General features: G+C 38.1%; 3 protein-coding genes across 6 annotated transcripts; 2 read left to right on the forward strand and 1 right to left on the reverse strand.

Annotated features, from left to right (window-relative positions):
• Positions 1 to 20,486: 20,486 nt before the first annotated feature.
• Positions 20,487 to 44,195, reverse strand: brinp3b (bone morphogenetic protein/retinoic acid inducible neural-specific 3b). The gene is made up of 7 exons (XM_057334032.1): positions 43,963 to 44,195; positions 40,434 to 40,624; positions 37,044 to 37,237; positions 28,377 to 28,482; positions 27,875 to 28,111; positions 25,424 to 25,646; positions 20,487 to 22,874 (listed from the first exon to the last, which is right to left on the reverse strand). Exons 1-7 carry the CDS (start codon positions 44,193 to 44,195, stop codon positions 21,758 to 21,760), a joined length of 2,301 nt encoding a protein of 766 aa, XP_057190015.1. The 3' UTR covers positions 20,487 to 21,757.
• On the forward strand, positions 44,152 to 115,279 carry rgs18 (regulator of G protein signaling 18). 2 transcript variants are annotated; one of them, XM_057334033.1, is made up of 6 exons: positions 44,152 to 44,250; positions 110,317 to 110,411; positions 111,028 to 111,126; positions 111,236 to 111,297; positions 111,591 to 111,757; positions 113,727 to 115,279. In XM_057334033.1, the coding sequence occupies exons 1-6, from the start codon at positions 44,209 to 44,211 to the stop codon at positions 113,970 to 113,972; spliced, it is 711 nt and encodes a 236-aa protein (XP_057190016.1). In that variant the 5' UTR covers positions 44,152 to 44,208; the 3' UTR covers positions 113,973 to 115,279. The 2 variants fall into 2 exon arrangements, with proteins under 2 accessions (XP_057190016.1, XP_057190017.1); XM_057334034.1 differs by lacking the exon at positions 44,152 to 44,250 and adding an exon at positions 81,469 to 81,492 and having other exon boundaries at positions 113,727 to 115,277.
• A 3,560-nt stretch (positions 115,280 to 118,839) lies between these two features.
• Positions 118,840 to 121,628, forward strand: rgs1 (regulator of G protein signaling 1). 3 transcript variants are annotated; one of them, XM_057334517.1, is made up of 4 exons: positions 118,840 to 119,415; positions 119,675 to 119,754; positions 120,475 to 120,641; positions 120,832 to 121,628. In XM_057334517.1, exons 1-4 carry the CDS (start codon positions 119,381 to 119,383, stop codon positions 121,000 to 121,002), a joined length of 453 nt encoding a protein of 150 aa, XP_057190500.1. In that variant the 5' UTR covers positions 118,840 to 119,380; the 3' UTR covers positions 121,003 to 121,628. The 3 variants fall into 3 exon arrangements, with proteins under 3 accessions (XP_057190500.1, XP_057190503.1, XP_057190502.1); XM_057334520.1 differs by having other exon boundaries at positions 118,841 to 119,415; positions 119,694 to 119,754; XM_057334519.1 differs by having other exon boundaries at positions 119,365 to 119,415; positions 119,535 to 119,754; positions 120,832 to 121,627.
• Positions 121,629 to 125,820: the final 4,192 nt, after the last annotated feature.

Below are 125,820 nucleotides of genomic sequence, written 5' to 3' on the forward strand. Positions count from 1 at the left end.
AAACATTACTATTATTATTATTAAAAATGAAAATACCCAGTGGCTTCATTTTCCATTTGATGTCAGATACTTCCAGGTTTTAAGTCAAATTGACCTATGCTCATTGCATCCTTTTCATTACTAGAGAGGAGGAGAGAGACAGACAGACAGACAGACAGAGAGAGCACCTGAGAATGAGAGGAGGAGAGAGGTGTGTGTCTGTGTGTGTGTGTGTGTGTGTGTGTGTGTGTGTGTGTACAACCTACATGAAACATTATTATTAATATTATTAAAAAGAAAAAACCCAGTGGCTTCATTTTCCATTTGATGTCAGATACTTTCAGGTTTCAAGTCAAGCTGACCTATGCTGAGGAGGAGAGAGAGACAGACAGACAAATAGAGACAGCGGGGCCCAACAGTACATTGTGCCCAGGGGCCCCTGAATCCTTAATCCTGGCCTGGTATTTGGTTTGTTTCGTATCATAGATTGATTACAAGACAATTGTTAATTGCATGATTGGAAATTTTGTAACATTTGCTATGTATGCATGTTCACATGGTTCACCAGTGAACGAAGCTTTGGTCATGCTCTGCACTGATGTCATTGAAACAAACTTTATTTGGTCTTTATTTATGTCAATTTTTCAAACAATGTGATGAAAAGTGTGATGATGCAATGCTTTCTTTAATATGAGACCTCAGAGAGAATAAAATATAAATGGAAGTATATATATATTTTTAAACGTCTGAAAAGTGTTTGTCTAACATCTAATGCCTATTCTCAGAATGCCATTCTCTGCCTATAAAAATGCCAGCTGCATTCAGAATAATTAAATGGGATTCAGTGAAGAACGGCAGGGGTCTAGAACACTGGTCTGCATTGAGTACATCAATTTTCTCAGGATTCTGCAGAATCAAGCTCTCTCTGTGGTACCTGGAAAGATAACAGACCAACAAATGAAAATGACCTCGCCACGGGATGTTTTTATACAAAACGCTTAATTGAGAACATTGTAAAGGCTGTGCTGGTTGAACACTGATGTTTCTTTAAATGATACACAGCAAAACATTCAGCTAGTTGATTTCGTTATAAAAAGAAGAACCTTGTGTGACATATTTACACATGTATTTTATTAATGGGTTAACACATGACTCTGGTCAGTGAGGGCAAGCTTTATCAAAGGGTTTATGTGTGATGCATCTGTGCTAAAGCATATCACTGTCAGAGCACTATCACAATTAGACTGAAATATATGTAATATTTATATGTACTGATATAACTTATCATCTTGTTTAAAAATAAGGTTATATTGTATATTATACTATATACTGTATACAAAGAATTCTGCATATTTTAGAAAATAAATAGCAAATATCGTGGCCATCAATTTCATTTTTTCCCCTTAGTTGTGTTTTACATTGTTAAAATCTATCTCCTAATCAGTTTCTTGCCTGAAAAACCTATATAGCAAGTTTATTCCATATGCAGATTTGGTCATTTGTTTAAAGCACATTTTTCGTACTTTAGATTTGTAGTCAGTGCAAGATGGAAAGTTCCTTTTAATATTACATTTTCAGGGGTTAAAGCAAAAAAATCCTGAGCCTGAACTGTCTTTTTGCGGGGTTGCGAGAGTAGACACACACGCAGGGTTATTTGTCAAACAAAAAAGAACATTATTTAAACATTATTTCCCTTGAAACTAACTAGTAACATGCGGTTTATGAGCTTCTCAGAGAGACGTTTCTTAAACTTTGATGGTATGTGTATGGATCACAGAATGATTCGAAAGAAGTGGGGGCATAATTATAACCCACAAAACCATAGTTTTATGCAATTATGGTATATAAAACCATAGTTTAACATACCAAATTCAACCAAATTCATCATAATAAAATCCGACTTTTTAAAAAGAAAACAAATAAGACTCACATTTTTTGGCCTATTGAGGGTGGCATTTTGAGAGCAAAATAAAGTGACCAATCTATGATGAATTTTGTACTCTACTAAACTATTTTGTGCTCTAGTAGTAATTTAATCATTAGTTTCATAGGTATTTATGGTGATGATATGGCACAAGTCACATCCACAACACATAGTAATGAGATCACAGTTGGTCAAAGCAGGTTAGCATAAATGAGCCCTCAAAAAAGCAAAAGTGATCACCTTTTTTATAATGACTAGTGGAGGCAGATTTATTTTCCATTTTTAAACTCCAACTGGCAAATTTTGCACTACAAACTGTGAAACGAAAACAATATAAATTCTTATTAAAGCTACAAAAGTTACGGAGTCAGCAGTGAGTGCTTCTCTTTTCATTTGTTTGAGTCATATCAACCACATAGAATAGAAGGAATATTAGGCTGCTGTCACTAATGTATTGACATCCGATTTATTTTTCAACTTTTTACGCTCACTTCAGACAAAAATAACTATTTTTATGACTTGACTCTGTGAGATAGGTGCAATAAGCTGTGAAAAGGTTTGAAAACGATTTAGACACTTTAGAAATCGATCCTTGATATCTCAATCGCAGTTAGCGCGCGCGCATGAGCGCGTGTGTGACGCGCAAAAGTGAAAGCAGAGGTCTGATTAGATGATTTCCCGAAACAACACAAAGTTATCGATCTTTATGTCACAGTCTCCAATTTGTGCATGTCATATTTGTTATAATGGACTGAGCCCCGCTTAGGCTTTATAAACTTTACTCTCGGTCCAGCCGATTGTTCGCTTGCTAACGTACTCTCCAACATGACGTATCAACTCCGGCAACCAAGACCCGCCCCATTTTAATTCTGGTTGGCTAGTAATGTTTGTTTGTTTGAGAGTGATTCCGTGCCGTGTTCCTCTCATACCATTGGTAGGCGAACTTATGACCTCGAACTGATATCAATAAGCTTTTCAAATGTAATCATTTTTTTAAGTAAACCTTTTTTTCCGCAGTCAAACGGAAATCCGGCATGGTGCCGAAACTTTAAGCCCTGCATTTTGTTTTATGTTCTGATAACGTTTCAAAGCTTTCACACAACATTTCAAGAAATCGTAGTGCATGGCAAAAGGAACAGAAACCGTGTAAACCCCTAATGTGCTGGTGACAGCACTCGGCATGATGCTGTCTTGCCTACGCACTGCCTGGACACAATGAACTGTAGGAGGTTATACAATCTATAAATCCAGCCTAATGGCTCTGAGTAAGAAAGACCCACAAATGTCTGCCCACACAGCTCTCGGAGAACCCTCGCTTTTTGTCAGAAGGCACATTTTCAGAACTGCCTGGGTAAGAGAGGCCCTATTGCAGTGTTAGCTCTACCTTTTTAATGTGTATATAAATTAAATGTGGTCAATTGTTGATTTTTTCCTACATCAGACAATATTGCCCACACGTGATCCGGATGTGACCTATATCATTGAGTCAGTCTGGGATTACAGTAAAGAAAAACACAGAAAGAACTCAAACATCCCAAAACCATAACAGTTGCAAAACAACCTACTGTATCTATAAACTGCACAAAAAAATGTTAGAATCTGAAAAAATGCTCTACAGTGAGGATGTTTTCCAAAAATAATGCCACAAATAGATTTCACATATTATTTTATAAATTAACTTCTATTAACTAAATCAAAACTGCTTTTGTCATTGGTACACCTGCACACAGTTTTAATGTATCTATGTACTGTACACAACAACGGTTTGCAGGAAATTGCCAGAGTGACCCAGAATTTCTTTCAGTTTCGGCCTAACCATAAACTTTCTCTAGAAAATGTATTGAATTTATCATTCCACTTTGCTTACCTTATAAGAATCATTAGTGATTTAATAAGATTGTCAATAGAATTACAGTATCAAGTAGGCAGCATATAAAATCCCTAATCATTTTGTAAATGCAGAAGAGGTTGTATGATGTAATGGTTACAGTCACTGATATTTAAAAGGTCGCAAGTTTACCTCCCACAGAAGTGCCAATAACAAAACTATCACCATTTTTCTCTTGATAAGTGCAGTTCAGTTAATCCCCTGCCAGACTTGTCTAGAATTTCCACATGTCAAATAAGACTCTATTTTTTGTTTATATAGATGCTTGTCTATATATATATCTGTCTTTTAATTTGCCTCTGTATATCCCTCAAGATTACCTCATCCTCCTGTTTTCTCAATGCTGTTTTCTTCTTTATAAGGGTCTTTAATTCTTTAAGATAGAGACACTATTCTTTTAGATAAAGACACTGTTCCTGTACAAAATTCATCTTGTTGGTAAAAGCATTGTCTAAACATAACTAAAAATGTTTTAAAAACAACTAAAGTGGAAAAAAAATCAGTTTCAAATAATGTCACTGCTTCCATACTCATTTAACAACTAAGAAGGTCATTCTCACAAAATATAATTAAATTAAAATATTAATTCATCAATGTCTTATGTATGAAAAACTTGCTGATCGTGGTTTTGCTTTTTTCAGCAAAACATGGGATTAACAGTTTTAAAATGTTATGGTAATGTTTAAAATTGGGTTAAACTGTCTGTAAAAGTTTGGAAATTGATGCTTTTAAACATGTCACACCTTGTTTTTTTAGTTAAAAGGAAATATGTTTTTAAGAAAATCATAATTTTGACATCTTGAAACAAAGTTTTTAATGATACACATGTTTTTCTGTGGTTTAAAGGAATAATACGGCGTTTTTAGGAGGCTCTATTGACTGAAATGCAATATAATATACAAAACTATTTCTTCAGAGGTGTATAAAGACCTTACGTAATGAATCGTTATGTTTGTAATACCTTAGAATTAGCTATTTATATCTACATACAGAGCGGGCCTACATACATTGAATTCTCCGCCATGTTTTGTACAGCAGCCCTAAACGGACAAACAACTCTACAACGCTCGTTTCCTCTTCCTCTCCGCTGCGGTATCTTGGTGAAACAGATTGTGGGATGATCCGTGAGCCGTACGGATCGTGCTCTCCGGTGCGGAACGCATGTGACCCGCGGATTAACTGAAAGTTTATTCACCATTGAGTAAAAGAGTAAAACGCACTCTCGCTCGCTCTCCAGTTTCAGCGCCAACGTGCTCTCGCTCTCTCTCTGAAGTATCTGGACGAGTACAATATTAAAGCGGTTCCAGATAAACAATGACGCTCAAAGCTGCTCCGTCACACAGCTAATATTACAACAACAACATATCTTGGTATGTTAGTATGTTACTCACATACTGATCTGAATCAAAGCAACCTCCTCGGAGGTGATTTTTAGACGATCTTTCTCTCCAACGTCTCTCTCTGCTGGAAAGTATCTCCATAGATATCTGTGAGTATATCTGCTAAAAGCCTTAGTACCGCGGGGACTTTATAATATTAACGCAGATCCTAGCTCCTGCCTGACTTTTATCCTTTTTTCTAAACTTAAAATCCACAAACCCTTTATTTTATGTAATACATAAGTCATAGCTCTTTCTACAGTCTTTCTAATGCCCGTAAAATCTCTTCCCTGCGTCAACATGAGAACGACATCTTTTTGTACTGTGGTGGCCACCTTCGTGTTTGGAATTGAGCGATTCGTGGCAAATCTATAATACAACGCTAGTGGCCGCTGTAAATCAAGAACTGCGCCTTTAATCATCAATTGAGTTTTCCTACTTACTCTATTCTTAAATGATCTTTATTATGCATATAAATGAGTGGAAAGTTAGACAATACTTATACTTTATTTAGCCTATAACCAAACAGGATGTTTTGGCTCTTCTTTATGACACAAGCCTCTGCCCTCAATCCGTCCCCAAAGAGAAGACAGCTGCCACATCCCCCTGTGTAAATTTCCCTATTGTCACCACTATTACTGGATACTAGACGAGCCACACCACTAATGCTCTGTAACATCTTATTGGCAGTCCTCTGGGAACAAAGGGGATAATCCAGAGGTAAACAGGTTTAGTAATCCACTGGTATACAGGTAAGTAATCCACAGGTAAACACGGTAAGTGATCCACAGACACACTAGGTAAGTATTCCACAGGTGAACAGGTTAAGTAATCCACAGGTGAACAGGTTAAGTAATCCACAGGTGAACAGGTTAAGTAATCCACAGGTAAATACGGTAAACAGATAACAACTGGGTCAGCACTAAACAAAACCCATAAAACGAGTAGACCTGACAACAAACGTGAGCTGAAGGTGTGGGTGCAATCATTATGGTGTGGTGTGCAGGGGATTGTGGGAAGTGTAGTTAAAGGTATCAAAATTCTGGGGATCGTGAACGAGTGAATCCGGGGAAGGGCGCTGCATGGTGCAGGGGTCGTGGTCGGTGTAGGCACGGAGTCTTTTACACCTATTGCAATAGACAAGATACATTTGGCGCTTTGCATAGGGAACGGGGCAACATCTGAGATTAGTGCAACAGTTAGCTGGAACTATGGATGAAGCTGGAATGTTTTGATTCCGTCTGATGAGTAATGCATGAGAACGGGAGAGAGAGACGTTTACAGACAGCATGCAGCCCACATTCTGTGTTATGTGTAGCTCAGATCTCAAGGGATTTTCTGCACTCAGCTGTGTTTAACCAACAACAGTTGGCACAACCGGCATCAATGGGATGATTAATACAATTGACACGAAGCTAATGCCTCACTGATAAGAACCTTGACTGATGCCACCTTGCTAAACGAGTGGGACAGTACAAATATGAGTTTCGTTGTTCTCTGTGACATCACATCCTCATGTGGCTGCTAAAAATTCTGTCTAGTGGGAGGGACTACTTGAATCACAGGACGTTGAGATTGTTAAGAAGAAAAAATATGATCTGATATCAAAATGTCAACACAGGTCTTAAAAGACTATGGGGGCTTTTGTTACACAATGCAAACTTACCCAAATGACAAAATGTCTTTTTATATTACACATGTTAAAACGGGTGGTGGTAAAAGTGCCATATTCGTCACAGCAGTTGTGGTAGACCATAGTTTCACATGCCACAGAGAACATGAACAAGACCTACCTCAGTCACTATACTGTGTGAGGCTTTTAAATGCCAGGTTTGTTACACCAAATAATACCTAAAGAGAACATTGTAAAAGTGCATACTGCCTTGCGAATAAGTGCCCGTGTGTGCATGCATGGGAAAATAATAAATATTTTATATTACATTTATAAAGCATTATTACATATAACTATTTCTAAATATATTTAAAAATAGTACAAACTAGTTTTACAGACTTGAAGCATAATCGTATCGCATATTGTACTGTATTTGTCACGATTCTGACAGGAGAACCCAGATGCAGACAGCCAAGGTAGTAAAACGACTTTTAATTTAAAAAAACACGATGGGGGCAAAACAGCAAATAATAACACTCAAAACAAAACACTTCCCAAGTGGGGCAAAACCAATAAAGTCAAAACAGCAAGAATAAATAGTCCAATTCACTGAAGACAAGACAGGAACAGGGAAACTCGAGACTGGGGAATAACTCCACATGAACTGTAACGAACCGGCACAGGACAGAAAACAGGAGGGCCTCCGATGGGAAAAACTAAGGAGGGATAATGAAACTGGGCAGGTGAGGGGAATGAAACTCTAAGTGCGAGATTACGGAAACAAGGGGCGGAGCCAAGACACGCGACAGGAGAGCACGTGGCGCAAGGTAACAACAAAGGCCACTTGCTTCCACACAGACACACAACAGGCACAAAAGATATGATACTGTCACGACCCTGTCCACAGAACTAGGAAACTCCTGACAAGAGGGACAGGATCATGACAGTATTATTTGGAGTTTTTATCATATCGCATTACAATCGTGCAGCCCTAAAACCAGATATTGGTTCACCCAAAAATTAAAATTCCGTCATCATTTACTCATCCTATTGTCATTTCAAACCTGTACGATTTTCTTTCTTCTGCACAACACAAAAGAACACAAAACCAATGCAAGTGAATGGGGGCCAGTTAACAACATTCTTCAAAATATCTTCTTTTCATTCTGTGGAAGAAAGAAAGTCATACAGGTTTGTAATGAGAAGAGGGTGAGTAAATGATGACAGAATTTTCATTTTAAAAAAGTATATGGGCCTATTCAGGGTTGACTTTCAAAAGAAAACCTCTCATAACATATATATAGGCCTACATAGAGTCAAAAACGGTGACAATAGGCTCTCTCTAACAATGGTGTGAATTAGACAGTGAGGATGTAGTTTTGATGGCTGACAGACGGTCTTCAATGTGTTTCAAGCGTCCTTTATCGCATTTGTGTCGTCTTCCAGATTGACCAATTCACTCCCATGGATGCTTAAAATTACGACCAGAGTCTAATCACATTTCGCAAAATAAACCAAAACACACGTTCCCGTTCACACCACTAGAGGGCAGCAGAGTTTTACTATATTATCCCCACTCAATTAATTCAAAATGTACGTACGAAAGGACTATGATAAAATGAAGTTTGATTATATATAAACCTTGAATTAATAACATTTAAAACTAAAATGTCATTCTGTTTTATAATTGCCATGCTTTAGACACATTATAACACTGAAACTCATTCTTTTGATTGATCTGTGTCTAATAAGCATGGATATGTAAGACATCCTCAAGAAATCAGAGAAAGCCTTCCTAATATTGTAGTTTGATATTTGTGAGATATCTTGTTTGTAAATGTGATATCTAAAAAACACAATCTGAACCTGCTGGATTCGTTGCGTTATATTCATGAAATAACACTGCAATGGGCTAATGATATAACGTTATAAGAAATAAAGAGCTTATGTGTATTAAGCTTGTGTTTAGTAATGTCATTGCTTTTTTTCTATCCTTCATTCTTTTTATTCATCCTATCTTATGGTCTGAAATGACTGGTCCTGTACTAGTGTCCTTGATTGAAGGGTATTCCCTGGATAATGTGAATTGAATCCATTGCACCATTGGATTGCAATCTACACTAAACACACAACTTTCTTTTTCTGTTGTGGGGACTGCATCGAACACATTCAGATTCAGATAATTAAAACATTGGTTTATTTATTAAGGCTATTTTCCTTAACTTTTGGTATAGCAAAGCAAAAATGAAAATGATAAAAAAGATGAACATTTTCTAGAAAATGATAATTCTCCACTACAACCAGTGTGAGGACACAGTGTCTTTTGCAAAATGTTCTTACTAGTTGACAACAGTCAGTATGATCATGTGCCGTTTAAACATGGACCGTTTTCATTAGCTCTTTTATAATCAGGCAGACAGATGCCTTCAGATGTCCTGTTTTTCTCATCCTACTGATAGACAAGACCTATAAAACCAGTGAAAGACCCATAAACTCACACACACACATTCACACACACAAATGAATTTCTCCCCCAGTAGAAGTCAGCAGTGACTATTTGACTCCTTTATATAGAGCATCATTAAAGTAAGTGTTAATTTGGCTCTGCATACTAATAGCAACCTTAAAAATGACCAAATTTATTTTGACTTTCAAAAAAGTGTTAACTCCAGAAATAGTTTATTCTCCATTATATTGTACACATTATTGGCTATTATGTTGTATGGTGGGAGGTACATTGAACAATTTGCCCCGAAGCTGCAGATGCACTTGGTGTGTATCCCACAATTCAAACAAAGTGTGCGAAGCGCTGCTGTCTAAAGTGCAGAGTGTGCAGCCGACATCAATGCAGTGTGAAATACATGTTCCATTATGGAACAACAACACAGAGGGTAAATAAGAAACCGGATATGAGCTATTCAAGAAATAAACAAATGAAATGCTTATAAACATGTCATATCCTAAATTAGCACTTTAAAGGAAAGTAAGAGAGAACAAAAACATTGACTGTGTGAAGATTCTTTAGTTCTTACAATCTATAAATGACAAAAGCACTGACATTCCTTGCATTGGTCGCAGGGTCATTTTAATTCAAAGACAAAAGTTATAAAATCTACTTGACCATTAGCATGCAGTGCACCCAATGTGAATGACAGTGATATGACCCCTTTGCTTTAAAAGTTTAACGAGAAAAAACTCTTAATAGAAATGTAAATGAGGCAGAAATTGCTACTTCATTAAACTAGCTAACATTACTGTCAGTCAAAATGTCAAAAAATGTTCAGTAATTCTAACAGCCGAGAGCTCCAGTTTTACAAAAAATATATATACTTAACCCACAGAGAAATACGCTTAACAAATATGCTACTGGCTGCGTCAGAGAACGGTGTCATTGATGTAATTCAACCTAAATGTTATTATAACTCATGCATTTAAATGAATCTGTGACAAAAAGTAAGTGCAAGTTGTGCCTTTGACATTTTTTGGCCTTATTTTCATCAAACCTCCACACAAGTATTTAATTTAGGTTAATAAAGTAAAAAAAAACTTGAGCCACTGAATGATTTAATGAATGTACTGTAGCACACATACAGTTCAATGTACTCTAGTACAAATCAAGCTTGTTGTATTCTGTTGTAAAACATCATGCAGGTATACGCCTTTAGCCAAAATAAATGTATTAGCATTGGATTTCATTAATACAAACACTGTATAAATAATTCTACTATATTAATGACCCTTATATAGAGAGGAAGTAAATTGGGCTATGCTAAACCGCCAGGGACTGCAAGGCAGCACAATGATCACGCATCTGTATAATGTGTCATTCTAGGAGTGTGGCACAGTGGGCGGAGCTGTGGTTGTATTTCTCCCTGAGCTTTACGGCCACAGTGAAACGCAGGTTGTAAATGCAACACAAATGAGGCTCCAAAGGTTTTTCTTGGAGGACAAACATGGTGTGTGTTCATCTTGTCGCAGTTGCAGGTTGGGTTACGGGTTTTTAAATGACATCAGAACACACGCATGACAATATGAAACACTCTTGTAAGTATATACATTACAAAATCTGGGTAAAATATTTACAATTAATAGATTTTGAGTCATTTCCAAATAAAGCATGTTTTATTTTCTGTATAATTCAACATTCCTCTTGCTGTAACATTCTGCGATTGCGTTGTCTGAAATGGAATGTCGCCCAAGAATCCAGCCAAAATGAAGCATCATGAGGCGGGATAATTATACAGCCCACCGTTTGGAATAGCCTTCACGTCGGGAGTGAGCCTGTGATACCTTAAAATACTGCCTACGGTGGCAGCTCACTAGATTTTTGGAACGGAACAATGTTCCAGCGTTACAAAGAACAGTGCCTGAACCCCCAGTGAACATGCCTAGGGCGATAGAAGCAAGACAAAATGGCTAAGATGGTTGGGTAGTAATCATGCTATTAAATCAGATTACTGAAGTAAAACGCAAAACAGCTCTTATAAAATGTCTCATCTGGCTCATTTGAAAATGCTTCTATCCCTTCTAATTAGGAAAATAAATCGTAGGAGTAGCAAGTTGTGCTTGGAGACATTTTTTTCAAGAGGGAATATATTGCAAAACTACTAACTGCTGTCTCTCAAGGCAAATTTGTCTCAATGTCTCCATCAAAGCCTCAAAGCATCTTAACGGCCCTATTAGAAGACCTCTCTAAATCCCAATGACTGCACGCGTGTGCCAGAGCGCCAGCAGATGAAGAAGAAGAGGATAACCAGCGTAGGACACCTGAATTAGGAGTAATGAGAACCGTCCCAGGTTGAGATAACTCTTTAGTCTCAAATCTCCATCTGTGTGGGCTGACTCTATTACATATCGGTACCCATGGCTATGTTTACTTTTGTCAAAAAGGAAACGTTTATGTTTCATTTAAATGAGCTGTCACACTGATGACGTTTCGGTATTTAGTGAAACTTATCTTTTGGCTGAAACTATGGTTCATTCAACCAATTTTATAAGTGAATTCACAGTGATGCAACAGACATGATAGATTTTGTCATTAGCCATCAGGGGAGTTTTATTCAGAGCTTCTTCGTTCTGGCTTTGAGTTTGGAAAACCTCAGAGAGTACTTTTGCATAACCTTATAAGGCCTTATTTTATCAGGCAATGAAAGGCACAGTGTTTAAAGAGTCCATATTATGCATGTTTTCAAGTTCATAATTTTATTTTTTAGGGGTCTGCTAGAATACATTTACATGATTTAAAGTTTTTCCTCTCTGCCCTTAGCTACTCTATGGTGCTATCTCTTTCCAGAATGCCCAGTCTACTCTGATTGGTCAGCTGGCCTAATCTGTTGTCAATGGTCAACTGCTTAGAGCATGTTCCAATAAACAAGCTTCAGGATCTCAAGTACTAACAATGCTGCCTTATCAGTTCGAGCCCGAGTTAGATAATGAAAATAGATTAACAAAGATAGACCAGAACCATCAGAACAGGACTTTTCACAGTTTTATTTACTTATTCGAAAGATAAAATACAGTATATGATAAAGGAATGTATAGAGGTGATGTATAGAAAATATTTCATAGAACAGGTGTAGCCGAATCATTGTCGGCAGAGCTACAGTACAAGTGATAAAAATAGATTTACAAAAGTCAATAAAAAGTTAGTCTCAGCCTCAGACGTCACGCCCACAGACCATTGGCTGAACGTCTGATGCATAAGGCACACTTTCTTGGAAACACTTTAGCAAGTTTGAAGTCGTCATCTGATTGGTTGGATTCTACAGGATTTCCGGGAGACGTGCGCGTTGGAAAAACACGAAGCCGTCTGATCGCAGAAGTAAGCTGTTGTATTTACATCGGTTGCAATAAGAACTCATCACAATTGACTAGACGCTTAATTCTTAAAAGTATGCGAGGTTCACGGCATAAACTCATAAACGTTGTTGCTGTCAACTTTTGACATGTTCATGAATGTACACCGGTCTGTTACTGCGGGGACATTTCCACGCATGATTGGTTGCTCTACCTGTCAGTCATATGGCCGATTGGGCGGGCCTTGGCCAATGAAAGTGGCCAAAGTTCCCAGACCTTCAGTATGAAGTACGCAAGACTAATAAAAAGTAAGCCTTCAGCTAAAAAGTACATAAACAATCTTCTATTTAAAACTCTGGAATCTGAGGGTGCAAAAATCAAAATACTGAGAAAATCGCCTTTAAAGTTGTCCAAAGGAAGACCTTAGCATATAGAAAATTACTCACAAAAATAAAGTTTTGATATATTTATGGTAGGAAATAAAAAAATATCTTCATGGAATATGATCTTTACTTTATATCCTAATGGTTTAATAATAAAATATTGCAGCGTTTATAGTAAATATCAATGTGGGTCATTTTCTTCTTAAAATTAATGTACCCTCATCATCTTCAGTTAAAATCTGTGCCCTGAAATGACTATCCATCTCAAATGACGTAAATTAGACGGCTTGGCCGGAGCATCCGTTAACTCCTCCCCTTCAGCTGTCAGTCTGCTGCCAGTTTCATTTCAAAATCAATGCAAAAGCTGTTTTTACACATCCAATCAATGCGCAGTGAAAAACGTAAGCCACGGGCATTCATTTTCTCCTTTGAAATTCCTTTTCACTCGGAAATGTGTCAGAATACGGAAGTAAAAGCGATTGCAACTTCCGGTTCACTGGGACTTTAAGGTTTTGTGATCCAGGGTCACAAATGTGATTCGGAAACGCCAGACGGCTGTGGGAACATGCTCAGTTCTTATTTTGCATTATAGTAGGCCCTGCTTTCTTTTAGTGGGAATTACTTAAACTAGGGACATTAGCAGCCATCATTAACATCCCGTAGCCCAAGATCTGTTGTCCACTGAAGCTAAGCAGGGTTGAGCCTGCTCAGGACATGGATGGGAGACCTCCTGGTTGCTGCTGGAAGAAGTGTTACCAGTGATACTGGAAGGGGGTGCTCACCTTGTGGTCTGTGTGGGTGCTAAGTATCACAGGTCCCAAGTGCCCCAGTATAGTGACCAAATTTACTCATTTTATTTAACTTTTTATATTTAAAAATGGTAAAAATAAATAAATAAAAGATTAAAAATACATCTTTTTATTGGGAGTGTCAGAATGTTCATTTTCAGGCGAACTCTTTTTTTAAAGTGTTATTTAGATTATATATTTTTGAAGAAAATAAAAGGGTCTGTTGGCTGGGGAGAGTTTAACACCCTGAGGATTTGAGCTGAGGGTTGATTTGATAGAAAGCTCAGTGGTATTTTCTCATCTTCTAGAGCATGGCATCTGACCATGCAGCTCTTGACCTGTCTCTGACTTCTCGGGCCCTTCAATCAGACACGCAGCGTTCCTCAACCAGCATGAGAGCATGATGACCAGTTTCAGTCACCTGAATTCATGTTTAAGACACTTTTCATGTACACAGTGTCTAATCCCATGTTGCTGTGAGACTAATGACATATAAAACACTGCATCCCCTCCCCCTGCGTATTTTGGGTTATACAAAAAAAAAGAAAGAATTTTGACAATGTGATGAATATATACATGTATATAACTTATAACATGTCATGTCAAAACTCGATTTTTTTATACATCTGACCTTTGCGCAAACCCAACTAATCTACAGGAACACTTGTGAAGAAAAAACACATGTGTAATTGAACAGCTTGTACAGCACTGAGTTAGGCCACCTGGAACTGAAGATCAATATTTACTGAAGGTAAACCATTTGTCTAAAACACGACCACATTTTTTTAATAGCGTTTCAGGCCCTACTTTGTATCCCGTTTGTGAAAAGTGCCTTAATTTGATCAGTCCGCCATAGTTTTGCAGGTGGTAATGCTCCATTAAAAGCATCAGCTTCAGAGTTGTTGTTTCTTGTCGATCATATCAGGATGAAACACCCTGGAGTACCAGAGTAAACAGAAAAGAATAAAAAACATTAGAGATCTACATTGTTGCATTGCTTATTGTCACAGAGTGATAGGCCCGGTGCAGTGAATTGTGTGATTATTTAGCACCAGGTTTTGAAAGCTATGTCACTTGGAAAGCCGTGTCTCGGTGGACTGCACAGACTGCTGATGTGGACATTTCTTACATGTCCCTTAATTGCAAAGCTGTCCCCTCTTGTTTACTCTAGGTGCAGTTCTGTGGATGGCTGATTTATGGAGTGTTTCTGTGTTGTTATTTTTTAATGCGTTTTTCATAAACTAAGAATTCCCTCAGGCTGCAGCTGTTGAAGATTTACGTCTTTAAACCAACTAACAGACCACAAGCTAGTGTTGCTTAACAAAAAAGGCTTTCCTTTACATGATCTTTAATAAGACTGTTAAATATTCTCTTCTTGGTTTCCGCAATGCTCAAAAGCGATGCTAATTTCTGATTCCATCTTTTATTGTTATTTCCCAATGTTATTGTTGAATATAATAACTGTTCTAGTCACAGGAAGCGGGATCATTTCTCATGTAGAGGTTCTAATAGCGAGCTGTTTGATGGGAGGTTAGCAGCATTTGCATAATGCTCTGTTGGTGTGAGTAATGCGTAAATAGCATCTTTTTGCCTGGTTTTCGTCATTACATTCGCCATTGTATCATTATAAAGAAGAAAAATAGAAGCGAAGAATCGTTCTGATGTTCCCTGCTGGGCTAAATTCTTGCATGACAGCTCGGAAACTGACAGGCTTGGTGGAGCGGTGCTAGAAATTCGCAGTCTATTTTCAAGTTAGTGTGCATTGACTGAATTCAGCAACTTTTAGGATAAAGGGATCGTTCACACAAAAGATTTTTGGAGGAATATCTTGGCCGCACCTATGTTGCAACGTTCATAGGGACTGTGACTGACATAATTACAAAAAGCACCTTAAAATGATCTGGGGAAAAAACACACTCTTAAAAAAAAAGGTTTGCCATAGAATGATAGAAGAACCTTTTTTGTCTAAGGGGATCCATTAAGTAAGGGATAATGTACAGGCAGCCGGTTGTTATCGCAGAAATAAGCATTATTTCACGATAACAGCCGGCTGCTTGTACATTATCCTATTTATTACACGGCTACTTGCCACATGAGGAAAAAAACTGGACATAAAATGTGAATTTTGAAATATCTTATTAGCTTATTTTTACCGAATGCAGACCTTCCGCGAGGAAAAGCCGTTTAGTTTCGGTTTTAAAGTAAGAAACGACGTTCAAACGTCACGAACAGTTAAATTGGTTTAATCATTTCATAAATATAATGTCATATATGTTATTAAAAGACATATTTATAATTCATTTTTGTGTAATATTAAACTGCCCCTCTGAAAATGATTGGCAGCATCCGGGTTACAGGGTGTTATTAGTTTTGAGCGGTTGTTATTTGAAAATAACAACCCTTGGAATGTCGCGACTGGCCAACCAGAATCAAGCATTCAAATGAGCCGTGTAATAAGAACCTTTAACGTGTTTCTGTTTCAAAAAGATTCTTTGTGGTAAAAAAAGGTTCTTCAGATTATAAAAAGGTAAAAAAGAGATGGTTCTTTAAAGAATCTTAGACTGAATGGCTCTTTGGGAAACCAAAAATGGTTCTGCATCGCTGTGAAGAACATTTTAAGCCCTTTTATTTTTAATATCGAACATTTTCATTACTTTTCCATTCTTTTTTTCCCAAAATGTTTCATTATTATCATATCTTTCAATCCATTAAACTGTTAACCAGTGCACCCAGATGATTGATTTCAACTTTGTGGATGAAACCTTTAGATTCTTTCATTGAGAAGAGCTAGAGCGAATCTCAGGATTTTACAGGTACAGTACATGAGCTTTTAAAGTGAGCACAAAGCTATCGTATTACTCCAAAAGAATTTGAATACAGCAGAATACAGCAAAAGTGATGCTTTTATGTGGCTCTTTTGTCCAATTGGAGCTTGACAGCACCAATCCGTTTCACTTACTTCATATGGAAAAAAGTGTTCAGGATGTTCTTCTCAAAAATTCACCTCAGTTTTGATAAAATGTAGTCTGATCTGCAGTGTAGCGGTCCCAAATAAGTGCAAAAGGCCTCAAAAATGTGTTTTGGTTTTTCAAGGTTGATGTTTTATGTTCAAAAAACATTTTATTATATTTAATGAAGTGTATTTTCAAGCTTAAAGGTCCTTGCTAATGTTTCACCACAATCTTCTGTTTTTACTCTTCAACGATGTTGAACATTAGTTATGCCTCTGTTTATCAGCATGTAAAGTGGGTTCTAACTCAAGAGCCTCCTTCAATACCATAAGAATGTTCTTTCAGACATAACAACAATACAGCTGTTTTACTTCAAGGACACCAAGTCTATTGCAGTGTGCTTGGCCATGAGGTTTGAATTGCGTCCATTTAATGTGACGGGGCTCATTGAATATGTGGATCACAGCAACCGAAGCACTAAAGCACCACAGGCAGCTTTGGTCGTCTGCTGCATGCGTGCTTGTTTGCGCATGTTTATTATAACAGCTGCTCTCCCTGTTTGTGACTACATCAGTGACAAGTGCTGCTTCTCAGGTGTTATTAGCAGAATGACTCAGGACCCTGTAGTAAAAAGCCACACAAGGAATTGTTCCTGTTTCTACACAATGCTGTTTTATTGATCAATCAGGCTTTTAGCGCTTTACTGCTGAACTGTTGATTAACACAAGCCCAGATCTCCTGCCCCAGGACAACATCTAAATCACAGCCACACCGTCAATACAAGTATTGCTTTTGCCCCTTAGCTTCAAATCGAGCAGTGAAGCATCTCTGAATTTAAGAAAAGCAAAATAATGTATTAAAGTCTTTTCTCGAATACAGATATCCTTCGCCTCCATCTGCTCCCAACACACTGGTTTCTACGGTTTGTGTTAAGGGTTTAGATTCAGATGTCCAACTATCTTACAGATTCACATCTATAGAGTACTTAACAAAAGTTCAACTGAATGAAAGGATGTAAAGCCATGGATATAAAGAACATGCAATGCAGAAATGATGACATGTCACAGGATAAATGTGTTGGCGTTATACTCTTAAAAATAAAGGTGCTTAAAAGGTTCTTCACTGCGATGCCATAGAAGGTTCTTTAAAGAACCATCTCTTTCTTACTTTTTTATAATCCAAAGAACCTTTTTTCGCCACAAAGAACCTTTTGTGAAACAGAAAGGTTCTTCAGACGTTAAAGGTTTTTTATGGAACCAAAAGGTTCTTCTATGGCATCGAAGAACCTTTTGAAGCACCTTTATTTTTAAGAGTGTACATTGCATGATGGTTATTTTGACCAACATTAAAGGAGAAAATAAAATCTTGAGGCAAAAAAAGGAACTTCACAAAATCTTTTAAGAACTTGCATGATTCACGTTTACCCTAAAATTAAAAGAAATAAAACATATATATTAAGACAACATATTTCTTTTTAGGGCCATTACAATGTTGTTTTTCATTGTGACAGTTCAGTCAAAAATGAAAATTCTGTCATCATTTACTCATCCTCAAGTTGTTCCAAACCTGTATAAATTACTTTGTTCTGCTGAACACACAGGAAGATATTTGGAAGAATGTTAGCAATTTTCAGTTCTTGGACATCATTGACTACCATATTAAAATGGTAGTCAAAGGTGCCCCAGAACTGTTTGCTTTCCTAAATTCTTCAAACTATCTCATTTTGTGTTCAACAGAACAGTATACTGTATATATATATACAACAATTTTTTCTACTTTGATAGTGAATGATGTCCCAGAACTGAAAATTGCTAACAGTCTTCCAAATATTTTTCTTTGGAACTTTATCAATTTATACAGATTTGGAACAACTTGAGGGGAGAGTAAATGGTGACAGAATTTTCATTTTTGGGTGAACTGTCCCTTTAAGCATCTTGTAGTCTTTATGCATAAAATGTTAGTGATGTTTATCTTCTGACTCGTAAACAAAGCATCCAGTGCTGTTATTATGTTCAAGACAACATTTAATTGTCTGACTTTAATGAATCAACAATGAATCGTGCCATTTTCATGAACTCAAGCCGAGCAGGCCCTGAATGAGATTATTGTTTGTCTGTCCACAAATATTGTCTGAGATTTTCTTTCTGATCTCTGCATATATAATTACAACGTGATGCCCTTATTACCATAATTTCACTTCTGCTTTCAAGTCTTTCATCTTTAAAGCTAATTGGTACTGCTTGTTATTCTCTAACTGAATTTTTTTGTCATTATTTTTAGAGTCCCCAGTCTCCATCTTATTATGCTGTGTGTTTTATTGCTGTTATTCATCAGATCTTGGGTCACAATTTACTGTCAAAGCAGATTTCAGAACTGTCAGCTCACTGGGACAGTTAATATCTCAGTAACCTACTGTCTTTTCACTCTGTATCATCTTTTCACTGTCTGAAGTGCAGAAAAGTCTCCCATACAAAAGGCATATGATCATTTCTCCATCCCTCATTTGAGAAATACAGACATGTATTGTGCACTGAATGCAGCATTACTTCAGTAGAGGTTTCAATGCTTCGAAGCAGGCTTTAGGTTAGATACTGTATATAAGAATAATAGAAACAGAAAAAGAGAATGAGACGTAGTAAAGTCTTGTTATTTTGCTCGTTTCACTGTAAAAAAGTCCCTTGAAAAAATGGGCGCCAGAAATATTCCATAAAATAAAACAATTTCCCTGTAAAATTATACTCCCCCCCGTTTTTCTTGTAAATTTGGCGATTTTTGACTGTATTTCAAAAATATGTGAAATTACAGTTCTGTAAAATTACGTTTTTTACAGTGTTGTTACGGCCACTCAATGTAAAGTAATAAAATTATTGAAAATTCCCTCCATTAACTACTTTACATTAAAGTAATATTGTGGGTAAAAAAAGTAACTAATATAATTTCCATCTTTAAAACTTTGAAGTTTAATATTTTGTCTTGTTTATTAAAGGTGGCATGCACTGCATAACAGGAATGACGCGACTCTCCTTGTCCACTGAGCAATAGCTCATTGCCCTTCAGCTGTTTTAATGTCTTCTTCCAGCGCTGTAGCGTGACATCACTTCAGCGGAATTGCCCACAGTGAATGGCGCCACATGCCACATCCATACTGATGAAAATCTGCTCACCTTACTCGGCAGCACCTTGTGGGTCAAGCTCGTCTGACGGATAGAAACAAAGTGAAATTTACTTTACAATGCGGATGTCAATCACAGCCCGCTGCCCCGGAGAAACAGATGGTTTCGTAAAGCCTAAAAAAAATTCATCTGAACCCCAGTAACCGAGGTAAATAGCTTGCGTGCTTTGAGCGGCTCCTGCAGCTGTGGAGAAGGATGTGAGATAATGGGCTCTGTCCAAAGCTCCTGCCTTTCAGGCCCCGCATGTCTCCATCTCCTCAGTGCTCATCCATCACACCGGGAGCGATGTCGGAGTAGAGGACTGAGGGAGGTCACTCTCCTCATCGTTATTCGTCTGCCGATGAGTGCCAGTACTCGTCTTTGGAAAACAGCGTATTTAGGGCACTAAATCTGCCATAAAGGAAGTGGGAGGGGACCTTATGCTGTCCATCTTTTCAGGTTCAGCTATAATGATTGTTATGAGCTTTCTCACACGTTGAGACATGAAGGGACGTTGAGGGATGAGATTGAAGATGTTTCGTGAATCAAGCAGAAAATCATGTTTATTAATGGATTTGTGATTTAGGTTTCAGAATGCTGTTTTCACCTTTGCATTGACAGATCAATACATATTTATGCATTCACAAAATTTGAATATGTAATGTCAGTAATGGTTCATTCATGTAACGTCTTCATGGAGCAGTTTGACCTTTTCTGTCTTAGAATGAATGGCGCCACATAAAATACATATCTGCCTTAATATTTTTGGGAGGATACTTTTAGTGCAGGATAAAATATTCTGTATTAGAATGTAAAATACATTATCTGCCTTAATATTTTTGGGAGGATACTTTTAGTGCAGGATAAAATATTTTGTATCGATGTAACTGAATAATAAGTGAAGAAAAGGTAATGCATAAAATAGTCTAGGGGTAACCCTCACAAAAACATGTTCGGGCCACATTCACCCCAAAATCAAGAGATAATATATTGAATTTGGCCTGAAAAAATATCCCTAATTTTTATATCATTATTACTTGCATGACAATTGACCAAATATCCCAATAAATACTCATTACAATATTGCATCTCAATGTTTTATTGTCATTATTGTCAATGGTGATTCGCGATTTACTGTATTGGGTAGTTGACAAATATACAGTACCATGAATGTGTCCTGTGATGTGACACAACAAAAATTTAGAAAACACACTGTTCATAATATATTATTTTATTAATATTTATAATAGAGATATTTATCTTCATTGTTAATTTTTTTTGCTGTCACACCATAGGACACATTTATAATTTATTTTTCAACCATCCTAATACAAGATTTTAAATGGAAAAATAATTAATACTTGGACTATTTTTAGTGGTTAAATCAACCTGTTACATTAAGAAAGAAAAAAGCTATGTTTTCAAGTGCTTTCAGTCCAACAGCAACGATTTGTAACTTTCTTTTGACTTTGGTGTGAATTGACCTTGACATGCTCATGACATGTTCTGTAAAAAGTTAAGCTAATCTGATCACTATTATACTCAGTTTTATACTTCAGATAAACAAATGTTTAATGTAGTCTGTTGCAATTACAGAGCTGGAAGCCAGCCAACCCCAGCCAAAATGCACTACAAAAACACATAATAACAATTTTTGACTATTTTATTTCATTAAAACATGGCAGAGTTGATAAAATTGTGCAAAACTTTGTTTCATCTCAACTACCATTTGATGCAAAGACATCAAATATATAACATGTCTATGAAGAGGGATGAATTATTATCAAACACCGACAACAATGACCCCCCTCTAAAAGGAATTTTCTCTTTTCTCATATACAATTCAAAGTCGTTTTGCAGTCAGTAAAGCCAAACATCAATGGCAAAAATAAATTGATTTGCTTTTTAACTACAAAGTTTTGCAGCTTCGTAATCTTTGTAGAAGGGCTGTTTGGCACTAAAAGTCTGCAGTGTGGAAAGTATTCTCTGTACCTCAGGGCTGGAGAGTTTCAGTCTGTGTCGAAGCAGGCACGAGAACAAATCTAAAGGCAGTGGACCAGGAGGAGACAGTTTATTGACCCGATATCGGATCTCCATTAGTTGCAGAAGAGCAGAGTCTTGAGAACCCTGAGTGTACGGATAGTCCAACTGCAGGATCAGGTCCTGGATAGCTTCAGGGTCAAAGTGCATGCTGTAACCAAACAACTGCATACTGTTGATCTTCATGTATCCAAAGTTCTGAGAAGGATCTGCGACCTCTAGAGGCTCGATGAAGACTGTATCGTTTCCCTGAAAGGAGTCGCTTCGAACGCGACTCCTCAGGTAGAAGTGAACCGTCTCAAAAAAGCTCTTCCACCGGTTGCCTAATGTCAACGTCCAGTTGTAGCAATCCATAGGAACATCCAGTTTGGTTTTCTCCCAGTCCGGGTAGCCGTTTTGATTGATGGGCATGGTCCAGCTTTCCGAATGGCTGCCGCCGAACGGGTTGACGTAGACGGACAGCGTGGGCTCTAAAGTGAAGTTCCTGGTCATGCAAATCTGCAGCGAGATACCGAGGAGCATGTGTATGCGATTGGATTTGAACTTGTTGCTCTTGAGTGTAAGCAGCATCCTTTTCCTCCAGGAGGGGTCAAACCAAACGTTGAGGCGCACGTCGTTGCTAACAAAGAGGGCGTGCGCGGCGATGCGGCCGTCGTGGTGCTGCAGCAAGTAGCGCAGCTCCAGGTCCTGCAAGTCCGTCTCGAAACCAAGGTAGTGGTCTGTTGGGTTGGGTACGGCGTATTTGCAAACTCCATGACTGAGCACGTAACCCAGGTTGCAGGCAGAGCAACGCGTGCGGTTGTCCTCAGAGCAAGATGCGCAACGAGGGCCGTCGCCCACTTCGCAAGGAATGACGGCATGACACGAGGGATATTCGTACGGACAGGCACAGCTCCGAAGTTCCTCTACGTACAATCCAAGTTGGTTATTCTCACTGCAGTACAGGACGGAGAGTGTGAATTTGAGCCAGTAACTCAAGGGCCTAAAAACACAACAGCAAGAAAATACACAATTTGAGGGGACTAGACAAAACAGCAATTTTCTGGTTTGTAATGTATGCAAATAATTGCACAGATCATAAGGCAATGATTAGCAACAAACAAATGATATACTCGCTGCCAATAAACAGCTTTGTTTAACAACAGTGCTAATTGCTTTTCAACATTGAGCTCTGCTAATACTGCATTGGAAAGCATGGCTAGGATAGAAGTAATAGCCTCAGAGGCTGGAGTGGGTGGTTAAACAATAGATTAGCCATTAGTCTTCTACACTCATTTGGAGGTCAATCGTAGAGAGACGATTGGACTTTCTAATCAAATACCACAGGTATAATGGTTCCTTCAAGTATTTGTTGTGACTCCAGAGGAAAACAATACTGTTCAGGATTTACTCATTCAATGCTCAAAGGACTCAATGTAGATTATATTTATGTATCCATGTTTATCAATTAATTTGATTAATTTACTGATTTAGCTTGCATATTAATTCAGCTCATAATATGAACTATGAATTGTGTGTTGACTTTTTACAGCAAATTGCTTGAGATGTTTCCTTATTTATAGTGTCTGCTAAATGAAGAAAAGTGCAGTAAAAGTAATGCAAACTACAGTTTTACAGTGTTACATTCAAATAAATTGAAAACAGATTGATCCTTTAACTCAATGTAAAACTATGTTGTATTTTTCCATCCTCAGTGTAGTCATCCTTTGTCTAGAAAATTTCTTGACATTTCATCAAGTAGCTTCTTGAGGTCCCCATCTAGTACTATTATCTAAAGGCGGAAGTATGGTCCGTCCGTCTGCGCGCTGTCCGCATGACGCAATTTTCGTCATCAGAAGGGTTCGCAGTCGTCCGCACACCCCGTCCGCGTGCAGCTCATTTTTTGAGACCGCACGGACGTGCCGCGTACAACAGCGCATGCTAGGGGTCAATACACACACAGAAATACAAAACCAACACGCTGAAACCAAGAACAGTAAGCTTAGAAGTAGGGATGTAACGATTCACCGTGAGCCGGTTGAAAATCGGTTATAATGAGTGACGATTCAATTCGGTTGAGGCTTGAACTGAATCGCAATACATTTTTTGAACAGCAGGGGCCGCTATTTTCACTGCAAACCTAAACGTGGATGCTGATATTTCTTAAATGCAAAAAAATCCAAGAAAAGCACAGACAGTATTAGTTTGTTTATATTAAAGAGACTTTTTCTATTATTAATTTGTTATAAAATTGCAGTTTAGTTTTGTTATTTGAAATAAAACATTATTTTATTATTCAAAGAAACGTGAAGCATTTAAGAAATAATGCAAGGGATGTTGTTTATTTCTAATTTGTTTCAACTCATTTTTTAAAAATAAATCGTGAGTAAATCGTGAATAAATCGCATCGTGAGATCAGAATCGTGAATCGCATCGCATCTTGAGCTGAGTGAATCGTTACATCCCTACTTAGAAGCATATCCTTCTCCATACTGTTTGGTTTTTGTTCTTGTTGTCTTGCTGTTTGCTCAGAATGTTTGGCAAAAACACTTCCTCAATCATTAACTCGCAGTGGGTCTGTAAATGACGCGACTCAGCGCTGCCCTCTGACGGTCTGGTTGAGCACACATACTCATTTGTATTGTGCATGTGTTGAACTCGGACGTCCGAGCTTAATCCGTGATGAGTATGCGCAGGAAGTTGTGCGGACGCGTTTGTGCGTGAAACGGACACTGACGCGGAAAGTCAAGTATGCCCGTGGCTTAATACAGAGATATTACTGGCTGTTTTTACATGATCATTTATTTCGCACTGTAAAAATTGTATCTGCAGTAATAGGGCGCCATGTACCCTATTAATATAAAGAAATTTGTATTGAATTTTTATACATTTATTTTGCATTTTGAATTTTGCACTGCATTGTTTTGTGTTCTGGCAGTATCAGTAAATAAAATTCTTGTTTTTTAACAGTGCAAATCATCTATTTTGAAAAATTATGATATATACTGTACATTTGTGATGAAATTTAATCAAATTAATGGAATGGAATGAATATGCTGGAACAATTACTGTTAATAGATGCAAAAATTCCTCTATGATCAAAAGATCAAATCAAAGGATTTTTAAGCTTTGAATGGAACTGTACATATAATATAGAGCTGAACCTTTTTACAATACTGTAAGTAATCTGGCTCAGTTCTTGGAAGACATAGACCTTTGACAACAGATTTTATATGAGTTTGATACACTGTTGAGATGTTAAAAACGCAAATAAGACACAAAATCTGAGCATCACTATCTAGTAGAAACAAGTTAGATGGTAAATAGACCTTACTGTAGGCCTATTTGTGTTTTTTTCAATCCTTTGAAAGATTATGCAAAAACACAAATCAATCTGAAACTTTAATGCATTAAAAGATGCAGAAATACTCAGAATTCCTTATAGACTCAATCACTGCAACATTTCATGTAGCTTCATTTGCATGACTTGCATAATTATACAACCAAAAAGTTGGGTTTCACGAGTTTAATGTGTGTATAAATACCTCTTACCTCTCCCTCAGAGAGACTATTTTAGGCTGAGTGCGGCATCTTTTGCTGAGGCTGAAGAGTTTGTTAGCGGTTCGACGGGTCTTGGTGAGCAGGAGGTTAAGCTGGGATTCTAGCTGCCTGTAGTGCTGTTGTAGTGCGCTGTCTGTCCTCCACAGCTGCTGAATGTGTGATGAGTTTAGAGCGCTCTGCGTTGGCAATTTAGCAATGAAGCTCTGAAACTCATCTAATGAAAGAGTAGACTCGAATTAACACAGGTTTTCGTGAAGAGTTTCAAAGCTGTCACTCACAATAAATTAGCAACAGTGCTGTAGGAAGCCAATTATAACAGTACATCAACCAACTAACTCTGTGTTGAAATGAAGGCAAATCGTTTACCTCTTACACAGAAAAATGGAGTTGAGAAATGTACATTAAAGCGTAGCACAAGCTACACGACAGCAGCTTTTTGCCCTTTCATATGTGAATAATTTGCGGCAAAAAGCCTCAGATTCTAACCAACTCACAGTGTGTGTGTCAGTGTTCATTTTGTGTGATTTGTTGTGTAAAGGCTGAAGTATAGTTCCTTTTTTACACGTATGTGAGGGACAGTGTACAGTGCGCGTAATGCAAATTTCGTCATCAGAATAGTACGTGCGTACTGTACGTGCACCGCCGGAATTTTGTTACCTCGCGTACAAAGTATACGCACAAGTCGCATATGCGCATTCCATTTCTTTCAGTAATTAGTTTAACCACCAGGTGGTAACCGTGTCCTGGGAGCATCGATTCAAGGTAGTAGAAGAAAACCTGACCCCATTAGGCCCGGAGAGGTATTGCAATATGTCGCCAGTGTGTATGCTACGAGTTGAAAGCAGTATACTTTGCAACGCTGTGCATTCGGCTGTACGCGTACGCTTGTGTACATGTAAAAAAATAAGTATGCCACAGGCTTAAGGCATGTGTGCATCATAAGAGCAACAACACAGCAGAACAAACACAGTAATTCCAACCTGATCTCACGGGAATTTGTAACTATTTTACAAGGTGGCTAATTCATATGTATTCGTACGATGTGAATCAAACAAAAACGCACAATTATTAGAAAAACACAATACTAAAGCCCATCCCCCAACCCCCATCCTAAACCTGACGTCACTGGCACAAAGCAATTCATACTAGAACGTACAAATAAGAACGTAAAAACTCATACGAATTAGCCACCTCGTAAAATAGTTACAAATTCCAGTGAAATTGTGTTGGTAATGCACAATTATTTCACAGAGTTGCAAATTCTTATGAGTTTGTACAATGTGAATTGTACAAAAATGCACAATTACTGTACAATAGTAATATAATGAAGCCACACCCCTACCCCCACCCTTAAATCTGACATCACCAAATCATATGAATGAAATCGTACAAATTCATACTGTGACACTGTGATGATATACTTTCACACGGTGAAAAGTATAACATTTTTTATCGTATATTACTTCTTAAATGACTAATACAGAGAATTATGAGTCAGTGTTGAGTCATTTGAGCACCTCACGCTGCTTAGAGCCCCTTTAGAAAACACTAACTCGAATCAACATGCAAATCCATAATTCTTCAGATTGGTTTATGCTGGTCTAGATGATTGACCAGCACAGTCATGACATTCACCTTTAAATATATGGGTTAAGATGGTGTACCAGTATGGTCTTAAAGGGACAGTTCACCCAAAAATATCATAATTTACTCCACTACCACCATAGACTGATTTAACTCTGCTCCGATCCGAAAGCGAGGCAGAGGTGGGAAGAAAACCTGAAGGACAGATAGACTGCAATGGTTTGGACTACCATTGAGTGTATGTGACATGAATAAACAAATGATGCGTTTAAAAACAACGTTAGAGTAGCTGTGTGTGCGCGAATGAAACCTGCTTATGGCAGTTTAAACAGTCACTAATATGTGATGGTATGGCTAAAGTGGTCAAGTAAAACAGCTCATATGATATGCATCCTATGCTTATATTTTCACATTTTAGATCATAAATCGTTTTAATAACTCCAGGTTGGTTGTCCAAACCATTGCAGTCTATCTGTCTGTAGCGAGGAATTCGGGACGAGAGCCGTGGGGCAGGAAGGCGGGGCCAGTGGCGTGAGTGATAATGAGTATCAGCTGTATGCGCACCGGTCGCTCATGCCTCACGGGGGAGCTCGGGAGCATAAGAGGATGAGCGACAGGACTGCCGACGAGAGAGGACCGGGCCCGGAAATGCTAAGTTTTGTTTATGTTCGTGTGGCCGGCAGTCGTCCTTGAGACAATTTTCATTTTTGGGTGAACTGTTCCTTTAATGGTGAAGCTGGATGGACCAGGTTAGCTGGGTTGGTTAAGCTAGTTAGTTGGGACCACCTGCATCCCTGGCAGCCAAGGGGAGAGAAACCATTCAGAAGGCCAAACAAAGAAAAAAAGATGTCTTTGCACCTGAGTTTTGAAAATCCTGGATCTCCTGCCTCCAGGCCTCCCTCATGCGCTCCAGGTAGCTCTCATGGGAGCGGATATCAGCCTCGGGGCAGTTACAGTTGTGAAACGCTGCATTGCATTGGCACCAGCAGTCGTTGTCTTTGCACACAAATTGGCCTTCGGCATTGCAGCCTATGTATCCTAAGGCGGCCTGAACAAAGCCGTTCCTTAAATAACTAGGCAGAATCGCCTGCAGCCCTAGAGGAAGAAATACAGGAAGGAAATGTGTGAGTCCACAGGACCTCATTCTTGTCAGTTGATAAATCCTTTAATCTAATTAGCCAGCACAGTCAACTATCAACATTCAAGATTTGTGTATAATTAGCCGGCTAATTAGACAACGCCGGCATCGACGCTTTGATCGTGTAGCTCATCACAAAGCCGCAAAAGCACTCTGGAATTAGCATTGTGATGAGGGTGATTGTCACACGGTGAAGCCACTTTGGGTCGTGTATTTCTGTACCTTGTAACTGAACTTTTTTTTCCTGGCTGTGAACCAGAACGGAGCTGACAGAGTCCAGGTTGTCATAGTTACTGCAGCCCAGAGGGCCGGTCCGGGTCTCAGTTACCTGGAGAGAGAAAGCAATTTTTGGTTTTGTTTAATAAAATAATTGGCTAAGCAAATAGAAAAAACAATACACTTGACCAGCTGGGATTTTCAACTTAAAGGGATAGTAAGTTTACACAAAAATGAAAATTCTGTCATCATTTATACACCCTCTTGTCATTTCAAACCTGTATAACTTTCGTTTGCAGAACACAAAAGAAGATATGTTGAAGAATGTTGATAACCAAACAACGCGGTGCCCATTGACTGGCATTGTTTTTTTTTCCATACAATAGAAGTGAATGGGTACCGTTGCTGTTCGGTTATCAACATTCTTCAAAATATCTTCTTTTGTGTTCTGCAGTAGAAAGAAAGTCTCACAAGTTTGAAATGACAAGAGAGTTAGTCAATTATGACAGAATTTGTTTTTTTGGGTGAATTATCCCTTTAAAGATTTTAAAGTCACCATGAAATGGAAGTTGTGATTGACTTCTTTTCCATATCGTGACGTATATCCGAGTGAAATGGCTTCTGAAATTAGAAAAAAAATGTAGGGCGGGGGTTTATTGCTCTTCCCTTTTTGATTGGTTTGTTGTAAGTTGGGCCTGCAGGGGAGGGCTAAAAATGGCTGGCCATTGGACAGTCAGTAATAGTCCTACCTCTTTTTTGCTGCTGACGTCATGTGGTGAAGAGTTGTTGTTGAGAGGGGGAGAGGAGCTTAACGTTTTTGATAAAAGATTAAAGGTGCAAATGAATTAAAAAAAATTGTGTGTGCGGATATATCATTTATAATAATCACTGCAACACTGTGTAAAACACTTAGAATTTTCCTGTTTGACTTTAAGGATGTATACCAATGATTTTCCAGATTTCTCTATGATTCTTTTTCGCTTGTAATTATTAGGATTATTTTTTAATTATTTTCTAGACATTGCACTTACAAAAAGCAATTTCTTGCAAATAAAATATTTTAGAGGTGAGCACATTTATATTGCCGTTTTAAGTTATTATTAATTCCATGACATTTTCAGGCCAGGAAATTAAAAACAGATCAAATTATAAAATGCCCAGGTTTTTCATGAAGAAACTCTGCAGCTCATTTTTCAAACACTAACTAAATTATTACATTTTAAAAAAGTGATGTAATGTAAAAAAGTCTAACTTTTTTCATCTGCAGAAGCGGTGACAGCTGTATAGGCCCACCTCTGTTTGTCTAATGATGCAAGAGTAGGGCTGCATCTGCTGCTCATTTATCATGAAACTAATTAGGTTAACATCACTGTATTTAATTATAAAACATTTTTATTTTATTTTTGCAGCCCATGCAGAAACACTTATCTTTTGCTATAGCATAACAATATGGATTTTTTTACAAAAGGACATTGCAAATCCAGTAAAATAATGTAAAAGCTAAGATAATTTATCATTTGTGGAAAAAAAACATTAAAAATTACTCAAACGCATGAAGTCAAGGGCAAGAATCAGCAGTGTGTGTGTATGTGTGTGTGTGTGTGATATACAGAGAGAGATAGAGAGAGAGAGAAAATTGCAACTTCATTACACCCACAGCAGGCTTGTGTGCTTCTGTTAATACTGCTGGGGGAAATTCATTAAATCCTGAAAATTTCCTCTGAGGTCCCGGCCAACTCATTGTCCCCAGAAAGACCATAAAAACAATAAGCCTTTTGTTTCATATTGCATCTAATTGTACATCAAAGAAATAAATGAGACAAAACGCCAAAAAGGATTGCTGCAAATTCATAAAATGCTTTATATTTTATCATGACAGATGACAGATTTTGTGAAAAAATATTTCTTTGAAATGAAAAGATTGTCATTGCTTCAAACGTGTAAGCAGCTATTTTACAGTACAACACAACATTTAAAGAATCTTTGAGGATGTCTCTGTATCACGATGGTCCCCCCACAAAGCATCATAAAGCAGTCCAACTCATGCCACATATAAATCATAAAAACCCTGATTAAAATCTGATTAAACTGATTTACACTTATTCACAGTGGCTTTCAAATCTATTATGATGTTTTAACTCCTCTTTTTCACACAGGGCTGTTCTGTGACTTCAGACGTCATGCTGACTACTTTTATCATGTTTTAATGGTGCTTTGATAGCATATTTTTGTTGTCTTGACAGACATGGTCACTATGAACTATTATATGGAAAACAGAACATGATTATAACTTAAAAGTGACTTTATAATGTGGTATAGAATTTTATTAACGCAATAAGGCACCCCTGCTTCACGTTGTGTCTAACCACATCCTTTTTATTCACAATAAAAATTCTCAAAACAAATTCAGTAAAAAACACCAAAAGCAAGTATTGAATGTCTTTTTTTAAGTACCCTCTGGATTTACCACTTTAATTAAAACAAAAGCCAAAGTAAGCATTTCACCTCCACTTTTAATTCTTTCATCTATGTTGAAATGTAAAACTTACACAAACACCAATAAATGAACAACACATCTGATAAGACAATACTCCTAATGAATCAAAAAATACAGTATAACGTCTTGGTTATGGATGTAACCTCAGTTCCCTGATGGAGGGAACGAGACGTTGTGTCGAGCCTACAGATGGGGTTCTTCCCTGAGAACCAATCGCTTCCGAATTCTTAGAAAAGGCCAATGAAATTGGCGAATGAAATTTGCATGCCGGACTCCTCCCCCAGATATCCGGGTATAAAAGGGAGACGGCGTGCCTCATTCATTCACCTTTGTTCTGAGGAGCCTGAGACCTCTCACGACTGGTGCAGTGGGCAGCATGTGTTGTGGCAAGAAGGACACAATGTCTCGTTCCCTCCATCAGGGAACTGAGGTTACATCCGTAACCAAGACGTTCCCTTTCTGCCGACAGATGGGGTTCCTATGGAAAACGGCACAACATTGTGCCCTGTCACAATCTTTAGCGAAGCGACGGTGACTGGCCTGGGCGTGTCAGCCGTGAGCGCTACCGCAAAATTGTGACCTACCAGTGGGTAGGTAGGGGGTCCCAGAGCTTTCTTGAAAGGTGGGAAGGCCCTTGCCTTCGGCCTCACTGGCGGCGGCCTTGTTTCTCTAACAGCGAGAAGCCGCCTGGTACCGTAAGGCCACTGGGTAAGCGCTACTTCCTCAAGCGGGGGATGCGCTACAGAGACCACTTCCTACCGCAGGGAGGAGTTTAGTGGAGATACCAACATGGTCTCACCGTTAGGGGAGAACTCATAGTTGGAATGTGCGGACTGAAGGAGTTAACCGCGAGGTGGAGGTCCACCTAGGGAAGGTCATGGGTTACCAAGGTGGGAACCAATCATGAGGATACATCAGACGGAACCGCCCTATGGGGGGTTACAACATCCGGTAGCACTAGGTCCGGTTAGAGCTATGTTGTGGATAACTCAGTTGGTACCCGGCCTAAGGGGCAGGGCTGCTCTGCCCAGCCCGCCCTCAGGAGGTGCTTGCTTAGTGATGGATGGAGTGCCTGTTCTTCACCCAGTGGGGGAAGAAGGGAGGCTAGTTTAGTACGCTGACCCCCCTAGAAGAAAAGGGGGGAGGTACTGTCATAGGCGTACACCCTACCGGCCGCCGGTCTTGCCTGATGCCTGCAAGACTCGAGCTGATACCGGTTTACGCGGCGGCTGTAGGACCTCACGAAGGTGATGGGTGTAGCCCAACCTGCAGCTCTGCAGATGTCTGCCAGAGAGGCGCCTCGAGCCAGTGCCCACGAGGAGGCTATACTCCGTGTGGAGAGAGCTCTCACCCAGTGGGCGCGGGCGATCTTAGGACAGGTACGCCATAGTGACGGCGTCCATGATCCAGTGCGCCAATCTCTGTTTGAGACAGCTGTAGCGAGTAAGGCGGGGCGAGAGCCGTGGGGCGGGTAAGGCGGGGCCAGCGGCTTAAGTGGCAATGAGTGTCAGCTGTGCGACCGCCGGTCCCCGCATGCCTCACGGGGGAGCTCGGGAGGATAAGAGGACGAGCGACCGGACCATCGAGAGAGAGGACCGGGCCCGGAAATAGGTTAAGTTTGTTTATGTGTTCGTGTGGCCGGCAGTCGACCGTGAGGTGGCTGCCGGCCTGTTATTTGCTGTTTAATGTTTATTTATTTTTGAATTAAAGTTTGTGAATGATGCCGGTTCCCGCCTCCTTCCTTCCCTACATTGAACTTTGTTACAACAGCCCTCCCTGCTGATCTCCAAATAGACAAAGAGCTGCTCAGAGCTCCTGCGGCTCTGAGTGCGGTCCAAGCAGAATGCGCGTACTGGACACAACACGGATGGGGTTGGGTCTTCCTCCCCGGTGGGGAGCGCCTGTAAGTTCACCACCTGGTGTCTAGGGGGAGTGGTGGGAACTTTGGGCACGTAGCCGGGCCGGGGTCTCAGGATAGCGTGAGAATCACCGGGCTCGAGTTCTAGGCAATCTGTGGACACGGAGAATGCTTGAAGGTCCGCTATTCTCTTGAGCGCCATCCGGAGAGCCGTCTTCATCTTGAGGTGAGAAAGAGCGGCATCTCCGAGGGGCTCCAGGACCGCATCAAGGTCGCAAGAGGGTACGGAGTGCGGGTGAGGCGGTAGCCTTCCCGCGCCCCTTAGGAACCATATGATCAGGTTGTGCTGTCCTATAGACTTACCAGCAACTGGGTCGTGATGAGCGGCAATAGCGGCTACATACACGTTCAGTGTGGAAGGGGAGAGATTACTCTCGAGTCTCTGGAAGGACAGCACGTTCCCGATCAAGCAACTCCGTGGGTCTTCTCTTCGAGAAGAGCACCAGGATGAGAAGAGGCACCACTTACAGGCGTATAGCCGCCTAGTGGCCAGGGCCCTAGCCTGAGTAATGGTCAGGTAGGCCAATGGGGGTAGGCCACTCAGGATGTCCTCGTCCCATCCAGGGGCCAGACATGGAGGTTCCAGAGGTCTGGCCTGGGATGCCATAATGTGCCCTTCCCCTGGGAAAGCAGGTCCTTCGTCAGGGGAATCGTCAAGAGCATTAGCTCCGAGAACCAAATCCGGTTGGGCCAGTATGGCCCAGTATCGACCTGGACGGGAGTCTAGGTCGAGCCCCTGGGGGACATCGACGTATCCTCTAGCTGCCCCACCATCGAGTGAAGAAAGGGTGATGGAACTAGTTGACGTGCATGCACCGAAAGGGGGCGTTCCAGGTCATACTAAGTTCCTCATGCACTTCCGGGAAAACACGGCACTGGGGGCAAGTGTGGCTTGGAGCCGCTCTCAAACCCGAGGTACCATGTATCCAGCCGTGAGCATTGGGAGACCCAATGCCGGCGGCCCGGGAAAGCATGGCTGACATTTCGACGTCCGCTTCTTCCTGGGCTCGACCCCCTGAGGGAGGGAGCTCCGAGGAATCATCGGAGTCCGATGCCAGTAAGTCACCCTCCGATGCTGCAACGGACGTCTCATCATCACGCACTGTTTACAAATACGTGGTTGAGGAACAAGACGGTGGGACCGTCTCATGGGGAACAGTCAGACGAGCGAGACAAGGTGCGAACGGTCCGCGAGCCAGTGGCTGATGGATTAGCGCTGACAGTAATCCTCATATCACCCTCGCTGCTCGCCGTAGCAGGAAGCAGACGAGGTGGTGAGTCCCGTGGGAACACAGCCACCCATGATGCAACGTCTGAATCGTATCCACAAGGGCTGCCCCAGCGTACTGGAAGCAGACCTCGTGTCCGTCCCCCTCCTCGATGAGTGTGTTGCACCCACGAGAACAGCGGGACATGCCACGCTGGAGAAATTTGCTCTTTTAGAGAAAAAACTCGAACACTTTTGGAACCGCCGAGACGCCCAGGGGAAGTCGCCGCAGGAAGGGACCGTCCGCTGCACCACGTCGTAGAACCGGCAGTCTTGTAGTTGCTATTTGTAGTGAAGTCTGTTGATCATGAGCGAAGGCTCCGAAGAACAAAAGGTGAATGAATGAGGCACGCCGTCTCCCTTTTATACCCGGATATCCGGGGGCGGAGTCCGGCATGCAAATTTCATTCGCCAATTTCATTGGCCTTTTCTAAGAAGTCGGAAGCGATTGGTTCTCAGGGACGAACCCCATCTGTCCGCTCGACACAACGTCGAGAGACCGACAGAAAGGGAACCCAAACTGTTTAGCTTAGACAAACCATTGTTCTTCAATAGACGCTTTAGCGCAATGAATGAGTGTAGAGACAGATCATTATTCAACCCGCCAATGAGGTCGGTTGCTGATGCCATCTGCCTCTTTGCTGAAGACCCAGCGAAACTAATGAAGCCAATAAATACAGCACCAGTGCATCATAATCAAAGCATGTAATTTATGCCCCCCTCAAACACCCTCCTAATACTTTCCTCACCTGCTCATCCATAAGAGCAACCCTGAAGAATCGCCCAACTAGCTCCATTTAACATCTCTGCTAACCCTCTCATGTTTCTTTCATATATCTGTTTTCCTGCCTCAGCGCTAGATGCAACTAATGACTTGAATTAGTCAATGCAGAAAGGAATCCGAACTGAGAGCTGAGCTGAGCTGATTCATCATTGTGATGCATGCTGTGACTAACACCGACAGGCGCTTTGTCCTCATTAATAGCAATTTAGCCCAGGATCCTCTCTGCAACCAGGCACCAACCCCAAAACAGTTTGCATGACTGAGATTGTAAATGAGTCACTGTGACGGCATTGACTGAGGGTTCTAAATTGTTTTTGGATGTGACGCTGCTGTCTGGGATTAAGACGTTGCCTGGGAGTTTTTCAAAAGAAAACCTTCAGTCATTCATATGAAGTCGTATGCACTTCAATGGTTTAAGTTTGGATTAATATTTAAATACCAGGCAGTAGCAAACAAAACCTGAGCAAGAGAGATCGAGTGTATTAAAAAGCTGCAGGCGGAAGGTTATTCTGCTGATAACTGCATATTGAATAATAAAATCACCTTCAAGGTGCTAACAGCTGCATGCAGGAAGAAGTTTGGATGTATGTATCGCCTGCAGCTGTATGCATGAATATAATTTTGGATTAAATCTCAAATCCTTTTTCCTTGAGTCAGTACCACAGGGTTGAGAGCGCATTAGAGGCTTTCTTAAAAATATATCAGAATACGGCTTTTATACCAATAATATTTTGATGCATTAGTACTGTAGTGTAGCTTTTGTATGGTATGCAAGTGGATACTGGTTTACATTCTAAACTTATACAATGTGCTTTTTTGTTGTTGTAAATGAATAAACCAAGCGAAATTTAAACTAGACTAACAGCCAGTGATTCCTTTTGATGTACTGCACTGTTTGTCACAAATATGATGAACATCAAAATATTTGTATTGCCATGGGATAAAATATATATTAACAAAAAAATGCAAAGTACACTTTTTTATATTTTGACTAATAAATTCTCAACTCACATTCTTTAGGAGTGGTTCTCAACCTTTTTGACTTTTCCACATTTTCCACAACAATATTTGAAGGTTCCCACATTCATAATTTCTACACAATAAAATATTCTAGACTTTGTGATACTGTAACTAGAAAGATGTGTAGTCCAACTTTTAAGAATTGACCTCTTCACTCTTTATTGAAATATTTTTTTAAAGATGCATTAAAAATTTTGTATGCATGTTGCATTGGTGTGTTTGGAGTGCAAACTGAAACTCTGTCTTGAGAACAATCAAACCAAGGGAATTTGTAACTATTTTATGAGGTGGCTAATTCGAAAGGAAATCTATAGACAGTTCCAAAGCAATAACATAAGCGTAACTGCACATACACGCTTTTACGGCCCGAACTTGACTTCTGGTACACATACGCAAAGAATCGAGTCCCTTGCGAGGGGGAGTTATTTCTGATAACAAGCAAAAGAAATAACAAGTAAAGGACATTAGCTAGAAGTTAACAGTATGTCTAGCCAATATTCTTTTGGGTTACCAGCAGAAGAACCGTTAGTTGGCTAAACTCAATGCGACAAAGTTACATGACCCATTCAACAAATTGTTTATTTAATAAAATTAATATACAATAAAATTCAACAAATTGTTTGTTTAATACAATTATTATACAATAAAAATATACATTAATATTAATATAAATTAATTTAAATATAAATAGTTATATTATTAGACACTAGCCAAACCGATCAACAAACAAAAACGCATCTGGCTCGAAGTTGACTTCCGGTTTTTGTTTGTTGATCGGTCTGGCTAGTGTCTAATAATATTTCCAAAAACACTGTGATTTGACTTTTTGCCAAATATGGTACGTTTGTTCAATAAATGTCCAATAAATATCTTAAGTTAAGTGTTTTGTCCATTATGGATTGTTTAGTCTAACCTGAGGGGACATTAAAAGCAAATATCATATTAATTTCACTTTTGGACACTACTGTATATTCATTAAATGAAATGGCAAACGCTAAGAAATATCTTGATTTTGAGTTGTTTATTTCACTACTTGTTTTATAAATAATTTATAATATAATTTATCTTGAGGCAACCTTAGAAGTTTGTTGAGGCACCAGAGTGGTCTCCGGCTCCCTGGTTGAAAAACACTGTTCTATTGGCCAAAAAATAATGACTATATGGGATGCTTCTTGTGGCAGATGTACCTTAATGGCGGTAGAGGCGATCTGGAGGTGATGGAGCCTTCGAAGCGTGCTGTCTCTGTCTATGAAATAGGAGGCGGCCAGTTGGTGGAGGGCTTCAAGGGTCAACGAACCAGCCGTACTGTTGGAAGCACCTTCATTCTGCTGACCTCTGCTGAGCTTGCTTTTGTCCACGAAAATCGTCAAGGACTCCTCGCCTGATCAAAAGCCAGACAAAAAAAGATCATCTCAGCTGGAGAACCTAATCAACTCTAATCATCTCCAGCATGAGCTCCTTGCGTCCCGGCCCATCAGGGGCCCGCAAAGCCCCAGCAGTCTTTCCCATCTGACACGTCAGCTCTCATTACACGCACGCTACAGATGAGAGCATCCGTCATATCTGAGCGAGAGAGACCCAACGAAAATCAATTGACTCAGCTGGTGGGTTTGTTTGGAGAGAATAAATGCCAGGGATAAATGCTGGACTCAAAAGGTGTCCAGTGGAGCATTAGCAGGAGCTTTAAATGATCTCCACTTGCAGCCTTTATGTTATCAAAGAGGTATAATTATGGCGTAAGATATTGACTTGGAATAATATCTTTTGAAGAAATGTGTACTGTAAACAATCTCTCAGCAGGGTGGGTATAAAAGACTAGAGTATTGAAAGAGTTCTCAGTGAAGTGGATCTAAATATGAAATAGTTTTCAGAACCAGCTAGACAAACATGGAAAGTGATGTTTTCATCTGCACACTTTTGATCTTGACTCTGTAAACTCCAAGTATGTATGTTACAACTTGAAGTCAGCATAAAATGGCAGTTGCAACAAGTTTTACTTCTGTAAAGAGATACCTTTAAAAAATGCCCATATACGTTATTTGCCCAGACTGCGAATGATTTCGGATAAAAGAAGCGATGCAAAATAATAACATTTTGATGAAAGATTATGAAGACAATCTTTTTTCATCAGAATAACATGCACTGATCAAGACCTGATGTGAAAAGTACATGTGTTTATCTGTATGAGACCTGCAGAACTACAAGGAACACCCACTACTAACATTACACCCACAACAAATACTTCAAAACAAACGTTACGTCATCAACAAATACGTCACCCCACACGGCAGTCTTCTTTATATGTATTCCTTGCTGTTTAAGCATTTTAACTCTTATTTCTTTGCAGTAAAAATTAAATATCCATATAGAACAATACATCTAAAGAAAATTCTGTCATCATTTATTCACCCTCAAGTTGTTCCAAACCTGTATAAATGTCTTTGTTCTGCTGAGCACAAAGGAAGATATTTGGAAGAATGTCAGCAATTTGCAGTTCTGGGACAACATAGTAGGAAAAAATAAAATGGTAGTCAAAGGTGCCCCAGAACTAACTGTTTAATTATTAAAAGTATCTCATTTTGTGTACAATATTTTTTCTATTATGGTAGTGAATAATGTCCCAGAACTGCAAATTGCTAACATTCTTCCAAATATCTTTCTTTGTGTTCAACCGAACAACGGAATTTATACAGATTTGGAACAACTTGAGGGTGAATAAATGGAGACAGAACTGTTATTTTTGGGTGAACTAACCATTTAAGAAATTTTGGAACATTTATAAACACGTTTGTGTCAACATGCACACAAACGCACACAGCGATCAAAGATGACTACATATTGTTACATAGCAGTTTTACAAATATTACTTTACAAAACCTCCTGCCACTAGAATTCATGTAGCTTGTGTAAATGATTAGGTTAGTAGCCAGCCCCCACACACCCAGCAGTGTAAAGACATGTTTAATGAGCCACCAGTCACCGGGCTTGGGACAACATGCCTATTTGTGGCCCTGCACTCCAATAAACAAGCAATGTTATCACGATACCCTTTTTGCTACTTGTTTCTCAGCACGGCGGCAATCATGTGCTGATTTGTAGTTATAATGTTATTTTTGGCAGATACTGGATTATAGCAATTACTTAATAGGTAGTCAAGTAAATACACACCATAGCTCTGTTAAAAATGAACAGTTTCAAGTCATGAAAATACATTAAAGACAGCAACATATTAAGTTCTGAAAGAGAGAACTTTGTTATGAAAACAATTATGATATATATTGAAAACAATATCTAAATTGAAGATATATAATATGTATAATACTGTATATTATAGGAACAGTTCACCCAAAAATGAAATTTCTGACTTTAATTGCTCCATAGAAATTGCTTTAGAAATGTCTTTGTTCTGTTGAACACAAAAGAAGATATTTTGGAGAATTTAGGAAAGCAAACAGTTACTGGGGCACTTTTCACTATTATTGTAATTTTCCTACTATGGTAGTAGTCAATGGTGTTTGGTTACAAGCATTCTTCCAAATATCTTTCTCTGTGTTCATCAGAACAAAGAAATGACAGAATTTTTTTGTGGGTGAACTGTCCTTTTAACGACATTCATATGCATAAATAAGTGCACAGTCACAGAAAATTTTTGTATAACCCAGACAGATCTTTAGAGAAGGCATTTACAATGTAATGGTGACAGAGTCTTTTTAAGCAGTCTTTTCCCTCTTCACCCTCTAGCTATGTATACAGTGCACACTTCATCTGCTTCTGTTTTTATCAAAGGTGTTGTATTTTGACCATCATTCCAGCGTCGCCAGCTTCATTAACAATAAATGCAAGCAATAGTTTTGTCCCAGTCTCAGAATGATGACATTTGCAATTATCACTTTACAGCTTTTCCTACTTTTAACAGCTTTATGCAACAGTTAGAATATTCTACAAGCCGCTTGCTTTCATGCAGCTTACTGTGCATCATCAAAAGAGGAACGTGGAGCTTTCCTGTGGCTCAGTGGTTAGAACATGGCACTAGCAATGCCAAGGTCATGGGTTCAATCCCAGGGGATTGCATATAGTCAGAAACACAATGCAATGTAAGTCGCTTTGGATAAAAGCGTCTCGTAAATGTAATGCTGAATTTAAAATTACAGTATGAAAATAAGCATTTATTTATTATTACTAAATCAATTCTACCTACATGTTGTACTAAATGTTTGCAAGATTTTCCGAAAAAAAATGTGTGCTATCCCTAATTTTTGTCTCTGAGACTCATGAATCCAATCTTGTATTTTGGGTTCATGTTCACTTTAAACAACTCTTTGTATGCAGTTTGTTCTCTTTTACTGTATTTTAACAGGAAAATTTGCTGGCCCATTAAGTTAATCCATAAAGTCAAGTGATAAGCGACACATCCATTAGACGACACTGATTTTAGCGTTCAATAATGCATAATGTCACATTACAGTTACCTCCATAAACATGTCCTTGCAAACTCAGACACAAGACATGAATGTAAATCTACTGTGTAGCAATAACAACAGGTTTACACATACTGTACTCAAAAAATGTTCTCTTACCTCCCAGAGTGGCGGAGAGCAGGAAATGAGTCCCGTATTTCTTAATGATGTTGTCAGTTATTTTCTGCAAGCTTGGCCTTCTCCCCAGAAGCCTGATGTTATGGATGAAGTCGGGGTCAAAGGGCACGGCAGCCCCATTGCCTTCTTGCCTCTCCGCAGCAAGGCTGTTGACCTTCCATCGGCCGAACTCCCTGTGAGTTAGTAAAGCACAAGTAATCAGCGAGTCCCACCTGGCCGTCACATTATTCATTACAGTCACATTCATGCTGTCCTATCAAACATCAGCTTAATCTGGCTCATCTCCAGGCCTCCCTTTTTACGCCCTGTATTTCTATTCCAGAAATCTCTTTTGGACTCCAACAGTGGAGCCAGGACGATAGGTGGTATTTCATTGTGTAGGGCTTCGAGGGCCTCTGGGGAGCCAGGTGCACAATCTAAGCACATTTCTACAAAGCACTGAGCATGTAATCTGCTCAGATCCTCCTTTAAACTGTGTTTTGTGCTTCTGCATTTCAAACTGTGATTTGCAAACCGCACATAAGCAAAGCTGTAGTTTTAAACCACTGCTCGAACCGATCGCTGAGGGTGCACTGTCTGCTGTTTATTTCGGTGTTCATCACATTTCTTTTTAGAACCTCTGATCTGATTACATCCTCACACAGGAAACCAACAATCCCCCCAAAACATTTTAGTTACCCTATAAAGGAAGTAAACTAAAATGCATCCACTCACTATGAAATGGGTACTGTGAACCAAATCTTCTTTCTGTAAATACATTTGCATCCAACATTACCAAGCGAGAGAGTTGAGATTCAAAGTTTTGCCAGCTGATATTTTGTTATAATCAGGTCTGACAGAATTTCGTACAGTCCCTGAAGCTAATTCTCAAATGGTTTATCTTCAAACAAAGCATCCCACTCATGTGCTTCAAATAGACTGTAACAAAACTTGTGAGAGATTTGGGTGACACTTTTTCTCATCCATTATTATACACAGTATGCAACTTCTATTTAAAGCTTCACATCTACAATACTGTAAAAGATCTTTTAATACTATAGTGTGCTAAATAACCCCACATTCAATTTATATTGTGTATCTATGGTATGGAAATTCATTTATGTGTAAAACTTTAATGAAACTAAAAATGTTAATTATGAGAGTAGGAGCTTCAATCTTTTATTTCAATCATTCTCTTTTACATGGCCTTACTCAATATTAAAGATATCATGATTATATTTTACAGAATGTTCTTTATTTAGGATGATTTTATGAATAAATCTGTAAATCACAAAAAATGGCTTCAGATGGGTTTTCACAGACAGGGTCACAAGCACATAAATGCATAAAATAATTATTTGTATATATAAAACTTGGGCTGTCAACGTTAATGCATGTGATTCATTTTTCTAAATATTTAACGCAATTAACGCAGCATCCGTTTATTTAGTCATCCTTTGTCTAGCGTTACATTATATTAATCACGCTCTTATTCATGTAAAGGCCTTTAAACAATTTAAGCGAAACATAAAATTTTAATGAGGATTCTTCTGTATTTAATTTAGAATTTGGCATTAAAGACTGTAAAGTGTTTGAGAACATTCAATTTCTGTATATTTCCTACCTGTTAGACATGAAAGCTCACGATTATACTGTACCTCAATGTTGAACGGCTATAATTAATGTGAAAATATAGAAAAAATAATCAATTTAATGGAGACATCAGTTGCAGTACTAATATCAGAATGTTGGCTTTCATTCATAAAATGATGTTGTTAAAGAAATCTGTTGTTTCTACATTAATTTGGAGATTAGATGTGAAATTATTCAAATGTAAAAGTATATTTAAAAACAATCATGTTATGTGCGATTAATCGTGATTAATCACAGAAAAAAGTGTGATTAATCAGATTTTTTTAAAATCGATTGACAGCACTAATATTAACCCAGTTAAGATGCACTGTTTTAGGATCATGACATGAGAAACTGTAACTGTCACTCCATTACATTCCAACTTTAATATTAATACAGTACTTTAAAGAATCATTTAATACCAGTCTGTCAAATAACGGCAAATTAGATTTTAAGCAAGTATAACTTTTGCTTGATGGAAAAACAAAATCGTATCATATACAAATCAAGTTACTGTTTTCCAAGCAGAGAACAAATTGCATGCCAAGCAAAAACAAATTCCTCTTCTCAGGTTCCAAGTCTCCACCATTAGATCAATATTTATTATTTGTATCCCATTTCCCACCTTCCCCATCTCCATCACAAGGTTATTAGTCTCAACACTGTACAAAACACAGGTACTACTGCAAAGAAATCTCCCCTTGGAGATTAGCAATTAAAGCACAACTCTCACTGCTATTGGCAGAGTTTAAGACTCAAGGGAACCAATCCAATCACTCACATGAAGAGGCCAATCTAAAGAACAATCACAAAGGGAATGGAGAATGTTATTATCACCAATCAACTCAACGAGGGACGGTGTAAGTATTGGATGAGGTTTCTGATGAGCACCAGAAGTGAGCAACTAAGCCACTGATCACCACAGACGGACCAGAGAGGCCATGAGCGCTGCTTTGCTCAAGAGCTTTCTGAGAGCCTTCTGTGCAGACCTGAGGGCACCATGTAATCAAAAGCCACGAGCTATTTTTAATCAGAAGCAGAAACCTGAGGCTGAAATGAAGATCATATCAAGTGGACCCTGTAGCAAATAATAATCTGAAGATCTTTTGAAGGCTCCATGAAATCTGTGTAGGTGTATTTACGCATTAGTGTCTATAGCACTCGCTGTGCTAAGGAAAATAGAATTGTGTAATGACTTGTTTGCTTATGTCTAATTTCGGATAAGGTAGATACTTATGAAACCAATGACATCTACCACAGCATTGGTGTGATAGTGATACAGCGTTGTATATAAAGGTATTATTTTAAAATGAATGTTGTTTCAAAAGCAGAGAACATTATTAAATGTTGCTGAAATAGGAACTATTATTGAAAGGAAATATGCCTACTGCAAATATTAAAATGACAATCTTTGTTGCTAAAGAACAAACACTAACAAAGCCTAAAACATCACAGTCAAGATTTAAGTCACATATAAACTGCATTACGTATATAATGTGGATTCAGCCTTTTAAGTCATAATCTAAGACTTTTAAACCTATGTAAATGGAAAATAAAAGCATGCACTTGTGTTTTTCATTCAAAAACAAACTATATGAAGGCGCCATCGTCGACAGGATATGACGCAAGCTTTTGATTTAGACGTGTACTGCACCGTCAAATATTGTAAGTAGCATTTTCAGGTATCTGTGTTTTATTGATTTTCTCAAGTAAATTACACGTTTTAAACTGCATTTCCTAAAAGCATGACGTTTATAACATTGTTTTTGACAGGACATCACCCCGGTGACAGTCCAACAGAGGTAAACAACTTTCACGGAGTTGATCTCACCAACGAGTTACGTCCACAAGCGTGTGTGAATTCACCCTAGCGCAATATTATTTTAACGCTCTCTTGTACCTGTATATTTTGTATCTGGTTGTGAAACCGTGCTGGTATCGCTCGGTGAACTCAATGAATTCCTGAGATCGGTGGAATGGACCTTTATCGGACAGGAGCCAGTCGATCGGTTCAGCGGAGCCCACACACACGAGCACAGACAGCAGCACACAACACCAGCGGAGAAAGATCACCATCCCCTCCCATAAGAGCATCGGGTCAGGCGGTCTAAGACCAACACTCCGAACCAGCATCCTTCAGCCATACATGTTTCCTCCGTCCTCTCAGATCCCCGTTTTGTCCTGCAAGGTAAAACATCATGTTTTCCATCTCAAGTTAACAATACCAACATTGATTTCTGAAGAAGGTTCACTACCTGACAAGAGTCCCACAACTCGCGGGTATCCCGAGGACCTGTAAAATCCACTTGGCAAAGAAAAGCAAAACGTTTCCTAAGAGACGCAAGTTGTCTAAATGATCGCTTTGCTTTTGTTTGTTTCAGGTGTGGTTGACAGCAGGTGCACACGCGTTTCTAAATCCATGCTCGCGCTGCGCTCAGTGAAAGAAGTCGATGCACCTCTGACAGAGGTGGGAAAAAATAACAGAAATTGATTTAATGTACGCGGGAAATTTCGTTAGATTCCGCTGTTCTGTTTACTTGCAGGTAAAACGTCCCCTTTCTATCTCCACAGCTGATACGCATTTGATCAGTTGTGAAATGCGAGAATTAGTTACTGTTTCCCAACAGAGCATCTCCCTGACTTAACAGTTCCACAATGAGCAATACATATAAATGGAAAGTCTCTCTCTCTCTCTCTCTCTCTCTCTCTCTCTCTCTCTCTCTCTCTCTCTCTCTCTCTCTCTCTCTCTTATCTCTCGCTCTCTCTCAATCTCGTCTCTCTCTCTCTCTCTCTCTCTCTCTCTCTCTCTCTCTCTCTCTCTCTCTCTCTGCACGCGCCTTTTTTTACTTTAAAAAGGTTTATGCAAGGCAGTGTAGCCACATTAACATTGATTATTGATTATTATTTATTTTACTTAAGTATAATTTATGATGATTATTTTTTATGTTCTGATAAGTCACCTACAGTCTTTAAAAAGCTTGTGATACAATTAATGTTGTCTGCTTGTTCTGATTAAGTCAGAGAAACATTTAAAATGATCAATTTATAAATGCTAATTATTTTTCATTGCTGTGCTGTACACTGTGATTAATGACTGAATAGCCCTATTGATTACATATGGGGGAAATCCTGAAAATTAGATTTGTGAAAAACTGAGAAAATATAAGAGAAGTGCAGTTTGATATTCACAAAGAGACTAAATCAATTATGCATGGGATAAGTCTTGGTATATCATCATTCTATTTTTGTTCCACACTGTTGGATTTTCAATTGGAAATGTTCTGACTTTTCCCAAACGTGTGATACATTTTGGATAAAGTCTTGTCATGCTTTCTAGTATCTATTCATATTTTAATGTTTTTTATCTCATCATTGGGGTTTAATGTAATGGGGTTCAAAATCAGAGATTGCTAGTAAGAATGCCTCTTCAGTAGGTTATAATAAAAAAAATCAATTGTAAGCATATCTATTTCAGTGGACTATTTCACAAAATGTTTTTATTTTTGTAATAGCTTTGGTATGTCCTTCTTTTGTAAGATGAATGTTCAAATTTTACATTTTCGTTTATTGTGAAGTTTATACTTGAAAGGCAAAATCCAAGATTTTCAGATTTTTGTAGACTTTGAATCCAACTTTTTTGTACACTTTGAAAAAACCTGGCTGTAAATATGGCAAGTGTTGGATTCAAAGGCATTGGAATGTCCTGAAAGTAAAAAGCATAATCATAACTATAGTTTCATGTATAACCTACAACTGTTGTGGTGAAAATAACGATCTTGCAGTTCAAAAAATCTCTCAAAGAAGAAGAAGGTCCAGGTGTCAAAGAGTTAACTTTATTTCCTCGAGTCAAACAAAGTGAGATGGTCCAAGTCATCTGAAAACCAAGTGTTTTCCAGTCTACAGTTATAGTAAAACTTCTGAAAGGTGGTCCTTTCTAAAAACCAATCATGAAATTTCCTGTTATCTCTTATTTTTTTCCTGTCCTCTTTCATCCGTTTCTATTGGTGGTAAACCAATCTTCGTGTATTTTTTATATATAAATCCTCTCCCACCACAATTATGTCATGGTCATCATGACCTGTTTCCCCTTCTTCACCTCCTTCTCTTGTCTTTAACTGTGGCAAAACTGTGGCCTTGCTCAATGTAGATTGTAGTCATAGTAACGGGGCGGAACATGCCCAGATTTGGTCATACTGTAGGGTTGGGGCCGGAAAAAGTCCCCAGATTTCATAAACACTGCCAGATATCAAAAACACAGCAAAAACAAAGACATATCATGAAATTCCTCCATACAACTCCAACTGAATAAGCTACAGCCAATTACAGAACCAATTACAACATTAATGAGAGTGGACGCTTGGAAATGTTCTTCGCGAGCACTTAAAAAGTGATCTCCGCTCTTGGGAGGGTGGCTCACATTTAATCTTTACGGGCAATTCATTACCCCAAAGCTTTTGAAGATAATTTCAGATATAATGAAAGTCTGTCAGTTGAGTCAGAACATCAAATGTTTGCACAGTTAGTGTCTGACATTATTTCAGACTGAAGCAGAGTTGAGGGAGGAGAAATTACTTTCCCTCGAGGCGAAGGACTCTTATATAGTCTCCAGTGGTCTTTGTTGTCTGTTTACACGGTAATTGAAATGTTCCTAAACCTCTGCCCTACCGTATTCTTCCCCTTTCCACTGTTTCCCATTCCCCTGTCTGTTCATTTCTCTGTTCCTCATTTTACCCCCCCACTTCCAGTTCCTCTCCTGCTCTTTGTTGTTCCCCTACTTGCTTTATTTCCCTCACATTGCCTGCAGAGAAGAGGGATTCAGGCACTGGAACTTATTTGTGTGGTAATCATCTCCTGCACCTCACTAGCACACACTGCATAGATGAATCTGTGGCTCTGGTATGTCTTCCATTCTGCTGAGAAGCCTGACGTTTTCTTCCAACGCTGCTTTTTTACCAAACCAAAAAGATGTGCAGATACTGTACTGTATATCTGTCCTTCCATCTCTAGGAAATATATATGTTGTTCGGGTCACTGCAACGGCTGTATGTGTAGGACATTAAATTGAGTTCATAAAGAGTCACTTCATGCAGCAATTTTTCTTTTACGAAATACAGAATAACCATTTTCGGTGCCGAATGCATCTCTAGGTTGTGCTGAGCAGGATCGTGATTGAATACCAAGACTACCTTGACCCTTTCTAATTTACAAAAAAAATGTTCTAATGCGTTACCTTTATCACAAAGGGAAACACAATCTTAAAGACCCTGTGAAATTTATTGACAAGTTCAATTTTCTTGCCTGTCCTGACCTACAGTATTTCCTATTAAAAAGGGTGGTTTGGGCATGACACATGAAAAAGGCTCATTCAGTTTTTGTAATAGGCAATAAGCTTTAATTAAGTCGCAGATGTGAAACATTGTGGATGGCAAGATAAAGAAGTAATTTTCTTGCTTATGTAATTTTTATAGAGTTTTTTTTGTATTTGTCGAGTACATATCAGCCAACTCTAACTTTATTACGGTTTAGATCAGTCATCCTCAATTGGCGGACTGCGGTCCGGATCCGGATCTTTGCTTCATTCCATCCGGACCGCGAGACGTTTGACTATTTTGGTTGTTTAAATTGAGCCGTGCGAGAACAGAGAATCACATCACACGCGCTCTCAGGAACGTTTATGTAATTGATCATGTCCTCTAATATCTTTAACTAGCGCCAAACACGCTGCTTCTCTGCCGCCAAAGACATGAAGAGCAGCAAACACGTGCTTATTTTAACAACAGTAGTGCAGACACGCAGAGCAGGTAAATGGACACAACCGTAAACAAAATGCAGCAAAAATTAAAGCATTTGTATCTGTCTGTCTGTTTACTGTTTGCTATATGTCTCCAACCTTTCAACCAGATTTGTGATATTTTATTAACCATAACGTTTTTATCTACATTTAGCATTATTGATCAGCATGTAAACATTTGTGACCCTGTGAAAACCCAGGCTAAAGTCTCATAATCTAATTGATTATTAGATAACAACCATCAAAGATTAATTTCAAGCATTAATTTCACCACGATTTTGGAATTATTCAGTCAATATTGAAGAAATTGTTATATTTTCAAAGAATATTCTGTAGGATGATTTTATAAAGGACTTTTGCTGAGTTTTCACAAGCAGGGTCACATTTTGTAATGAACAACGTTCCAATTGGGAAATTATTTAAAGCCACTGAGCCTACAATACATACTGTGGATATCAAAATATAAAATAAATGGCCTGATCAAAGATCATATCTTTTATACAGTATATACATTATATCCAACTGGGCTAAATTGATTAAATATTTATTTATTTTCAAAAAACATATTGTCCGGACCTCCGTTTGGAAGAAAATATAAAGACCGGACCTCTTGGAACTTTAATTGAATACCTCTGGTTTAGATGTTAGACAATAAACTGGCTTGTTTTGATTCATTGTGACCTTTAAGTGTTTTGGCTATAAGATGTACAGATACTGTAAAAAAAATTAGGTCTGTTTGAAAAAAAAACGTAAGCGCTAAATGTTAATGAAACAGATGGTTGGTTTGACAGAATTTTAGATTGTGAACATGAAATACTTTCCTTCTGGTAGAGTCCTCGTAAAAACGTAAAATACTTTTCTCCACCTCTGTCTTGCAGTTGCTCATTATTTCAGAAAGGCAACAGCATCTTTACACTACACTGTTTTCCAGTTACTATTTTTACATTGTATGTCCACATGGCCTTTCGGTCTTGAGTCACATTTTAACAGTAAAGGACTGACCTAGAACATTTTATTATGGGTGCGGTGACAAACCACAAACGTGCTCGTATTATTTAATTTAAAGCATTTTTCTGTTTGTGTAAAAAATTACAAACGTCATTTGAGGCAATTTGCAACTTTGAAAATTGCATTTCGAAATATTTGCCTAAATAAACAGTATATCATTTTTAGTCGAGTCTGGAATTGCTGATCTTGTACTAGATCTGATGCAATATGTTCAGGTGTATTTGCAGCATGTAATATTTATCTGGTACAGTACTGTAGGGTGTTTTAAGTGTGAATGGATTTGGTTGTTTACACCTTGAATAGTCTTCTCTGGATTCTTTGATTACTTTCATCTGCAGAGCAAATTAAACGGCAGACAACATGCTGGGCTACAGTATCGATTTGCTTACTCAGCCCCCTTTCTCTTCAAAGCCTGGGGACAAATTATGTTTTAAAAAGTAATACCTTGAAATAGAATTATCCTAGGGCAATACAGGGGATTTCGATAAAATTGGGTGTCGGCCGGCTGCACATGACATATCTATGGTGAGGCACCCTTGAACTTACATTCAGCCTCATATCACCCTCTGTTGGAAGTTTTTGAAGTGAGGAGCTCAATTGTACCAAAAACTTTATCTGTGGCAAATGTAATATAGTAAAACAATCAAACCCAATCTAGCTCCTGGCTGGGTAGAAGGGAAGCTATTGTCATGGCATATTAGGTTTACAGTGGACAATGCATTAATTGTGAAATAATTATTACGTATTACTAAATCGTAAACAGCTCCAGGTCAGAGTTCATGGTGTTTGTTCAGTTTATGGCCGTATGAGTCAGTCATGCACACCAGTGCTAATGCACCAGAGCGTTTTATAGTGAATGTTGTGCCTGAATGGAAAAAAAGGAGGCTGGGGCTAGTTGTTACACAGTAAATGTTTCTCGGGATGGGCGTACTTTTGAAAGTCTGTGCACACAGTAGAGGTAATTATTGGACTGCTACAGGACTGAGCCTCGGCTATATGAAAGCAACTGAACCTTTCCTATTTTATAATTTTATGATAGTATGATAGTTATGATTTTGCACTAGCTGGGATGGCGATCCACTACATACAGTATTACAACGATTCAATCACCTGCAATGTGACTGCAAGGTCTTGCATTTCAATGCTGTTCAATAACATCGCTGTATAAAATGTATGAACACAATGAAGCATTTTTTGTTTTAGATGTTACAAACTACAGTGCTGATGATAAAAAGAAGATGGATAAATGAACAAATGCAACATACTGTACAAAGGGGTGTTTTTATATAAATTCTAATCTTTGAACATTTTTAGGATTGTTTCTCTTTATGGATGGAAAATAATTACAGACAAAATCTCTTTAAAAGATATTTGACTTGATAAATTATATTTGGGTTCATTCTCTGGCGACTTAAAAGACTTAAAGTCCCAGATCATTTTTACTTCCGTATTTTGACGCATTTCCGAGTGAAATGGAATTTTCAATGAGAAAATTTGTGAGCGTGGCTTTCGTCTTTCTGTGCGATTTGATGTATGAAAACAGCCGTTGCATATTGAAATTGAACTGGCAGCAGAAGTTAACGGATGCTCCGCTCAAGCTGTATGCCCAAAACATACGTCATCAAAGATGGATAGTCATTACAGGACGGAAGTGCATTTTCAGATTTTAACTAAAGATTATGAGGCCACATGTTTTTTAAAAAGAGATTGACCCACATTGATAAACTATTTACAATAAACGCTGCAATATTTCATGAAAAAATAGGCATTGTAATTTTTTATTTCACTGGGACTTTAAATCGAAAGTAGGCCTCTATGTAATTTCTATAACGTATGGGCACCAAACAGACTTAAACAAATAATTCCGACCACATTAACTTGCGTGTTTGTCAAGTAAAAAAAAATAACATAAGGGGCAATTCACATTTCGCGCAAATAGAGAGCAATGCGGTCGCGACTCGCATACGGTGCGGCGCTCACATTTTTCTAGGTGCCGCATCGAGATGAGATAGGTCACCTTTACAGAGAGCCTAGTCTCTAGTCATTTGACAGAGAAAGCGGCGCGGCTCGAGTTTTCCGTGTGGTTTTAGACATGAAATTTGAATCGCTCCTAAGGGTGTTTAATGTGTTGCTATATACATCAGGAGTAACTAATAGTAAATTAAAGTGCATTATCTGATGTAATTATATAAAAATATACACAAACACATTTATTGTCGAAAGCCTGAATTTTTTTGCCAAAGCTGACCTGACATCTCTGCATTAAAAATCATTATTGTAGACTTACTGTAGCTATTGAGACAATAACGCTATTTTAGTCCCTGGGTTTTTATGTACTCATATTTTATTCATTTCTAACAAAATCTTTAACTAGGAAGCTTGGGGACCAATGCAGATTTTATGTATTTCAGTGTGTTGTATTGTGTTACTTTGGTTACAACTACAGTATTATAAAAAATATGATGATATTACAATTTTAGTTAAGGAGGGCAGAAAAATACTTCCACTGCACTCAACAAAAGAAATCTATAGTTTAACTTTTGACTATAACAATGCTATTACCATACAACGCTTATCTACTAGTTCTAATATCCTAGTCATTATTATTGAGATTATTGTTTAGAGACAATTAGAATTCATCAAGAAACTACAGATAGAGTCCAGTTAGTACACTTATTTAATACTTTTAAAAAATATATAATGAATATAATGCTATTTTATCATATTGTATAATGATATTTTATAATAAGAATGTATTAGAAACTTTTTGATATCCAAAATATTGATTATTTCAATCCCATGTATCTTGGTCATGATGAAACTTTAGTTTTACAACTACAGTATGGTTTGAATTAATGCATGTCCCATATGCTGCAATATTAAGCATTCAACACAGACGATCATATTTTTCATCATATCTGCTCTGACCATGTTATAGAATGGCTGCTGACTTTCCCACTGGACAGCTCTATCTGTTATGTGAAAATAACAGTTTCATGTAAATGCAGTTATGTCAAAATATGTAACATGAGAATGATTTACAACTCGATGTCAGTGAAGAGAATCTTAAATTCTCATTCCTTGATGACTTACTGCCTTTGCTAAGCACTACTGTCGAATAGCGAAGAGATCGTTTCTCCTCTTTTTTTTTTTCCCCCTCTAGCTTTGCAGTGGGTTATATTTTTGTAGAACGACGAGAGTGTTTGACTACCATCATTATTTTGGTTTTGCTTCAGGGAGTTTAAAAAATAATTTGGTTTCTGCGTGCTGGATAATTATTGGTAATAGTGGTTTTCTCTTCAGGTTTATAATGTTTTGTGCTGACATACTGCCAAGTGCCGGTTCTTTAATTACAACCTGTGTAGTTGCATGAGTTGTGATTAACCTTTGCTGGGTCAAGCATGACTGCCTCTCTATCTCTATATGCTTTACTGCTCACAGCATGTACTGTTCTGTTGAAACCAATATTCCACTTGCCCATAGTACAGGCATTTAGTCAAACAGAATTTTGATTCTAGGCTTTTTCCACCTGCAGTATTTTGCTTTTGGTAAAAAAATAGGCAGTTGTGGCCTAGTGGTTAGAGAGTCGGACTCGTAACCAAAAGGTCACCGGTTCGATTCTCAGGGCCACTGACCATAGTAGCGACTGATGTGCCCTTGAGTACGGCACCTAACCCCCGTTTGCTCCCTGGGCAGCTGCAGTGATAGCTGCCCACTGCTCCGGGTGTGTGTGTTCACGACTTGCAGTGCGTGTGTTCACTACTCACTAGATGGGTTAAATGGAGAGGTCACATTTCAGTTATGGGTCACCATAACTGACAAATAGGTCACTTTCACTTTCATCCTGTGCTTTTCTTAAAACAAAAATAATTCTGACTCTTTATTTATAAATAGAGGTCATATCACATTTACTGTATATCAAATATTACCTTATATCATCATGGCAAAAAGATTATTTTAATATTGGATTTAACTTCACACTAAAACAAATCTAAACACTAAAAACACTTCAGCTTCGGTTGTTTTGAGCACTGAATATTCCTTTTACCTTTAGCCTACCACATCCCTTTTTTTTCAGTGGGTTTCCCATCAACCGCATTTAGAAAATTGACATGTGCAGCTTTGACTTCTCTCCATTTGTATGCAACGTCCTTATGAACAAGAGACGTTTGTCTGCTTTCGTTGATTTATCATTGTTGGGATGGTTTAAAATACATGGCAGAGGATCCATTGAGCCTCATTTGATGTTGGACTGAGTAGGATTTTGCACCACTAATGCGTTTTTAATGGAAGCAGGTTTAAGTATGGGTGGAGAGGTTAGCTAACGGGGCCTAGCATGAGCAGTTTCAAAACTATGGACGAGGCACAGTAATGGACACTCATCAATGCTAAATGATAGAATAGAGTTTAAATTAATATATGCAATCATTTGTGCAGTATTTCGAGTTCAATGCCCACCAGAATAATAATCATTGCATACTATCTGAAAGCTAGAAATGCAGATGGTGTTTCATATTGCAAATCATGGATGGATGAAAACTGGCTGTTTAGTTCACAGGCAGCAGACCAACACAACTTACTGGAATAAAAAAAATAAAACCACCCAGCAAAATAGCCGTATGTAGTTCTTGTTGGCATATTGTGTCGAACTGTCCAATGTAAAATCTGGGCAAGATTTGTGGAAACCACTGCTGTATTTTGCCATCCACGTACTGTAGCAGGCCGTTTACCATAAAAATTGGTATCGTGCTCTAAAACATTCCACTTCAAACATTTCTTAAGGCTTTTGGATTTTTGAATTGGATTGTCCCCATGTTGGTCAAATGTCCAAAGGTGTTCATGGCCAGCATATTCAGAGCCCTCACCAAACCAATTAATTCAATTTCAGTGAAACTGCAGCGAACACACAAAAGCTTGAAAAACCTCTCAGCAAGACTCAAAATCCAGCTAAGCTTATTCAGAAACTCATAGATCCATTCTCAGCAGGTGGGTTTCTTTGAATAGTAGATATGAGGGGACTGGTCTTAATACCACACTGTGCCGGAAACACTCTAGTCTCTGCTGGATTTAGATTACAGAACGTTCGACTAAGGTCTATGCCGGCAGGACTGACGCAGAGCTCAGAAAACACACCTGACAATAAGGTGGATTAATGCAAGAAGCATACCGATAGAGTCGTGGACAATTACAAGCCGAGGTAAACGTTTCTAATCACGTCACGTCATAACAGCTGTCGGTTCCATTAATAGCAGACATGTTCTCACTTGATAAAGTCTGCGGATTTGAAGGACAAGTCAAAGCAGGGTTTTATTAATGAGCCATTTGTTCCCTAAGGTATCACCATATCAGAGCGATTAACAAAAACTTTGCGCAACTTAAAACAGCATCAGCGAATCGCCGTTTTTATTATACCGGTCGTATTAATAGGCCGACGTATCTTCATTCATGTTGACACTAATGAAAGGCGATTATTTTGAATGATTTCAGTTTAATCACTTGAGATCATTAGAACCCACTGCTCAACTTCTCTGTTGTACTCATGAAAAAAAGATGAAGCAAATTATTTAAACCTCGCCAGAGCTAATTACCTTGTTGTCATAATGATGCAGAAGGACCCGCGCATTTGATGTATACTGAGAGACAGAGCGAGAGAATAGGAAAGGCTGGAAAACAAATCGCCTTTGGTTCTTTATCATGCAGCGCCTATCGCTCAGGTGAAGCGATAAAAACCTCACTCTCATTCTCTATAAAACTCCCTTCAATGGCCTGGCCCGGAGCCTAGCGTTAAATCAAGCAAACAGAGCGATGCTCTGACGCCGAAAACTTCTCAATAACAGTGTGCCGGGCTGTGAGAGAGTAAACATGATTATTTATGCCATTTGTGGCTACCAATGTTTTGAAAGTATCTTAAATGAAAACTTATAGAGTGACCTGTTGTTTAGTATTTAACGCTGAAGTGTGTAATTTCTGCGCCACTAGCTTCACCAAATGGGATCGTAAAAAAATAATAGCGGTGTGGAGCCTGTGCTTACAATTTCTGAGCAGAATTCAACAGAAAACGAACAAACGTGCAATCACAGGGTTTTGTCATAACGCACAATGATAAATGATTAGCCGTGGAAAAAAAAAAACTTTCGGTTATTATCTTTTGTTCAAGGCCCCATTCCTGTTGGTTAATCATTGCTTATTACAAAAGATAGAAGAAAAATATTGTCAGGCTCTCATAAAAAAAGATTTTGCCAAAAGGAGCACTGAATGTAATATAACCGTGATGTAAAACTTCTGTGTAACTCGGACTGAGAAAGGGAAACCAAAAAAAGAAACTTACAAATCAAGTCAAATTAATTAGAATATTTGACAACAAGAAGAAAGGTAAGATCATTCAGCTACCCCCTCAGGCCACACATATCAGTTCCTCATTGTGCACCCTGGTGCTCCACAACACAAGTGATCTATTGCAGGCAGTAGACTGAAGCGTTCATTTGAGCTGTGATGATGATGGAGGTAGAGGCAGCCAAACAAATAAATGTTGTGCTTATGAGCAGTTGAAGTTACGCATAATAGCATACGTTATGTTGCTTTCACTTATAACTGCAAATGCAGCCATTGTATTTTGAATCTATATGTGACCCTGCCTGTGAAAACCTATCTAAAGTCATTTTTTTGCGATTTACCACGTAAAATCATCTCACATAATGTAAAAAAATGTTATGGGAAAATATAACCTTGATATATTTAATATTGACTAAGTATAGACTAAGTGAGCAGGGTCATGTCAAAGACTGAATTCAATGTTATACAGAAAAGCCAATTTTCAGTATTTTTTGTGCAAACTGTTAAAATAGTTTCAATAAAATCATTCTTTTCAGTATTTAAAATGATTCATTTCAGTATTTTCTGTATCTTGAAATCTATTATAGTATGTCGTCATTTTCATCATTCGTCATTATGGCTATGACTACTTTGATGCTTTTAATCTCATACTGTAATTAGATTTTGAGACTTTCGCCTGGCTTTCACAGACTGGGTCACATATGCAATAGGGGTGTGGCGAGAAACTTATCTCATGAGAAGAGACACGAGACTGGGTTCACGAGAACGAGACAAGATTTTTAGACTTTAAGAAATCCTCAATGATGAACTATATAGGGGAAAATAGTATTTTATTCACCTTAACACAAAATGCAAAAATATGTAGGCATTATAAAAACAACTTGTACATTATGAAACACATTAAACTTCTTTTAATGAATTATATTATGCAGTAATAACCAATATGTAAACACTGCAAAATATTTGTCACAAACTCAAATGACAGGCAGTAATTGCACAAAATTTATGCTTTGTTTTCTTAACAGGTGCAGCTTTTAGTAAAGAGCTGTGGTTGTTTTCTCTATATGCTTTTGCAAGTGCTCGTGTTAGCAGAGGTGGCGATCACATCACACTGTCAATCCTCCTTCCTCCACTGACCGAACCCTCATAGCCTTCAGAGCAGTGTTAATTTTGACAGCAAATTTTGATTTAGTTTTAGTCATAGTCTTTTGACGAAAATGCAATTTAGTCTTAGTCACATTTTAGTCAACCCCATCATTTTAGTTTTAGTCTAGTTTTAGTCGACGAAATATGAAAAACATTTTAGTCGAATAAATATACATTATATTTAGTCTACTAAAATCTAAATGGTTTAAATCATTTACTTGGTGTAATTAAATGTTCCATACAAAGATTCAGCTGTTTTGACATAATTTACTTCACCTTAGAATGAAATTAAACCAGGTCATTACCTTTATTTTTCAGAAAAGTTCAGTAACTAGATTTGCATTGTTGGAACACAGAATATTAGACCATGAACGACATGTTCCAGTTCATTCAATCCCATTTGACTCAAATTACTCGTTAAGTAGGGCGTGCTCATTCAGTTCATTCAACCAATGAAACGCTCTGACAGGCCTCACGCTCAAAGGCTATTGGCTCATGGCATGTCTTTTTGAAGAAAGAGCTGCACTGTCTTTGTTTGAGACAGCAATGAATGAGAAATAGCTTTCAAAAAGACATATTATATAAATTGCATTACATTTCTTTAGTCATGCAAACATGTTACATATTTGGTTGGAATGTACAGTTTGACTCACTTCATCACTTCTATAATCAGTAGAGGACAGCGCTGGTTTTCTTTTGGCTGACTTTATGTTGCATTTCACGTTATGCAGCAGCTCGTGTTAATTTAACATTGGCATATAAAAACCTTTGAGCTTGCCTTCGTAATGTGTTTCGTGGTTACTCGCCTGCAGTCGCGCTTCAAGTTTGCGGCGTTTTACTGGCGATCGTGAAGGAAAATAAGACGCTTTGTAAACCGCGTGTAGACACAGAATACATGTGTGTGCTTCCTCTTCTCCCAGAGACTTCTCTCTTCCGTTTATATGAGATAAGCAGCACGTGCGCGCAAACTGATGTCCGCCAGGTGGGACAAGAATATTTTCGTCTTGTTTTTATTAGTTGACGAAAATGTCAGTATTTTTATTACAGTTTTCGTTATAATGCATTCATTTTTATTTAGTTATCGTCTCGTTTTCGTCAGTGAAAACATGTCGTTAACGAATACTTTTCGTCATAGTTTTCGTTAACGAAATTAACACTGCTTCAGAGAAACAGTTAAAACTACATAAACACATCATGTTTTATGCTAACATTGCACATATGTAAGAGACAGATGATCCGTTTTTGAAGAGGTTTGGCTGTGAATGTATTTAAAATAACGTAATGTGAACTTGCAATTGCTATACTCTACTTGTCGTACAGACAGCTCAGCTGCTGTTCAGCCGTGCGCTGCACGAACCGCTGTAAACACTAGTCCTTTATACGCGAAGTGCTGCAGATGCAAGAGACGCGCGTGAACGTTGAAACCCGCCCGTCTAGCGTGTGTTTACATATAAAAACGGTGGAAACAGTAATAAAAACAGGTCGCACCACAACAAAATGTGCACTCACACAAATGCTCCCAAATATATTTGGAAGTCACACAGGTTACATTTATGGAGCATATGCGACTAAAATGGTCGCAATTTTGAGCCCAGCACTCCATCATGCCTATTGCGTAAGGAAATTGACACATCGGATCTCGCGAGATCTCGTCACACCCCTAATATACAAACATGTTACACCAACCAGCATTGGCCTAACTAGCTGGTTTATTTAGGGTTTGTGAATTCCCAGCATGGTTTGCACATTAAATGTTTATATGGTAAATATCATTAAGGTTTTATTTCACTGTTTTATTTTATACTGTCATTGTTGTCATTACCATTGCTGCAAGTTTGTCGTGTGCTGATGTTCCAGTTCCTCTTTTAACTTTATTGATGCGTTTGTTAATGGTCTTCGATACTAAGGTGTAGGTGTATTTTGTCTTGAAACATCTTTTGTGTTGGAAGAACTGTTTGCTTTTGTGGAAAACAGTCATTTGAAACCGCGCAGGAATGCAGATAATGGCAAACCACACTTTGTTGCTAATTAAAAACTGAAAACGATCTGTAGTTGCTGTGATAATAGTTTATCGGTTGAATGAAACATTTAGCTTGTAGTGAACAAACAAATCCAAGTTGGCTACACAAAGTATTACAGAGAACAATTACTATTGCTTAGAGAACTCAAAGATCTTAATTCAGCAAGTTAAATTTTGTAATTTTGTTTTTTTGAGAATGTGTTTGTGCAATTATGCAAGTTCTTTATTGAAATATCTCCTTTAAGCAATATCTTTAACCAATAACAGTGGAATACAATATTATAGTTAGTAGCTGTATTGTGAAAGCTTACTAAAGAACTGCCTTTGGGGGCAAACACAACAGATTTAAACAGTAGGTCATATTGCATTTCATCCATCATTTTTTTGTGTTATTGACGATTTGGCGGAGTCTTATCACTGTGCCCAGACTATTGTTAGGAGCAAGAGACAATCACAGTAATCGGGCCTGATCATCTCCCATCCTGGATAAGCCATTTTTCTCAGTCTAAGCCTGAGAAACCCAAGATACTGTGTTCTGCTTCTGGACATCCTCCGGGGCATTTGATATATTCTCCTGTGCACACTTAGTGTCTGGGACTGTACAAAAATAAATCTGAGCAAGCTAGTTCACATCCCTATAAATGCAACTCAATTTTGGTGTAGGCAAAGATGTGCTGTGCTATACATTTGTTCAGTGTTCTTCTAATTATTCATTATTTACTGTTTTTCTTTAAATTTTCTTTAGACCCATGCGAAAACGAGGACATACATTAAATTTGTTTATAGAAAAAGTGATATCTCTTATTCAGCCAGTTTGTATAGATGTTTGACAAACTGTCTGTGCTTTAGGCCTAACTTTAGGACCAATAGTGGGATGTACGGTACACGCTGTGTTCTCTCTTACCAGCTTTGTCACTTGCTTGCTGTTATAATAATTTAACTTAATGAACCTCACTACATTTAAATAGGGCAATTTCGATGAATACTGGGAGCCCATTTGAATGGTTTATATTGTATTACCGAAATGCTTTAAATGCCTCTCTGCTCTTTTATTAGCCCCTTTTATCCATCTTAGGGACTCTGGCTAGGTTTAGAATTCATTTTCATGTGACGCTGCGAAAAATCCCCAGGAACAGAATGTTTTCAGTCTTTCATTTAAGGTGGATGTTGCCCATTACAGCAAAATGAAAAGTACAGCCACACCTACACGGTATCTACACTCTTGAAGAGGGAGCTTCAAAAGGTTCTTCGATGCCATAGAAGAACCTTTTGGTTCCATAAAGAACCTTTAAGAACCTTTCTGTTTCACAAAAGGTTCTTTGGGGTTATAAAATTATTAAGGTTATAAAAAAAGTAAGAAAGAGATGGTTCTTTAAAGAACCTTTGACTGAATAGTTCTTTGTGGAACCAAAAATGGTTCTTCTATGGCATCGCTGTGAAGAACCTTTTAAGCACCTTTATTTTGAGAGTGCATATATGCTTGTTTTTTCCGGTATGAAGATACTGAAAAAGTGATGGAAAATGTCTGCAAAAGGGCAAATTCTGTCAATGACCGGCACTTTTTGTTGCAAAGCACAGTGGGAAACATTTCATTATCAACCATTTATGAGAAAACAGCAGTTGATAGACAGAAATGTCAACTCTCGCTACAATCAGACAGTGTGAATGAGTTGTTTTCACACATATTCTTTTGTCCTATATGCATTTAAAGCCATCATAAAGAAACGTACCTCTTTATGGCACCTTAATGATGAGGACTGACCCATTGTGTTCAATAGATATGTAACTATTCCCAATAGACAACATTTGTCTAAATATAATGGTTTTATAAGATGTTTATATACATAAAAAGTAAGAAAAAAGTAAATTGTACTAAATTCATAAAACTGTCCTTGAATGTTACTGTCAATATAAAAACTGATGAAATTGGAGTACATGCCTTTTTATATTCATTTATATTTAAAAATGCCAATGTGGCCATTTTTGCTAATGTATGCATTGGAGTTGAGAGACGTTGCCATTTTGCATGTTTATGACATGCATGTTTTTCAATGAGAAAGTGAGTGCTGGATCAGCTGTGGGGCATGATTCTTACTTGTAGATGTCTACAGAGAAATCCTCAGGCTGACAGACGCATCACGATACCTCTGAGAAGCTTTTACAGGCTTGTAGAGCTGAAAAACATGACACATTCGCACTGCAAGGCACGAGGCCATATTCACCTTCACATGCACGGAAGTTTTACATACTGGTGCTGAACGTACCAAGCTTTTTTAAATTTGAATAATATTTTAAAAAATACAGTTTTTATTTAAAGATAATGCAGAAATGCGTAATCCGTTTTATGGCAGGTATGGTCACCATCTTAAAAATGATCATACAGCACATGTATGTTACATATACCTTGATGTCTTACATCTCGCAGTAGAGTTAAGAGAGCATACTGTATATGAAAAAAAACCTCTGGATATTTTGGCATATGTAAATTGCTGCGAAAGATCGACGAGGAGAAAGATTTTTGACGAAACAATTACAACGGGTGTCATATCTTTGAGAAGATGTGGCAGGGGCGGAGTTACTTCTGGCACAATGAGCTTGACACGAAATCAAATGAAAAGGTATTATTATCTAAAGGTGACAAACTGCGAAAACATTAGATCAAACAGACGTGCTTTTCTGCCCCAAAGCCTTTGACTAATAAAGCCTCATCAGTCATATGAATTTCACTGCCATCTGCTACTCCGTGTCACGGTGGCAGTAAAAGCAGACCACCTTCGGTCTCATAAATATGCTGCAGAGTTATCATCACACAGGGACTTAGCGTGAATGAAATGAGATTTGACTTGGAACGAAGCCTGAGTTTGCCTTCTGTGTCACAGGAAGAATGCTGATGCACCTACTGACATGAAATCAGCGGTGGCGGAGGGGGATCTCATTAAAGATCAGCCCCCATAAAGTCTTTCTCAACTCAAGACCAGCGCTGCTGTGAGCCGGTTTTGAAAAGAATGGATTGCGAAGCACATTGTGTGGGTAGCAAAGTTGTTGTTATTGACAAATTCTTTTGTTCCTTTGTTTTGTTTTTTTAGCAAGCCTTGATTTTGGAACTGAGTTGCATTTTAACATACTTTTCTTTGTTTCTAATGAATTTGTTGCTTTAGGCAAATGGAGGCTTCATAACTACATGACGTATAAAGAGACAGTTTACTGTAGACTCTTAAAAACTTCAAATCATCTTAAAATTAAAATTTTATATTACACAATATATATATATATATATATATATATATATATATATGCTTTTCTGTGGCTCAGTGGTTAGAACATGGGACTAGCAATGCCAAGGTCATGGGTTCGATCCCAGGGGATGCACATAGTCAGAAAAACAAATGTATAATACAATGCAATGTAAGTCGCTTTGGATAAAAGCGTCTGCCAAATGCATAAATGTAAATATATATACAGTATGCACTAATATGCTTTTCTCTGTCTAGTTAAGGACAACACATTTTGTGTCTTTTTCTCAGATTTATGTTGTCCTTTTTTATTTAACACAGAATCAACACAAAATAACACACATTGTGTTAAAATTTTGTAACACAAAAAAAATTGTTTTTGGAGTCTAGGGAGCTTGGGGCTAGTTGTCACCCTTGTTACACCCTCAAAAACACATTTTGTGTTGACTTTATGCAAAAGAAATGAAAGGGACTACACAAGTTAAAAGTAACACAAAATGTCTTGTCCCAGAAATAACACAGAGATGTGTAATGTGTGGTTTTAAGAGTGTACTGCAGTCAATATTTCTCAAAATTGTTTACTTAATTTTTTATTCGCTTTACATAGAAACATAGCTTTCTATGTATAAAAAAATTCTCAATAGTTTTGCCCAGATAAGAAAACTGTTAAATAAACAATTTTTTTAAAAATATTATTATACTGGACATAGTTAATTTATATTTACCAAACATATTACATCTATACAAAATTTACAGAAGTATTCTGACCTTTTCTAAACCTTTTGACTCAAACCTGCTTCCCTGTGTGACAATTAGCCCCGATCTTCTATCTTCCCATGTTCAAGAACAAAGTCAACAATGGTTGTAGGTGCTGTTTAAAGTAGCCTTGGGTTTTACGCGCACATAACCCAAAAAATGCCAGCCGCAATGCCAATCCTTGGCCTACTTTTCTTAAAGTTGCAGTGTCTTCTGAGTATTACCAGCCCAATGATTGATGCACCTATCAGTCACAGCAACATTCAAGTAGGCCATTGCACATGTTTGCCCTTCATCTGTCACAGCGCTGGTGTCATTAGGTCTCCTGAAGCAGGTGGGAGGAGCTTCCCTAGAGGATGGAGTCCCACAAGACATTGTACAGCAAGTGAACTACTGCAAACATGCTAAAATGCATTAGAAAGGAAAACAGACTGTTGTGAAGTTGATGCAGTTTATTGTGGAAAAAAAGTCACGTGAATAATGACTTCCATTTATAATACAAAAATATCATGTGGCTCCAGAAGTCTTGGTACAGTATGTAGCGCACCACCCTTATGGACTATTTGACTCGTAAAAGGGTTGGGTAAAGACTCCTTCTTTTTGTGTTTTACAGATAAAACGAAAGCTTACAGATTTGAAGTGGCATGAGGGTGAGTAAATAACAGAATTTTCATTTTTGGCTGAAAAAAAAAATGAAACGATCTCATTGTAATGATGTAGTGGGTGAAATTCTGAGCTGCAAGGTTGTAGCTCACATCTCGGCTAAAAAGGTTTAGGTGTGTACTCTCAACGGAACCCATAAGCTATTTACCCTTTAGCATGCAGGACATTTTACATTAAGTTGCTTTAGAAGGATTGGATAAAAGCATTTGCTACGTGATGCCGATCAATAGCTAAAGACATCCCAGCATGATATTCAAAACATGAATGAACGTAAGACAGTGACAGATCCTCTTAAGCCAATTCGATTAAATTGTCACGGTTTATTTTCATTTAAAAATAAAATTATTGAGAAAACGTCCTCTGAAAGGTTATGTGATATTGTTGGAATCTGTCAGATGATGTTGTCTACACCCAAAGCCCATGAGGTGACTATGATATGTGATGGTTTCTCCTCAATAAAATCCTGGATGTTACTGTGGTTGTACAAGCAGCATTTATGAGGCTATAAAAACTGCCATCTGTCATAGAGGTATGAAACGATTCTCTGTGGCGGGTTTGTCTTTCAGCAGAGACCTTTCAGAATCTCTGACACACTGACTCAGACATTAAAATGAGACTCGGCTTCAATGTGGTATTAGTTGTGCCTCCAAGATATCTATCTTTATTAGTATTTAAAAAAAGACTGAGAAATCTCTTGATAGGAGTTTAAATGAGAAAATTTTGACAATTATAGCACTTGATATTGACTTGACTTTTTTTATTTGTATTGAATGAACATTTTGACGACATGGTATTAAGAGCAGTTTTAGGGTCTTAGTGTACATGTACATGTGAGCCAGGCTTTGAATATATTAGAATGGGATATATTTTCACAATCTACAATCATTTTCTATTAAATCCTATTATCATCTAAAAATTTTGGATTTTCTGTAGCCCAATGTATATACACAAAAAATAAAGGTGCTTCACGATGCCATAGAAGAACCTTTTTTGTCTAAATGGTTCCATAATGAACCTTTAACATCCGAAGAACTTTTCTGTTTCACAAAAGGTTCTTTGTGGCAACAAAAGGTTCTTCAGATTATAGAAATGCAAGAAAGAGATGGTTCTTTAAAGAACCTTTGACAGAATGGTTCTTTGTGGAACCAAAAATGGTTCTTCTATGGCATCGCTGTGACGTGTAGACAGTCATGATATGATATACAGTAATTGGTTCACCAAATGTTAGGTTTGTTTAAGTGCTAGCAAGTGGTTAAAATGAGTGTTTCTGGGGAAGAATTTGAGGTCTAAATTGTGTCTCGAAAAGGATTTTTTGAAGACCTGCATTTGGTTTATTTCCCAATGTTTGCCAAAAGAGTTCATTTTTAGAGTTATATCTCTAAATATTTAGCAGTTCAGCACAGTTGGGTGGATGAAAAACAACCAATTGTAAGGATCGTAATTAAAACAAGATACACAAGCTAAATTGGGTTAATAGGAAAAAACACAAACATACTAACATACTAAAGACTACCTGATAAAAACATTCAGGGCTTTAATCCCCAAGAAAACCCATGGTGCCACCCTTGTATTGAATGGGGTGGTGGTGGTTCCAGGTTATTTTGAGAGGTGTTGGTCAGGGTGCTAGTCCTCCCACACCTGTCAATCAAAGTGGATGTAGAGCTCACCTCAAGCTGGCGTAAGGGGTGATCGACCTTCAGGCAGTGTCTATATTTGGGTTGTGTCTCATGCAGATTATGCCAAGGTCACGTCTGCTGCGTGACAAACACACAAGCCAGCAGATGTTGATACTACAAAAAAGAAAAATCATTCGCATTTAAACCTGAGTAAAGTGCTTTTCCGTTTGAGTACCAAAAAGTTGGTATATGTCAATGCAAAGTCAATTAAAAAAGAAACAATAGAAAAACAACATCTATACGGCAACACACACTATATACTGTATTCAGATTATTTTATCTTAAAGGAATCAATATTGACATACCAGCTTTATCCATATTTCTGTGGTAAAGATATAAAAATGATTGTCTTTTCGATGCAGTCATGTTTGTGGTATTTGAGAATAACTACCGCAAGCAGAGGCATGGAAGGATAAACAGCGTTTTCATTCCAGTATCTAATTCAAATACAGAAGCTGAGGAATCGAGTAACAATAAAACACAATGTTTGGGTGGAACAAACTCACCAAGGGAAAACAAAACGTTGATATGGAGTTATGTGCAGTCATCGTGCCGAAACTTAACCATTTGTTATCTTCTCTTTGTTAAATTTCTCCATTAAGGGTACATACACCAGTTTAAAAGATGGATGACAGTACAGCTGCTAGTAGCTTCTTCAGTAATAAAAACACACTTATATACTTTTGTGTTGGACCTTTTTGTGTCCAAAGTTTTATTTGTATCTGCGGCACCAATTTGGGGGCTACAGTGGTCTTGTCTCAAGAACTACAGAGTTTAGTAAACGCTTGAAACATACTTGGAGTACGATCTGTTCCCTAAAAAAAGTTTGCTCAATGGATGTTTGTCGTTGAGCCAAGAAATCTTGTGTTGTGGAAAACCAAATCCATCACTTAGTACATTTCAGTTTGTAATCGTTCACATGGGGAAAGTGCTAATGAAAAAGACATTTTTAAGTTGCAATTTGGCATCGGCCGTGTCGTGTTTCACCGTCATTTGAATCAGGACAATCGTATTGTCTGTCAAGGGAGCGAGCGAGGTCTGCGTGGACATGTGGTCACGTCCTGTGCCACCTGGAAAGATGTCATAAAAAGAGAAAACTGTCAAATCCGAATAAGAGAAAACGACACGTTGGCGGTCTGTTGGCCGGCCGTAGCATGCAGATCTGAGGGAACACAATGCTTTCACAGATGCTGTGACTGTTCGGGGACACAAGCCTTTAGCCTGAGCTGTCAGTCGTTCTGTCTCTTAGTCGCAGCTCAAATAAAAGCCTGCTCACCTTTGCTCTGGCCCCAGTCGTGAAAATGTTGCCAATCTCAGGGGGCTGTAACTGAGGACAGACTGTGCACTTGCAGTTCAAGAAAATGAGTATGCATTTGAGGTTGTTTCAGAAACAAAGCATCTGCACAGCTATTAAAATGTAAATGGAAATATGATGAGCTTTCAGAGAGGTCATATAATAAGAAACGAAAGTTTCCTTGACCTTTTGAAATTTTTTTGTTTTATGTACTACGAAAACATACTGTACTTCCCTGGTTCAAGATGAGCAGCTTGAAAGTGAGCAGCAGAAGTTTATTTTTAACAAGGTCCCTGAACATTTCAATTCGATCTTAATAGTGCAGATTGTTTTGGGAACCTGTCGCAGGCTTTGCAAAAAGGCTGCTACTGAAGAATAGAGCAGCTGTCTATGTGCGAATGTGTTTACTTTGAAATCTTAAAGGTACAGCGTTTCATTAAAAGGCTTACAGAATAAGTGGAAAAGGACAAAAAACTTAAAACCATTTTGGGGGCGGGGGGATTTTGATGTGGCACTCTAGCTTATATTTCAACTAGACAATTCCACAATATGCCCATTTATAAAATCAGAGCACCCCAGATCTTTCCGGAAGCGTTTCGACACTTTCAACTTTTATCGGATTAAAAGATGAACGGGGATCAAATAGCCTTCGATCTTTATGATGTTACATTGTCCTCTAGAGGTTCTGTGGGAGTTTATGTTGCAGGTACAACAGATGGAAGAAAAGCTCCGTGACTCAATCCCAGAATGCTGTAGAAGTGCAATAATGAGCAGAGAGAGACCACAGGTCCAGAACAACAGCGGCTCTGAGAGACAGAGAGAAGCACAAAACAGTAATGAGTCTTGAGGGAAGAGAAACACAGAGACTGAGACGCATTACGCCAGAGAACAATTGCATGTTAGAGAGATAAAAAAAGAAAAGAACAAGCAACGGAATGAACAATGGAGTAAAAATGAGGGCGCTGGAGAGAGCGAAGCATCTGGGAGTTGTAAGATGTGGTTATTGTCGGGAAAGCTGCTCCATCGGTAGAGTGTGAATGTACAGGAAAGGTCAGGTGGGAGATTGGGATCAGAAAGGTCAACTCTGTAGTTATTAGACAACACAGGTTAGCCGCACTGTAGGGTGGCTTCTTCCTCCATTGAATGAGAACCATCACCTGTCCGGCATTCATTGTCATGTGTGTACTGTAATGTGCGATGTGGTGTGAGAGTACTGAAAACCAGGAAGAAAAGTGTATTGAATTTTGTCTCAAGAAACATATTAGACGTTTCACTGGAATGTTCTGATTGGTCAGTTGCCCCATTCAGCGGTCTGATATTCCTCAATAACCACTTCACGACCAGGGATTAAAGGAACAGTTCACCCAAAAATTTTAATTCATTTACTCGCCCTCAAGTTGTTCCAAACCTTTATAAATGTTGTTTTTCTGAACACACAAAAAAATTGGAAGAATGTTGGTGACCAAACAGTTCTGGGGCACAATTGATTACCACAGTAGATAAAAACACTTTCTTTAAAATAAAATATTTAAAAAATATTCTTTAAAATATCTGCTTTTGAATTCATACAGGTTTGGAACAACCTGAGGGTGAGTAAATTTTTCATTGAACTGTGCCTTTAAGAAATATCAAAGTCAGTTTATGGGAGTTGTGCCACTCGGTGGCCATGTTTGCAATGCCTCTGGGCAGCTATTTACGTCAGAGCAAGACAACAGTCCTATCTCCTTGAATGGTGAAAGGCCGATATTTCTAATATCGCTGGCAAAAATCACAATTGAATAGCGTCTTTCAGATCATAGATTAAACCTGATATGGACTGTACCATAACTTTGGTTTGCTAACCTTAAATTGCACTAAAATGCATCTTTTTCGAAGTCGCTTCAGCTACTGCTCATGAGCCCTGCCCCAGAGAATTGTCAGTCTTCATTGATTGATGATTGGATCTTTTTACAGGAAGGCGGGACTTTGTAGAGCGGCCATATTGAGCATTGCATTCCTCCCCGTTCATTGTAATGGCAGTGGTGCATCTTGTTAATATATTATCTTTGGTAATGTTTATTATAATCTCTATTATATTATTTAAAGACTACATAATTAGGGATTTTTAAGGTCCTACTTTGGTTTATGGAGTGTCCAACGACAAGTTTATGTACATAGAAGCTGTAAAAACACTATTATTTCGTAATAAAAGGTAGTTATTCTTACCTTACTTCTTGACTCACTCTCAAATGATTCGTTCCGCGATTCATCTATCTAATCCCCTCCTTTCCGCTAGCCTAGTCTGATGTGATTAGTCTGATGGTCTAGTCTGCTGTGATTGGTCTACTGCGAATGAGGCTCACAAGCTACAGTGTTTGGTGGAGAAGAGTGAAGTTTTCGCGGGCAGTCCTAGCAAAACGTAGGCGGGGACTATATGTAGTGACGTTAATCTGCGGAGATCCGCGAATCGGACTAGGGACGACTCGTTTGCATGATTCAGAGTCGACTCCCTTTTTTCCAAGCCAATAACTTGTTATTCATTCACCATCCGATTTACAACTTGGCAGACTGCTTACTTTCAAACACGGCAACATTACATCTCTCGATCTCTAAATCCAGCGTTATATCCACCGTTTATATAACATTCATCACCGAAATGCAGTGAGCAAACAAACACAGCTGAACTTTGCGAATGAAGGAACACATTGATGGGCGTGCTCTTTCTCCCTCTCTCCATGGTTGACGCGTGGACGTGCTCTTTCATCTCACTCTCGCGGGTTGACTACTCGTGGGCGTGCTTTTCTGGGAGAACTGTCCAACAAGGGACTAAGAAAAACTTTCAAAGAAACTTTCAGAAACCTATACGAATGCTGGGGGAGTGAATCGAGCACAGAAATACTACGTCATACGTCCAACTCGTTTTTTGACAAGTTGACAATATCAAGCATGTTTAACATGGTAAAGAAATCAGAATGCATGAAACGCTGTGCCCCACCCCCTCCCTTTAATTCTATGTTCACACCAAAGCATCGCATTCCTCACTCTTTATTACTCGCAGAAATAGTTCGTTATTTTTCGCGAGTGACGCAAAAAACATTGTGTGATGGGGAGTGTCTTAGTAGGTGTCAATACACTCTTTGCGCAAATTTATTGCACGAGTTGAAATCCTTGCTTTGACTTTTACTCACGCAAATCGTGTCATTCGCATTTGGTTCACAGCATAAGAATTCGCTGTTTTCTGTACTGTGTGCTGTAGAGCAATGTTGTAAAAAAACATAAACCAAAAACCAAATATGGGTAGATATATGTACTGTATATGTTAATAGTCTGGTTTGTACAGTTTTCCATATGCCTCCTCCAAGTCCATCTAATGCATGCGGAAGTAATTATTTTTGACAGACATTTCTGTGGAGACAATATGAGCCGGTGTAACAAAATCTTTCAGAGGAAAACCTTCCAAACTTCCCCAAAGAAAGAATGTTTGAAGTTCTTCAAGAAGAATATGCTCTGAACATCTCAGGCAGCATTAGGATGAAAATATAACCCGTTTGAAGTAAATTTTTGTTGTTGTTTAATGTATGAGACACAAAAGGATTGTTTGCTTTGTGTTTATGATTTAAAAGGATTGTCAGAAACAAAGGTTTTCTTGAGAAAATGTTCAAACTGTCTCTGTGGGTAATGAAGACCTACGCCGATGCATAAGATGCTATTTCTGTGAGACTTTCAGAATTGTCAAAAATATTTTTTTAACTGTTCCTGTTTCAAGAATAGTAAACAGCAAAGTACATCTTCATTTTAAGATTTTGTAAATCTTCTTTGTAACCTGTGGGCCCATGGTGTTCTGTGCGAGCAGAAGGGCTTTCAGATTTCCCAGGGCAGGTTTAAAAACCAATTCAAGCCATGAGCCAATGTGAATGATTCATGAACAGCAATCATAAAGTACAGGGTAAAAAGAAAAAACTCTGTTCGGTATAACTCATTATGCGCCTGTCTCCTGTATTTGTCATTGAACAGTATTTTGAGGGGTTTTTCCTCACGAAGCATCTAAAGCGTGTTTTGGGCATTCACACGGTACGCGGTTAGCGGTGGAATTGCCGCGCGGAGCTGCCTTTAAGCTGATGTGGCTGCCGCTGCCGTTCACAAAAATATAAAATATTTTTATCTTCAGCTGCGCCTGCTGCAAAGAGCCGTGCCCATGGAAGTTGCAGGATTTTGGATGCACGAGCACCGCTTGTGCACCTCCAACGAAACGGGCCGCGTTTTGCCACTTACCGCATGTTTCCCTTTGAAAATGAACTAGACAATCGCGACTGCCGCATACCGTGTGAATCCACCATTAGTGTTCATTTCATGTTCCTCCATGATTGGCAGATCAGGCACGGCATGGTGATAAAAACCTGTATTCTTCAGATCTCATCCATTCACTAAGCTCAAGGGTATAATAAAAGCAACATCAAGGCATGTTATGTTGAATAAAATAATATCTCTGTATTACTATGGCTCTTGTAGTATTATATTGCTTTAGAGTGTAAATGAAGATATGAATACATAGTACAGCGCGGTCCAAAAGTACATAAAGTACATAAAACAGTATAATTTATTTTAATTGGATACATACATCCTCCTTTTGCTGTAATGATGGTATCCAAGATGGCGCCGCGGATGGCAGCTACTGTGCTTTGCTCTTCAGTGTTTGTACTGTTTTTGTTTGTTTTTCCTGTTTTTTGTTTCCCAAATACGATCAGTTTTATCAGGGATGACCTGCTGAACATTTGTCAGAACACACCACAAAATCTTTTACCGGTTTTTGAGTTTTCTGACGTTTTGCTGGACATTGTTGTCGGCGGAGCCGTAGCTCTGGTCAAACACTTCAGGAGGATGCGCAGATGGGGGAAGCGAGCCGGCGCGCTTGTGAAGCTCAGACAGCGCGGATTTCGAATGCCGTTGCCTAGCATCCATCTGGCGAATCTCCGCTCTCTACCCAACAAAACGGACGAACTCCTTCTGCTTTCCCGGTTTAACAAGGACTTTTCTAACTCTGCTGCTCTGTGTTTCAAGGAAACCTGGCTGAACGGCGCCATTGCAGACAGCGCGTTACAACTTCCTAACTTCCAGCTGATCAGAGCAGATCGCGACGCGGAATCAACGGGGAAATCGCGCGGTGGCGGGACGTGCTTTTACATCAATGAGAGGTGGTGTACAGATGTAACCGTGTTAAAGAAGATGTGCTGTTCAGATCTAGAAACACTCTTCATTAACTGCAAGCCGTTCTACTCGCCGCGGGAGTTCTGTTCGTTCATTCTCGTGAGTGTTTACATTCCTCCGCAAGCACATGTGAGCTCAGCTTTACAGAAACTCGCTGATCAGATCACAGACACAGAACAACAACACCCGGACTCTGTTTGCATTATTCTGAGGGACTTTAATAAAGCAAATCTCTCCCGCGAACTGCCAAAATACAGACAGCACATCACATGTCCCACCAGAGACAGTAATATATTGGATCACTGTTACACAGCAATAAAGGATGCATATCACTCTGTTCCACAAGCAGCTTTAGGACTCTCTGATCACTGTTTGGTTCATCTTATCCCGTCCTACAGGCAGAAACTTAAATCTGCAAAATCTGTATTAAGAACTGTTAAAAGATGGACTATTGAAACAGACCAGGATTTACAAGCCTGTTTCTATCTCACTGATTGGACTGTTTTTGAAGCTGTTGCCACCGATCTGGACGAGCTGACAGAAACTGTAACTTCATATATCAGTTTCTGTGAGGATATGTGCATCCCTACCAAGTCTTATCTAACTTACAACAACGACAAACCGTGGTTCACGGCAAAACTCAGACAGCTCCGTCAGGCCAAAGAAGATGCTTACAGGAAAGGGGACAAAGTCTTGTATAAACAGGCCAAATTCACACTGGAAAAGGAGATCAGAGGGGCAAAGAGGAATTATTCTGACAATTTAAGGAACAAATTCTCTTCCAGTGATCCTGCTTCAGTGTGGAAAGGCCTGAAAGATATCACCAGTTACAAGACACCATCCCCCAGCACTTTGGAGAACCAACAACTAGCTGACGACTTGAACAAGTTTTATTGCCGGTTTGAAAAAACACCCCACACCCGCCCTGAACACCTCTCCACACAACCATTCACACCTTCAGCAAGCCCCCTCTCTCCCACACCTACAATTCAGATCACTGAAGAAGATGTGCGCCAGGTCTTCAGAAAGAACAAAAGAAGGAAAGCACCAGGCCCAGACGGTGTGTCACCAGCCTGCCTAAAAATATGTGCTGACCAGCTGGCCCCCATCTTCACACAGATCTTCAACAGATCACTGGAGCTGTGCGAAGTCCCCTCATGCTTCAAACGCTCCACCATCATCCCAGTCCCAAAGAAACCCAAAATTACTGGACTTAATGACTACAGACCTGTGGCTCTAACGTCTGTGGCCATGAAATCATTTGAAAGACTGGTTTTGGCCTATCTGAAGGACATCACTGGTCCCTTACTGGACCCCCTGCAGTTTGCCTACAGAGCAAACAGGTCTGTGGATGATGCTGTCAACATGGGACTGCACTTCATCCTTCAGCATCTGGACAGACCAGGGACCTATGCGAAGATCCTGTTTGTGGACTTCAGCTCCGCTTTTAACACCATCATCACGGACACCCTTCAGAATAAACTGGCACAGCTCTCCGTCCCCACCTCTGTCTGTCAGTGGATCAACAGCTTCTTGACAGACAGGCAGCAGTTCGTAAAGCTTGGTAAATTAAAATCCAACACCTGCACCATCAGCACTGGAGCTCCTCAGGGCTGTGTTCTCTCCCCACTGCTCTTCTCCCTTTACACGAATGATTGCACATCTAAAGACCCCTCTGTCAAGCTCCTGAAGTTTGCAGACGACACCACACTGATCGGCCTCATTCAGGACGGTAACGAGTCTGCTTACAGACAGGTGGTCAAGGAGCTGGCTGTCTGGTGCAGTCTTAACAACCTAGAGCTTAACACGCTTAAAACTGTGGAGATGATCGTGGACTTCAGGAGAAAGCCCCCTGTTCTCCCCAAACTCACCATCATGAACAGCACTGTGACTGCAGTGGGGAGTCATTCAGATTCATGAGCACCACAATTTCTCAGGATCTGAAGTGGGACACTCACATTGACTCTATTGTTAAAAAGGCCCAGCAGAGGCTGTACTTCCTTCGCCAGCTGAGGAAGTTCAACCTGCCACAGGAGTTGCTGAAACAGTTCTACTTTGCCATCATCGAATCCATCCTCTGCACTTCTATAACTGTCTGGTTCAGCTCAGCTACCAAATCTGATCTCAGAAGACTACGGAGGGTAGTCCGGACTGCTGAGTGTATCATTGGTACAACCATCCCCACTCTCCAAGAACTGTACTCATCCAGAATTAGCAAAAGGGCTTGTAAAATCACTCTGGACCCCTCACACCCAGCACACTCCCTTTTTGAACTGTTACCGTCTGGTCGACGCTACAGAGCACTGAGCACCAGAACGACCAGACACAGGAACAGTTTCTTCCCTCAGGCAATCCATCTTATGAACACTTGACATTAAACGCGGAACACACAACTCCATATTACATTATTTGTTCACCAAATTTGCACATATCAGACCTGTACATACATAATTGTCTATATTGTATATTGTGTTTTTGCTGTTTTGTACATTGCCTATTTCTATATTATTGTATATTATTTTTTTCTTCATCTGTGTTCTGTCCTGTTGCTGTCTTTCTGTTGCACTGTGGAGCTTCTGTCACTATAACAAATTCCTCGTATGTGGAAACATACTTGGCCAATAAAGCTCATTCTATTCTATTCTATTCTATTCTATTCTAATGACATTGACCTTTTCCTGGCATTGACTCTTCAGGTTTGTGCAAAACCTGATGATCCATAACCATGTTATTATGACATGACATGAGCTGGTTCCAAAGAGCGTCCTTTGTGCTTCAACTGAAGCAAGGAAATCAGACCTTTTGTACAAAGGAAGTGTGGTTATTTGATTAGTGACCTAGAAATACGGCAGATTCTGAAAATATTCCTTTTTTCCTGACTTTTCTAACGTTTCATTTTAAAACTTTTAGGCCCGGTTTCATAGACAGGGCTTAGCCTAAACCAGGACTGTGCCTTAGTTAATTTAGGCTATTTAAGTCGCTTTTATTAAAATGCCTTATAAGAAACCATTACTGATGTGCATCTTGAGACAAAACAATGGCACTGACATATTTTAAGATATGTCTGGGCAAGTTATTTTCAGTTAAAATAGCTCAAAATTAATTTTAGTCTGGGACTAGTTTTAAGCCTTGTCTGTGAAACCGGGGCATAGATTATTTTCAGGTTTATGTTAATGAAAAAAACTGATTTTGGTTTAGACTTTTGGATACATTTGCATTTGGGTGGAAAGATTCTATGATCACTGTCAAGCCTGCATAGACACATGATGTATATTTTTTTAACATTCAATGTCGTTAGTACTGTAGCTTTACATAGTAACTTTGGGTAATTTGGGAATACTGTTCGCATGTCATGTCATTCTGTGTTTCTAGAATCTGACCATTTTATTCATTTATTTTAAGACATTGACATTTTAAGACATTTAAGATTGAATATCTAATTAATTACTTTATTTATTTATGTTTAAGCCAGTTACATCCATTTTATCTGTATGTGAATTGATTCTCACTGTAAGATGAAAAGACACAGTAGTGATAAGGTTTCACAAATTTAAATTTAAGATGGTAATTTTCAGGACTGTTATTAAAAATATAGATTATACAATTTGTACAATTAATACAGTCTAATATATATATTCATTTTTAATATATAATTTATTGAATTTTGTTCTGAGGACCTGTGGTTTTAAAAATGGTGAGTGAAATTGAAATGTCATAATTTTGACAAAATAAAATGAACATTCTTAGTTTAATTAGTTTTTCAAACTAATAGCACGTAAAACTGCTGGACATTTCATCTGGAGTCCACGTCCTAATAATCAGTTTTACATAACATATATTGGCGTTTCCTTAAACCCTTTGTCTGCTTAGATAACAGATAACTTTAATACAAGAATAATAGTCTTATGGAGATTAAGTGCAGACATTATTGAAATGAAACCAAACAATAGGGCATTTGATCAAATAGGTTTGTTTTGCTTTGATATCTTTTTCCAGTAAGAAACTCTGCTTAGGTATTAAGATGATGTTATGCGTTTTGGTGATTGATGCTGGTATATTGAACTAGCACATAGCTTGGAGCTAAAGCTGGATCTGTTGTTTTCTGATATGGTTCAAATCTCTATAATCCAACAGGGCTTTCAATCAAACTAGCTATACATTTTAAATGCAATTCAGAGCAGTCAATGCATCAGATCTGTGAGTGATATACAGGAACAATTTTATTGGAGGCATCATTTTAATGGTGTCATCAATCATAACAATTGCCACATTAGCAATTAGAAAAAGCTATAATGCTCGATGAATTCTTTCACTTTACGAGACATTAACAGCATTTTAAAAAGCATTTACATTTAATACCACTGCAGTATCCACTTTAAAAAGAACTGTTATATAATCATATTAAAAGTTTCAATAGAAACCTGAAAGTGTATTGGTTCACAAAAACACTGCTTTTTAACAGAGCTGCTTCTCATTTTCAAGACGACTGCCTACATCTCATTCAAAGAGAGAAACTGATTGAAACTGTTCAGTTTCATTTCTGTGGCATTCTGGGGGAAAAAAAGTGAGCCAGCAGTCATGATAAAAAGAAGATGAGAGCCAACAATGCACATAAAAGGTTAGGAAAAATAAAAAAGGGAAAAATGTAGACATCTGGCATTCTTAATCACTGAACTCCAGTAACACTGTCGCAAATTGAATCGTTAAATGCCCTTGCTTGTGCAGTTCTTTAAACTCGAGCTTTTCAAACAGATGTGTTATTCTTCAAAGTCAGAAAACCTGGTACTGTGAACTGATGTGACTGTATTCATGAGAACAAAAGAGTGCTTCCTAAAGCTTCTGTAGAGGCTGAATTTGAGTTGGAAAGGAAAAGTGTTGCCAACACTTTGAATGGAAAAGCTACTTTAATTTAATCGAAGAATCAGCTTTAGGGCACCAGAAAAGTTTGATTGGTGGATACAAATTTATGACAGAAATGTCCTTATTGGAAAAGGTACCAATCGATAAAGTAAGTCTTATTGATTAAAATCCTCACAGCAGTCCATCCTTCTGTAGATTTATAAAACTTTGATTTGTGTGTGTAAACATGAAATATACATTCACATATATACTGTATACTATATCTCATTACTGTATGTTTCAGAGTAAGAAAACAAGTAAAGGATTGCCAGTTCAGTTTAACACCATATTCCTTATTTTTTCAATATTATACATGTATTCTGGATAGTACTGGTCCAGTGCCAGTTTGGCTCATGAAACAGCATAGCATGCTTTTGAAGATGATCAAGCAGTATTATTTTTCTGGTTTTGTCTCACATCTTATCTCTTTGTACAACTGTTTTCCAAACCAGCATGTTGCACAGCTTGTTCTTACAGTAGATAATTGCATCATTTTGAGTATCCATCATTAATGTAGGCCTATTTATTTATTTTAGTGTAAAAAGATTTGCAAGGTACCATAAATCTTTGTGAAATTATTATTATAAAGAATTTACGCAATAGACTTACAAATGGACATTTTACACATATAATAATGTTTGCGAGACATGTACAGCAGAAATTTAGCACAACATGCAACTAACATTTCATGTTATGGCTGGAGGTCTCACTGGTTAAACAGTCCAGTTATCTTCAGTATCCTGGTGGGAACACAAGCACAACACCAAAACCTGTGTCGCATGCTGTAAACCAGCACCTACAACACAAAATATGCTGGACATTTCAGCAAAGAAAGTAACTCAATTTCCATGGTATGCAAATGAATAATGCATTATGAAAAGAGCTATTTTCCAAGACTGGTAATTTTCAAAAATGAGTATTTGCTTGCCATCATATATTTTCTCCATGTTCCATAGATTTAAATGAATATTTCATGAATCCGGTCGAATATGACAAACGTGTGTACATCATAATTCACAAAATCTCATAAGCATTTCGTTTCTCAACATTCGCTTTGAGAAGATCAATAGCTCATACGAGAAGCCTTAATAAGACAACAAAACAAACAAAGTCATTTCCATCTATCACTTATACATCATCAAACAATATAATTACAGAAGCAATAAACGCACCGAAAATCTCCGACGCGTTAATGTGAACAAATATTTTTAGATGTAATGAGAGCATTTGTGCCTAATAATCGCATCTTTCAACTTCATCCTTGCAAAGTCATTTCTAAAGCACCGAGTTCAAGCCCTGGTAAATACTTGCAATACATTTGATGGCTGACAGCTTATTAAGTACTCGGGAACAAAGAACACAATGCACCAAATTAAAGCAGTGAGTCATCTGAGAATAGAAATGAAGGAAACAGCAAATAAATGAAATAGCAGCTATCGAACACATGACCTTCAGATGCACACATTATCATCTTAAAGTCAAGGAATAAGTTATTCACACCACTCGAAACTACAGAGGCGCTCGGTGAGTCAACATTCAACCCTAGCATCCCCTTTTCAAATGCGTCCCATCTTTAATTAGTATTTCTTTCAGTTAAGGCCTCTAATGATGTCTTGCAGATATAAATGGGGCTCTCCCCTGGCTGGATATGAAAGGTACTGTATTGTCGAATGTTGCCATACGATGCGATCGAAGTAGGTTAATTAGGGTAAAACCAGAAAACCCATCACTTGCGGAGAGCGCTCGCGTCGATCCGTTTCCATCGGTTGGGCTTTTTGAAGTTGCGTGGGTTTTGGGGGCAGGCCTGAAGAACAAAGATCTGACACACAGATGAGATCCTGATGAGGCATGGCGACCGAGGCGCATCTCGTTTAATGAACACACCCTGCTCTAAAGGTCCACGGTAACAATGAAGAAAATACCTGACCGCTCGCCCGCTGGGATGTTGAGCTGCTGGCACAAGTGCTTTGTGGGGAACTAAAAGATGTTTTGAGCTGAATCTTCCTCCAAAGATTCAAACTTGGCTCGCAGTATATTGTGGACGTGAAGAGATATAGCTCAGTGGTTAGAGCATGGCGCTAACAATGCCAAGGTCATGGGTTCGATCCCAGGGGATTGCAAATACTTGGAAACAAATATATAGGAAAATGCAATGTAAGTCGCTTTGGATAAAAGGCAAGCGTCTGTCAAATGCGTAAATGTAACAGAGGGTTTAAGCAGAGATCAAAAAGTTCTTTCATGAATTAGTTTGGAAATAAAGTAAACAGAAATAATATCTGTTTCCTATTCATAGCGAATACCTCTATTTAGACTTAATGTCAGTGAAGGCAAAGCAACCGTACAAGCATATAGCATACAGTAGTTCAAAAGGGCTGAATCTAACTACTCATGAGGCAGTTTCCACAGATATCTATTTAAACTCATGCTCAAAAGACATTTTGAGCTATGAAACAGGACAATGGTATGAAAGAGTTGAACAGTGTCAAGGTCACAAGGGCCTTGATGATGTGAGGTAGAAGCAATCGCTTCGGTTTTCTCATAGAAATGATTGCCATTGGGACCATATACTGAGGTCCCCAAAGGTGGAACGCTCCATCAGTGCATATTTCTGCAGATGGGAATGCATATCTGTGGAACCCACGGATGGCATTTTGATTCGGTACAGAGAGCACTTACTGCAGAGGCGAGCGTTCATATTTTTGGGTTGCACTTTTAAAATAAAAGTCTTGACAATGTATGCATGCATATCCACCTTACAAGACTATGTGCTGTATACTTTCTTGGTTCCAACAGTTTTTCTGTATTGAATTTCAATCAAAATAGTTTTACGTGGAGGGATGCACAGGTTGCAAAACAGTTTCTTGCATGTACATTTTTTTGCTTAAAGGGATAGTTCACCCAAAAATGAGAATTCTGTCATCATTTACTCACGCTCTTGTCATTTCAAACCTGTGTGACTTGTTTTCTTCTGCAGAACACACAAGAAGATATTTTGAAGAATGTTGGTAACCGAACAACGGCGGTACCCATTTACTTCTATTGTATGGACACAAAACCAATGCAAGTCAATGGGTACCGCCGTTGGTCAGTTTAAAGTCCTCGTGAACCGGACGTTGCGATCGTTTTTAATTCCGTATTCTGACACATTTCTGAGTGAGGAGGAATTTCAAAGGAGAAAATGAGTGGGCGTGGCTTGCGTTTTTCACTGCAAATTGATTGGATGTGTAAGAACACCTGGTGCATTGATTTTGAAATTAAACTGGCAGCAGACTGACAGTTGAACAAAGCAATCTATACACAGGTGTGAAAACGCCCTAAGTGTAGTGGTTTGGAGATCATCATCAGTCTGCACCTCCATCACAAGTCTCCTCTCTTTTTTGATGATGTATGTAGTGTAGCACATGCAACATACAGGCCCTGTCAGGTTCATTCCTTAGACTTTTTATACACTGAAATCCTTCGTTCCTATCAGTTGCCCAAAGATAATTTCTTGGGAATTTAATCAATAAGGAAGCTGACTGATTAAATCTCTTAGATGGTGTGTGACCTAATGTGCACCTAGTATCACCAGCACTGAAGCAAAATGACCTGAATCTGCATCAGTCAACAATCTTCCGTCACATTTATGATGGGACTGTGTTTGCAGACACCATTCCCTGACCCAAAGAAACCAACTTGACTGCGTCATCATTGCTATCTAATCCTGTTTACATGAAATAAGCCTGAACCCGAGCATGTTTAAGTTAACGGACCTGTTGCTAAAACAACAAGTCCAGGATGAGCGTCGAAGAACCGAACAATCCAAGATCATGCGAAATCGTCAACAATCAAATCCAGCTAACTGAGTTCGCGAGGTACGAAGAACGGGCCCCAGGAACGTGTGTATTAAGTAAGTAAATAGAGTCCATTTTGCTTTGCATTGACCGTAAAGCCCATAATAAACATGAGGGTGGTGAATCAAATTTGACAATGAATCAAGCAAATGTTAAAATGTAAATAATCTCCTGATGAATTATCCACCACATGCATACAGTAATACTCCTAATAAACCAGAGCCACAGGATATATGATTCCTGTAGGCTTTTGACAGGTCACATGATCTAGCTCTTTGTGAAACTGCCATCACGCTGAGCTATATATCCAAGTTCTGTATTTTACACTCGTTGCAATTTGCAGATGAAGGATAGCCTTGTCATTAAAACATCAAGTTGTGATACTTGAAGTTTTAATAAGCGTGTATGTTAATTTCCTGATTTTATCACAGATTAGGGTTTAAATATTTAATATATTCCTTCTCATTTTCCACGCTAGCCATACAACACGCACACTAATAACAGAATAAAGTGTCAGTGCTTGCGTGTGATATATTATTCATGCATCAAACATATTTGTATATGATGTATAAAAGGGGAGGGGCCTTGGATGATTCAAATCCACTGTTTGAAGTGCTCATATAGAAATCAAACAGAGCTTCTGCAGTTGTGTTGTCTTTTTTTAATAGAATAGAGTGCTTTTCAATAGTTTATGATTCTTATCTTAAGCTGCTGGCTTAACTTTGAAATCTTTCAGACATCTATTTCATGAATTATTCTTCAAGCATAACTTGCATTGACGCAGAAAAAATGTCTTTAATGTCCCAACTAAACAACATACGTTAAATTATTTTTATCCTCACAAATCAGATATCATTTTATTATGTTCCCTGATGGCAATATTGTTAATTTAGCTATTAAACACAAAAGCATCTATTTGTACTTCATATATGGAGTGGTTCATGTATCAAGATTTTGTCACAATATTAATACGTTGATTCATTTATGTGTTAATTCATTTATGAATCATTTGTAAGAAAGCTCTTGTGAAAGTTTGCTTTATTTTACAATATGTCCAAAAGATTATAACTGGCACTAATGGCTGTTATTGACTATTATGTTGATTATTTGTTGAAGTGATTGTTATTATTAGAAAATAAATAAATGTGACACCTTTTTTGAAGCATTCTCATGTTGCTTGTCAAGTGTCAGAAGCATCTGCACCTTGCATTTTCTTATGCCATTAATTCAACATAAATCGTGGTGTTTTATGGGCAAATATATCAAAGCCTCATCCCCTCGGGGCTTGGATCTTAACAGTCTGTTTTGGAGAGGTCTCGCCGTCTGGAATATGGCCAGAACGTGTTGCTTCTCGCGTCAAAGTGAGAAATGTTTTGCTATGCATCTGTTGACCTTCCTGATTTACATTATGGTCCAATGAGACCGAGCGGCCTGGGGGCGGCGGGCGGCACAGAAAACACACCACTAATGATCTATTTGTTTTTTGTCTGGAGATGTGGACGCGCTCCCTCGCCCCTCTGTGAAGAGCCTCCTTTGATGAACCGATTCCCAGCGAGAAGCCCGTAATGAGCGCTGCGGTCACTCCATGAAGCAGGTGATTTAATTCTTTATTAATGAACTTTTTTACAAGTGATGAGAACAAAGTAAATTATAATGTATATGCAGCAGTATCTCCCACTCTCTCTCGATTGCGTGCATGACGAAAGGTGCGGAGGAGGAGGTTGCTGCCTCATAATTTTTCCATTCTGTAGTAGCGCATGTGAAAATGAGGGCATTGGATGTGTGTGTCTCTTATGAAGATTTAAAAACTTTACACAGAGTACTTCTGACTAACTTGTTCCCACTTTTACGATGTAATAAACGAAAATAATCAATAATTCAATACCTAATTTTTTTTTGGTGAATGGGCCAGAAGTGTAAAAATTGAATAATTTAAAACAAAAATATTTGATATTTAATACATACTGCAGTAACCCAGGGTAAATCTCATCTGTAAAGCATTTGACAGCACAAGGCTGTTCTTCAAATACTTTCCTCAAGAAGTACAACATTGGCCTAACATTTGCAGTATTCTATCGCCGTCTTTGTTTGAAACATAAAATTGGAGTCACCTTTTGCACTTATCTCTACGTGTTCAAGTCAATTTGTCAAACTGACATTTTCTGTAAAATCAGACAGCTCAAATTATAAATCATTATAAGAAAAAGTGACCAATCGGAATGAAGTTATTACAAGTTAATATAGTGTATCTTAGAGGGGTCATATAGCGTGAATACGTGGTTTTCTGTGTCTTTAATGTGTTATAAGTTGCCCATGCATGTATCAGAAAGTAAAATTGCAAAAATGTAAGTGTCGGAACAAAAGATGCATTCTATCTAAAAGCGAATGCTCACCCAGACCTGCCTGAAACGCCTCGTGTAACCACACCCCCACAAATCTGCGTCAGTTCATGGTATGATTTGACTAAGACCGGATGTTCCAAATATGGTAAAAGGCATTACATTTCCGGCACACGCTTGCAGTATTCGACCAATCACTACGCACTGGTGAACTGCCCAATCATAGCACACGTCACTTTTCAGAGCGATGAGCTTTGTTAAAAATCTGTGCGTTTCAGAGAGGCGGGGCAAAGAGGAGATACAAACATGCACGGTATGTGGAAAATACAGCGTTTTTGAACCTTAAATCGTGTATACACATTGCATTACATCTGAAACAAACCTTAATATTCGTTTCAGCCGTGTCAAATCACCCCTTTAAAGCAAAGATGTTAGTTCTGTTTTGATTTCGATGCAATAAAATTCACACATTTTCTAAAGTGGTTCAAGTGTCCAACTACTGTGTGCTTGCATTTGCTTGCATTTTTATTTTATTTTTGCAGATACAAAATCATGAGTTACTGTGAGGTTTGAGCATTAGAAGAGTAAATGTGAAAATGATAATGCACCACTATCTGAATCTCTCTGTAATGCTGACAGCTTCCCTACGGTGTCTATTGATCAGTTGATATAGGGTTTCTCAGGCATAGATAGGAGAGTTGGGATATTTGAATGAAACTCGACCGACAGATTATTTTGTTGTGACCTGGTTTTCAAGCATGTTAATTTTGTTTCTCAGCATGTGCAGGCTAGGCAAGGGAGTTTCAAAGACAACGGTCTCATTATGCTGAAGCGATGTGTTTAAAGAGCTACGCTAACAAAGCCATGCATTTAATGAGCTTTTCAACAGTGAAGGAATGTATTGATTCTCACTCGCTCTAATTTTTTCCTAAGGCTATATAGCATATGTATTTGTTCGTGTGACAGGATAATATTCACACAATTCCCTGAATCTTCAATGATTAATGTACAGTAAGGCAAAATAATGAATATACATTTTTATTGTGTTAGAAATACTGGATATAAAATAATGAATATTTAGAATTAATATTGCATTTTTACATTTTCTGACAAAAGCGTAGGGTATTGCAATGCAGTTGCTTAGTGTTCTGGATGGTTTCTATGTGGTTGCTTATTTGCTCAATTCAAAAGCATCAGAACTTGTTTTGTGTGCCTGTTTTATACAGACAAGATTTAAAGGAGTAGTTGACCTTCAAAATGAAAATTCTGTCAACATTTACTCACTCTCTTGTCATTTCAAACTTGTATGACCCTTCTTTCTTCAGCAGAACACAAAAGAAGATATTTTGAAGAATGTTGTTAACAGCCCCCCATCAAATTGGTTACAATAGAAATGAATGGGGGGGCTGTGATGTTCTGTTACCAACATTTTTTCAAAATATCTTCTTTTGTGTTCTACAGAAGAAAGTCATACAGGTTTGAAATGACAAGAGGGTGTGTAAATGATGAACGAATTTTCATTTTGAAGGTGAACAACTCCTTTAAAAATCACAACAAGTCCCCATTTCAGTTGTAGCACAGATGACACACAAATGGGAATTACACACCATCCAGAACACAATAATTTGCTATGTAAAAGTAATTGGTTCATATTTTTAAGGGTCTATAAAGACAAATCATACATGTTCAATGTCTCAAAGGCCCCAGAATTCAAGATGATGAAATCATGATTACTGTGTTTCATGACTCAGCTTTGAAACTTGCAGTGGTTTCGTGATGCTGACTGTATTTACTCAGATTCAGTAATGAAATCGTTTTACTGTATGTGACCAGATCATTGCTGGCAAGCTCAAAAGCCCTGAATACATTCAATTTGTTTTTGTTCATGTGAAGTTTTATCTGAAAAGATCTGTTTCCAGCAGAATTTTGAGTCTTTTGAACTGAAAGATAAAAGTGAATCACGATTCAAAAGCCAACCAACAAGGTAGCACGCCTGCAGCAATTTCCCAACCTACAAACGTGAATAAGAAGCTAGAGAACCTAAACTCCCAAAAGACAGGGTAGGAAAAACAATACTCTGTAAAACACGGGAACAATATGAATTGCTGTCTGTTTCGCAGCATGCAAACTATGCAGATCTAAATTTGCGTGCAATGAAAACGCGCCAACCAATTATAAGCGCGTCTCGCAGGTGTCCGTGGTGTTTGTGGCTCGGTGCATTGGGAACACCTGATGGAGGGTTTAGAAATTGTTACAATACATCATTACCGTTTCTCAGGAGAGCATGGGTGTGTATTAGCAATTTTCACGTTGTATATTTCCAATGTCTCAGATGGGAGCAATTATCCTCAAAGTTTCCCTGCTTTTCTTTACATCCTAAGTGCTTCTTTTGTATGCATTTGCAAGCCCTGTTATACAATTCTGTAATCAAACCTGAATTTAGGCCAAAATTACATTACATTAGCAAGATCACATGTCTTGTCTTACTAAGACAGACTGCCACTCAGGTGCCCATGAGCGCAAACAAACATCATTCAGATGAAACTGATCTCCCGTCATCTCCTAAAGTGGTGTCGTCCTGTCCATCGTGGCTTCTCGGTTTTCGCCATCCTGTCTGCAAGGCGCTGAAGTGAAGCGAATTGCTGTCACAGCTCGGACCAGCCATTTCATCATTCTCCAAAAAGGTGTGAAACATGGAGTGATTTCACTTTGCAGAATTGACCATGAGGATATCTCCTGGCAGGAAGACATTTCGGGTGTCAGGGTCTCATGGTGCAGCTTTGTGCAGGCAGCAGAGCGTCCAAAACAATGAGACAGCAATGTAGAGTGAGATTGTCCTTGAGAGAAATACATTTTCTTTTTGTCAGACAGCTTTATGTATACGTTGGGGCATAAAAGAATATATCTGTATCGGATCTGTATCATTTTTATGATGTCTAATGAGCATAGCCTTATGATATGGAGTTTGGAGTACATTTATTGACTAATACAGAAGCTGAGTTCTAAATGAAAGGGATAATTCACCCAAAAATAAAAATTCTGTCATCAATTACTCATCCTCAAGTTGTTCCAAATCTGTATAAATTTCTTTGTTTGGATGAACACCGAGAAAGATATTTGGAAGAATGCTTGTAACCAAACAGTTCTTGACCACCACTGACTACCATAGTTTGAAACATTTCTTTGTAAAAATGTGTTGTTCTGTTGAACACAAAAGAATACATTTTGAAGAATGTAGGAAAGCAAACAGTTCTGCGGCACATTTGACTGCCATTGTATTTATTACTATGGTAGTCAATGGTGGCCAAGAACTGTTTGGTTACAAGCATTCTTCCAAATAACTTTCTCTGTGTTCATCAGAACAAAGACATTTATACAGATTTGGAAAAACTTGAAGGTGAGTAATTATGACAGAATTTTCATTTTTGGGTGAACTGTTCTTTTAAGCTGTCTACATAAAAAAATTAAGTCATTATAAACTCACTCCTACATCTAATGCTAAACCTATGCTAAAATAAACCCACTTATGGCCAAATCCTCATGTAGTGTTGCATGCAATCTGAAGAAGCCAAAAAATGATTTTAAACCATCTAATATTTTATCAATATTTTGCTTTTCTGGCAAACTTCAGATGTGCTTTCACATATATATTTTCAAGTACAGTATTTGCTTGTTTTGTGGTGCTTTTTTTTACACCCCATGCAGTGCTTTGTCCATCTCTTTATATAGTGAATTGGTGCACTTTGATTTTCTGCTTCTAAACTCTGTATTGTGCCTGTAACGTGATATTTGGTGTCTCTGTGGATTCTCTCAGTTCTTATTTTTATTCACACACAGGTTTGAAGGACGACCTTTTCCAGGCTGTGTCTGGGTGGTTTGATGTAACGTTCACAGCCTGATAATTCCTGATAACCCCGCAGTGCCCCACTGGAACATTTGGACATTGTCTCGTACTCTTTTCATAATTAATTTGTTTGTTTACTTTATCTCTAACTCCTTTAGGATGTTGTGTAGACTTTGTTTGGAAAGCAAACTGTGTGATCTGCAGTAACACAGGGACTGGATATGTATGCAAACAGCATATGTCTGCTCTTTTGTATATTTTTGTAATGTCACATTAAAACTTGAATTTTTAATGTTTTGAAGAACATGAGTGGTGCTTGCTGGTGAAAACTGGTGCCCTGATGTTTGGATTTTCTGGGTGGTTGCTAGGACGTTGTTGGATGGTTGCTAGGGTGTTCTGGTTGGTTAAAGGGCATTGCTAGGTTGTGGCTGCCAGGTGGTTGCTTTTTGGTCCACCCCCAAGTCTCTATGATGTCCTGGTAAGTAGATATCCCTGCCGGAAAAAAAAATATAGAAACCCTTTTTCCATTAAAACCGTTATAAAATTCCTTTTTGTTGTGTGTTTTGGGCATTATTCCAATAGGAATAATCTGCCAGAACACCCCACCAATAGAATCCATGACATACAGACACCATTATAGTTTCTAACTAGAAAGTAAAGTTTGAGTACAAACTTTATGTTGGCTTGACAAAGCCTGTCCTGAAGAGTTTGAAATAGTTTGAAAGGTTTTATCGATTAAAGTTATCGTAAAACTTTGTTCTCATTGTTCTGATGCAGAGATATACTGTAGGTCTGGCTAAACGGTTGCTAAGGTCATGTGTTTGGTTGCTATGGGTGTGGCCTGGTAGCTGGCAATTGATAATACTTTTAGCCATAAGTGAAACGAACCAAACCTCATTTCTCTAAGATGTTCTGATGCAGAGATATAGGTATTGCAAAACGGTTGCTAGGCTAGCCTGTTTGGTTGCTATGGGCGTGGCTTAGAATCTGCCAGTTGATGATACTCTAAGCTATGAGTGAAACGAACCAACCCCCGTGTCTCTACGATGTTCTGATGCAGAGATATAGGTATTGCTAAACGGTTGCTAGGCTAACCTGTTTGGTTGCTATGGGCGTGGCTTAGCATCTGCCAGTTGATGATACTCTAAGCTATGAGTGAAACGAACCAACCCCCGTGTCTCTACGATGTTCTGATGCAGAGATATAGGTATTGCTAAACGGTTGCTAGGCTAACCTGTTTGGTTGCTATGGGCGTGGCTTAGCATCTGCCAGTTGATGATACTCTAAGCTATGAGTGAAACGAACCAACCCCCGTGTCTCTACGATGTTCTGATGCAGAGATATAGGTATTGCTAAACGGTTGCTAGGCTAACCTGTTTGGTTGCTATGGGCGTGGCTTAGCATCTGCCAGTTGATGATACTCTAAGCTATGAGTGAAACGAACCAACCCCCGTGTCTCTACGATGTTCTGATGCAGAGATATAGGTATTGCTAAACGGTTGCTAGGCTAACCTGTTTGGTTGCTATGGGCGTGGCTTAGCATCTGCCAGTTGATGATACTCTAAGCTATGAGTGAAACGAACCAACCCCCGTGTCTCTACGATGTTCTGATGCAGAGATATAGGTATTGCTAAACGGTTGCTAGGCTAACCTGTTTGGTTGCTATGGGCGTGGCTTGGCATCTGCACTTGATAATACTCTAAGCTATGAGTGAAACAAACCAACCCCCGTGTCTCTATGATGTTCTGATGCAGAGATATAGGTGTAGCTAAATGGTTGCTAGGCTAACCTGTTTGGTTGCTATGGGCGTGGCTTGGCATCTGCAATTGATAATACTCTAACCTATGAGTGAAACGAACCAACTCCCGTGTCTCTACGATGTTCTGATGCAGAGATATAGATTTGCTAAACGGTTGCTAGGCTAACCTGTTTGGTTGCTATGGGCGTGGCTTGGTATATGCCATTGATGATGCTCTAAGCTATGAGTGAAACGAACCAACTCCCGTGTCTCTAAGATGTTCTTATGCAGAGATATAGGTTTTGATAAACGGTTGCTAGGCTAACCTGTTTTGTTGCTATGGGCGTGGCTTCGTAGCTTAATGAAGTTTCAGGGATACTGATTGGTTGCCTGAGCCAAATGAGCCCACCCCCTTGTCTCTACGACACTGTGTTGCAAAGATATCCATCTGGACTTTTTATAATGGGAGTCTATGGGAGCGGTTGCTGTAAATGGTTGCTATGGGCGTGGCTTCGTAGCTTAAGGAAGTTCCTGGGACACTGATTGGTTGCCTGAGTAAAATGAGCCCACCCCCTTGTCTCTAAGTGGTTGTACTGCGAAGTTATTCAACATGGGACAGTTATGACGCCTTATATGGGCATGTTTCCTGTCCCATTATAAGTCAATGGGGAAATTTGGGGGGCTCTTACGCCCCAGGGGTACAACTTACACCCCAGTGTGAGGTAAGTTCTTACAGAGCCTGCCAGCCTCTTCAAACGTGGTAACTCGCAAGTTTCTACGACATCCTCACTTTGAGTTATGAGCCGTCAAAGTTTGTCGCAATGTTAAGTCTATGGGAAATTAGGTGGTTTTGAGAGTCCGGTTTTCGAAAACCAGAATCCGGATCAGTTAGAAAAGATAAAGAAACTCAAGTCAGACCAGACTGAAGGTTTGTGGAAAGTTTGGTGGATGTAGTTTGAAAGCTCTAGGAGGAGTAGCAGTCAGAAATTTTGGGGATCAGAAGAAGAAGAATCGGAAGAATAATAATAAGCTTAGATACAAGATCAGTATGTTGGCTCTGTCAAGCCAACATAATAAAACCAGTACAATTCCCATTATAACCAAATGTAATTCATTACATTTTCTATTGTGTTTTGGGCAGGCTTCTATTGTTTTTTCAGCAGGGGTGGTTTAGGTTTCCCCCTAATTGTAAGTCTGATCGCTTAGAAAAGTAATTTCAAACCTTTCTTTAATTAGGTGCATTATTTAAGATATGGGCAAGTTATGCACTTTAGTGGTGTGGTTTGGAGTTTATTATACACAGCTAACAGTACGTGTTAAACTTTGGTTTATATCCCTGTACATATGAGCAAAAGCGAAGTGTTTGCCTTTAGCGAGCACTTTTTAATTCATTTTAACTTTCAGTGTTTATAGAAAAAAATACCACAGAACAAAATTTTGACATCATTTGTAGTTGTATTAAATTAGAACATTGTTTAGAGGGCCTGAATTTTTTTATGGCGCTTTAAATAAGCTCATATAAAAACAACGTATGTGCCACAAGAAGCTGCAGTGCAGGTGAGATGGTCCATGACCAATTAAAGAAAAACAGCATCAGGTTTCTATTGAGATAAAGATGTTGCGTCTGTAATTGAATTCAGATTTTATAACGCAGTTCAGACGGCTCAAAGCATCTTAACAGCAAGAAGCGCACTTGTCCATGAACGGCATAAAAATCATCCCATTTTAATTGTGTATATATGCAGTAGTGTGCAGAGAAAATAAACCAATAAACCTATCTAGAGAGGCTGTTTGCTTTACTCCTTTAAAACACTTGTGCTGAGTGCATCATCAAATCTTGTCTATTTAAGCTCTGCCTGTGTACGCAAGCCAAGAAACTCTCTTAACGCTTAACAACTTCATTAGCAAGGAACTGCAACAACAGGATATTTAAGGTGCAACGGTGTGTCATGCATTCTGACTTCTTTACAATGTTAAACGTGCTCTCTTCTCATGCTTGACATGGTCAACTTGTCAAAAAACGAATTGGACGAAGTATTTCTGTGCTCGATAGACTCCTCCAATGTTCGTATAGGTTTTGGAAAGTTTTGAAAATCTGTTTCGTTACAACTTTTCTTAGTCCCTTATTGGGCAATTCTCCTGAGCATGCCCACGGCAAGGCGAAAGAAATAGCCTGCCCACGCGTCAACCGACGAACGATAGGAAGACCCGCTTACCATCAAGATTGGCTGCACTATGTCAAGATTGGCTGCGCTGTGGGCCCGCAGCTCGTTACCCTTGCTATAGTGAGAGAAATTGAGGTGTGTTTGTTTGTTCTTGGCATTTTCGCGGTGGATGTTATATAAATGGTGGACATAACGCTGGATTTGGAGATCGTTTGAAACTGATCCCAGCAGTCCCAGCGCTAAAAGATGCCGGACATGAACCGCACGCGGTAAGTGAAACTGAGTCATATGTCTGTGTTTTGTTGGCAATAAAAGTGATTTGATTTGAGATATTTGAAGGGTGCGATACTATTCTGTAAGTACTCAAGATTAACATGAGATAAGCAGAAACTGTCTGAGTTATGGCCACTTTAAGGCCTAATTAGAGATGAGTTGGAAATGTTGGTTTTAATAGAAGCTTCGGGCTCAGTCCTCTGCATGAGATTTTAACAACATGTTTTGACCCGCTTGCCCCAAAGAGGTGACCCAACCAGGAACTCAATTTGCGAAAAAGTGGCATTCAATTTCAGCAAGATGAGAGAAAATAAAGCAGGCTCTTTTGACTGGGAAAATGCGCATTGATCAAGGAGACCTGACATGTAAATTCTGATTTGTATGTGTGCTCTGTCTGGCCAGGTCCCCTTCGGGTGAAGGAATCCATCACTATTGGCATCTGTGTCTGATTACCAGAGGGACCGAGAAGCTTTCATAGACCTGTAATAGAGAAAACTGTCCCAACCTTTTTACAAGCGCATCAGTCTTAGGGTGTGAAGAATGGGATGCCGCTAAGTGACAGAGCGGCCGGTGCTCAGTTCTCTTTATGCAGACATCTGAGCACAGAGCATCTGATAATGTGCTGTGCCCTCACTACCCAGCATGCTCCACTTGTTGGAGATGGATGCATGTAGAGTTCACTTCAAATCTGAGTAGAAAAATGCACTTAAAGTCTGTGTGAGTTTGAAGAGCTTGGCAATATTTTTAAGATAAAAAAGTTTATTGAATTACCGTTTACGAGTGAGTGAGGTGAGTTGTTGCTGTACGCAGGTGATTCTTTCGCAAGGTGTAAAGTACAACATGAAAGGTTTGAAAGGGAACCAGAATGAAGGTGCATGCTCACTTTTTTCAAGCCAAATTATGATCATTTCAGTCGCACCGTGCACGGATCATTTGCATGCATTCTGAGAGTCTGTCTTCATTAAACTCTCCCTCGTGTTGCTCCAAAATCATGACTTTTTTCCCTGTGGAACACAAAAGAAGTTATTATCAAAGTCTGCATCAAAGCAGCTCTTTTCCATTCAGTATAAATACATGGTGATCACTGGCTGTCAAGCTGAGTTGCAATTTTGCTGGGTTTAAAAAAAAGAAAATTATATATTGGGTTGGCATTTGAACCCTGTTCCGCTTGTACATCAACTGAAATTTGTGACATTTGCATTTTGAAATCAGACAGACACCTCCAACTTTTTCAGAACTACAGTACATTGTTAAAAAGTTTATATTCACTGGACATCAAACAATTCAAAACTTAACTAGTTTATCTACAAGTATTATGCAGAGAAGTAGATCATATCCATTCATTTCTGTTAAGCAAATCTTAGTCCTCTTTGCCTGCACTAAAAAAGATAACTAGTAGGATTTACTTCATTTTATGTGTTAATTTGTTTAATTTTTCAAAGGTTTTTTAAGTGAATTTAAAAATAAATGTCCAACTAGTTGTTTTCTCCGTGTGGCACAATTAAGTAATACTGCTAATGAAAATTAAAGTCTGTATAATGACAGTCAAACACTTCCCCCATCTGCCATTGGTCAATCAAACTGGCAATCCCGCCCCTAAATTATGCCATTCCACTTTTACAGGAATAGAAGAACATATTTTAAAATTGATTTAAAGTATCTGTACCGATAAGAAACAAAACTCAAAGATGAGTTCAGTTATTTCAGTTATTTGTTCTAGACATCAATGAGATTAAATGGAGAGCAAATTTAAACTTTTTAAGTCTCAGATATTTCTCCTGAGGAAAATGTCTCCATGAGTAAACTCCACAGTTTATGAACTTTCATTGTAGCTCAAATGAATAAAATTTTCTGAAATCAAAAATCAATTATATGATCTATATTGTTAATTATTCATATTTTTCTAAAAGAGCTCATCAAGTTTACCAAAATCCAGATTATTTTACCAATAATATCTACATTCATTTTACAGTTCCATTAATACTTTCACAATGGTGCCTGTTTCTAAATGTGTTTTAAGGCAATCTCTGTAACATCTGAGACCACGTCGATACTTACAGTAAATGAAAGACAACTAAGAACTCCATGTTCAAATGTTCTGAGCAATAAAATAGCTCCTCTGGGTATTTATGTATGACACTTGTGTTGTAGATTTATCAGTAAACTCCACCAAATGTCTGATCAATTAATCATCTTGACAATCTGATTTTACCACAAAATAATGTATGTCGTTTCTACACTTATTTGCATGTTTATATATGTGCCTTACATCCATCTACGCAATTGCCTTGCCAAAAAAACAGCATTGTGCAAATTGTGATCAGACTGCACAAAAACAGCCTAAAGTGATAATTCACCCAAAAATTCAATTCACCCAAGTCATTCAATCATTTACTCACCCTCAGATTGTTCCAAACCTGTATACATTTCTTTTTTCTGCTAAACACAAAGGAAGAAATTTGGAAGAATGTCAGTAACCGTGTAGATTTCGTCCCCCGTTGACTCCCATAGTATTTATTTTCCATACTATGGCAGTAAATGGGGTACGAGGTCTGCTTGGTTACTGACATTCTTCCAAATGTCTTCCTTTGTGTTTAGCAGAAAAAAATAATTTATACATGTTTTTAAACAATCTGAGGCTGAGTAAATATTGACAGAACTATCCCTTTAATTTTGTGGGTCTGGTTGCATAATTCTTTTAGTGAATCAGATGCGGAATGGCCTCTGCACTGCGCATTTAAACGGACTTAGACATAAACAATGTTGTTTGGCGGCACAATCTGTTCTTCATGAATTCCCCCCCTGAGGGTACTGTGACTGCACAGCACTTGCGAGAGTGACGTTGACCCCAAACACAAATGTTTGAGAATGGACAGAATTGTCAGTTTGGCTTAATGTGACACAGTCGAGCACATTTAGCACAGTCGGTCAGCATTTCACAAACAAGCCATTTTTAGTATACATTGTCTCTCGCGTGTCCTGGCAGATGTTAATCACAGTCTGCCTGTTTGCCAAGCTGAAGTCTGTAGCAGAGGCGGCCAAAATTGAACTTCAATAAATTGAACTTCACCTCTTCCTACTGGGATAATGCCGCTTCTGCGGGTTCCTGTTATTTCAGCGAGACTGTTCCCAGCGGTACATTACAGTGGTACAGACTGTGCCGAGCGCAAGACTGGGTATAAAATGGCCAATCATCTCCATTAATCGCCCCCGAGTGGATGCACTGTTCGTGCTGCAGCAATTCAATGCCTGCTGAACAAGAGAATCTGTTCTGTGGAAGAGGGACACCGCTGCCACACGCAGAACTGTGCTGAAATGATGAGACGCTGAAACGCTTTCCGCTTTACTAGATGCGCCTAATGTGTTTTTCTCGTCTTAACTGCATATCTTTGATTGTTTGAGGATTGGTTGGCTGATCATAACACATTAGGGTTGTTGTATTTTGCTTAAGTTTCTTAAAGGGATAGAAAATTCTCTCATTATTTACTACCCTCACATCTTTGCAAACTTAGATGCTGCTGTTTATTATTTGGCAGTTTTGCACTGTGTTGACTTATGCAAAAGTTGTCAATAGCTTTGTATGCAGGCTAGACATGAGGTTTGGTGTGAAATTTAGCGGCATCTAGAGGTGAGGTCATGAATTGCAACCATCGGCTCACTCCACCGCTCACCCCTCCCTTTCAAAACAATACGGTGGCTGACACAAAACTAAAATGTCGTCACATTTTCGCCGAAGGAGATAACGTATTTACGAAATGTGCTCTGTAGAGCAGTCTGTCTGTTTAGGGCTACTGTAGAAACAACATGGCGAATTCCATTTAAATGAGCAATGAATTAAGATATCAATTTTAACCCGTGCTTTTGTTATATAAGAGGGAATCCTATTCAAGCAAACATCCCGTAAGTGTCAGAACTGAAAACGCCCTTGTTACTGAAATTACAACTGTTATTGACACCAGGCCCAGCGAGCGGCAGGTCCTGGAATGCACCTATAGATAGGTTGAACACCGCCTCCACAGAAGAATATCAACGACTACTTCTCTAGCCCCGCCCACTGGTTCCCGCATGACAGTACTGAAGTAACACAAGTTGCGCCGAACCAGATAGAGCGAGCAAGCAATAAACATGCTGTTAAAGATCGCAAAATATTGCGCAGTCAGTGGTTGTGGAAGAGCACAGTCGCTGCATAACCTTCCTTCAGATTCCGACATTAGTAATGCGTGGTTGAAGTATATTTTTTAAGACGTTCCAGCTCACGTGGGTATACATTGAGTGTTTGTTCTCATTTCATGGCGGATTCCTTTGTGAACAAGCACAGGTCGACGCTGGATTTGCGGAGAGACTAAAATTAAAAATCAGTGCTGTACCGTCAATATTGGATCCGATAGGAATGGTGCAGCAGTATTATGTGAATAAAACATATTTGTACTATGTGTCACTATTGCTTTGTTGGAGATCGCTTGATATGCCCTGATAGCCCTATTCGCACGGGATTAGTATTACCTGGGGACCTCATTTGTAATAATTGCAGAGGTTGTCTGTGATCTTAATCCTGTGCGAATCGACCATTTCTGTAATTTGTAAAGTAAAAATTCCTCCACAAATGACCTACCATATTTTGACGAACACAGAGGTCCTGTGATAATATTAGTCCTATGCGAATCGGCATCTCTGTGATTTGGTGGGCTCATATATAATTTTTCAAGGTTTTATCCGCCGTTTGCGAATAATGGAGGCTGTTTTGAAGTGTTTAGAGGCTGTTTTGAAGTGTTTTGATATTATTGTGGGTGCTGGGTCATATCCATAAGTCTGCCAACACTGCCGTTTTGGCCGGGAGTCTCCTCTTTGTTTATTTATCATGGAAACTCTCGTAACATTTGAGACCCGCGATCGCGGTGATCTTCTGTCCAGTTCGCGATCACGTGTCTCAAATGCTGACAGGTACGGTCATATATCATTAAACGCAATACAACTATAGGCTCATTAAATTCTTCTCGAAGCATGTACATACCTGTCCAAAAGAAAGAGCAACCATGGTATCGTCTTTCAGACCCTTTGCCTGTCTGAGCTTTCTCCATCGTGTAAAAACTAAACCGATGTTAATTCGAGTTTTTCCTCTTTCATGATCCAGAGGTTTTTTGGTCACTGCTTTTTCAAAAACTGACTTTCGTTTTGTAGATTTACTTGTTGTCGGTTCCACAGGAAAGTGCTGCGGCGCTGATGACGTATGATGTCTGCATGAACAGGGTGCGCAGTGGTATGCAAAATACGTTGGCTGAAAATGTACACATGACGAGTCACAGCATTCGGCCAGAACATTTTGATTGGGCTAACGTTTTTTGGTTCTACTCCTTTCACAGACAAAATATAATTCTAAAAATATTATTTGACCACTTTACTTCTTGATTGCTATCAGGATGTAAAGAGATTTCCAACCAACATGACAAAAAATGTTTCTGGACAGGATCACCCACCATGCCTTTAAGGGGACCTGCGGTGTATGTAGATAGAAATAGCTCATGCTAAGGTAATAAAAAACAGTATGTTTTATAATGTAATGTCTTTATACACTTCTGAAGATATTTATGTATAATATATTGCATCAATAGATCCTCTCTGTAACATTACACATTGGACCTTTAAGCAATGGCCAAGACTGTTAATGTTTAACTTGGTGTAGATTTCAGACTTTAATTTTAATTAAGTATTTTGACTTTACTTTTTCAATGTTTACCGTGTGGTGAAGGCATACAACAAGAGAGAAACTGCAGCTGTTCTCTCTGTAGTGGGTCACTGTTAAACATACAGCATGTTTAAATTAGTAGACCTGATTAGACCTCTTGCCTAAGCACCATACTTAAAAAGTCTTTCTGTACTTCAAAACAGATGTCTAGCTCATTTTTATGGGTAATTCAAAACAGTCTATATTTGATCCAAAACATTCATTTAAGTCTAGCTATAGCTATAGAAACCCTCACTTTGGTGCCTTATTTTCTTCTGAAGTGTAATTTGCATCCATTTAGATGATCATCATTTGCAGAAAAAAGCATTATATGCAGATGATTTCACAAATTTAATTTCAAATGAAAATTACTGCCAATTTTGCAAGTCTCTCTAGATAAAAGTGTCCCCTAAACGCCATGAATACAAATGCAAATGTATTATTATGTATTACCAGCGTTCTAACTAGTATGCCTTTATCTTATCTTAGAAGATGGTTTATTGTGCGGATATAAGATTCACTTTTAGCTGAGAGAATGTTAATGCTTTTCATCTGTCAGATGATTCATTCTGGCTTTAAATATTTGGGAGGGTCCATAATTTGTTATGCAGTTTGTAGATTTACATTAAAAGTCTCAAGCTATATTATTAAAAACCTTATTTTGTTTAAAAACTGTTCTTATCACATAATATTCCTACATTACAACTAGCTTCTTAAAGAATAGTACTATTTCTTTTTAACTTTTGTTATGTACACTACCAGTCGAAAGTTTGGAAACACTTTATTGAAATGTTTTCAATAATCCTAAAAAGCTTTTAATCTCAAACTGTATACCCAAATGTGTAAAATATACGAAATACACATTTTACAATGTAGTGTATCTTCATTTTATTTCCAATATATTCATCTGTTGCTTCACAAATAATTCAGGCATGCTTAGCATTCATTCTTTCGTTCATTCATTCATTTATTTTCGTTTAAAAAATGTTTCTCCTTTACCTCAAGCAATCTATGCATCTATGCTTGATTGGTCTATGCATGCACCCTTGAATATTTTGAAAAAGATGGATGTAGTTTATCATGCTGCTTTACGATTTGTTACTGGTGTACGTGTGCGTACGCATCACTGTAATTTATATGAAATGACAGAATGGACTTCACAATGCTTAAGAAGGAAAAACCATATGTTGATTTTTATTTTAAAAGCGTTGTTGGGTGAATTACCACATTATATATCCAACTTGTTGACATATTGTACAAAAATGTATAAAACTATACTATAGACAATTTTTTACTTAAGGTGCCAATGCCTCGCACAGAACTAGGTAGATCTGCTTTTTCCAATTATGCCCCATACGTGTGGAACGAGTGTCAAAGGGTCTTACATATGGAATCTACACCATCTCTTGCTTTGTTTAAAAACATTTTAAAATCTGTTTTTATGGAAAAGTGCACATGCTTTTAACAGTTGATCAGGATTTTATTTGTCTGTTTGATGATGTGTTTTTGTTTGTGATCTGTGTCCTTTGCTGCTTATCTTGACCAGGACTCCCTGGTGGAAGATACAGTATATTGTTTCTCAATGGGACTTTCCTGGTTAAATAAAATAAAAAATAAAACAATTCTGTGAATATGGTATGAATTTAATTTCTGATTCTGTCCAAACTCTTTTTTTGCTATTTACCTTCCCTCTGTGAAAAACGTTAAATCTTTTAAACACTTTTTGTGGTTTGTGTTTGCCACATTCAAAGCTGTGTACACTTTATCTGTCTAAATCCAGCTTGTCTTTAAGTTACATGTCGGAACAAATCTGTTTTGACACTGATCTACCTTCTAATTCTTATCTTTCTCTCACCCATAAGGTGCTATGTATTGTTTGACAACAGCTGAGGTGATACAAGTCAAACATGTTATTGAGAATAATTATGTTTACATGTGTGAAAGCTTTCATTGTCTGAAAAGAACTATCCAAGACAAAAATAATGATAGTTGCTTCCAATGACTGGCACATATAAATACAGTTTCATATACAACATTAATCAAACGATCTTCTATCTAAAACACTTGTGCAACTAAATTAAAATTATAAACGTGGAATATCATGGAATTTCATGCTAGTGTGATCAGGTGTAAAATGCAAATAAACTGACTCAATTTTGATTTCAAGAAAATTGAGGATTAAGTGTTTTAGACGTTCACGGCATCCTTTCATTTAACAAATGCCATTTGGTGATAAACACAAATTGCTGTTCAGAGGAAGAGGCTGGTATGGAATTGCTAAGTTGTTTACTTCAGGAGGTGAGGGGTGAGGAGTGTGCCTTACCAAAGCACTCTGGTAAAAGCTTTTACATTTAGGAAACAAATTGAGAGAGTTTACACTTTCGCATTAGAAAGGTTGGCGAAATATAAAAAACAGTTTTTCCTCCATTTTGAGTGGTTTTTGAAGTGTTTTCTAGACTTCACAGCAACAAGGTCAGCTATCACTTATGCTTTGCTGTGCGTTAGCTCACGAAAGTTATGAGACCTGTCGACATGTCAGGTCAGCCTGTAGTGGGCAGCAAAACTCTTTTCAAAAGACAGAAGTTATGGCCTTGCTGAAACTTAAGCTAATGGACTATATTTCCTATTTTAAATGTGTTTAAATGTTTTGCTGTTGGTTATTTTGTTAATTTGACACATATGGTTTTAAATTAAAATTCTGTCAATAATATAAATGTGCAACACTTACTTTTTTCATTGTCATTTCATAAAAGGAGGCGGTGAAGGTTGTGTTGAAAAACCCCTGACACATCAGGGTCATACTACAGCTAAACATCCCGTTTATTCATGGCGTCAGTCTGTGCCATTAATAAAGTTGGCCTGTTTTTGTCGAAAATAGAAATCTTCCGGTAATTTTAAAGAAAGGCGTTTTTTTTATTACGGTAGGTGTCATCTCCCAGAAAAATCCCCTTTCTTGTTTGGTGACAGGGGCTTACTTGTATGGATCTACAAAGTACCTGTCGTTATACATTCCCGTACGTAATAATCTGGTGTGAAAAAAACAACCCTTCATCCTGCCTTGTGGTTTTTTTACATCCAATGCTGTCAAATGAATCAGAGGAAGTGATGTCACTTGAAGCTGTCTGTCTTAGCGTTTGTTTTCAGCAGGTGTCTGGGGTTACTGAGCTAGAGAAATGAATTTACTGAAAGTCACCAGCTTTCTTGTAAGGGCACAGGGGATGACAAACACGTGTGAGGTAACAGGTTTAAACCAAACAACTAAATGAAGGATAATGTTTAACCAATAATTATATTAATGTTTAATATAATTTATCTGTTTTTCACATTCTTTCTTTGGGTACAATAATATGCTAATAATTCAGGAACAAGAATGTATAAGAGATAAGGGCCAACTAACCAATCTACAGAAAATTATAGAAACCACCTGTTGGTGACTTAGCAACCACCCAAAACACCTTAGCAACAGCATAGCAACACATTAACAACTGCTTAGAACATTTCGGGGGGAAATGTGTACGGTTGTGGTGTATTTTATTACCACATGCTCAAATACTTATCATTTAGTACAAATATATCAAACAATGTGATCACTGTACCATACAGCAGTACCGTCATTTACATGATAGCATTACCTCAAACACACCAGCCAAACTCAATCTCTATGAACTGAAAAGTCCCACAAATCTGTCACCACTGCAGAGAGTCTTCTGCTGTTGTTGAATAATGAATAGCAAATAATATTTAAAGCAGCCGATGACTCATGAATGTAAATCGACTCTCTTGAAATTCCCTCAGACGGGGAGCACCAGGAGTGTAACACGTGCCCCGCTGCAAGCTCTGTTTTACTTCAATCAGCATGCACAACTGGAAGTCAAAAAGGGAATACCAAAACGAGTGAAGGATGAAAGGTGGTTATGGAAAAAGATACCAGGAAGTCAGATCACAGACATCGTGGCCATGGAAAGATGAGAGCAGTGAGTCACAGGGTCATTCAGTACGCTAACACAGGCCCCCAACCATTCAATCTGAAGCCACTTCTGCTCTTTGAGAAAGGAAAGTGTTCCTCTGAGGAACAAGATGTTTTAATACAGAATCAAATGCATGTCAATACAGGTTTTCATGGCTTTTTCAAATGTTTTGTGACAAAACTACATAACTACATTATTTGTTTACTACTACTAAAGTATGCTCATGTTTAAAACTGAGTAATTGTAGATTTTAAAGGGATAGTTCAACCAACCATAAAAATTCTGTCATCATTTATTCAACCTCATTCATCGTTCAAAACCTGTATATGACTCTTCTGTGGAGTACAAAAGAAATGTCTCTGTGGTTTTGTGTCCGTACAATAGAAACCAATGGGGTCCAATATTGTTTGGTTACCAACATTCGCCCAACAGTCTTCTTTTGTGTTCTGCAGAAGAAAGAAAGTCATACAGATTTGGAATGACATAAGGGAGAGTAAATGATGGAAGAATTTTCATTTTTGGGTGAACTTTCCCTTCACGTCTTCAACAACTTTAAGAATGAATTTACTTTCCAATTTTACCAAGTACTTTCAAAACAAAATCCAAACTGCATCTAACTCGTGTCAACTTTTCTCAACTTTCTCCTCTCTTCTCTGTCCCCCTCCACCTCCCGCCAATACCTCACTGACTGCTGATGACTTTGCCAACTTCTTCACTGATAAAGTGGAGACCATCAGCAGGCAATTCTCTACTCAATGCATCCTGATCTCTCTCTTACCCCTTGCTATCCTCAACTCCCTACTTTCTCTCCCCTCTCGGAGACTGATGTCTCCAAAATTCTCCTTTCCACCCGGCCTACTACCTGTCCCCTTGACCCGATCCCTTTCCACCTCCTACAGGCTATCTCTCCATCTCTACTGCCTCAATTTGCACACATCATAAACACCTCCATCACCACTGGTACTGTCCCTACCTCATTTGAACAAGCCCTGGTAACACATTTACTCAAGAAACCAACACACGACCCCTCAGTGATCAGCAACTACAGACCAATCTCACTCCTGCCTTTCCTTTCCAAGGCCCTCGAAAGGGTAGTATTTATCCAACTCTCTGCCTGTCTCTCATAGCACGACCTTCTGGACAGTCAGCAATCTGGCTTGAAGAAAGGACATTCTACAGAGACCGCTCTCCTGTCTGTCATTGAAAAACTACAGCAGGCAAGGGCTAAATCCTTGTCATCTGTCCTTACTCTACTTGATCTCTCTGCTGCATTTGACACTGTGAACCACCAGATCCTGCTGTCCACTCTCTCCAAACTGGGCATCTCTGGAACTGCACTTAACTGGTTTGACTCTTATCTCACAGGCAGATCCTTTAAGGTATCCTGGAAAGGCGAGACATCCAGATCTCAACAGCTGACAACTGGAATTCCTCAGGGATCAGTTCTTGCTCCTCTCCTCTTTTCTATATATACCACCTTCCTGGGTCCAATAATTAAGGCACATGGGTTCTCATACCATTTTTATGCAGATGACACGCAGCTTTATTTATCTTTTCAGCCAGATGACCCCACCATCTCTGCCCGTGTCTCTGCCTGTAGCTCTTCTTGGATGAAAGAGCATCACCTACAACTCAACCTCTCCAAGACAGAACTCCTGGTTATACCGGCCCAGCCATCAATTGAACACCACCTTACCATTCAGCTCGGATCCTCAACTATAACACCAACCAACCAAGTCTGTGAGGAACCTGGGGGTAATGTTCGACGACCAGCTGAAATTCACCTCCCACATCGCAGCAACCTCTCGAACTTGCAGGTACAGTTTATGCTCTACAACATCAGGAAAATCAGGCTGTTCCTGACAGAGCATGCCTCTCAGTTGCTTGTCCAAGCTCTGGTCATATCAAGACTGGACTACAGCAATTCTCTACTGGCCGGCCTTCCGACCAATGCAGTCAAGCCCTTGCAAATGATCCAGAATGCACCTGCACGTCTAGTTTTCAATCAGCCTAAAAGAACCCATTTAACACCCCTTCTGATTTCACTTCACTGGCTGCCAGTTGCCGTCCGCATCAAGTTTAAATGCATTAAGTCTGACACTGGCCTTCAGAACGATAGCGGCAAATTCGCCCATCTACCTTAACTCAGTGCTCCAGGTCTACATCCCCTCCCGTCATCTTGGTCTGAAAATGAGCGACGCCTGGTTGTTCGATCACAGCGAGGCACCAAATCGCTTGCAAAAACCTTTACTTATTCGGTTCCCCTTTGGTGGAATGAACAACCAGCCTCCATCCGAACTGCAGCATCCTTCACAAGTTTAAAAAAGCAGCTGAAAACATACCTGTTCCACATTTATTTGACTAACCTATAACTCTGTCGAAAAAAAAACCTTGTTGTTCATTCTCTCCTTTGCTTACTCCAGCTTTAATCCTCCTAGTAGCATGGCCTTGTAAACTAACGGTACTGTTTAGCGTGTTGACAAAATGTGTATATGCTCTCCTAGTTGTAAGTCGCTTTGGATAAAAGTGTCTGCCAAATGAATAAATGTAAATGTAAATAATGAAATAATTTTCATTTTTGGGAGAAATGTCCTTGAAAGTGCCACTTCAGTGAGTAGAACTTTACTGAAAGTTTATTTTTGCTTTTTAATAAAAGTCTTCTACTTTTTACTAAGATTTGTTGACACTGAATTTAAATCTTAACCCTAATTTTACAAGCCCTATAGCTGATTAGACATATTTCTCTAAACTATGTTCTGTGTACCACCATCAAAATGCAAAACCGCATATATATTTTATTTTACTTCAAAATGCAATTGTGCATCCACATTCTTGATACTTCAGGAATTCAATTCAATTTCACTTCTCTTAAGATTTCACTTTGTCCTTTCTTAACAGAGCACAATACAGAGAATCTAGAGAGCGTTGATGTATTCACTGCTGTTAGTATGCAAATCAGGTGTCAAAGGACATTAGACAATGTTGGTGAATGTTTTCACCAGTGCTAAAGACAGGAAGTAGCTCTTCACATCAGCACATATCAGTTTCAATTTCTGTCTGCCTCGCATTTCCCTTTTTCTGTCAAGAGATGGCTTATGAGAACACATCTGACAGGTATAACAAATGTATCGTTCCTGGGTAAAACTTTGATGTACTTATGACTGATGATCAACATCCAGAGAAGAGAGCATCCAAATAACTCACTGTCTCAAGCTACACGTTCTGACACAAACAAAACACGTTCCTTACAGCGTTATAAAGTCATTCCCATTATAGATGCTCATTGCTAAACCTGACAAATTTGGGCCAGAGTGTAGGTGTTGCTGCAAGCAAAACAGATAAAAGGTTCCTTCACCGTGTACATAAGCGTTACTTTGCGATCACATGATTTAAGGTGTCATGTTTTTTTTCTCAGCTTAAATCTTTTTCAGTTCCTCTTTAACAGATGTTTTAGAGGATGCTCTTACACTCTTAAAATTGATGTTTTAAAAATTTACACAAAACATGTGTAAAAGGATTCATAACACACGTTTGTGTTAGTACTGACACATTATGTGTGAATATTATTCGTAACTGTTTACACAGTCACTGTGTAAAATACATTTACCAGTGCATACATAAAATAAAATGCATGTAGATTTAGTTGCATTAAAAAGAATTTTGAAATAATGTGGTATTACACTTTCCAGTCGTTTTAAAAAAATATTAATGTGATTCAGACAAGGTGTACTCACTCTGATTATCCTGTATATGTTTATAAAAAGAACGATATATAATATACAGCAATATCCTTTGTAGCTTGTACAATAGGAAATATACAAGCAAATAATAAGGCAGCACTCCAGTACAAAGTTAGTTAAAAATAAAAAGTTATGCGATATAACTTTGCCCTCATTCAAAACGCTGAGACTGCCCCTTAGATATACCCGAAATAAAATTGATCCACTGGTTAACCACTATAGAGACCGCGGCGATTTTGTGAAGGACCTGCCGAGATACTGCGTTGGGCTGTGTGTATTTGCGCCGAGTGCCTGGTGCTGCCTGGATCTCATATCTCCGACAACGTTGGAGCAAAGTTTGAAATGAACGTTATGTTTTTTAACCGACCGCAGATTTGAACTTTATTCACATACATTCTCGCCTGAATTGCTCTTAAAACAACACTTCGTGACATAATAAGAGTAATATTTCTACCATTATGCAGGTTTTCTGCGCTATTGCCGTTAATGGCTGTCCCAGTTTCACACAAGTCATGCACTGATGACGTTTCACAAGTTCGACACAAGCACAGACAAACACGCATTATTGTATTTTTTATGTGTGCCATTATTATTGTAGACCCTTGGCCATCTGTAATGTATTTGTTTGAGCAAAAAAAAGACAAGACAAGAACGCATATTTTGTTACGCCTGCGCTGTGTGACGTTCATTTCCTACCGCCATTCCAGTCAGAGATGTGGCCGTCTCCCTCAGGTAAGAAATTATTTTTAAAATTACAGTTACAATAGGATATATATATATATATATTGTATTTTTATATAGTGTAAGAAAGTTTCGTGATTATTGTGCAGGAAACCGGCTGTTCATTTTAACCTTTGTTATGGTTAATCTTTTAACAAAATAGTGCCTGATGCTGAGCTCGCGTGTTTGGCGCGGTTTTGCAAAGCTAATGTTACGATTTCAGGATTATTAACAAACATTATTTTATGAAAATATTAATTATTGGACTACATGTTATTACGTATGGGACTTTGTGCCCTAACATATGTGTCGTAATCAGGGGCGCAATTAACAGTTTCAAGGGGGGTATGCAAGACAGAATTTTGGGCCCCCCTCTTCAGATTCATTTTTTAAATGAGTGATTTTAATAATAAATGTTATATAATTATAGAAATGTGATTAGGCAATTTGCTACAATATTGGACAATATAACAGTAGGATAAATGATATGCATTAATGCAAACATACAAATGTCTCACAAAACGATATTATTCAATGTATGTTTATTTTTTTATTAAAACATAAGGCATTTTCAATAAAAAAACAGTAAAAAAACAAAACTGTATAAATATAAACATATCAAGTACCACAACAAGCTTCTAAACACATGTTTAACATTAAACTGAGCATTATACGAAATGAATCAGTCACTTTAGCCGGACAAGGCCAGGTTGATGGATCTGTGTCACGATTAAGCAACACACTAACACTTACGTTCTCTGCTTCTTTACTTTGCTGTTTCTCGCTGTCATCGGTGAGACTGGTGGTGGGCGTGCACGGTCTGCTAATGGACTGTCCTTCTTCACTCTCACCGGCAGCCGGAATGTTATGCACATTAGCATCAAATGTTGTGGCCTCCTCTTCGCTAACCCGTAGTCCTGATTTTTTTAGATAGTCATCACTAGTTCTGTTACTGTCTTGAATGTTGTTCTGTGCTGTTTCATGTCTGCATATTGTCGATTGTTTGTCGCTAATCTGTTGCCCTCCTCCGGTGCTAATATCGACACTGAGGCAGTCGCTATTAACATCCAAGTTCTTTCCCTGCATGTTACTGCAGTCATCAGAAATATTTGGCTTATTCTTCGGAAAGACCCACTTTGTAAGAGAGTTTCTTAATTTTTTTACCTTTTTATCCTTATTTATTTGAGTTTCGTTTTTGGGCACCTGACAAATGCTTGTTTCGGTCCTTTACTGTTACGTCAACGTCTGGCGCTCTGTTTTTTTAAGAGCGTCACGTTCACGTAACACTTTAATTTGCAATAGTTTAATTTTCATTTACAGGAAATAATTTGTCTTTCACTTTAGTGTTATTAACTGACATGTATTTGTGTATGTACGGAAAAAAAAGTAACTAACTGCAAAAATTTAAAAGGGATGATTGTGGGGCCCCCTAGCGTTTGGGCCCATATGCACGGCATACTCTGCACCCCACCTAACGGCGCCCCTGGGTAATTCGTAAAGCATTTGAATGCTTTTTAATATGACCGTGGTCTTAATATATGTCTTATTTTTCAGGTAATGGAAGATGAAGACCAAATCCACAGTTCAACTATTTTACACAGAGTGCTTGCAACTGTCTTCATAGATGGAAAGGAAACATGGAAAAAACTGTTCACAGTCGGAAGTGTTGGAGAACTGATCAACTGACAAATATCACCCAGGTTCCATCAGAAAGAAATGTTCAACCATTACCGGTAAACCATTATTGTGTTTTTTTTAAATAAGAATAAGTAGTAGTCAAAGTAAACATTGACTTTTTAATGTTTTGTCATTTTATAGTGTCATTCAACAGATGCAACCACGACTGGCCTGCTGGCACTGCTCGAGGAAAAGGCCCCTACAGTCCTGAGAGAACATGAAGAGACAAAGACAATGTCCATTTCATCAAGAAAGTTACTTGCAATATGTCACTCCTACATACAAAGTTTTATTTTAAATATGTTAGTGTTTGAAACTAATTTGTTGGAAATAAGTTGTCTGTCTTTGAGCAGGTTTTAATGTTAAAATTGATAAGGTGAGCAGGTGACCACCAGAGCAGGTGAACACCAGGTCAGTACATGAACTATATGTGTTATTTATCTGAATACAAATGGCAAGTTCATTTTAAGTATTTTTCTAAATGTGAAATAACATGTTGGTATGTTTGAGGGCAAGCTGAGAATTGTTTTTTGCTTACATGTTAGAAACCATTTCAGGCATTGTTATATTCAACACTGTTTAACATGTAATGTATTGCGATTCAATTTTTTTTTTTATAAATAGTGTTTTAAAATGCATGTAATGTAATTTATGTTTAAAGTAGGGCTGTCAACGTTAACGCGTTAACGCATGCGATTAATTTTTTCAAATTAACGCGTGAGAAAATATTTATCGCAATTAACGCAGCATCCGTTTGTTTTGACATCCTTTGTCTAGCGTTACATTATGTAATCACGCTCTTATTCGTGTACAGGCTTTTAAACCACTTAAGCGCGATTTGAAACAGTTGCTTTAACGCGTTCAATGAAGATAGACAGCTTCGACTGTGGGACGCGGCAAAACGCAGCGCGAGGTCCAGTCTGGTGTAAACAGTCACCTGCTAAGGGCTGCGTCCGTGAATCTCTGTCAGACAGCGTATCCGTGTTAAGTTCTCTTTCGTGCTTGAATGGATAAAACCATACAAGATTATGTCAGAAAGCCCGTTTTGTCTAGCGTTTTCTTAAGCACAGACTTCAAAGTGTAAAATAAAATCTTAAATGAATGCAAAGAGTTGTGAAAATGGGAGTGCGGTGACGGTCAGATTTGCGAACTGAAACAGCTCTTAAAGGGGCCACGTTCTTAAACGTGCTGCTGTGACTCCTGTCACTAATGTTAATCAAAGAACAAAATAAAAGAAGAAATCAATGTGATTTTGTAGCTTTAATGAGAATTTTTCTGCATTTAATTTATAATTTAGCATTAATAAAGACTGTAAAGTGTCCTTCAATTCCTGTATGTTTCCTACATGAGCTCTCAATTATACTGTTGAATGGCTATAATTCATGTTAAAATAATCAATTTAATAGAGACATCAGTTACAGTACTAATATCAAAATGCTAGCTTTCATAAAATGATGCTGTTAAAGAAATATGTTGTTTCTACATCAATTTGAAGATTAAATGTGAAATTATTAAAATGTAAAAGTATATTTTAAAATATAATAGTTATGTGCGATTAATCGTGATTAATCACAGAAAAAATGTGTGATTAATCCGATTAATTTTTTTAATCGATTGACAGCACGTGATTGTTTAATAATTGTACTGTAAACAATTCAACTTATGTATTTTCACGTATTTAAAATATTTGTTAAAAAAGAACAAATAAATAGTATTTGGACAGTATTCAGTAGTTGTCTGTTTGATTTCTTAATAAAAAGTTTACAAATTTTGTAATTTAATATTTTTAATCTTTTATATTAAAACTAAACAATTACTGAATAACACATAGTTGTGTTAAATACACACAAAATAACACATTGATGTGTTTACTAAAGCAACACATTTGTGTGTTACATTTTATAACACATGTTCTGTGTCAAATTTAACTCAATATGTGTTGTCCCGTGCACACTCAGAACATGTGTAATAAATAACACGTTGTTTTGTTTTTAACACATTTATTTTAAGAGTGTAGTATGTTAAACAGGAAGGTCTGACTATGTCGAGAAGATCTAGCCAGAAGCAACATATTTCTATTATTTGACATGACAGTAATTGCACGGTTGTGTAGGTTGAAAATTTGCAGTTTTTTCCAATAAATTCTGTAGCAATTTATGGGGTAACGCTTTAGATTACGGCCCGCAACGTACTGCATAGTTAAACAGAATTTACAGTGTAACTAATTGTAACAATAATGTACGTCTACAATACATATCTGTAGGTAAAGGGGAACAATATGCAAAGTTTGGGGAATAAGTCAGAAAATTAAAAAAAACCTTTATACTTTAAGTATTTTAAAACTAAGGGGTAACTATTTTAATATTACATGGTATGCATGACCTGCAGTTTGCTATACATCAGTCTTAGCGTGAACACACACTACATTTTTGTAATTGCAATGTACCCATAAATAAGCTACTTTGGATATTAATTAAGTACGAGGTTCTTATTTCATTATTATAGCAAACACGAAATAAGGGGAAATTATGTGACAGCAAGAATGAAGCACGCAGTCTGTCAACTGTAAATTTGACTTTTGAGTTTTGACTTTAGGATTAATTTTTATTTGATTGATTTTAGGATTGTTGGTCACAAATCATTTCTTTTAATTATGAGTTATTATGAGTTATTTTAATGAGTTTTAATGTGTAACGTACAAAATCAATGTTGATATTTTGAGTTAATATGGCATGCAGTTCCCTCATAAATATTTTTTTAATTTTCCCAACTCTTACCCCTTTATTCCCCAAATTTTACATATTGTTCCGCTTTATCTACAGATATGTACTGTAGAGGTACATTATTGTTACAATTACTTACGCTGTAAATCCTGTTTAATTATGCGGTACATTGCGGGCCGTAATCTAAAGCGTTACCATTTATGGTACAGTAAAGGTGCTAGTATTGTACATTCTATGATGTATAGATAGATGTGATGTGTGGATAGATAAATGCCTTTAGTTATCAACTAAACAAGCCCTCATCTTGCCCTCCATAGGACACCACAGTGGTGGATTCAGTGGTTTTCCCTGTGTATTGATTAAATGAATATGTCACCCTCATGTCTGTTTGAGGACATTCCTATTCCCTCCTGTCATTTATCGTGCCCAAACAGATTTGTCCATCATTAGAATGGCTCTGCAGAGGCGACAGCCACAACAGGTAAACAGAGCCTTGTGTGTTTCTCTTCAATTTCTTTGGCCCTTTATCTATAGGCTATAGTTAGTTACTGCTCACTCTAACGTCTCTACAAAACACACCAACAGCAGTGAAAGCTCCCACGGGAAGTGCCCAACAAACAGGCTTTCCATGTTTTTCAAAAATCTGTTTCTGGCGAAGATATAGAAAAGGAGGAAATCTGTGATTTTCAAATATTCTTGTATGATTAGTATGATTATTTTTTAAATATAGGCAGTGAGGGTTTTTGAACATGTTTGTCCACTAATTTAAAGAAGGTGGTGTAATTATATGCAGTGGCTCCTGTAGACCCTTGTGATTGTCTCAAAGTTAGTAAGTCTCTGAAAAATATAAGATTACTTCAAGTTATAACACAAACTTATCTAAAAAACTTTTACATTTTACTTTATAATATATAAGTTTGGTAACCCATGAATTTGCATGACGAGAAGACATGTAACCATGTTAAAGATCTAAACATCACAAAATGACCTCTTGACATATGTTTGTTTTTTAAAACCTGAAAGGCTGAAGATCAAGACCTTTTGTTTGAGTAATGGATGTGTTTAAGAGCTACTTCTCTAAATGCACATGCACTTCTTATAAGGACTGTGTTAGGATCTTAATACTGCCCCTATACAGTGCTTCAAAAACCTCACACTCTCCTATCGCCTATAATGGTGATTAAGTTACAAATACAGTTATAATGGCCAAAGCATGTGAATTATTCTTCAGAAGAAATAACAAATGCTATAAACAATACTATAGAGGGATGTCCTACAGATCTACTGTAAGATATACAAGCACACAGATATTGCTGGTAAACAGCAGGTAGTTTCCCTGACAGGAAGTTATCTTGACAGGTGTGGGAAATGACCTCTTAACACACTGAACACACAAATATGAGCTTCAGATGAGGTGGTTTTTGTCAGATCGAGAGAACCCGCTGTCTTGATCTGTGTGCGTGGACTAGAGGAGAGAGCATGAAGACTTTTGTGTTTCTGTTTCCTCAGTTCAACTTCTCAACTGCCCCCAAGGAGGAAGCGTATTTCAAAATGCTCGGAGAGGACGAGCTGCTTGCCTGCAGAATGAAAGAGATCCACTTGAGGTACGTGTTTTTCACTCCTTTTTCAAATTAACGCCGAAAGCATTGAGAGGAAAGGTGTTGTCTTGCAAATTCCCCCTCTAGAGTTTTTCTCCTAAGTTTTTTAGCAAGCGAATTGAAATTAAGTTCAGTTGTTTTTACTTTGTGTACCACTTCCTTTTTTTCTGGAGCTCATTGTTGTAAAGAAGCTGACAGACAAAATGTATTTTACTTTTATTCTAGCAATGTTGCATATTTAGGATGGAGCATAGCAACCTTTAAATAGTTTGACTGAAAAAGCAAACAATGTAAATGATTGTAAAATGCCAATGCCATTTTTTGTCCGGAATCCCTACATTTCTGCTACGAAGTTTCTTTCAAACTCCAGCAAATATGAAGTGATATTCACAGTAGAGGTGATCTGTTTAAAACCTTTTGTCTGAAATGTGTTTATTTATAACTTTGCCAGCTTGACGTCTGTTGTTATAGAAACAACTAGCATTGTGGTAGCACTTCCCCTTATAGTTGTTATTTGCTTTTCTGATGGCATACAGACTTTATACACTCGTACCCCAAAATGATAACTAAGTAGCATAGCAGACTAGCAAATGTATTGATTGGTTGTTTTCACTGTCTGCAGGGGTAAGGATAAAAAAAATCGACTTAGTCTTCTTCTGACAAAGTCTGGATCCCATGAAAATGTCAGTCCTGAAAAGAAGCCACCACCTACAAATAACCAGTAAGTTTTACAGATTATTTTATTACATTAAAGCAAATATCTTGTCATTTTCTAAAAATGCTATAGGACAGTTCATATGGATAAATGCTATAAACTGTGTTTTGAACAGCATAACACCGGACGTGGCCCTGAAATGGAGTGATTCATTCGAGGAGTTGCTGGGTCATTCAGGTGAGAACGGTGATGCTGTACAATCCCAGTAAAGTATGCCAGATCACAGTAGACTGCTGCATCCTCCACAACTTTGAACCGCGAGATCTGAAATTACGCTCTTCTCTTTTCTCTTTCACGTTTTATGGTCGATGGCATGGTTGCATAGATGATGATGATGATGATGACGACGATAGTAGAAATGTTGTTATCCGTTTCATTTCAATTAAAGTCATCCATAAGTGTAAATTATGCATTTATTAATTACATGTACACATTTATAAATATGATATCACTTGTGTTGTTTTTTTTAGATGGGGTAGAAATCTTCACTCAGTTTCTGCGCACTGAGTTCAGTGAGGAGAACATTGAGTTTTGGTTGGCCTGTGAGGACTTTAAAACCACAGAGTCTCCAACCAAACTGCAGACAAAAGCCAAACAGATATATGCAGTTTTCATCGACAAGGAAGCACCCAAAGAGGTACAGTACAAGAAGAGTTGAATTAGGTTCAAAAGTATCCCGAATCCCATTATACAGATAAAAGATGCCATACGGGAGAATGCCCAGCTTTGTAATATTTTTTGATGATAAGTTTATGGTTAATGGGGTCATTGATTTCTGAAACTCATGGTCACAAACGATGCAGCGTTGCTTTTAGCAGAGAAATGGTATTGGTAACCTCAGTGTGACTCAAGGCTTTGTAAAATGATGCGTGTGGTGCAGTGCAGAGCAGCATTGTGTTTACAGACCCAACACTGTGTGTGCACAAGGGCTGTGGTGGGCTCCGTCCGCATGACTGAGGCCAGAGATGTGACCGTGTGGTTTTGCTGTTTTTGTCTGTAAACTCCCCCCTCAGCCACCCACACAGCTGAGAAAACAGACACAGAAAATGAGACGGTGGGACCACGTCCATGGTGCATTTACTCAGGTTTAACAAAAGTCAGAGGAAAACTGAAACTAAGAATAAAACAAGACATTTTTGCATTATATGGTAGGTAGAACTAAACAGTATTATTGTATTACCTGCGTTCATTTAACTAAATGGATTAAATAGATGCATTTAGATGCAGTAAGCATTTTAGTTAGCTAGTTAGTTTTTAAGGTCTTTGACATCTTGAAGAATCTGAGTTATAGGATCTTTTCACTGACAGTTGTTAAACTGCTCCAGTGTTTGTTGAGAAATGACTTTTTTAAGAAGTAGCAAGTGTGAGTTTGACTGTGGGCGACTGAGTCAGTGGTTCAATGCGGTCAGAAGAGACAAACAGATGCAGAAGTGTGCAAATAGCAAATTAACCAAACATATTCTGCACGGTAAAGAGACTGGGGCTATTTTCCTTGTCTGAGATCACGCTCTTGGGGTAACAATAGGCTTCACAGAAATGATGAGACACTAAATAAAGAAACCATAAAAATGCAATAGGTAACATGCAAAAATCTCAAACCAGTTTTTGGTCAAAAATATTGTAATTTTCTTTATATAATGCGATTAAAGTTCACCAAAAAATAAAAAATCTATTTACTCACCCTCAAGGGGTTTCTAAATCTGTGTAAAGTGGAATGCTTGTAACCAAACAGTTCTTGGCCACCATTGACTACCATAGTAGGAAAAATTTCTGTTTAAATTTCTTTGTTCTGTTGAAGACAAAAGAAGATATTTTGAAGAATGTCGAAAAGCTAACAGTTCTGAGCCACTTTTGACTATCATTGTCATTTTTCCTTCGGTGGTAGTCAATGATGGCCAAGAAATGTTTGGTTACAAGCATTATTCCAAATATCTTTCTCTGTGTTCATCAGAACTAAGAAATGAGGGTGAGTAAATGATGTCAGAATTTTCATGTTTGGGTATCACTTTAATGAAATGGTGACATACAGTATCAAACTTGTGACAACTTGCCCCAATATAAAAGTTGTCCTGACAATGATAAAAGTCACTTGACAATTTCAACCTAACATTTACTTGAATACGAGTCAGTGTGGTTTTTCTGGGTTCTCTTGTTCATCCTAGAGCTATTATAAATACTTTAATTTTAGGAGTAGAATTAAAAAATGCATCCTTATTTACGAGCTTATTGTTCTAGCTGGATAAAACCAACATACCAAACAAAATAAATGCATATTTTATGATCATTCCTTTGTGAACTGTGACTGCTTTACTATTATTTTTACGTTTTTTTTTTATGCCAGTCTATATTTTTGATTTGATTCACTAGATATTTACCCATCCCTAAACGCCACCTAAGACAAAACAAACTGTGGTTGGACATTTTGTATGTTGGTCAGACAATGTCTTCCTGTCAAATTGGGTTGTTCCTGTTACGACATCATATTTCATCTTGCATAACTTCAAGTATCGTGTCTTTCATCACAGTGCACAATCTCCTGATGACTAAATTCTGTTTCTGGTTAATGCAATCCCATTTTGGTAATAAATGTACACTTTATCCATCAGATCAACATAGACCACTCAACCAAGGTCGCCATTGAGAAGAATGTCCTTCAGCCAACTTGGTCCTGCTTTGATGCGGCGCAGGATAAAATCTACAGCTTGATGAAAAGAGACTGCTACCCACGATTCCTCAACTCCGACATCTACTTGTCCCTGACCAAAAGAAGAGTCCCACCAACTATGATCAGGAGAAGGTCTCGCTCCTTTGTTTTCAATGAACGTACCGAAGGCACAGCTGCCTGGTTGTAGAGTTGTACTGTAGTGCAAGATTTGTTCATATCATTTATGTTTATTATTGTCAACAGCACTTGATCGTGTGACAAACACCTCTTAGCTATTTATTAACATTAGTTCCAGTGGGCTGGTATTTGAATACTAATCACTCATGATTGTCAAGCGTTCTGCTGAAGGACTTTGTGCCAAGCTATTTTAATCAATCGTGTTTAGAATGTGTAAATTGTACATAATTGTCTTACAAGAAAGATCTGTACTGTATATATACTGTATTGTTCAATTATACAGCTAAATGTAGATGTGGCAACCTTTGCATTGCTCTTTAAGACAGTAAACGTTTTAGTAAAAACTTTGAATTTGGGAAATTATTTTCTATGTCTAATGACGAATCGAGCTTAGTAATAGCAAAAAGCATCTTCGAATGTATAGTTATTGTATTGCTTTATGCAAACTTTTTATAGTTTTATAGTTTGAAAATCTAAAACAATTCTTTTGATTTTCAGTTAACCTACAGTATATTTTTGTGTCATATACATATTCTGGCCAAAAACTGTCCAATTAGACAGGAAAAGATTGTCTGACTGACATGTAAAATGTCCAGCCACAGTTTGTTTTGTCTTGTGGTGATGTTTAGGAACAGATAAATAGTCAATAATACAAAAACAGACCAGCATGGAAAAAAATACTTCAAATCTTAGTAAAGCTCTCAGTTTACAAAGATTTGCATTGGTTTGTGAAAAACTGCTAGGTTATTTCTATATGAATATAATTTCTTATAATGTAATGATGTATTGTTTCTGTTTATATAAAATAAATAGTAAGTAGTTGTAGAAGTAGAAATATATATATAATATATATAAAGGGATGTAAAAACATGGCAAACACATACTCGCTGCCTTCCTCTATTGCTAGCACGTGTGGTTGCCTTTTTATAACTATTTGTCCCAATTTCATCACATTTCCAGTGATTTCTTCTGTGTTTCATACGATTCCCTCCCGCTGTGAATCATTAGAGCTCGTGTCAGGCAGTCGTCTTATACCCAAGTCTGATCAACTGTCATCCTATCAAACCAAAATGTAAGAGTCTCAAAGCAAACATCAATTATGCATGATCAGACAGGCTACTGGAATACATAATGTCTCATTTCGGGTGACACCAACAGAATTCAATCAGATGGAAGAAAATGTTCTATATGCTTACGTGAATCGACTAAATTGTTTTGTTCCCATTAGATTTTTAAATGGTCCTATTTAATTAAATATATGATGTGTAACATTTGTCATCTTGACCTCGGGGTCAAATTTTTTCAAAATCTCACTGTTAAATGCTTGAAGATCCAATCTTTTGTATAAACCTTTTATATAAAAACCATACAACTTTAAGGGTTATTAATCCTAAATTTAATCAGACTGACCCCATAAACCCATAATGGTCATAATTAGCCCTAAAATTGACCATCTTGGTAGAATGATTATTTTTTAATAGCCAATAAAATATAAGTCTGGATGCTTCATTAATCATAAATAGTTGTTGATAAATGAACTGTTCACATTTATTTCATGCGCTGTGAGAATGGACAGAAATACTGTATATAGTCAGTGAATATAGCGTTTTGTACAATGACTGAATTGGATATACTGTACATCTACTTGACCCTGTGGAAACAAAACAAGCAGCTGAGAGTGGCAAAACAGCACTGATTCCTGGAAATTCTTTCACTCAGGGCGTTGAGTGACAGCATCAAATCTGTCCTCATGTTCAGTACCCCACAGCGTTTCCCTGAGATACACCAGATGTTTTTGCAAAAACATTTGACTCTGATGGGAAAGAAAAGCTACACTTAGACATAAAGATAACCGAGACTGAACAGTCTGCATTCAAACGAATGATGTTCGCTCCCTAAGGAAGAAGCTTCAGCAATGTACCGTCTGTCATTATGTAATGTTTTTAAAAGAATTATCTCTGAAATATTCTCTGTGCTTTATGAAAACAGTGGTATTTACTCAGCTAAATGATGTATACATAACACAATCTTTCTAAGCAACACTTATGACACAAAATGGATTCTGGGTGTTCTTCCTGTTTTCCAACAGGTGACAGATAAATGGGATATTATAGCCAATCATCTCTCCATGCCACTATTATGCAACCATACTATATTTCATGACAGGCCGGTCCAGTTTATTATAACGGTTTGTTGGCACTAACAGAAAATCAGCACACGCCATTGTAAACTTTTGTTACAAGAGTGACAGTGTGAAGGTTTTTTTGCACAGGATTTGGCACTGTTCATCACCGTTCACGACTGTAAGGGAATTGGAGGTGTTGTGCACATGATACTGGTGTGCTGCAGAAAGTTAATTTAACAACCACAGCTCCCCCTGCTGGCTGATAGAGGAAGTACCCCAGTTTGACGTAGTTGTACGAAATTAATTGACAGTTTTGAAACTAAAACTAAAACCTTAAAATACTGCATGCTGCATGTACCGTTGTCATTTTCATCAGGATTTTTTTTTAAGTTAAACAAAGCGGACACGCTTCATACTGAGTTATTAAACATGTCCCAAAATGCATTCTAAAGTCAAAGAGAATTCTAAAAACAGTGTCTGTTCTCTCACTGACACTTTCAAACGAATACACTATAATATAAAACGTATGTCAGACACAGGTGCAACAAACAAATCACATACACAAATGAGTTAGTCTCAGTAGGCCTGTTTTTAGTGGCAAGCACACTTCACTTCATGTAAATGTAGCCATACATTACTTGAGATTATATTCAAGTGTGTAAATACAGTCTTACTGTTGTTACATTTTTATTATATTTCTGCTAACATTACTGTTTAATTTTTAAAAGACATCCGGAATGGGGACACAATGGTGGATCGTCACAAAGACAAAAACACAAAATAAACCCACTTAAGCATATACCTGAATGAATGGCTCTGATTTCAGGAGTTAACACAGGTGAGTATGGCCTCAGCCCTGCCAGCCTTTTTGGAAACCAAATTCTCTTGGCCATGTGTAAGTCATTATGCATGCAAATCTGGCAGAGGATTTTCCATTGCTTCTGGACATTTACATGGCCACTGACATACAGGGACAATATTAAAGCAGAGCTCAAAATGGTACTTGTAAGTTTCATTGTTTTATGTGATGGCATTCAGCTAATAAACAGATCACTGATTGAGTCGTAATGCTTGTCCCAAAATCTATAAAAATGAGTCAACTGCATGTCTGTTCCCTTTTGGGTTTCAAACCAACAGTTACCCATAAATCAAACCTCAACCTGCGGTAGGAAGTCTAAATACCATTTTTCCACTCGGCTCTTAATTTGCAGTAGACTCTTGGCCTTTCACGTAACAGCCACTGTGTTCACAGTATTCAAAATCACAGCTCATAGTTATCACTCAATAGTGAAGAAATCCACACACTGACATTGTTGCACTAAATGCTTTTTTTGCAACACAGGCAACTCTTTAACCACAAAAATATCATATCAATGTGCAGATACTTTCAGTTGTTTTCTGCATTATGCAGGATTATGAAAGGCATCAAACCACTTTATCCACACTTAAATGTATGAATGATATTGCATTGAATAACATAAAGTAAAACATTTCACAACATGATATTATGAATGTACACTACAAAGTGTACGAAATTAGAGAAAGAGCCTATTTTGAGTGGTCAAACATCGTAGAATGCCACAAACTATATATTCTCCTAAAGCACCTGTGTGAATTAGATGACTTCCAAAAGACACACATCCACTCAAAATGCATTACGTTGGTTGAAGTGAAGTAATTACACAATTCTTCAGAATGTGAAAAAACAGATCTAGGAAAAGCTTTACCATTGTTTGTGTGCAGGTGCCACTTTATATTATGTTATCTAAAGCAGTGAAATTCATACGTTCTAAAAGCAGCTTAAGAATTCAAATAGACTGTACTAATAGTCAAGGTTCAATGGGCCACGGAAAATTGAACAGGAGATATGATACGCTCGTATTACGATATCGGTGAAAGGGTTGGATCTTAAATAATAGGCAAACGGCCACACGCTATTTGGTTATGGTGGGGTATTTATCCTGTCATTTCAATATTGTGAATATATGTGGTGATGATCTCATGGAGACCCACTGGGACCAGTACACAGGCAGGTGTTGATGTAGTACCAACCAAACAGATCTCTATTAGATCATTCCTTTACCCTAAACTGCTCCAGGAGTGCTGTAGGGTGGCTAACCCTACACTCACATGCAAAAACAAGGGATTCCAACCTGCTTATTCAAACTGTGGACAAGCACCTGGGGCGAACACCTTTGTTGAGAGTTGGAGCTAGAATAAGACCTTAACCATTACTCGAATTTAGGGTTAGGGATTTAAGAAAACCCCTCAACATGATTTGACTTCAGCACTTTTTACACACCATTTGTGCAAATAATGACCTCAAATTAAGTGCAATGTTTACTATAAACAGGTGGAAATATCCCACAGATTTACTTCAAAGGAGAGACCAGAATCATATATGCGGGTCAAAATATAATAGTGACTCAAATGTGGACTCTTTTGAATTATAGGAACAGTCCACATAGAACACCCTAGCAACTACTCAAAACACCATAGCAACACAACTTATAACCACTCAATATAAATATGTAACATCTTGGCAGCAACTTTTAAATGTGCAAGAACCACCGACATTTCACTCAAAAGTTGTAAACGAATTCATCGGATACTTTTAAGATGCAGTACAGACATACATGTAATGTATAAAAAACAAGCATTATCATCTATAGAAAATAGCACAATTCTCAATTACTTAAAAACGTAAAGATATTCAGCAGACGCATTCATGCAAAGAGTCTAACTGTTGTTTTATTACAGGTTAAATTCCCCGGGAGCAACCTAGGATTAAGTTCAAGGGCACCTTGTTCACTTACAGTAGGCTCGCTCCTTACAGGATTCAAATCAGACACTCAATGTCTTCCAATGTCCAGCTTTAGTCAATGCCTGGCATGCCTCAATGTATATTTTCACCCAGAATTTCAAATATATTTCATGCCATATTAAGCAATAAGGAGAAAATGATTGAGAAATGACCATTAAAATATATCGCGAAAACGTCTGTTTCGCAGGTGAGCTGCCACAAAGCTATACAAGACCTACAAACAAACATCGAAATATGACGCTTTCTTCTAAATGCCACGATTTTCCACAATCAGAAACCACAAGTTTCTTTTTTCATCGATGAGCATGCCATCACCTGAGTGGTGAAGATGTTTTCTCTGTGACCTTACAGACAGAAGAGGTGACCCTGCCCAAAGCTTTGCATGCTGATTTCCATGTGTTCCATTCATGGCAGTGAATGTTGTTAGACCCTCCAGAGCCATAAAGAGTCAGACGCTGAAGAAGACTTGATGCAGAGGACGCTGCTGGCAGAGATGGCGATAAAGTGAGTCCCTTATTATTGTTGATTCCATTGCTATTCTTATTGATAAATGATATCCAAAGAGATTTCATACAAGCACTTTGTTTTATGTTGACTAATAGACGCATTTGCTTCCATGTAAGGGTCATGAGGCACCAAAGCCTCTCAAGTATTTTGGACTATATACCATTTGAATGAAAGGCTTGGATTTTGTAATACATTTGAAAACTTTAGGACAGTGAGCTTTACCAGTGAAGGATCTCCATGTAATTTTCAAGGGTAGATTTTGTTGCTTTTCTCAGGAACCGATCAATGATATGGACACCTGGGGCGAGTCGATCGAGAATCTTCTCTGCTCGAAATGTAAGGAAATCCTTTACACTAATTCTAAACCGTACATGCCACTAAAATCAGCCATTTCAGGCCTCATTCTTTTTTGGAAAGAAATCATTGGGCTTCATTTGGCTTTGCTGGTACTGTTTTGAAACTTTCTTATTTCTGTGCTGCCGAGATGAAACTTTTCTTTAATGTTCGGTGCCATTTGACATATCAGGCTTGTTGAATGGCACCCAAAATCATATATAATCGCAAAGATTCTGACTGATTTTTAATGATTAAAGAGTTTTCAATGAAAGTAGTCTAACCTTTAAATGTGTCCAAACATTCGTTGGCAGAGATTTGGCATTTCCTGTTTGTTGTTTGTCTGTTTTTGAAAAACCTAAGACAATACTGCAGTATTAAGATGCAGATGAGCTGTCAGGTGCTGGGGATTGACGAGCATAATGCAAATGTGTAATAAAAGAAGTTTGCAAAGGAAGCATTTGCAAAAATTTGACTTTACAAATTTGACTTTACACTGGGTGAAACATGCTACATTCTTTGTGGATCTAATAGTTGGAAAGAAAAATTAAATTAAAAAATTAAATTAAAACCAGTCAGTCTTGGTGTGCCTATTATGATGCTGTTTCAGAACCATTGAGCATACATGTCTTTCACTTTCCTTTGTATGTTTTAGTTTTAACATCTACTTTGTGAATGCAGTTTCTAAAGCAAAATTTCTTCTGATAATTTCTAATGTTGCAGCGGGACAGATGGCTTTCCAGGAATTCTTGAAGTCAGAATACAGTGAGGAAAATATTCTGTTCTGGTTGGCATGTGAGGAATACAAAAAGATCACAAGTGTACCAGAGATGATCAGCATGGCAAACCAAATCTACACTGAGTTTGTCCAAACGGAATCACCCAGACAGGTAACTCAACTCAAACTGTGCATTTGGGAGAAACTCTTTTAATACTGTACTGAGGATATATGTTCATCATTCCTGCTGCTGTTTAAAAGTCAAAGAGTTACAGAGATTTTTGTTTTGTTGAATGTTTGTTTTGATGTGCTTATCACATATTGGGGCCATTAAATTTTAATCGTTGCCTTCCTTTTTTTAGGTTAACATAGATTCTGGCACTCGCACAAAAATAACAAACAACATCTCGGAGCCAAACCTGAACTCATTTGATACAGCACAGAAGATGATCTTCAGTCTAATGGCGAGAGACTGCTATCCCAGGTTTCTCAAGTCTGACATCTACCAGGCCATTCGACAAGGAAAGAGATGACTCCTTAACAGTCCACCGTTACTATTGCCAGTGATAACTTGTAAATTATTATTTTATATTTGTTAAGCATGACCTTTATTCGTTTTGGATTGTAATAGGTTTATTCTGATCAATATTTCAACATAGAATTCTTTGCATGTCCTATGTCCCCAAGAGCATGTTTATAGTGTCACATGTGGGCCTTTTCCTAATTTGACAGTAAAATAAAACTACAGGTATGTTTATTTTACAGCGTAATAGAAAAACATGAATGCAGCATGTGTTATGGGCCTGAACAGATTCTGTCATTTCCTGGTTTCTTGATTATCAACATGCTGTTGAAAAAGCAATTATTCATAAGGACAAAATAAGACAGCACATAGGTATAGATTTTTTATCCATCTTGTACAGCCACTACATCTACAGTTTACATCTTTAACAATGTAACCGGTCAGAGAATTCATTTGTCAGTCAGTTGTTTATTATTATTGGGAGTATAATTCTTTCTTTTTTATGAAATTATTATTTTTTTGCTTAGTTTTTCTTATGATTGATGTTGACTGTCAGGAGGAAATTCATGATACGAATTTAAAAAGCTATCTAAAACAATAAAAAATGAATTAATTAAATACAGCATTTTTATTATTTGCATGTTGTATTATGTGCTTTTTAAGGGCAACAATATAATAGTAGATAGCTATAGAAAAAAACATGCATTCATTTAATGGTGCAGCAATATCTATTGTCAGAAAAATGTAAAAACTGAAATTTGTAAAGATGTGTAGAATTATTTAAGAAAATGATTATTGTCTTGAGTATCTGCTACAATGTAGGCTACCGTTAAACAACCCCACGCAAATCCAATAAAAAAGAAAACATCAATGTTTTCTTTTACTCCAATAATGCTTTGCAATATTGCTTAAATATTTATCCTTTCAGACAGGGATTATTTTAAACCGGGATTATTTTAAACCAGGATTATGTGTCGGTTAAATTAGGAAATTGTTTTTAAAAACATAATTTACAAAAAATCATTAGGCTACTGTGTGCATCTTGAGACAAAACAATCGCATTGATATATTTTAAAATATGTCAGTGCAAATTGTGTTCCTCTAACATTTAAATTAGTTTGGGACTAGTTTTAAACCCTGTCCAGGAAACATCCCCTTTAAGTAGCCTAAAAACGTCATTTAAAGGTGTAAGGGCTATTCAATTAGATTGTCATGGGGTCCGGTTCATGAAAAGCATCCCAAATGAGGGGCAAGAGATATGGCTTGCAATATGAGGGATGACACAACAACAATAAGAAATCCGTTAGATTTATTCCCAAATTACGTTTTTTCTGTTTTAATATTAAAAACCTGCAGTAGATACAGTATGTTGAACCATACAGGGAAAATTAAAAATAGAAATAATAGAATCTTACATAATACATTTGCAAGATTCTGTGCCATTTCGCGTTATACAGCAAAATCTGTTTAATGCCTGAGATCCGTGATTCAATCTTATAGCCGTGCATGTTGTATTTTTACATTTTTGCCCCATAAGACACCCAAAGTTTTTTTCCTACATTTAAACATGCTGATGTTGTATGTTAAACTGCACAACAACAACAACATCGGTGCATTGTAAGATGCCCAAGCAGGCTTTTCTACATTCAAACATGTTCATTTGTTGTTTTTTGAAACTGCATAACAAAAAAGGAAACTTCAGTGAGTGAAACAACATTAACCTACACAGGCGCTGTTCTCCGCCCTTGCCTCTGTACTTTTGAAATGGTGGTCCTATTCGTGCTAGCAAAATGAAATGAAATGAAACTAATAAAAGTTATCATCCGTCATCGTCCTGTTCACCGCGTCTCACAGGAGAGAAGGCTTGCGAGTCGAGCTACTCTCCTAACGTCACGTGACTCCTGCTTGGTGTTGCTGCGGCGCGTGCTGAATGGAACAGGCGCTCGTCACTTCAGTACTGTAGGGTCCGTTCCCGACTGAACTAAATGTATTCTAGAGATTCTTTTTCACACTATGCTACTTGACGGGCCGGAACAAATAACATCGAGGGCCGCCAATTGAATAGCCTGAGTGTACATCAGTTATAAGTGGCTATGGCAGTTAGCATCTTCCCTACTCATTTAAAGCACTTGAGGGCAGAGCATCTGAACTGAGTAGTTTTTTTGGTTACTCACCTTCATACAGTTCCATGCTTAAACTGTTTGACTTGTAAAATGAGAGGATAATGACTGGAACATCCGAAAGTACCATAAATGCAAATGACTCGTCTTTGAACGGCTTTGTTTACATGATCAACAATATCCTACTGGTTTCTTACTGTACGTCCACTGCCAATAACAACAACCTTGACATTGTCAACAACAAGCGTCACACTCTCGAGGTGAATTGTGGCGAGACACCGCGTGCTCACGGGCATTGGGAGGATTTAATCTGAACGTAAATGCTTATTGGTAGTGGATTTCTTAATGCATACATATAAGTGGCCACATGGTGGCGATAGAGTTACAATGAATCATTTTATGTTGTAGAGCGCAAGGCTGAATCATACGAATCAATCACATGATTCAAATGAGCCCTGCTAGTAGTCTTCTTCGCCCACTCAAAAGGAGGATTTTTTAACATACTGCAGTGGAATGGTGAGTCAGAAGTATCACAGGAACAAGTGCAATTTCAAGTCAATTGAATGAAATAAGTGCAAAATAAGTGCATTAAGTTGAGACACCTCGTTAAATAAATGTAGTCTCGTAAAATACATTTAACGAATTCACATACAAAAAAATCACATTTGCAACAAGGTCGTGGGGCAGAGAGCATTTTCACTAATCAAAAAATCACTACTTACATGTTTCCTTCTGTGATGAAAGATGTGGTTGTCTTGTGAAGAAATGCACATTATGTAAGAATTTTACTTCACATTTTTCTTAGCCTTGTCAAAAACAGGAATTGCATTTATGCGAATTAATTACTAGACGAATAAATGTCATTGTGGATAGTGTAACTGTTTTGTAATTCTGATAACAAGTTTTGGATCAATATAACACAGTCAACCCTGAGATGAAAAGTGAAGAAATCATCCTGCAATTATTAATATTTATTGATATGTTGATTAACAAAAGTGACTAAATAAAAAATAGGACTACTAACTAAATGGTCATTTAGAGTCTAGTCACAGCATTAAGGTCCCATGGTTCGAGCCCTGGCTGAGTCAGGTGGCCTTTCTGTGTAGAGTTTGCATGTTCTCCCTGTGTCAGCATGGGCTTCCCCTATTTTTTATCACAGTGAACTGGATATGCTAAATTGCCCTTCCATCCATTGTAATAATAATGACGTTTCTGCTATCATTTAATCACCTACATAGTTCGTCACAGTGACACAGAAAATAATTGTTGGTTCCTCAAAGACCCTTTCAGTCATTGACTCTTAAAAGAACAATTTATTTTTTACCTCTTAATAGTCTTTACAGTTTTTCTCGATTGCGTAAAAACATTTCTTGAAATGATGGCTCCTTTTCTCTGAACTCTAAACATAAATCCATAACGTCTCTCCCAATTCCCTCAACATCCTATTTTTGGGCCAAAATGAAGATCTCCACTCAAAACCATTCAAACTTGCTGAAAAAAGCTATGTAACTTTTCCCCCAAATATGACACGCAAGCCCTCAGAAACACTCACACTACATCATAGTCTAGAGTAGACACTGGTGAGATCAATTCAAAACACTGTTACTGAAACCTCTTATTGGGATTCAAGAATATAGTCATTTGGCAGCTCAGTGTCTGTTACAATATACAACCTAAAAGAGTGCAGAAAGAGCAAAATGCAACAAAAAATACACTACTGTAAAGTAATCTTAGATGAAAGATGAAGTAGACAAGACAAGTTCAAAAAGTTCAAAAAGCAAAAAACAATATAAACTGGGTATGCAACACAATACAGAATACAATTGCATAAATATATAAATAAACATGGCATCCTATGCACCTTTGACCCAATTTTGTTAGAGGATACTATAGCAATGTCTTGGTCTTCTGACAAAATATTTTTTCTCGTTTTTCTAGTTTCTCGTATAAAGTGTGTACTGTAGTTATACTGTATGTTTACAGTAAGTAGTGTAAAGCCATATGATCCTTGGGTGCTCCTATTGATTTTATCCTGAGATTCTGGTTGGTGTGTCATCAGTTTTGCTACTGAATGTTTACTGATGGATAAATGTGTGCTATTTGAGATTACATCTTGACTTCAGTTAATTACATAATGTGTTAGTGTTTTATGAATGAGAACATGGTTAAACCTTTGCTAAATGAGGACATTTTTGTGTGGGGTTTGTACAAGTTGATTTATTGTTCTGAGAATGTATTTATAGTTAGAAAATGGTGAATTGTTTCATGAATTGTGTGTTAGCAATCGAGAAAAACTGTAAAAAAAAAATTCATATAGAACCTTTTATACAACAAAAAGGTTCTGTGAACTGCAGCCCAAACAAAGAAGCTTTTAGTAACCTTTTTTGATTTTGAAAAGTTTATGTTTAAAACGTACCATAGTGGACAAATGTAATGTCTATAGGGAATATTAGTACAACATTAGTACACCTCAGATTAGATCAAAATATAATGTGTATATGGTATACAAAACCAGTAAAATGGAGTAAAATGTACTTAAAAACAAAAGCATTCATTAACTGCAGTTTTATCAGTCATCAATCTTTTGTTGATCTTCCTGTGTAGTAATATTTTGTAGTCATTTTCCTTGTTCTTGAGTCAGTAAGCTTGTGCTCATGTGTTGTGTGTTATTTATTCCTAACATTGTGCTTCAATTAATGCTCTAAATA

This window comes from Triplophysa rosa, linkage group LG5, assembly GCF_024868665.1.
Source record: "Triplophysa rosa linkage group LG5, Trosa_1v2, whole genome shotgun sequence".
NCBI classification, from domain to species: Eukaryota; Metazoa; Chordata; class Actinopteri; order Cypriniformes; family Nemacheilidae; genus Triplophysa; species Triplophysa rosa.

Coding starts and splice junctions, on each gene's coding strand:
- rgs18 (XM_057334033.1), top strand. CDS start 44,209: ATGTTTCCTCCGTCCTCTCAGATCCCCGTTTTGTCCTGCAAG. Junction 110,412..111,027: donor ATGAAAGAGATCCACTTGAG/GTACGTGTTTTT, acceptor CACTGTCTGCAG/GGGTAAGGATAAAAAAAATC. Junction 111,127..111,235: donor CCACCACCTACAAATAACCA/GTAAGTTTTACA, acceptor TGTTTTGAACAG/CATAACACCGGACGTGGCCC.
- rgs1 (XM_057334517.1), top strand. CDS start 119,381: ATGCAGAGGACGCTGCTGGCAGAGATGGCGATAAA. Junction 119,755..120,474: donor GAATCTTCTCTGCTCGAAAT/GTAAGGAAATCC, acceptor CTAATGTTGCAG/CGGGACAGATGGCTTTCCAG. Junction 120,642..120,831: donor AAACGGAATCACCCAGACAG/GTAACTCAACTC, acceptor TCCTTTTTTTAG/GTTAACATAGATTCTGGCAC.
- brinp3b (XM_057334032.1), bottom strand. CDS start 44,195: ATGCTGGTTCGGAGTGTTGGTCTTAGACCGCCTGACCCGATGCTCTTA. Junction 40,625..43,962: donor ACCAGATACAAAATATACAG/GTACAAGAGAGC, acceptor ACTAACTCACAG/GGAGTTCGGCCGATGGAAGG. Junction 37,238..40,433: donor GCTCTCCGCCACTCTGGGAG/GTAAGAGAACAT, acceptor GCTTTTGATCAG/GCGAGGAGTCCTTGACGATT.